Here is a 142757-nt window from a genome sequence, read left to right on the forward strand (position 1 = left end):
CCCCGGGTTACACCTTTGATAGCAGTGCAATTGCAATAAGAGATTGCTTGGAGTACGGAATGACCAAACAAAGCAGCGATAAGGAATGTTGCTGTATAAACAACCGTGTGTAATTGTTTCTTTAAAGAGCACATGCAGGTTAAATTCAGTTCCTCAATACAGACCGCTATTTTTCTAGAATCCAATGCTTTTTGGATTAATGGGATTTCAACAGCAGCAAACACATACATTGCTATGATTGACACGCGGTACATATTTCATCTGACCTTTCCTTTTAGCCTTTTATCTCATTAGATTAGGTAAATATTGATAATGATAGGGTTCATAAGGATATAATGTGGTTCAATAAATACTTAACAAGTTTGAACAGGTAATCAATTAACAAGCAACACCATCACCCTCTTCCTAGACCTGTAAAGGAAAAATAAAAGCATGGGCACCTGTCAATGTACACTGAGTGTACAAAACATAAGGGATATCTATTAACATTGACGTTAACGTTGCAACCCTTTTTGCCCTCAGAACAGCCTCAATTCGTTGAGGCATGGACAAGGTGTCACAAGCGTTCCACAGGGATGCTGGCCCATGTTGACTCCAATGCTTTGCACAGTTGTGTCAAGTTGGCTGGATGTCCTTTGGGCGGTGGACCATTCTTCATACACACGGGAAACTGTTGAGGCGTGAAAAGCACAGCACCGTTGCAGTTCTTGACACACACAAACCGGTGCGCCTGGCACATACTACCCCGTTCAACAGCACTTAAATCTTTTGTCCTACACATTGACCCTCTGAATGGCACTCATACACAATCCATGTGTCAATTGTCTCAAGGCTTACAAATCCTTCTTTAACCTGTCTCCTCCCCTTCGTATACCATGATTGAAGTGGATTTACAAGTGACGTCAAGAGGGATCATAGCTTTCACCTGGATTCACCTAGTCAGTTTATGTCATGGAAAGAGCAGGTGTTCCTAATGTTTTGTACACTCAGTGTATAAGTAGGCCACAAAAAGGGGCAGTGCAGTATAATGTTCTAATGGCTCAGACCTGAAAGCTTCTACCGACAGGAGTTGCATCAATGAGTGATACCTGGAGATGATCACCTAGTGTTGTATGTCATTGTCTACATACTGTGCCCACTCAAGACCAACATCAGTATGTGGCTCTACAGACTGCTTCTGTGAGAACGGAGGTTATCCTTAGCTGGGATCCTAACTTAAGCTCTGGACACATGGCCACTGTCGCAAATCCCTTGTGTTCAATTACAACAATCAGATTGGGGACCCTAGGGCGAGAGTGGCGGTTCTCCCTCCGTCCACTGTCGCTCATCCTGTTCACTGGTTCCCAGACTTAAGGCACGTGGAAATATGGAGATGTCAGATTGGTGCCAACTGAGGAGCAGTGGAGCACTAATCCACTTACGGAACATATCCACACTGCGAGATACGAGGGAATGATTTACTCTACATAGCGGTTACTATACCTGCTTGTGATTTCCTTTGTTCTCAAGAACCAGTATAATAAATGAACTGTATGGTCACTTTATTGTTAACAGACGGAAACCGGGAGCCACACAGTGACGCAGAGTTAATAATTGTTCATCTTTTGGCCTTTATTCAGAAGAACCACTTTCACTTTGACACTTTGCCCATTTTGTAACGGTCTGAGTGTAGTGGGTGAGGTGTCAGGCGCAGGAAGCAGAGAGTTCAGGGGAGTGCTATTTTAATGAACTGAGAAACGGCAAACATAAACAGACGGTCACAATAATTAATCCCGCACAAGGAGCCCTGCGGGCCGGCTGACTAATAAAGCCTTACTACTAACTACCTACTCAAAACAGGTGCACTCAATAAACACGTAAGGAGGGGGAGGAAATAATCAGTGGCAGCTAGTAGGCCACGTCCCTAGCCAAGGTAGGCCACCAATACCTCCCCCGAAGGCTCCCCACTGTCCTCCTCACCCCAGGGTGACCCGAAGAGGGTAGGACGTGAGCCCACCGAATCAGTTGGTCCAGAACACCAAGCGGCACGTACCTCCGCCCCACCGGACACTGAGGAGGCGCGGGTTCAGCCCGTAACGCCCGCTCAATGTCCGAGTCCACCTCCCAGCTTTGAGGCCGGAAGGATGGGAGTAGGTTCGGTGGACCTATCCTCCGTGTCGTAAAGGCGGGACAGTGCGTCCGCCTTCACGTTCTGGGAGCCCGGTCTATATGATAAAGTGAACCGGAATCGAGTGAAAAACATGGCCCACCTTGCCTGCCGCGGGTTCAGTCTTCTTGCTGCCCGAATATACTCCAGATTTTGGTGGTCGGTCTAGATGAGAAAGGGGTGCTTAGCCCCCTCAAGCCAGTGTCTCCACCCCTTCAGAGCCCTGACCACCGCTAACAACTCCCGGTCCCCCACATCATAGTTACGCTCCGCTGGGCTGAGCTTACTCGAGAAGAAAGCGAAGGGGCGGAGTTTCGGTGGCGTACCCGAGCGCTGTGATAGCATGGCACCCACCCCAGCCTCGGACACGTCCACCTCCACTATGAATGCTAGAGAGGGGTCCGGAAGCGCCAACACGGGTGCATCCGTGAACAGCGCCTTCAACCTGTTGAAAGCTCTGTCCGCCTCTGCTGACCACCGCAACCGCACCGGGCCACCCTTTAGCAGTGAGGTAATTGGAGCCGCTACCTGGCCAAAACCCCGGAAAAACCTCCGGTAGTAGTTGGCAAAACCTAAAAACCGCTGCACCTCTTTTACCGTGGTTGGAGTCGGCCAATTATGCACGGCCTTACTGCGGTCACCCTCCATCTCCACCCCTGTGGTGGAAATGCGATAACCCAGAAAGGAGACGGCTCGTTTGGAGAACACACACTTCTCAGCCTTGACATGTAGGTCATGCTCCAGCAGTCTACCAAGCACCTTGCGTACCAGAGACACATGCGCGGCGTGAGTGGCTGAGTAGATCAGAATGTCATCGATATAAACAACCACTCTGTGCAGGTCCCTGAGAATATCGTCTACAAAGGATTGAAAAATGGCTGGAGCATTTCTTAACCCATACGGCATGACGCAGTACTCATAGTGGCCCGATGTGGTACTAAATGCGGTTTTCCACTCGTCCCCCTTCCGAATACGCACCAGGCTATACCCGCTCCTGAGATCCAATTTTGTGAAGAACTGCGCTCCCTGAAAGGATTCCACTGCCGTAGCAATGAGAGGTAATCAATACACGGAAGCAATCCTCCCTCCTTTTTCTTCACAAAAAAGAAACTCGAGGAGACGGGTGAAATGGAGGACCGAAAGTACCCCTGTCCCAGAGACTCCGTGATATATGTCTCCATAGCCAACGTCTCCTCTTGGGACAATGGGTACACGTGACTCTTGGGAAGCGCAGCGTTTACCTGGAGATCTATCGCACAATCCTTTCCCGGTCGATGTGGTGGTAATTTAGTCGCCTTCTTTTTACTAAAAGCGATTGCCAAATCGGCATACTCGGGGGGAATGCACACTGTGGGACCCTGGTCTGGACTTTCCACCGAGGTGGCACCGACGGAAACTCCCAGACACCTTCCAGAACACTCCTCTGACCACCCCTGGAGAACCCCCTGTCTCCACAAAATTTTAGGATTGTGCCGGGCCAGCCAGGGAATCCATAACACCACTGGAAACGCAGGCGAATCAATAATATAGAGACTGATACGCTCCCTATGATTCCCCTGCGTTACCATGTCCAGTGGGATCGTGGTCTCCCTGACCACCCCTGACCCTAATGGGCGGCTATCTAGGGAGTGCACGGGAAAGGGAGAATCTATCGGCACAAGCGGAACACCTAATTTAACAGCGAGTCCGCGATCCATAAAGTTCCCAGCTGCGCCTGAATCGACTAGCGCCCTATGCTGGGAAGAGGGGAAAAAATTAAGAAAAGAAATCAAGACAAACATGTGACCAACAGGGGGTTCTGGGTGAGCTTGGTGCTGACTCACCTGGGGTGATCGAGAAATGTTCCGCCTGCCATCTCGACTCCCAGACGGAACCCCCCAGCACCGATCAGCCGTGTGTCCTCTCCGACCACAGTTGGTGCAGAGGGAGCCTCCTCCTCCGGTACCCCTCGGCAAAGCCCCTCCCAACTCCATCGGAACAGGAGTGGAGGTGCTGGGTGGTGGAACACACAGGAACCTCTCCGAACGCCCGCGGGCAGCCAGCAGATTGTCCAGTCGGATGGACATGTCAATTAGCTCATCCAAGGAAAGAGCAGTGTCCCGACACGCTAGCTCCCTGCGGACGTCCTCCCGGAGACTACACCTGTAGTGGTCGATAAGGGCCCTGTCGTTCCACCCGGATCCTGCTGCCAAGGTACGGAACTCCAACGCGCCATCCTGGGCGCTCCTTTTCTCTTGCCGGAGGATGGTCAAACACGGCGCGGAAGCGGCGAGAAAACTTGGGGTAGTGTTCCTTAGCGGAGTCTGGGCCATTCCAAACTGCGTTTGCCCACTCCAGAGCACGACCCGTGAGGCAGGAGATGAAGACATTCACCCTCTCCGGTACATTCACCCTCGCCAGGTACAGTTCTAGCTGGAGTAAGAACCCCTGGCACCCTGCTGCCGCTCCATCATAGACCCTCGGGAGCGTAAGACGGAGGGTGCTGGAGTCGGGAGATGGGGAGTCCTGAGGAGGGGGGGCGAAGGTGGAGAGAGGAGACCGCTTCTCTCCCATCGGTCCATTCTCTCCATCACCAGATCCATCGCCGTTCCGATCCGATGGAGAACGGTGGTGTGATGTAGAACCCTCTCTTCCATTGATGGGAGGGGAGTGGCTGTTGCTCCTGCTGACTCCATTCCAGTGGGTGCGGGATTCTGTAACGGTCTGAGTGTAGTGGGTCAGGAGTCAGGCGCAGGAAGCAGAGTTCAGGGGAGTGCTATTTTAATGCACTGAGAAACGGCGAACATAAGCCAACCCTCACGAAAACACAGGGCGTAATGAACAAACAAATGCCCCAAACAGGGGGACTTAAACTGTCCAGAAAAAAAAACACAAAATGGGAAAACACAAAACCCATAGACGTGCACACACGTACACCAAACAGACGGTCACAATAATTAATCCCGCACAAGGAACCCTGCGGGCTGGCTGACTAATAAAGCCTTACTACTAACTACCTAACTCAAAACAGGTGCACTCAATAAACACATAAGGAGGGGGAGGAAATAATCAGTGGCAGCTAGTAGGCCGGCGACGACGACCGCCGAGTGCCACCCGAACGGGAAGGGGAGTGTCCTTCGGTCAGAGTCGTGACACATTTAAGCTGTTACCAAGGACATAGTGGCAAAGTAGAACAGAAATATGCAAGGCTCGGATTTTCAGCATAGGTATCTGTATTGTGGCAATGCATAATAATTCCACTTAAATCATTTGCTGTCACAGGCTGATCGTTGATGTCCATCGATTTCCAACACAGCAGGGTGATACATGATGTCTTGGGACCTACCGTTCATGTCATAAGATGACCACACAAAAGAGGACATGGGGGATGTAGTGTGATGTCATAGGCCCAATACTGATGTCAAAGGATGTTGTACTAAGTCACAGGATGGCCCATGATCATCTGCCATGTCTGTGGGTCTATAGGGCCAGAGTAGATGGCTGGGCTGGTGCGGGGTACCGAGTTGCCCTCTATCACTGACAGGAAACAGGTCAACAGGAAGAGACCGCTTCCCAGTTTTTCTTCCAATCCTATTTTAGGGCCCCTCTGCAGTGACAGGATAGAGACAAGTAAAAACTCTTTCCTGTAGTCCCCCTCCTAGAGAGAGCAAGTCTCCAGCTTCCTTTTTCAGACTGGTTTTATTTTAATTTATTTAACTAGGAAAGTCAGTTAAGAACAAATTCATATTGACAATGACAGGCTACATAGGCCAAACCATAATCCAGGCAAAGCTGGGCCAATCGTGTGCCGCCCTATGGGACTCCCAATAACAGCTGGTTGTGATACAGCCTGGAATTGAACCAGGGTCTGTAGTGACGCCTCTAGCACTGAGATGCAGTGCCTTGGAGCACGGCACCACTCGGGAGCGGGTTGTTTCAGCAGAGGTGGAAAAGAAAGTGAGCCCCTTTGGTGGAGGAGAAAAGGACGAGAGGAGATAGGAGACAAAGAAAATGACACTTCCTATTGGCATGGGAGTGAAAACAAATAGTGTCGCATTCTTCTGTGTTCTACCGTAGAGATATAGTGAAGCAAGGTACTGCATTGAGCTGCATAGCCATGTATTAATTATCGCCACAATAGCATATAAAAAATAATATATGAGAGTTCTCAAAACTGAGTGGATATGCTTAGAAATCTCTCAGATATGTACCCACCTTATGTCTGGAACAAGTAGCAAAGTATCTCAGTGGATCAGAGAACAAACGCCTACTCGGTCCCTTGTTTCCACCCTTGAACGTCACATTCACGTGGTATATTTCTTTCTGAAATACAGCAGGAACATGGCTATTGGAAATGTAGTAACTCATCCCACATAACGATCAGTGTGAGAGATGAATATGCAAAGGAAGTCAAAAAGGATTCGATATCCTTGTTCAGTGATGAAATCGCATCAAATCTATTGTAGGATACCTCCTTCCCATGGCATACCATCTCAGGGCATTCCAACCAAGTAGCTGAAATCATAGAAATTGTATTACTCTAATGGATATCCACTTTCAAGTCAACATTTCATGATGGGTGGGTTGGCGACCATATTGAGTGTACCACCCATGACGATGTAGTCAAATTTCCATGGTTCTAATGGTTCTATTTCTAAGGAAACCCACTCAACAGCAGCGTCATTAACTACTATCCATTCATACAGACCACTTCCCACTTCCCGGACCACTTTTCTGTCCTCCAGCCTCCACTGCCTCTTGTTATTTTTCAACATGCATCCTGTTTTGCCTGCGTGCGCCGAGGCTATACACATTCATGCAGGAAGCTGTCGGTCTCCCGTCTTGCTGGTGGTCTTCAGTTGCGTCTGGGGAGATGGCCAGTGGCCAACACAGCAGCCGCCGGAGCTTTTGCTCCACGAGCGCATTCTCTGAATTCCTGTCTTGTTTGTGCTGAAATGACTGAAGGTCAAGGCCAAGTGGGGCTGCTGCTACACTACAGGTGGGGACAGGGACCGTTACTGTAGCAATAGCAAGGGCATGATGATTGTGAGGTTTCAACAGCTTCATAATAGTCGGCTTAGGAGGGCGGCAGGGTAGCCTAGTGGTTAGAGCGTTGGACTAGTAACCGGAAGGTTGCAAGTTCAAATCCTCTGAGCTGACTAGGTACTATTCTGTCATTCTGCCCCTGAACAGGCAGTTAACCCACTGTTCCTGTTCTTAGTAGTCTACAACAAATCTACTTTGAAATAAAAGTATACACCTCACACACATGGTTATGGGCTTAAATCATATAAAATACCTGCACCAGATATAGAGTTGAAATGTATTCAATTTGGAGTTTGCGTCCCAATATAATACTTTATACATCACAGAAGACTGAAATATAACAAAATAGAAGCATTGGATTTTCGGGGTTTAAAAAAAAACATGTTTTTTAATTCTCAAATTCTGAAAAATATGAACGACATTCCACCCCTGAGGACACTAGGTCATTTGAAAGGGCTAATAGTCAAACGTTCTGTGTGTATTCAAGGTAAACTGGCACCATAAGTGCCAAAAACATCCCAAATATGGAAAACTCACTGTCTGCTTTCCCAACATGTGTTGGGAAAGCAGTGAAACACTGATTGCTGGTAGATTTCCAGTTTATTTTCAAAGAGAAATACGTGTTGCCTAATCCGCTGTGCAGAGGCTCCTGAGATAAACCGTGTGTTTTGTCAAAGATCACTTAGACGTTGGGACAGTCCTGGTGGTGTGTGTGCACCTTCGCTACGTGGGTGCGTACTGTATGTTTCTGTGCATGCTATGGACAAGCTGAGAAACGCACTGGGAGAGGATTTTAATCAGAGTTGCAATCTCTGCAAGCCTGTGGAATTTTATATTCTATCCCAACGGAAATATGTGACACTCATATCAGACGTGACGAACAATGGCTTCCTGTGTTCTAATATCTATGCACCTGTCAAAGACGAGGGGGATTGCCAGCAGCCAAACCAGTTTAAAAGAGTTCACAATCAAAGGCAGGCAAGGTTACTGTAGGATATACTGTATGTCTAAATGTCATTTCAATTCTAATCGGGGTAGAGGGCAGATGTGGTTCCTTCCGTGTGTCACCACACAAGCCCAACCGTATGGAAGTTGAATTCCCACTTCAACCCTCATTGGACCTAACAAAGTCACTTTCTTTCACCTACACCCATTCACTTCAAACCTGTTGATCGTGAACTCACTTTTGTTTTGACATTGAGGCTTATAATGTGTTTGTATGACCATTTCCTGTTCATTTCCTAAGGTCATTGTCCCATCATGTTAGTTTCGTATTGAGTCTAAAGAATACTGGCTTTAAATAATGGGTGTCGTAACGACCAAAAACAAGCCCATTATGTTGAAATCCCCCTTTATTTTATGTTTACTCTGGAAACTGAAGATGGAGTCCCCTTTCTCACCTTTCTCTTTCTAGCTGCTGTGTGTGCAGGATCTTGAACCCCAGGAGGATAAATCGCTTCCTCTGACTCCCGACGAAAGTTGGCAGCTTAGCACCCTGGAGAGAGGTCAGAGGTCACAGGGCTCTCTGTATGTCCCTGGACCGGCCAATCACAGCGCAGTGAGAGAGAAGCAGCTGTCAGGACTCCCGTTAGATTTTTACTGAGCGAGAACGGCCTGTTTCGGGCCTGAACCCCCCAGCAGTGGTGGAAATGACCCCTGCTTTTCCTGTTATTAATCTCACAGATAAGAGACTGGGCTGCCTGGTTCTGTACTGGAGAGAGAGAGTCCACCTAATCTCTGTTGCTGCACTAACACTATGAGCCACCAAACAGGCCTGACTTATCAGAACTTAGCCATGTCCTGAGTATCATAGACTGTAAAAGATGATCTGGCAAAGCTCTGCTACCAAAGTCATGGCCATACAGCAAATCAAGTGTCATGACTGACATCTCATCCACTCTCACTGTAATGGTGAAAAAAGGAGTGAATGTTGTATTTCGTATTGAATTACTGTAATATAATTACGTTTCTTATACTTGAACACCTTCTTGGGTCATTTGCATGATGTCAAATAGCTGTCAGTGTGATTTCCTCTTCCAGTTTCACAAGCAGCTAGAGACTGAACCAACCTGCGATTTGAACCAGACAGGTTACCATCATACTGCTGCTGGAGGAGATGATGTCATCACTACCTCCTGTGAGGTACAGGAAGGGTTCAGAGGAGTGGATTATGGGAGGAGGCTCCATAGCACTGGGTCAGTGTCTACACCCCCTAATGGCTTAGACAGAAACTGGGGAAATAGGAGCCTTTCCGTTTCCAACAAGCCCTAAATACAAAGGATAACTTACGTTTGATAGGTTAGAGACCACAGGATTAGATTTCTGTGATCTAGGTGGCAGATAGCCTAGCGGTTAAGAACAGGTTGATGAGTTCGAATCCCTAAACAGACTAGGTGAAAAATCTATTGATGCGGTTACTGGCCCAATGCTGTTAACTGTCATTGATTAGTGGCACCAGAGACCAGACATCATTTTCACGTACAGTACCAGTCAAATGTTTGGACGCGCCTACTCATTCAAGGGTTTTTTCTTATGTGTACTATTTTCTACATTGTAGAATAATAGTGAAGACATCAAAACTATGAAATAACACATATGGAATCATGTAGTAACCAAAAAAAGTGTTAAACAAATCAAAATATATTTTAGATTTTAAATTCTTCATAGTAGCCACCCGTTGCCATGATGACATATTTGCACACGCTTGACATTCTCTCAAAGTTTAACCTGGAAGGCTTTTCGAACAGTCTTGAAGGAGTTCCCACATATGCTGAGCACTTGTTGGTTGCTTTTTCTTCACTCTGCGGTCCAACTCATCCCAGACCATCTCAATTGGGTTGAGGTTGGATGATTGTGGAGGCCAGGTCATCTGATGCAGCACTCTATCACTCTCCTTCTTGAGAGAATTCTAAATTAATCACTGAGAGTGTCACCAGCAAGCACCCCACACCATCACATCTTCTCCTCCATGATTCACGGTGGGAACATACACATGTGGAGATCATCCGTTCACCTACTCTGCATCTCAGAAAAACACAGCGGTTGGAAACAAAAATCTCAAATTTGGACTCATCAGACCAAAGGACAGATTTCTACCAGTCTACTGTCCATTGCTCGTGTTTCTTGGCCCAAGCAAGTCTCTTCTTATTATTGGTGTCCTTTAGTCCTTTTGGGGTGGCAGGTAGCCTAGTGGTTAGAGCATTGGGCTAGTAACTGAAAGGTTGCTAGATTGAATCCCCGAGCTGACAAGGTAAAAATCTGTTGTTCTGCCCCTGAACAAGGCAGTTAACCCAATGTTCCTAGGCTGTCATTGTAAATAAGAATTTGTTCTTAACTGACTTGCCTAGTTAAATAAAAATAAATAAATAAAATAGTTGTGGTTTCTTTACAGCAATTTGACCATGAAGGCATGATTCACACAGTCTCCTATGAACAGTTGATGTTGAGATGTGTCTGTTTCTGAGGCTGGAAACTCTAATGAATGTATCCTCTGCAGCAGAGGTAACTCAGTGTTCCATTCCTGTGTCGGGCTTCATGGGAGACAGTTTCATCCTAGTGCTTGATGGTTTTTGCAATTGCACTTGAAGAAACTTTCAAAGTTCATGAAATGTTCCGGATTGACTGACCTTCATGTCTTAAAGTAAAGTTTGACTTTCATTTCTCTTTGCTTATTTGAGCTGTTCTTGCCATTATATTAACTTGGTCTTTTACCAAATAGGGCTATCTTCTGTATACCACACTTACCTTGTCACAACACAACTGATTAGCTCGAACGCATTAAGAAGGAAAGATATTCCACAAATGAACTTTTAACAAGGCACACCTGTTAATTGAAATGCATTCCAGGTTACTACCTCATGAAGCTGGTTGAGAGAATGCCAAGCGTGTACAAAGCTGTCATCAAGGCAAAGCATGGCTACTTTGAAGAATCTCAAATATAAAATATATTTTGATTTGTTTAACACTTTTTTGGTTACTACATGATTCCATGTGTTATTTCATAGTTGTGACGTCTTCACTATTATTCTACAATGTAGAAAATAGTACAAATAAAGAATGAGTAGGTGTGTCCAAACTTTTGACTTGTACTGTACATTGAGAGGAACACAATTGAAGCCGTGAGCATTGGGATTCTTTAACATTGTGGACTTGCCCTGTAATAATGTTTTATGGTACAGATTCCAGACGACACGGAACGTGTGGGTTCATAGCTGAAGTGCTTGGCTGTGCTTTCCTCCCATGAACAATGGCCATAGCAGGATATCCTCTGGGAGCACTGAACTTTCCCTAGCAACAGCTTGTTAAAAGAATTGAGGAGCCATATCCCTCTGCAAAGTCCCTTCAATAAAAAATGACGTCTCTCTCTTTCTCTCTCTGTCGGTTTCTTCCTGTTTCTCATGGTCTAATATGTGTTGGGAATGTAGAACTGACAACCTCAATAATCCCTCTCTCTCTCTTCTTTCTCCTTCGTTGATGGTAAACAATCAACTGTTCTGCCTTGTTATTATTCGACCATGCTGGTCATTTATGAACATTTGAACATCTTGGCCATGTTCTGTTATAATCTCCACCCGGCACAGCCACAAGAGGACTGGCCACCCCACAGCCTGGTTCCTCTCTAGGTTTCTTCCTAGGTTTTGGCCTTTCTAGGGAGTTTTTCCTAGCCACCGTGCTTCTACACCTGCATTGCTTGCTGTTTGGGGTTTTAGGCTGGGTTTCTGTACAGCAATTTGAGATATCAGCTGATGTACGAAGGGCTATATAAATAAAATTTGATTGATTGATTGAAGTCCTTGCGGCAAGTGTTTCAATACTCGACATTTAGAACCCAACCAAACCTTTGAACACAATCAGGTTGGCAAGAAAGCGAAAGGGTCTTAAATAGCAGCAGCAAAGGATGGGATTAGTTTGCATCTAAATTAACATCCATTACCATGACTTGTATGTGTTGTAAAAGACCCTCTTTAAATATCTTAGCTAAACTTCGCCATTACTTCTCATTTGAATAGCCTTTTGTATTTCTTCACACAGGCTCTGCTGCCTTTGAAGTTGCAGGTCTTACCTCCATAAAGGGGGTGTGTTGGCCTGGGAAACCAGTTGTGGTTAAAGCAGAATACTGGATGGAGCCCTTTGATGTGGACAAGAGGTGATTCCCCCCTTTTCCCATCATCTATGAGACTCACTAACCCCCCCTCTTACTACCTCTTACCCCTGCCTCCCCTTACTCTATGCCCCTGTTACATAAAAGGAGCTCCTCAGTCCTCACCTTAGGACCGAGGCTTTTGGGCCTGGCTCAGGAGAACTCAGCGTGAGAGATCTGGCAGGAGTGTGTTGACAGCAGGCACACTTCATTATTTTCTTTAGGAATGTAGTGAAGTAGAAGTAAAAGTTGGCAAAAATATAAATAGTAAACTACTTAAGTAGTACTTTAAAGTATTTTTACTGAAGTACTTAATTCCACTGCTCAGAAGCCCAGTTTCAATCACATTTCCTGTAGAGAAGAGAGTAAATTAGTTTCTATTGGCCTTCTGCTAACCACTTTGTCAGTTGCATGTAAAACCTCAAATGATTGTATTGTCCCAAGACAGAAGAAAGCATGTCACTGAAAATGTGAAGTGTACTCTTACCAGCACAGACTGTGTTGATTCTGGTGAACAAATAACCACAGTTTGCTTCCTGTTAACCACAACTGGCAGGCTATTTTTGTGGAAAAGTCAGCCAATAAATGAAATAAAGAAAAAGTTTTAAACTCGCGCTCTTGTAGAAGGTGACTTGTCCTCTCACAAGAGGCCTTTCTGTTTGGGTATTGCCGTCTGTCTGGCCTCCAGAAGCAAGGACAGAGACACAGACTGGCACACTTTCACACAGTGCTGTTGATGACTGGCTGTGGCAAGCAGGAGGCCCCCAGACTCTGTGGTGGGGCCCTTTGAAGTTTCAGAAGGAGAGGAGGAGCGGTGGTGGCACACGTTGCTCAAACCTCTCCTTCCTCAGGCTCAGAGCCAAGAGGTAGCCTACCTCCTCTGTGATGTGTGGGTGTGGGACTGGGGACAGACAGGCAGATGGAGAACAAGGGGCTGCCACTGTGGGAACTTCTCCACCACTTCCCCATCGGGCTGCTATACAGCCACGGGAACACACTCCCGTCTGACCGTAACCCGCCTGCTGGACAAAATGTCTATGAGTGATGGGCTGCTGTCCCCTTTCACCTACATTCAGTAAAACCATAGCAGAGGAAGTGGGGTGCAGTGCTCCATTACAGGCCAAATCTACAGTATGGCCCCTGATGTTTACAGATTCGCTGTCCAATCAGTGTCATGATATTATATGCCTTTCCTTTATTGGTCCAATTGCATAAGAAATTACATCATTTAAACTAATGCCTCATTACAAAATTACTTGACTATATTTGTCGAAAGTTGTACTTTTTCCTACTGGTAAAACTCTATGGAGATAAGTTCGCTCCCATTGCCTGCCCATGTGAAACTCTGCCTTAACCAACTCTGCCTTAATCTGACAGATGTTGTTGAACGCAACAACGAACATTGCGTTCATGGACATGATAAAATATGCTACCACCACACCTGTCATCCTCTCATGGACAACAAAGAAAATGGTGGCCATCATCACTCAGTGAGAGAGGCCGCATTCTCCTGTAGAGAATGGTCTGAGGCCGAGCTTGGCCTTGTACAGGAAGTGACCTCTCACCCTGGCGTGTGGGCTGTCAAGGGTGGCCTTCATAGACCAGCCTCTGGATGGATGGACGGACAGAGAGAGAGAGAGAGAGAGAGAGAGGTCACCATTGAGTAACTGAATCCCCTGTGACCGGAAACGAAGAGATATATATATATATATATATATATATATATATATATATATATATATATATATATATGTTTCTGGAACAATAGCCATCAGATCTACTGAACATTGATGACTCAACATGCTGTAACACATTTCCTAATTGCTTGTGAATAGACTTGATGTAGACTTAATAGAAACAAAACAAATGGCAAGAGTCTAATCAAACTAAAGAAATAAAAAATTACTTTCCAATGAAACGACAAGGTCGTCAGCACCTTAACTGAGGTGGAGCAGACCAACGAGGGGGTTGATTAGAAGTCACCCAGTTAAGAATGCCTGGGTTGGTTCCTGGTTCCTGAGCCCTAGTCTGGTCTGATGTGATGTGAGGGAGGTCAGTCCTCCCTGTCCCACTGTGCGTTTCCCCCTGGGAAAAGCCTCCTGCCCCTTTCTGCAGATCTTTATCACCACCCTCTCCCAGCGCGAATGAAACCAACTTCCTTCCTCTTCCTCCTTTCCCACACTTTGGCTCCTATTGTGCTGCGAGACGGAGCTGTCCATCATCGAACCGACTGCCCGTCGACAAAATTTATCAAAGGTCGGGCGGTCAGTCCGCTAGTCTACTCGACCAGCAGGATACGGTCAGCAGAGGTAGATGTGGAGCGGGTCAGACTCACTACCGCCATCTCTGACTGGGGCAGCCTGGCTGGTACACGGGGTTGTCACATGGGAGTACAATACAATTATTTACATGACAAACTCCAGAGCTGGTTTCAAAGAGCTGATACAAAAACGGCCAATGAAATATTGGAACAGTCGGTCTGTGAGTGGTGTGTGGAAATGGCGAGTGCCATTGAGTGCTCTGTTGTTGAGTGTCACCGAGTATCCTGTACATAAAGCAGCTGGACCCATTGCAGCAGGCAATTCCATCACCACCACAAGCAGCATTCTCCTAGCACTCTTACAGAATATTATAAACACTGTTATTCATCGTGACTCAATGAAATGTTGAAATTCAGAATGGATCAAAATGGAGGAATTGCTTGAGAATCAACTCTATCTGTTGGAAGTCATTTTCCAAGCAAATAAGACTCATAACAGTACAGATACACTATATGATGTCATGTCAAGTACAGTAACAATGGCTGGTAGTTTAATCAGTCTCACTCACCACGCGCTCTCTGCTGGTGTCCCCAGGGCTCGGATGGGTGCTCTCTATATAGGCCCTAAACTGAAGCAATGTTACCCAATACTCCTATGTGATTTCTTGCTTGTCCGGGTTTGCCCTGAGCCTTGTCTGCACATCTCTAAACCCCTGTGACCAGCTAATAATGGGCACTCACCATTTCCCAGGGCATATGATTGATTACCCACAACAAATCCACCTTGTCATCTCCTGTTCCTATCAGGGGTGTCAGGTTTCACCAGTGAAGCTTCTGTAAGAGAGATGGGTGGGAGACAGGAGGCAATGGGGACTGTGTGGGTCTTTACCCCCAGCAGTAGCCCATCCTCTGCCCATCCCGCCCTCCCCCTCCTTGGGAAGCCTCAGTGAGAAGAGTCCTGTTCAAGCAGGGGGTGGGGACAGGTGTGGGGCAGGTCTGCTAGAGTCATCTGCACTAATGCCCAATGGTCACGCAGGTTCTCTCCTCGCACCCTTTCCCACGCTGCCTAGGGTCAAAGGGGAGTGCTTAGCCGGATGTGGGGTTCCCAGACTAAAGCCCCCAAACACCAGACACTGGCCTCTACAGTCATACTCACCTCCGTATAGGGAACTTTCTGAGCCCCCACCACATGAACCACTACGTAATATGTCATGTCAGTCCACTTAGACCTGGGATCATCAACTAGATTGAGATGCGGGGACCATTTTGTCTTGAGTGGATTATCAGGGCCCGGAACATAATATAGAAATAATTTATAGACTGCAAATTGACCAAGGAAGCCCAAACAGATATAATCTCTGACTAAAACTGAATCATTTCAAACCTTGCTTACTTTGTATACGATCAGGTATCTCTTAATTATGTGTGGGGGTACTTGGAAACAGATGTACGAAATGTTTGTCACTTGGAGCTGATCTCCTTGTGTTTTTACAGTCTTTTATGTCCAAAAGCAACATTTCCATAAAATGGTATTTTTATTTTTGGGGGGGGGGTTTTGCGCAAATAAAACCACGGGTCGCAGGTTGGGGAACGTGGCTTAGACCATCTCTTATGGATGTTTTCAAGTCTCCAAATGTACTTCACTCAAATTTGCTTTCTGTCTCATAAACCAGTGAGGACATTCTACACAGTGCGTTGTGGGTGTGCGTGGTGGTGTGGGATTGAAACAGTCATTTAAAACGGTTAGAGAGCACATCTTGCTGCTGTTGTGTTGCTCTGCTTTGGCCTTAGGTAAGTGTTCATTGGCACATATCAATGTATGCCCCTTTCTTTCGCAGTGAAAGTGCGTCTCTAAGGTTAGGGCTGGGTTGAAGGGGGGCTGCCACGGTGTTATCCTGCTGTTTAGGTTTTGTTTTGTGTGTGTGAGCAGTTCATGCTGCTATTGTTTTTCTAGGGAGAGCGAAGGAGGAGAGCCCAGGAGACAAGAATCACCCATCTGTTACACAGGGGAAGGAGGAGAAGTGTTTATTTTCCAGCTACGTGACTTGAGAAACCCCCATTAGTCCAAACACAAACCTATCATGTTCTCTATGATTGATGCAAGTGCTGGGAGATGATTTTTCCTACAGCCCCAACAATAGGCTGAGGCCTATGAACATGCCTCTATGGTTAAGGGGATTCATCAATGCATCCTACTTAGCACCAAGTAGAAACTCAACGTGGTGAACAAGCAGGTTACAAGCTAACGATGCAGCCACCACTCGTTCTTTTCAAATATGCAAAACACTTGGCAAACGCCACTAGGTTGAATGGCGTTCTTCTTTATGTGTGGTCTCTCATGTGGCATATACCACCAGGCTTTGATAAATCTTCCACAAACATAACAGTATGTGTTAGAAGCAGATACTCTATTTTTGGGCTCCAAAACCACACAGACAGAAATAAAGAAATCCACATGGACATGCACAAAAACATACCTCACACGCACACACAGAGACAAATGTTCAGCCGTGCATACAATAGTAGTCTACAGGCTGTTTTGTTTTCATTTCTTCCGACGATTTCACGAGACAAACAGTCTGGAAAGCCCAGGGATCTCAGCTCCGTACAAAAGAATGCAATCAGAGAGGAGAGGGGGAGGAGAGGGGGAGGAGGAGAGAAGATGCTCCGATTAGCTTGTTTTCCCTCTAATTGATTTTTGCTGGTTAGTTTTTTTTTTTTTTTTTTTTGCTGCTGTTTTGTTGTGGCAACTGCCTTGTCTCCTTCATAGCCTTCGCTTGAAAAACTCCCCCCGGTTACATCCACATTGAGAATCACCCCTGTCTGTTATATCTATATTTGTGTTTGGTCACTTCCTATTTGTCTTGACCTTTGACCTACCGGTCCTCAGCAGTTGAGGGGCAGAGGGTGGTGTCATGGCCTGACCTCTTAAATAGCTTGGAAGGAGAGAGAGAGAGAGTGTGAGAGAGAGAGAGAGAGAGAGAGAGAGAGAGAGAGAGAGAGAGAGAGGGAGAGAGGGAGAGGGAGAGGGAGAGGGAGAGGGAGAGAGAGAGAGAGAGAGAGAGAGAGAGAGAGAGAGAGAGAGGGAGAGGGAGAGAGAGAGAGAGTGTGCGTGAGTTGGTGGGGCCCCGGCTCTACGCATTGCCCCACCAACCTACCACCCAGACTACAAGAAGCACCCTTGGAAACGTGCTGTTTATTATGAAATGTTGTTTATCACAATGATGATGCTGTATGAAGGAATTTCAGCACATGTAAATTACATACCAGTGATAAGTCAAAAGGATATGGAACATCTTCCTGCCTGGCCACACACACACGCAAACCTATGCACACAAAACGTTGTGTGTGTGTGTGTAGCCAGGAAGACGTTCCATTTCCTTTTGACTTGAAAATAAAGAATAGAGGCTGAGGAGTGACGCGTGTGTCAGAACAGGGTTCACTTCCCTTCCCATGTCAGGGCCTATAAATACAGGGAAAACAGGAAGCGAACCGGGATGAAATAGTGGGCCAACTTCAATCCTAGTAGATACCTTTACCTCAACACTAACACCTAACATTCACATCATACAAATACAGATATACACCCGATGCCCCTATCAAACAACACAACAAAAACACATGCAGGCTCCTAACACAACTAACCGACCTCCAACAAACTGAAGCATTCGAAAACATACACACTCTACCCTCAGCCATTTCAGTTGCAAAAATGTTTTTACTTCAGAGTATTTCTCATTGTAAGGTCGTATCTAACATGAAAGTAAACTGGTCTGATATCTGCATTGGATGGCCTGTGACAGATCCCTCCTATTCATGGCAGTAGGCAGCAGAAGAGGTGTACTTGTCAGATACCCATCAGATTTAGGACCAGAGGAACAGGTGGCGTCTCATGCCTCTTTCCACTTGTCTTTAAGTCCAAAGTAAAGCCAATGCCCCAACAGAGGGCCCGCAGGGCACGAGCATGACCACAGAGTTACTTAGAGTGAGTGTGTCAAAATATTAAGCTACTTCACCGGTGTTATGTGCAGGGCTCTTGATAAATACAAATAATTGTAAGTAGCGCTGCAGGATATGGCCCCAAAAATGTAACGATTATTCTAAATTCTATGATTGTAATTTGGCATGATAAGAAATTAAAAAGCCAGGTAGGAATGATGAATTATGAGTAGGAACCAAAGTTTTGGTCAGTGTTTAACAGGGGCCTTAAATCGCCTCGTTATCGTGAGATGAACGCACTAGCTGTGGGTCGCTCTGGATGGTAACATCTGCTAAATGACTAAATTGTGATGTAAATGTAGTGCTATGTATATTATACACACTATAAATAAAAAAGTATGTGGACACCACTTCAAATTAAGGCTTTGGCTTTTTTAGCCACAAATTGAAATGGAAACATCTAGGAGCAACAACGGCTCAATCACGAAGTGGTAGGCCACACAAGCTCACAGAACGGGAATGCTGAGTGCTGAGGCACGTAAAAAGTTTTGTCCTCGGTTGTAACACTCACTACCGAGTTCCAAACTGCCTCTGGAAGCAACATCAGCACAATAACTGTTCATCGGGAGCTTCGTGAAATATGGTTTCCATAGCTAAGCAGCCACACACAAGCCTAAGATCACCATGCGCAATGCCAAGCATCGGCTGGAGGGGTGTAATGCTCGCCACCAATGGACTCTGGAGCAGCGGAAATGCGTTCTCTGGAGTGATGAATCACTCTTCCCCATCTGGCAGGCCTCCAGACAAATCTGGGTTTGGCGGATGCCAGGAGAACGCTACCTGCCCCAATGCATTGTGCCAACTGTAAAGTTGGAATAATGGTCTGGGGCTGTTTTTCATTGTTCGGGCTAGGCCGCTTAGTTCAGTGGAGGGAAATCTGAACGCTACAGAATACAATGACATTCTAGACGATTCTGTGCTTCCAACTTTGTGGCAACAGTTTGGGTTAGGCTTTTTCCTGTTTCAGCATGACAATGCCCCCATGCACCTCCCAGAAGAGTGGAGGTTGTTATAGCAACAAACGCGGGACCAACTCCATATTAATGCCCATGATTTTGAAATGAGATGTTCAACGAGCAGGTGCCCACATACCTATTGTCATGATGTGTATTCTATGTATTTTATTTATTGTGTTTAGTTTCCTGTTTGGGCCCCAGGAAGAGTAGCCACTGCCTCTGCAGCAGCTAATTAGGGATACTAATCAATACTACTACTAAAAATCAAATGTGAATAGATGTTTTATTGGATTTTCTTTTAGTTGCACTGGTTCTCCCAAAATAAAACATATATAATACTTATGTAAATGTGATATTTCAGTCGCAGGTCTGTGGAGATCTTCACAATTGCTATAATAATCTGCACAGAATCTTGCATTTTAGTAATTTATCAAAGTGGTTCCCAAATGTTTTCAGCATTAGGGAACATCCGCACCCTACGTCTACTTCTCCGGGCACAGGTACTATTTATGACAAATTGGCAGGGACTGGGAGACTAGTCAGGACTGAGGGAAAGGTGAACGGAGCAAGTACAGAGAGATCCTTGATGAAAACCTGCTCACGACCTCAGACTGGTGCAAAGGTTCACCTTCCAACAGGACAACGGCCCTAAGCACACAGCCAAGACAATACAGGAGTGGCTCCGAAACAAGTCTGAGTGTCCTCGAGTGGTCAAGCCAAAGCCCGGACTTGAACCATATCCAACATCTCTGAAGAGACCTGAAAATAGCTGTGCAGCAACGCTCCCCATCCAACCTGACAGAGCCTGAGAGGATCTGCAGAGAAAAATGGGAGAAACTCCCCAAATACAGGTGTGCTAAGCTTGTAGCGTCATACCCAAGAAGACTCAATCCTGAAATCGCTGCCAAAGGTTCTTCAACAAAGTATTCAGTAAAGGGTCTGAATACTTATGCAAATGTGATTTCAGTTTTGAAAAAATGTTTTTGCTTTGTCATTGTGGGGTATTGTGTGTAGATTGATGAGGGAAAAAATGATTTAATCCATTTTAGAATAAGGCTGTAACATAACAGAATGTGGAAAAAGTCAAGGGGTCTGAATACTTTCCCGAATGCACTGTATATACACCTCTACCAATCCAGTACCAATCTACCAATCCACATTGTGAATATGGTACTGGAACTGACCCTGTATATAGTATGCTTACTTACCTTATCGTGTTCTTCTTATTTCTATATCTTGTGTGTTTTTGTTCTACCTTGTTATTTTGAGTATTACATTGTTATTGATTACTGCATTGTTGGGGTTACGAAAGGATGAAGGAATTCCAATGTACTTGTGCATGTGACATTAAAACTTGACACTTAAAACTTGATCATGATTAGGCTTAGTCTGTGTCCGGGAAACTGAGATACCTGATAACTGTTTGGCCTTCTTACTCCTATGCTGCAAACATGTCTTAGCGTAGGAGATGAGATGACAGTCCCTGAGCACCTTAGTACCATCCCATATAACGGTGTCTGTCTGGAATGGAGCATAGCATGTGAATGCATGATGGAAATCTCATTTGGAGCTGAGAAGGTACGTGTGTATACAACACGGAGGTCTTGATTCATGTCTTTTAGCCATCCTGCTCCGCTTCCTTTTCTCGGTCAGACAGGACTGTAGCCAGACTCGGTGTAGCCAAAATAGGCGGGGAGAGGAAGAAGGGTCAGGCAAGTAATGATGTAGTGATGGCAGGTGTGTCTTTCATCTGTGTGTGTTCTTCACTCTCCCTCTCTCCTTGTTCCTCCTCCCCTCTCAATGCGCTCTTCCATGTTTCTCCTTTTCCTTCTCTCTCTCCCTCCTGTTCTGCCTCTGCTCCCTACCAACCAAAATGTCCAACGTTCTGATATCATCCAAGACGTTGCACAAAGCATTGTATTTCTAAACATGTTCAAGCTGGTGAGAGGAAAACCATGGAGACGTTGCAAGGCCTAGAGGGAGTTGCCATTTTTATGGATAACATTTTGGTATATGCAAATACCATGGAGGTGCACGACGGGCGTTCAACAGGAAAAGTGTTTCCGCAGGGAAACACAGCTACGCTTCCTGGGACACCTCATCGATCCATCAGAAGTCAGGCCTGATCCAGAGAAAGTGGAGGTCATCAGGCAGCTATCCCCACCAGAGAACGTGCAGGAGTTCTTTGGATGGTTAACTACCTAGGGAAGTATATCCCCAACCGTTCCACCCCGGGCCAACCACTGCATGAGCTCCTGAAGTCAAAGACAGCGTGGACATGGGACTACACACAGCAGGCGGCGTTCCAGTGCCTCAGCGTTTCCCCCGTCCTGACGTTCTACGACAGCAACAGAGCCACCACAGTCTCAGCAGACGCAAGCAGCTATGGGCTTGGCAGTGTACTACTATAGCGCCATGGGGAGGGGAAGCCAGTGGCATACTGCTCTAGGTGGCTCACAGAGGCAGAAACCAGATTACGTGCCAATCGAAAAGTAGCGTCTGGCGACCGTTTGGCCCTGTGAGAAGTTTGAGAAATACATGTACGGCCTGGAGCACTTCAAGTTATTTACAGACCACAAGGCCTTGGTCCCACCAATGAACAGCAAAGACTTGGATAATGTGGCTTTACCATGCCAGAGACTACTCATGCGGTTCAAATCCACAGCAGAGTATGCACCAGGAAAAACCTTGGTCGTGGCCGACACGGTCAAGGAGTCCGTTGACACGCACAACAACAAAAAAGGACAGACACAGACACGCTGAGCGTTACGCCACAGCTAAACATCAACAACATACCTGCTACACAGAGAGAAATGGAAAACATCAGAGTTGCCCTCGGAGCAGATGATCAAGTAAATCAGGTCAGACTGGTCTGAGCATGTGAGTAAAACCCCAGTCACAGTCAGAGTTTTCCCCAGTGAAACAGAACTGTCAGAGTACAATGGTGAAGTCCCAGGGGGGAACCGCCACAGGAGGCTGCTGAGGGGAAAGCAGCTCATTATAAATGGCCAGAACGGAACAAATTGAATGGCATCAAACATCTGGAAACCAGGTTTTTTGATGTATTGGATACCATTCCACACATTCCGTTCCAGCCATTACCATGTGCCCGTTGTCCCCAATTAAGGTGCCACCAAATCTCCTGTGGGAACCGCATAGTAGTACCACAGACAAAGAGGGCAGACATTGTTGATAGAATACACAATGGACATCAAGGTCTGACCAGGGGTGGAAAAGGTACCCAATTGTCATACTTTGAGTAAGAGTAAATATACCTTAATAGAAAATGACTCAAGTAAAAGTGAAAGTCAGACAGTAAAATACTACTTGAGTAAATGTCTGAATTTGTTTTTTTTTAATATGCTTAAGTAATAAAAGGACATGTAATTGCTAAAATATACCTAAGTAAATCAAAAGTAAAAGTATAAATAATTTCAAATTCCTTGTCACGCAAGCCAGAAGGCACAATTCATGTTTTTTATTTTACTTACGGATAGCCAGGGGCACACTCCAACACTCCAACACACATAATTTACAAATGAAGCATTTAGTGAGTCTGACAGATCAGATATGCGCGTAAATTGGACCATTATCCTGTCCTGCTAAGCCTTCAAAATGTAGGGGAAATGTATGGAGTAAAAAGCACCTTATTTTCTTAAAGAAATAGTCAAATAAAGTACAGATACCTCAAAAAACTACTTAAGTAGCTCTTTAAAGTATTTTTTATGAAGTACTTTACACCACTGGGTCTGACTAAATGGTGAGAGAAAGCCTCAATATGGTGGCCGGGGATCTCATCAGTGGTAAAGACAAAGATCCTGTGTTATCAGTCTTGTTGTGAGCTTAGAAAGGAACAACAAAACAAGCCACTAATCTCTGTCACTCCCCGACAGACCATGGAAAGGAGTTGCTCTGGATCTACGTGAGAGTGACAAACAACACTATCTGATCATGAGGGGCGGCAGGTAGCCTAGTGGTTAGAGCGTTGGACTAGTAACCGGAAGGTTGACAAAATCTGTCATTCTGCCCTTGAACAAGGCAGTGTTCCTAGGCTGTAATTGAAAATAAGAATTTGTTCTTAACTGACTTGCCTAATTAAATAAAGGTACATTTAAAAAAATATATATATATGCTACACAAGGTTAATCAAGATACTACACAACTACAAGCACACAGGTTACCATGAAGATGAAGGGAACCTCCACAAGGTATGACATTGCAGATGAGTCATTACTGACAATGGGCCCAAATTCTCGAGTAACTGAGAAATGGCAAAGCAGCTTGACTTTAAGCACATTACTTCCCGGCACACACCACCCTCAGGGTAGGTGCAGACCACGATAGAAGATTCTAAAGCAGAAAGACCTGCTGGTTGTTCTCCTGTGCTACAGTTCAATCCCATGCAAAAAAAAACACAAAAAAAACACACAACTCTAAGAGGCCCTACAAAAAAACACACAACTCTAAGAGGCCGTACAAAAAAACACATCAAACTAAAGGATGCGTTGGAAAAGAGGAAACAGAACCTTCTACTACAACCAACGTCACAGTCGCTACCGGGAGAAGCCGTGGTGAAAAGAGAAATGTACATGTGAAATCTTGCATTGCTTTATTGTCCTTTCAAAACCTTTACAGTAACTGTGTTTCTGTTAATTGCTGTTGTGAAGTACAGTTGTCTTCATTGTGGTTACACTCATTTGTTAGGAAATGTGTGAAAGTTAAAGGAGAAGATATCATACTATGCACGACAGTGTCACGGCATGTTGTAGTGTCACGGGCATTCTTGTGAGACGTAAAACAACGTACCTGGAAAGCTACTCCTCGGATTGGACATTCACTTTATATTAAAGCCCTGACCACTCCGTGTCTTAGCCTGCTGAGCTAAAGGCCACTCCGCACCATGGCAGTAATACAACAGGAACCAATGAGGATGGGGTGTAGCTCCCTCTCTGACCGTGGAAGAGGATACAAGGGAACTGACAACAGTGGCAACAATAGAGTTCCGGCCCTGGTGCCTGGTGTCCCCCGAAGCCAGGAGCACAGAGAGATGGTTTTTCACCAGTGTTTAGCTGACTCACCAACCCCCAACCAGATTTCAACCACTTTCTGTGGAGATTATTAGCGAGCGGTCTTTCGTTCCATGCACAGAAACCAAGCTGTTCTGTTGTGACAAAACATTTGAAAGAATGTTGAACAAACATAAACACCAAATAAATATATGGCTAAAAACAGGGTGAAATCGAAAGAGCTTTTAGTTTGTTGATAGGAATCGCTGATTATCTTAGCACCTGCCTAGAAAACATCTCCATTTAATTGATAGGAAGGAGCTTGAGTAGCCCATTGACAGCATTCGCCCCGTCCCAAGATGAACATAAGGGAAGTAGAGAATCACAAGCAGAGGGCTCTGTTTGTTTTCTGAAGAGATGGCTTTTGACAAGTAGCGCCACAATCAGTTGGCACAGGGCGCAATCAGCCACAGGAAACTAGGGAAGGACACTTTTGAGGGGCGCAGGCAGGCCCCCTCTCTGCAGCCTCTGCTCGGCGGGGTAAACAGGACGCAGAGTTACTCTGTGACTCCAGCTGCGCGTCTCAGCCACTCCCAGACCTGTGTATACAACCACATCCTGTTTTGACCCAGTGCTCTGGCCAATCCAGAGCAGCCATCTTCAGATGGCCACCACTCAGTCAAACCCTCTCTCTTCCACTCCAGGGGCAGGGTGTCAATGGGAAAGAGTTGGTTGGTCTTCCTCGCTCCCCAGATGACATGACAAATGTTCAAAGTTCAAAGTTGAGTGCAAGATTGTTTTTTAAAAATAAAGTCAGGTGAACAGCAGGTAGGCCTGAGGTCTGAAGTTTAGTGGCATGACTGCGACTTGCTATCATTTTGATACACAGTCATGTTGATTTCTGTTTTGGTTCCGCTCGCAGAGTGCGATGAAAGGAGCCACACGCCCCTTTGCAATACCCCCCTCGCCCATGACACACACACAAACACACACACACACACACTCTCTCACAGTTCAGAGTGTACTCAACAACACCATGTCCAACGAGCTTAGCAGCTTGCTCATCTTAACCCCCACTTTTAGCACCAACGAACAAGAGGATTTGTTAAGATTTTACTCAGGCTGGACAGCTGCAGGAAGAGGGAGAAAAAGGAGGGGAGGGGTGTTGTGATAAAAGAGAGAGAAGGAGAGTATCAGGCTTCAGATCAGTAATAGTTCATTGGACCATGTTTAGATCTGGTTATTTCCCACCGGGCACACCACGTCATTTCAACGTGGACATTTGGGTCATATTTGGTTGAGACGCTGATCAATGAGATTTCAACCTTTATTCACCCACTCAAAAAGACAGCCAGAAGTTTGTGTATACCCCATGTGTTATCACTGTGCTTTCAACCATCTGAAACCACAACCAAGTTCCAACAGAAAAACAATGTCAGATTTTTGGTTGAGTTGTCATCCAAATGGGTTATCACTGCGCTTTCAACCATTTAAAACACACAACAAAGTTCAAATGGGAACACAAGGTCAGATTATTTATTTGTTTATGTGCTATCGCTGCACTTCCTCTAATAGCACAGCCAAATGACCTGGATGGCAGTTGAGACTACATAGTACATACTGCAAGTGATCAGGCAGCCTAGCGGTTGAGTCGCTGGCTCGAATTTCTGAGCCAACTAGGTGAAAGATCTGTTGATGTGCGCTTGAGCAAGGCACCTAACCCAAATTGCTCCTGTAAGTCTCTCTGGATAAGAGCATCTGCTAAATCAGTGGTTCACAAACTGTGGGCCGCACCCAGTTTTTTTTTTTTGGGGGGGCATGTCAACAAGCCCATGTCAGCTAACGTTTTTTAGCCCATAGACTTTGTTGTAACGTTTGAGTTACTCAAATGTCACACAAATTAGACATGGCAAGATGGACAGAATTTCCCAAAAATTTGCTTTCAAATTGAAAAATTCTCTGCACCCCATGACAAAATGTGTAGAATTGCAGGAAATAACCTTTAAACCTGCAAAATGTTCTCTCCACCAACAGGAAGGGTGTGAACAGTTTGTCATAAATAGTGCCCGTAGAAGTAGGGTGCGGGATGTTCCCCAATGCCGAAAGAGTTTGAGTGAAAAAGTTTGGGAACCACTTTGCTAAATTACTCAAATGCAAGATTCTGTGCAGATTATTATAGCAATTGTGAAGATCTCCACGGACCTGCGACTGAAATATCACATATACATAAGTATTCCGACCCTTTACTCAGTACTTTGTTGAAGCACCTTTGTAGAAGGTGCTCAATTTCCAGTCTCATAGCAAAGGGTCTGAATACTTATGCAAATAAGGTTTGCATTGTTTTAAATTTAATACATTTGCAAAGTTTTCTACAAACCTGTTTTTGCTTTTGCATTATGGGGTATTGCGTGTAAATTGATGATTAAAAAACTAAATCTATTTTAAAATAAGGCTGTAAAGGAACAAAATGTGGAAAAAGTCAAGGGGTTAGAATACTTTCCGAACGTTGAAGATCTGACGTTGTTTCAAAGGCACAAATTCAACATATTTTATACAAAGTTTGTCTATATTGAAAATGGGTTACACTGACATAATCCTGAGGTTGAAATTTCACTCTCAAAACAAGTTTATGTTGATGACTTTTTTCAAATTCAGTGTATTTTCCACATCACAATACTTTGACATATGTTGATTCAACCCGTTTGTTCCCAGTGGGTTGAGATCCTTCACATTTGATAAACAGCATGGACAATGGGGATGTATCCCCCAAGTCTAAGGTTCAGTGCAGTGGACTAACATGAACTAGCGTAGCTTAGCATCCTGGTTTGGATGTTTGGGCTGGCACATGGAGGCTAGCAGAACCAGACAGAGTATGGGTAGGATAGGGGCCCACAGGGTCAGGTGCTGAGTGGGACCCATGCTCCCCATGGGGGGCCAGCAGCCCTCCCAGCTCTCAGCAGAAGTGCTCCCCCCATTTATACAGTTTATTCTCCCTAACCATCACTTTTTTTCTGAAAGAGGGGGAGGTGGTACTTGAGAGGCAGGTTATTCTCAACGGATCTTCCTGCAACACAGGAACACTCAATTTCAGTTTCTCATTATGCTTATTGCTTAAGTAAAATACAGAAAATAAAACAGATTTCAGAATTTGTTAGAAATCTGATCTCATGAGGTGTGCACACGACACTATGAGCAGATTTGTTAACATACGCTTCTCCTTGAATCTATTTTGCACAACACAGGGTCTCATTGAAGGGGGGGGGGGGTGAAAGTGATAGAGAATTAGCATATATATATATATATATACAGGCATCAGTGAGATGGATTAGAGCTGGTCTTTAGAGCCAGATAATGTATGCTGTGGGAACTACGCCCCAGGCTTTAGAGAAAACACCCTGTAGGAGCTCTCCCCTTTTCTAGCCTGGCACATGAATCCCTAGATGATATATCTCCAAACAGCACCGCAGCCTCCTCCTAGGCAACAATCTGCTAGCTAGTGTCATCCACGGGATTCCCTTTCTGTGATAGGCCAACCCCTGCTATCTAGGAGGGTTCAGGGGGCCCAGCAACAAAAGTAAATGGGCCCCATCGATTTGAGCCCCATGTCCCATCTACTTACCATAAATATCAAGCGAGCAGCCCAAAGACCCCAACCCCAGGTGGAAGACAACACATTAATTACTGTTCTCTAATTTATTATGAAAAAAAATATATTTTTTGGGACATAGACATATATACAATTCTCTTCATAAATACAAATGATGTACAAAAAAATTAAATAGAAAAGAATATCTCATGGTTATGTACACATTGCATTGTTAAATTAAAGAGGACAATAATACAAATATTAAAACAAAAAAACGATTTGGCTTCAAATTAAAAAGAACAACCTCTTTGGAGTCCTTCACTCTAAAAAATAAACATATTTTTAAAGATCCAGCACTGTCCGTTAAAAAATAAATAAAAAAAAGAGGATATTTTAATAAATCGGGGAAGCAGACTTTATGCACTTCATTCAAGTCAAGGGAATGCCATAAAAATCACTGGGTGTTTGGCAAGATGGAAGCTGTAAATTGAAAGACAGTGAGAAAAATCTAACTGTACAAATGACATGTACTACAACTTTCAACTGTTTCGAATAAGACTTTCTGGTGTGTTTGTAAAAAAATATATATACTCCGAAAGAGACTGAAAAAAACATGCACAGCATCAAACAAACACATAAAAGAACACATACAAAATGTCAGTGTGTAAGATCAGTACCATTTTTCCTTAAGTCATAGCATAATTTAAAGATCAGGCACTTGATAAAATTGAGTTTCCTAAGTATACTGTACATGTAATGCTCTGAAAGATAGGGCACATTGGTGATTTATTTCCATAGGGAAAAGGGGGTCCAGTTTAGGGACCAGAATGCCTAGATATTACATACGGCCACTACAAACTCACAGATATTAATAGACAATTGTCCAGCTAAGCTTTGAGTAAACCTTCATCTTCAGTTCTTTGATAGCTTCAACATTGTTCCCCACCTTGACACCAAAAAAACTAGCCCAGATAGGCCACGAAAATGTCCTTGGTGTTCATTTTGATTCTCAAGTGGATTGCAGTGATATCTTATTCATAGTCTGTAAAAAAAATAAAAATAAAAAAAAGACTCTAGATTATTTGAGATGTTGTTTTCCTTTCGATAAGGCATCAGGAGAGAAAAAGGTCCTGCTTCTCTGTGATTGGTGAATCCTTGGCACTCTTCAGAATAAAGTTTTCTTTTTGTTAAAATTTAACAGAAAGCAAATTATATTAGAATTAAAAATGTAGTGCAAATTATGCCGGAACATTCTTTCTACTCTCCACCCCCACTTTTCACGTATTGTATCCAAAATTGTCAATGTTGTCAAAAAGTTCATTTTTAATGAGCAGCATGAATAAATATTAAATAATACATGTTGATTTAATATATCCTCTTCAATTCTTTGAATTGTCTTTGAAAGATTGTAAACATGATCAGGCAAAGCCCTTGTTGGTCACTGTACTCTTGGTGTCTGAATACTGTGTTAAACCTAAAAGGTGGGAAAATTATAGAGAGAGGGAGAAAGTTACCAATCAAATCTTGAAAAAGTTAGCTGAGAAACTTCCGAAACTCTTAATAATAACCAGTTTGAATGGGAGGAGCTGCTTACCTCAGTAGCAAAGACACACTGTTCAGCTTGCTGTTCTGTCTGGATGATGAAAACTGGGTGGTACAAGCCTTCTTTAGAGAAGCTCATTGGTGGAACCATTATGCTGCCTTCTGATTTCCTGTTGAAAAGAGATAGAGGGAGGGAAAGGAGGTCAGGTTCCATAGGCGCGATGGAATCATGCAACAGCAAAAACAGTGGATCCCATGATCTCCAATACAAAGTTGAGGGTTTCAAAAATCTGATAAAGCCTGAGCGTCACATAGTGAGAAATCAAATTGTATCATCTTGCTGGGTTCAATACAAGCAATCCAAACTCTAGGACACTGGTGAGACTCCGCTTCATTGGCACAACACCAATGAGGTACACTTACTGGTCAAATTTGTTCTTGGCATGACGGTCCTCCTCCTTGGCCAAGTTGTAGTCAATCATCTTCTGCTTGTAGGCCTTGCCTCCGTTTTTGTCTGCGGGGCCAGAGGTCAGCGCTGCGTCCTTATTGGACACCTTGTAATGGCCGCCAGGGATGAGGAAGGCTTCCTTCTCTCTGAGGCTGGCCAAGGGGTTGGAACCACCTATGGGACGGTTGTTGACCGTCTCCAGGTCGTTACGGACAGAAGACGCCATGGCCTTCCGCCCGCGCCTTATCTGGCTTAGGACCACGATGGCAGCACACACCACCAGGGTGAGAGTGACCAGGCCCAGGGCGAAGGAGACAACCAGGACTGCGGGCAAGCCGTCAGCCTTAGGCTTGGAGGTGGGTTTGAGGCTAAACTCGCATCGGGAGCCCATGAAGCCGGCCGGGCACTGGCACACAGGTCCGGAGAAGTGTGTGTAGCAGGTGCCTCCATTCTGGCAGGGGAAGATGGAGCAGGCGTCGGCGCGGACGCTGCAGTCCTTCCTGGTGAAGCCCAGGGTGCAGGTGCAGGTAAAGTCGTTGACGCCGTCCACGCAGGTCCCGGCGTTGTGGCAGGGGTTGCGGGCACAGTCGTCGATATTGATCTCGCAGCGTGGCCCAGTGAAGCCAGGACGACAACGGCACATCAGGCTGTGGCCCAGATCCAGGCACTGGCCACCTATTACAGAGATAGACGCAGACTCAGCATGTTTATCAAAACTTGAAGTGCAGGTATGAATGGCAAAGCTTCTTATGGAAGGCAAATATATACTGTGTACATTTTCTTCCTACACCAACAGGAATTTAGCCAATTACAGATAAGCTTGTGCTCATTCCCACATGATGTACAGTTACAGTGTAGCTAATGAGGACCCAGGGGGGGCAAAATAGCCAAAAACATTCTAAGACTAGGTTTTTTTCCACCTCATAATGACAGCTATATCTCACCCCTTATATCAGTCTGAGCCAAGATTCTTTTGTACCATGCCTATGCTGCATTTTTTACATTTTAGGCTCGGACTGGATGCATGTCAAAACAAAAATGAGATTGTGGAAAGAAGAAAATCATTTCTAAAAACTCATGATGGTAACTGCCAAAGAATGTGTCCGCAGCACAGTCGGTTGAGTTTTGTTGTCAGGCGGACAGATAAGAGTTTGTGAGCGGCTCCAACATAACAAGCAGAAGTCCTGGTAGGTTTCCCCTCACCAAGACAGTGGATGTGATGTGAGGGGGATGCTTACCGTTAGCACAGGGGTTGTTGCTACAGCGGTCAATCTTCTTCTCGCAGTTGGAACCCATGTAGCCGGCAGGACAGCGGCAGGAGTAACCACCGGTCACCTGCTCCATGCAGGTGCCACCGTTGAAGCAGGGCCCGTCGGCACAGGTCATCGCACTGATCTCACAGTTCTTCCCGTAGAAGCCTTGGGGGCAGGTGCAGGTGTAGTCATTCTCCCGATCCTGGTCAATTAAAAAGGTGGCGTTTCATATTGGACAATAAAAGACTTGGACTGTTGGGTAGCAACATTTAATCCTGAGAGATAAATGCAACACGGAACTTACATTGCAGCTGCCTCCGTTCTTGCAGGGGTTGCTGTCACACTCGTTGGTTTCGATCTCACAATTGTTGCCACTGAAGCCCGGCCTGCATGTACAGGTGTAGCTGCCCTGGCCTGTGTTGGTGCAGGGAGCATCGTTCATGCAGGGCTTGTGGTTGGTGCAGTAGTTGAGGTCCTGGTTGCAGAACAGTCCTCCCCAGCCCTCTTTACAGTCGCACTGCCACGGCTGGCCGCAGGTGCCATGCAAGCAGCCAGGATAGCGGACACACTCGTCACAGAGGGGTCCCTGCCACCCAAGGCGGCACTTGCACTCGCCAGGGGCCTCACAATAACCATGCTTCTCACTACAGCCAGACCAGCAGATGGCTTTAGAGATAAGGGGGAAAAGTTGAATGAGTGTTCCCCTTTCTAATCACAGAACAACCACCCCTTCACTGAGCTCAGACACATCAACTATTTGTTAAGTACTAAACTAAGCAGCTGGTACGCACACAAAAGGAACACATGCCATATGTGTTCACGCAAGGGAGTGCACATTAAGTTCCAACGCGTGTCCCTGTTAAACCATACACTCAGCTCCCATTGTTGGCCCGAACAAAGGATGCAAACTCTATATTTGAAAAGACAGAAGCAGTTTTTTTTTACCAGAATATGTCGTTGAAATGTCTGAATTAACTATTTCGAGAATTCTGAATAACAACCGTAAACAGATTTGGCCTTATGAGTTAAAAAAAAAAAACGTTGTAGTCCTTCTGTACACTTACGTTCTGAGCAGTATTCTCCTTTCCAACCCGACAGGCACATTCTGGTGCCCGCGTCATCACAAGTATAGTGTCCGAATGGGTCGTCACGGGGACGGCAGTAGTCTGAGCAGCTGTCACCGTGGTAATGTTCATCACAGACAACGTGGTAAGAAAAACGAAGTTCACTTTGCTCTTCAAAATGAACATCCTGTGACCAATCCTCGCCAATGTCGAGTCGTCTACGGGTGGCCAAGCGGCTGATCAAGTTATTCTGGTTTTCTATTAAAGAGAGAGACATTGAGCAGACGAAGAAATAAAATACATTCCTAAAATCCAATCTTGTGAGGTAATCACTTTTAAAAAATCTATATGTATTTTCTAATCAAATATTATCGCATTTTTGCAAATAAGTAAAACGTGTCTATACTCAAACGCTTGTGCTGGGAATGACTGTTAGAGGAATATCCAAGCCACTTTCCGCCCCCTAGAGGTAGTGTGCACTGAAGGCCACCTACCTGTGGACTGGCCGTCGGAGGACTCTGCGTTCCAGGCTTCAACAATGAGCGAGAATGTACCCTACAAGCCACACAGGAAAAAATATATACTTTGTCAAAAAGCTGTAAAAGGCGAGATTATTTAAAGTGTAAACTCTTCATGAAAATCTATATGCCATTACCCAATCTATGAAATGTACCACCAGGCATTAACCATTAAAGGCCCAGTGCAGTAAAAAAACGTGATTTCCCTATGTTTTAAATATATTTCCATAATACAGTGACATTGTGAAAATTATTTTAGTGTAAGAGGTGTTCGTAAAGACTGCCTGAAATTTCCGCCTGTATTGGTGAGATGGAGTTTTGGCCTGCCTGACAGACATCACCAGGTGGTACATTAGTTAATAGACTAATAAGAGAGTTCCCCACTCCCAGTCAGTCCTTGCAAAATTCTCACATGCGAAATTGCTCTTTACTAAGAAGCCATTTTTTGTTCCTTCTTGACCATTTATTTGAAAACAATCACAGGAAGGCACTTAATTGTTACCCAGAAAGGATTTGATATTGAGATAAAAACGACTGCATTGGACCTTTAATTTCCCATCAGCTCTATGGTATATTGAGTATGTGTACAGTAGGCTACTTACCGGCCACTTGAAATGGAAAGGCACTCTGATGGGTGCGCTACTGGAGATGGAGCTCGGGTCGACACTGAAGATTTCGGTCAGTCCCATGCCATAAGTGCAGGGGGGCTCAGGTGAGATGACATCTTGGGAATGTTTAAGGCAGACTCGGAAGAATATCTGGCAGTCCCTAGACCGTTTACAAACACTACGGGTACTACTGAAGGAGTGTACTTTCAACTCAAACACACCGGACGACTCGACCTATAGGAAAGAATAAGTACATATCAGTGCGTAAAAGGCGCGACTGCACAGGTTACCAACTCATAACATAACTCTATGAATCTTTGTGTACTCACCAGTTGCGTTGATATCAACGCCAAAAAACACAATAACAAACGAGCCATTCTGGGAAGTATTTCTTCGTCTGCTATGAAATTTTAGCAGACAGCGCCAGATATCCAATATAGAGGGGAAATGTATTGTATCCCAAAACAAGAAGAGAAATATCATGTGCGAAATGTAAAAATAGAGCGCACTTCTTGTCAGATTTTTTTATTCTTCAGACGATACTTAATAGAAATGGAGCTCACAACGAAAATAAAATCCCTTTGCTCTGCGGAGCAGTTGCACTCTGGACTTCTACCTTTAGTTACGTGAAGTGGAACGTGCACAAGGGATTTTATACCGCCTTCCAGCATCAGAGGGGGGAGGAAGTGGGCGCGAATGAGGGGAGTGTGTCAAAGGCTGTGCAGACTTGGATGCAATTTGGGGACTGTTTACGATGTGCTTTGATTCTGTGTCACCAAATTGGATAGGGTAATATAACGAAATACAAAGTTTAAGGCTCTATGGATACTTCAGCCACATACCTGAACGAAATGTGAAGAAATAGGCTATATATATATATACATACACACGTTGAAAGAACTGCGCACCTTGATTGCGAAGAGACCTAACCTACACTCGTGTGATTTTAAAAAACAAACATATGTTGATCTATGATTAGACATTCATTTCAAGACGTAGTAAATTACATGACTGGATACATGCAATGTTGAATACACTTTATCGATGGGGAAATGTAGGTTTGCTGTGTAAGCGTGATGGGGTCATAATGTGATTGGCCATGAAACATCCCCAGTGACTTTACTTCTATTATTATGCAGTGGTTAGTTTTCTCTTCTTTTTGTTTTCTTCAGCGTGCCACCCTATTCTTCATGGATGTTTTCATCCTTTTCTCCTGGGAGGGAGGACAATGACCGTGTACGGAGGAGGGGGCTTCGCGCACACCACTTTAATTCAGCCCCAGTATTGTAATTGTTCTGACGCGTGTGAGGCCTCAAACCGGCAGACTTCGGAGCGAGATATTTTATTGTCATCGAAAGATTCGGAGGAGTAGCACTGGAAATGTCAGATAATTGCTTTTGTATGAGGGGGGTCATGACTACAGCTGTATGATAATCAACGGCACCTGGCTATGCAACCCACCTTCTCCTTCCACAGGCTGGGCTACACAACGTCTTCGCTGCGTATTAAGCACGCAATAAGCCCCCAATGTCAGAGAAGGAAAAGTGAACCATTTCCATAAGTAGGCACTTTAATCGTCTAAATAGCATTTTTTTTGACTGGACAGATTAGGGGGTAGCCTATCCTACACCACAACACAGCAAATCTCTGTCTGATTGGATGGGGAGCGTTGCTGCAGAGCTATTTTCTCCAGAGATGTTGGATCAGGTTCAAGTCCGGGCTCTGGCTGGGCCACTCAAGCACACTCAGAGACTTTTCCCGAAGCCACTTCTGCATTGTCTTGGCTGTGTGCTTAGGGTCGTTGTCCTGTTGGAAGGTGAACCTTCACCCCAGTCTGAGGTCCTGTGTGCCACGGAGCAGGTTTTCATCAACGGTCTTTATGTACTTGCTACGTTTATCCTTCACTCAATCCTGATTAGTCTCCCAGTCCCTGCCGCTGAAAATCATCCCCACAGCTTGCTGCCACCACCATGCTTCACCGTAGGGATGGTGCCAGGTTTCCTCCAGACGTGACGCTTAGCATTCAGGCCAAAGAGTTCAATCTTGATTTCATCAGACCAAAGACTCTTGTTTCTCATGGTCTGAGAGTCCTTTAGGTGCCTTTTGGCAAACTCTAACCGGGCTGTCATGTGCATTCACGGAGTGGCTTCCGTCTGGCCACTCTACCATAAAGGCCTGATTGGTGGAGTGCTGTAGAGATGGGCATCATGGAAGGTTCTCCCTTCTCCACAGAGGAACTCTGGAGCTCTGTCAGAGTGACCATTGGGTTCTTGGTCACCTCCCTGACCAAGGCCCTTCTCCCTGATTGCACAGTTTGGCCGGGCGGCCAGCTCTAGGAAGAGTCTTGATGGTTCCAGACTTCTTCCATTTAAGAATGATGGAGGCCACTGTGTTCTTGGGGAACTTCAATGCTGAAGATATTTTTTGGTGTCCTTCCCCAGATCTATTCCTCGACATAATTCTGTCTCAGAGCTCTAGAGACAATTCCTTCGACCTCATGGCTTGGTTTTTGCTCTGACATGCACTGTCAATCATGGGACCTTATATAGACAGGTGTGTGCCTTTCCAAATCATGTCCAATCAATTGAATTTACCACAGGTGGACTCCAAGTTGTAGAAACATCTCAAGGATGATGAATGTAATCAGGATGCACCTGAGCTCAATTTCAAGTATCATAGCAAAAGGTCTGAATACTTATGTAGATAAGGTATTTCTGGTTTTTATTTTGACAAAATTTGCAAACATTCCTAAAAATAAAGGTGTCCAAACTTTTGACTGGTACTGTATATACTGTATATACACCGGTCTACTGTTCATTGCTCTTGTTTCCTGGCCCAAGCAAGTCTCTTCTTCTTATTGGTGTCCTTTAATAGTGGTTTATTTGCAGCAATTCGACCATTAAGGCCTGATTCACACAGTCTCCTCTGAACAGTTTATGTTGAGATGTGTCTGTTACTTGAACTCTGTTGAAGCATTTATTTGGGCTGCAGTCTGAGGTGCAGTTAACTCTAATGAACTTATCCTCCACAGCAGAGGTTTCCTGTGGTGGTCTTATGAGAGCCAGTTTCATCATAGCACTTGATGGTTTTTGCAATTGCACTTGAAGAAACTTTCAAAGTTCTTGACATTTTCTGGATTGACTGACCTTCATGTCTGAAAGTAATGATAGACTGTTGTTTCTCTTTGCTTATTTGAGCTGTTCTTGCTGTAAAATGGACCTGGTCTTTCACCAAATAGGGCTATCTTCTGTATACCACCCTTACCTTGTCACAACACAACGGATTGGCTCAAATGCATTAAGGAAAGAAATTCCACAAAATTAACTTTTAACAAGGCACACCTGCTAATTTAAATTAATTTCAGGTGACTGCCTCATGAAGCTGGTTGACAAAATGTCAAGAGTATGCGAAGCTTTCATCAAGGCAAAGGGTGGCTACTTTGAAGAATCTCAAGTATAAAATATATTTTTTGTTTACCACTTTTTTTGGTTACAATTCCATATGTGTAATTTCTTCATTTTGATGTTTTCACTATTATTATACAATGTAGAAAATAGTAAAAATTAAGAAAAACCCTGGAATGAGTAGGTGTGTCCAAACCTTTGACTGGTACTGTATATATTGTATGTGTATGTGACCAATACATTTTTATTTGATTATAACTGTTCCAGCTTCAACTACACATAGCAGGTAGGCATATAGAATCTGTGTTATACCGTTTTTGGTACGGCTGTCTCTTTATGTATCTCTGTAATGGTGCCGATGGCCCTCGAGTGGCTTCCAGTCAAGTGGAGCGTGTCCGCGATATTCTCTCTGCGAAAACATGAGCAATTGCCCGGTCGTTCGTTCTATCCAAACCTCTGAAGGAAGGCTATGGCAATGGAATAACTACTAAATAATCGGATGAAGGGAGTCTAATAGCTTTAGCCTAGAACATTTCCTTGTTGATACTGTCTTGCCTAGTTAAAGGTTAAATAAATAAACAAAAAATAACAATGAACATTTAAAGGCGCAATTAAAAACGTAAAGGAATAACAAAAATAACCATAAATCTGAATTCCACACGACAGCGACATTATCTGTAGCCTATAATCTAATGTGTGTCAGTAGACTGCGTGTGCTTGCTGTTGCGGGGATCTACAGAGACAATGGGCAGCTTTGCAAACTGTTGCTCATCTTCGGCGCTCGTCTATTGTAATGCTAATGAGGGCCGCGCGTGCCTCGGCTGGCCCTGACTACCCCGGGCACGCTTCAGCTGAAGCGCGTCAAAAAAAAAAGGAAAAAAGAGGGTAGCGATGAAACTCTATTGTCATTATTTTGTTGGATAATTATCCAGACTGGATGCTTTCGCGGCTTGAGTTCCAACTCGGGACAAAAGACTGGATAAATAAATATGAACTGTTCTCTGTAAACAATAAAAGTTGCCATCATGCGTATCCACAACCGGACGGAACGCTTCCTTTGTATGATATTGTTTTAACCAAAACAATGCATGTTGTGTTATGACACGTTTGATAGGATATGAATGTCAACTATGACCTTTTTATTAGGTCCATGGCACTAAGCCTTCTATCCAATACACATGAGTCAGTGAAAGCAGATAATTGCCTGAAACAATGAAAACATATGTAACATCCAATGCACATTTTGTTTGGCGTATTTACGCTCTCATGGGACCTATAGTCAAATGCGTCAAACACTTTTGCGCCCAATTCTTGACACTTATTGATTTTGTTGCAGTGCTTGACTTCGGCAGAAACTGTCCGGAACGTCGTATCGGCACTTCCCTTTTTGGGGGTATTGAGTACTGGCTCTTCATGGAATAGCAATGGAGGATGGATATTCATTTCCTGATTCCGCTTTGTTTCAAGTTTATTTGCCGCTATTCCGTGAATGTGTGAGTGACTGAGTATAGGCTGTTCGAGATTGCGCAGATTGAAAATGTGCCGGCATGATGGCAATTTCCTTGAAAAGTCAAGGAAATTAGTTTTATAAATTGTCATTGTCATTCATAAAAGCACACTTAAATAGGATCACTCCATTTTTAAAAAATCAATTCAAAACATAACTTGTAGCAGTTATCGCGGTAGGTAACTATAGCAAATTAAGCATTCATTTTCTTGTTGCCTTTCCACCAGCACTGTAGAGCCTAAATAAATCTGCACCGTTGGAAAACTGGTATTCCCAAGATTAAACAGTAGCCATGCAATTGCGGCAACGTTAAACATATTCTAAGAATAGCCTAATAGACAAAACCTGCTGTGAATTGATCTCACCTGAAACATTCATATTTGAGCCTTATACATAAACATGTCTAGATAGATACCTTGATTTGAAATAGCCTACCTTAATGTTGAAAAATCCTGCACACCCAGGAGCTTTCTAGATGGAGGGTTGACCACAGGTTAACAACATGTGACTATAACTGTGCAGTTCTGTGGGGGACTAAAGTGCCTTGATCAAGGACACAACGGCAGGAGGTAATAGGACTACATGGAATCAGACACAGCAGCTTTCCAGTATCAATAATTCTTACCTTTCATGTAGGCTATAATAATAGTCATGGACATTTGGTTAAAAGCCATGGAGGTCATGGAAAATGTGTATAAACCGTTAACATTGAATAATCAGAGGTCTCTCTCTATACCATAATGTAATTTGTGAATTTCGGTGAACAAATGGACCGACTTGGAAAGACTCCTGCACTTCTTCCATCCCAAGTCAAGCACTAGTATTATGCAAATTAATAATCAGATACAATTGATAGGGATAGGCCTACGCAGGTGTCGCCGCGTGGCTTGTAATGAGAGGAATTCGACGAAGGGAGAAAGAAGTCCATGACCAGATGCCACGATCGAATGTGCATAATTGTAATTTGCCTGTGTTTGCAGAGGCAGGTATTCGACAGGACATGACACAGCACGCATTTAACAAGTATTTAGCATGCATAATGTCCGTGGAACGAGCTTGTCAGAAATGTGAATGTTATGAAATTACAAATATTTGCATCTAAATGCTGTGCTATTTCTTCAACCATATTGGAACAGCTTTTGGGCAAATGTTCTAGCACTTGCCACTCAACTCGCCACACTTGCCCAATGTCCAAATGGTGTAGGACTCGTCGCTTTTGCCATAGTGTGGCGTGTGTCTGACCTGTGGTGCTAAAACTGGGCGGAGAAAAAGCGGGAACAACCAGGAGGAGCGGAAAGACGCACTCGTTGAACATTTGGAGAGGTGTTACTCGGTGGCAGAAGGCGTAGGGCGCCTAGAAATGTGAATTTGCTCATTCTGTAGAGGTGTCAAGTGCAACACCACAGGCCGATTCCCAGGCTTTCTGCCGCGTGCATGTTCATTAAATAGCAGTTTAAGGTGGCACTTTGTTCGTAGAGTTTGGTCGCACCTTTCCACGAGCAGATTTTGCTTGGTCCAAATGAAATGGCACATTGCCCTTTGCAGGACACCTATTCATTTCTTACCCCCAACTTGTCCCAGCCTACTCAAAGGCCAAACTCTGCCGGTAATAAAAATGACCTCACTAAAGCAGACAGACAAAAAAAACGAACTTTTGTCCAGATCTATGTAAATAACCTACCTAGTGCATTACGTAATTGTCACTTCAAATTAAATTGTATTTGTCAAATGCTTAGTAAACAACAAAACAATATGTCACTATAGTCATTTCAGTGGTAGTACTAGTTCTTTATTACTTGAACTATAACGCATGGGGAAGTGTAATTCAATTTAAAATGTGACACATTCAATCGAATTTCGTTCTTTCAACCCAAGTAGCCTACTTCTGATAATTCTACTAATTATTAAGATATTATTCTATTAAAATATGCAGATTAAATCAATAATTCGTTAAATATATAACTAAATAACCATGGTATTAAAATAAAGATTAAGTTAATTTTCACAAGAAAGCCTGTGGCCATTTGTATTTTGGCACGTGTGCGTCTGTCTGGGGGGGGGGGGTAAACTAGAAATCCTCAACACCTCACAATTTGCAGGCATTTGTGAATTGAGCCATCACATGCTGCTCCCTTTATCGTCTAGTTTTATTCCAATTGGCATCAAAGTCATGTGTTTCTGTAAAATCTAGTCAAACGAATTTTTCTCCCTCTTGAATTTTCTATTAATTGCCCACACTATGCACAATGTTATTTTACAGGCTACAGAAAATATGTTTTGTATTAATACACTTCGTCAAACGAACATTCAATTATCTGGCGACAGTTTTGTTGGATATTCTTGCAGTCAGCATGATAATTTAACACTCCCTCTCAACTTGAGACATCTGCAGCATTGTGTTTTGTGACAAAACAACACATTTTAGTGGCCTTTTATTGCCCATAGCACAAGGTTCACCTATGTAATGAGCATGCCGTTTAACCTGTCAGGTGGATGGATTATCTTGGCAAAGGATAAATGCTCACTAACAGGGATGTAAACAAATTTGTGCACAACATTTGAGAGAAAAGCTTTTTGTGCTTATGGAACATTTCTTGGATCTTTTATTTCAGCTCATGAAACCAACACTTTACATGTTGTGTTTATATTTTTGTTCAGTATAGATTCCAGGGTATTTAGAGGATATTCAACACATTGCCATGAAAACACCTGACTGACGTAGTTCACATGACATGTTCGTTTGTGCCAAATCACACAAGATGCTAGATTTATTTTTATTTTCTTTAATTTGGGACTTTGTGAATGGATCACAAACGGAATCTAATAGAACATTCAACAAGCATATATTCAGACGTGTCGATCCATTTTCACTCAGTGTCTGGCATCAGCCCAATTTCACATGGCTTGCCTTGGCTTGGCTTGATTTGCTGAAAATGCCTCTCCCACTCATTCCTACAGCACAAGCCTCTGTTGCACACATTCCCGTTGGCATCGGCAGTACCTGTCCAAGGCATGACTTCTCATTGGTGGAGAGAAGCTTAGAGAGTCTCAGAGTGCAACATTAATATCCTTTACCCTGACCAGCTCAGTCTTAGATATGCACAAAGCAAAACCAATAATTCACTGTTGTTCAAAGCTGATCAAACTCCCAGAGCACCAAATCCAAGTGCATGGAAGTTGCAGATAAGAGCACTGTTCTCTGGTCTGTTCCCTGTATGACCGGCTGGTGGGTAGAAGTGGATTAACTAATGTGGACTGAAATGGTTCAATCAATAATGTCTAACCACTCACACCAGAGCATCTGAGATCCAGGAAGTGATGTCGCTGGCGACAGAGGTACCAGAATGTTCTTTTGGAGCCTTGCTCCCCCCCAAAGACATGCTTCCGACAGTCAAAAGTCCAGCTGATTGGATGGTCTCTCCTCCTTGTTTCCTCACCCACGTGTCCAGAGACGCCCGCCGCCCACCCCACCGAGTGACTGTGGCCCGCCATCCTTTTGGCCTGACACTGTGGAGGGGTGTGCTGCGATTGGTGGGTGCGAGTGAGGGCCACTCACTCTTGTTTGGAACGCCAGAACCTTCCGGCAATGGAGCCAAAGGACATGCCCTGCTTCTTCTGCTTGGTCAGCTCTGCCAACCTCTGCTCCTCCTCCTGTCCCCACACACAAACAGTATCTACATTTACATCAGTACAATGGACTATTGCGCCAAAGCGCTCGCAAAACAGTTGGAGAAAGGGCATCAAGCTATAAACAGTGAAAACGTTTTTCCTACAGAAAATGTCATGTTTGTTGAGGATGAGGACACTTCTCTTATGTTAATAATGTTAATGTATTTGTGAGTCGTCCTCCATTGCTCCTATACATTGGGTTTGTTTAGACTGTACCTGTGCTAGCTGCGCTTGTCTGCGTTTGAAGGCCTCTACAGGGTCATCTTCCAGTGCATAATTCTCCAGGACAGAGCGGACGTCATCCACTCCACTGAGAGCAATGGCTGCCAGAGAGAAACACGAGTGAATAGTGTGTCTGGGAAGGAACAGGTTTGTCGACACACACGCCACTGCGTGCGCACACACACACACACACACACACACACACACACACACACACACACACACTTACTCTTGAGAAAATGAGCTAGGTCGTAGAGTGTTCGGTCTTCTGAGTTGCCGTCCCATTTCGTCAGAGCCATGCCGTTGAAAGGCTGCAGGCTGAAGGCTTCCCTCTTACAGTCCACCACTATCACCTTGGAGGTGTCCCGGTTCAGACACGACACGTCCTACAGGGGGTGGAAGAGTTGAGTTACAAGACACTCTGAAGAGGAATTTATCTAAAGTTTCGATTTCACCGGGGGCAAACTACCTGCCCTCCAGGACACCTACACCACCAGATGTCACAGGAAGGCCATAAAGATCATCAAGGACAACAACCACCCGAGCCACTGCCTGTTCACCCCGCTATCATCCAGAAGGCGAGTTCAGTACAGGTGCATCAAAGCAGGGACCGAGAGACTGAAAAACAGCTTCTAACTCAAGGCCATCAGACAGTTAAACAGCCACCACTAACATTGAGTGGCTGCTGCCAACACACTGACTCAACTCCAGCCACTTTAATAATGGGAATTGATGAAAATTGATGTAAAATATATCACTAGCCACTTTAAACAATGCTACTTAATATAATGTTTACATTACTCATCTCATATGTATATACTGTACTCTATATCATCTACTGCATCTTTACGTAATACATGTATCACTAGCCACTTTGTTTACATACCCTACATTACTCATCTCATATGTATATACTGTACTCGATACCATCTATGCCGTTCTGTACCATCACTCATTCATATATATTTATGTACATATTATTTATCCCTTTACACTTGTGTGTATAAGGTAGTAGTTTTGGAATTGTTAGGTTAGATTACTCGTTGGTTATTACTGCATTGTCGGAACTAGAAGCACAAGCATTTCGCTACACGCTCATTAACATCTGCTAACCATGTGTATGTGACAAATACATTTGATTTGATTTAAAAATTAAATTATCCCTTTCATTGTTTAAAAATGGTAATTGTGACAATTGGAAGAAATACACAAATGGCTTGCAATCATCTTTTTTTTTAAATCAATGAATGTAATATTTGCATATACTGTATATTGGTGAAAAAAGATGATTCAGAGCATTTGTAAAGTATTCAGGAGCCTTGACTTTTCCCACCCAAAATGTGTTACGTTACAGCCTTATTCTAAAATGTATTAAAACATTTCTTCCCCATCAATCTACACACAATAATGACAAAGTGAAACAGGTTTAGACATATTTGCAAACGTATTAAAAATAAACAAATACCTTATTTACATAAGCATTTAGACCGTTGATACTCGAAATTGAGCTCAGGTGTATCCAGTTTCCATTGATCGTCCTTGAAATGTTTCTACAAATTGGAGTCCACTGTTGATAAATTCAATTAATTGGACAGGATTTGGAAAGGCAGACAGTGCACGTCAGAGCAAAAACAAAGCCATGAGGTTGAAGGAATTGTCCATAGAGCTCCGAGACGGGATGGTGTCGAGGCACAGTTCTGGGGAAGGGTACCAATATATTTCTACAGCATTGAAGGTCCAAGAACATCGTGGCCTCCATCATTCTTGAATGGAAGAAGTTTGGAACCACCAAGACTCTTCAGAGTTGGCCGCCTGGCCAAACTGAGCAATCAGGGGAGAAGGGCCTTGGTCAGAGAGGTGACCAAGAACCCGATGGTCACTGACAGAGCTCTAGAGTTCCTCTGTAGAGATGGGAGAACCTTCCAGAAGGACAACCATCTTTGCAATACTCTACCAAATCAGGCCAGACGGAAACCACTCCTCAGTAAAAAGCATGACAGCCCGTTGGAGTTTGCCAAAAGGCACCTAAAGGACTCAGACCATAAACAAGATTCTCTGGTCTGATGAAACCAAGATTTCACTCTTTGGCCTGAATGCCAAGCATCACATCTGGAGGAAACCTGGCACTATCCCTACGATGAAGCATGGCAGTGGAAGCATTATGCTGTGGGGATGTTATTCAGCAGCAGGGACTGGGAGACTAGTCAGGATCGAGGGAAAGATGAACAGAGCAAAGTACAGAGAGATCCTTGATGAAGAGTGCTCAGGATCTCGGACTGGGGCGAAGGTTCAACTTACAACAGGACAACGACCATAAGCACACAGCCAAGACAACGCAGCAGTGGCGTCGGGACAAGTCTCCGAATGTCCTTGAGTCACCCAGCCAAAGCTCGGACTTGAACTCAATCGAACATCTCTGGGAGACCTGAAAATAACTGTGTAGCAATACTCCTCATTCAACCTGACAGAAATTGAGGATCTGCAGAGAAGAATGGGAGAAATTCCCCAAATAGACTGGAGGCTGTAATCTCTGCCAAAGGTACTTCAACAAAGCACATACCGTAATTTCCGGACTATAAGCCGCTACTTTATTCCCACACTTTGAACCTCGCGGTTTATACAATGACGCGGCTAATTTATGGATTTTTCCCGCTTTCGCAAGATTCGTGCCGCCGCCAAAAAACTGAGCACTGTCACATAAATGTGACGTAAATCGAGCGAGCTCAAACTTCCCATCATTCTGATTACGGTAGTAATTTTGTCACCCTCATGGCAAAGACACAGAGAAATGCATATGATGCAGCTTTCAAGTTGAAGGCGATCGATCTGGCTGTTGGAAAAGGAAAGAGCTGCTGCATGGGAGCTTGGTCTTAATGAGTCGATTATAAGACTTTGTAAACAGCAGCGTGAGGAACTGACTCAGTGCAAAAAGACAACAAACCTTTCAGAGGGAAGAAAAGCAGATGGCCCAAAGTATTTGCAGCCACTCGACATCAGTGTAAATCGTGCATTTATGGTGGCGCTCCGTGTTCAGTGGGAGGCTTGGATGACAAGTGGGGAGAAATCCTTCACTAAAACGGGCCGCATGCGAAGAGCAACTTATGGTCAAGTCTGCCAGCGGGTCCTGACAGCGTGGATCACTGTCAAAAAATCCACTATCATCAACGGGTTTCGAAAGGCTGGACTGGACTACTGCGTGTTGAAGGGGCAGCATGAGCTCAGCGGGGTATTTGCCTCCGGATGAAAGTGACGAGAGCGACAATGAAAACGATCCAACATCGGATGAAGCAATTCTGAGGCTATTCAACTCCGACACCGAAGGAGATGACTTCAGTGGTTTCAGTGCACAGGAGGAGGCTTGGTAGGCTACTGTTAATTTTTGTTACAAACCCTGTTTCGTTAAAGCCTATTTATTTTTGTTACAAGCCGTGTTTCGTTTAAAAGGCTGTGTAAATTTAATTTGTTTCAAAGGCTGTGTAAAGTTAATTTGTTTCAATGTACCGGTAGGCACCTGCGGCTTATAGACATGTGCGGCTTATTTATGTACAAAATACATATTTTTTAATAATTCAGTGGGTGCGGTTTATATTCAGGTGCGCTTAATAGTCTAGCAATTACAGTAGTAAAAGGTCTGAATACTTATGTAAATGTCTAGTCTTTAAAAAACTGTTTTTGCTTTGTCATTATGGGGGTAGTGTGTAGTCTGATGAGGGAAATAAACTATTTAATCCATTTTAGAATGAGGCTGTAACATACCAAAAATGTGGAAAAAGTCAAGGGGTCTGACTACTTTCCAAATGCACTGTACACCCATTTGTAGAGGGGAGAACACACCCACTTCTGCTGGCATGCCCTGTGCAGTCAGTCTCAGTGGGGAGCAGATGGAGAGGAAAGCTCTCCATCTCACTGAGGTATTCTGGATACCCCTGAGGTGCTGCTGACTAGCCTGGCAGAGCAGTGGGAGGCGCCCGCAGTATGTGTGTGTCTCTAGAGGTATAGGAAAGAACCAGCACACTCTCCTCACTCCCAATAAATAAAATCGGCATCTACCTTCTTTCTGAGACGGGGCCCAATCCCCAAGAGAATGTGTGTGGATTCGAGGTCGACCGATTAATCGGAATGGCCGATTAATTAGGGCCGATTTCAAGTTATGACAATCGGAGATTGGTATTTTTGGGCACCGATAATTTTTTTAATATATATATTTTTTTATACCTTTGTTAAACTAGGCAAGTCAGTTTAAGAACAAATTCTTATTTTCAATGACGCCCAAGGAACGAACAGTGGGTGAACTGCCTCGTTCAGGGGCAGAACGACAGATTTTCACCATGTCAGCTCGGGGGATCCAATCTTGCAACCTTATAGTTAACTAGTCCAATGCAATAATGACCTGCCTCTCTCTCGTTGCACTCCACAAGGAGACTGCCTATTATGAGAATGCAGTAAGCCAAGGAAAGTTTAGCTAGCATTAACTTATCTTATAAAAACAATCATAATCACTAGTTAACTACACATGCTTGATGATATTACTAGATATTTCTAATTTTTAGATATTTCTTTGCGTTTTACCAGTAGCTCTTCGTTGTGCGTCAAGCATTGCGCTGTTTATGAATTCAAGCCTATCAACTCCAGAGATGAAGCTGGTGTAACCGAAGTGAAATGGCTAGCTAGTTAGCGTGCGCTAATAGCGTTTCAAACGTCACTTGTTCGGAGCCTTCTAGTAGTTGTTCCCCTTGCTCTGCATGGGTAATGCTGCTTCGATGGTGGCTGTTGTCGTTGTGTTGCTGGTTCATGCCCAGGGAGGAGCGAGGAGAGGGACGGAAGCTATACTGCTACACTGGCAATACTAAAGTGCCTATAAGAACATCCAATAGTCAAAGGTTAATGAAATACAAATGGTATAGAAGGAAATAGTCCTGTAATTCCTATAACTACAACCTAAAACTTTTTACCTGGGAATATTAAAGACTCATGTTAAAAGGAACCACCAGCTTTCATATGTTCTCATGTTCTGAACAAGGAACGTGAGCTTTCTTACATAGCACATATTGCACTTATACTTTATTCTCCAACACTTTGCTTTTGCATTATTTAAACCAAATGGAACATTTTTCATTATTTGAGGCTAAATTTATTTTATTGATGTATTATATTAAGTTAAAATAACAATGACAATGTATGTCAGAGCAGAAACTAGACCATGAAGTCCAAGGAACTGTCTGTGGATTTCAGAGAGAGAATTGTGATGAGGCATATACAGTGGAGCAAAAAGGTATTTAGTCAGCCAATTGTGCAAGTTCTCCCACTTAAATAAATGAGGCCTGTAATTTTCATCATAGGTACACTTCAACTATGACAGACAAAATGAGGAGAAAAAAAATCCAGAAAATTATGGTGGAAAATAAGTATTTGGTCAATAACAAATGTTTCTCACTACTTTGTTATATACCCTTTGTTGGCAATGACAGAGGTCAAAAGCCTTCACAAGGTTTTCACACATTGTTGCTGGTATTTTGGCCCATTCCTCCATGCAGATCTCCTCTAGAGCAGTGATGTTTTGGGGCTGTTGCTGGGCAATACGGACTTTCAACTCCCTCCAAAGATTTTCTATGGGGTTGAGATCTGGAGACGGGCTTGGCCACTCCAGGACCGTGAAATGCTTCTTACGAAGCCACTCCTTCGTTGCCCGAGCGGTGTGTTTGGGATCATTGTCATGCTGAAAAACCCAGCCACGTTTCATCTTCAATGCCCTTGCTGATGGAAGGAGGTTTTCACTCAAAATCTCATGATACATGGCCCCATTAATTCTTTCCTTTTCACGGATCAGTCGTCCTGGTCCCTTTGCAGAAAAACAGCCCTAAAGCATGATGTTTCCACTCCCATGCTTCACAGTAGGTATGGTGTTCTTTGGATGCAACTCAGCATTTGTTGTCCTCCAAACACAACGAGTTGAGTTTTTACCAAAAAGTTATATTTTGGTTTCATCTGACCATATGACATTCTCCCAATCTTCTTCTGGATCATCCAAATGCTCTCTAACAAACTTCAGACGGGCCTGGACATGTACTGGCTTAAGCAGGGGGACACGTCTGGCACTGCAGCATTTGAGTCCCTGGCGGCGTAGTGGGTTACTGATGGTAGGCTTTGTTACCTTGGTCCCAGCTCTCTGCAGGTCATTCACTAGGTCCCCCCTTCTGGGATTTTTGCTCACCGTTCTTGTGATCATTTTGACCCCACGGGGTGAAATCTTGCGTGGAGCCCCAGATCAAGGGAGATTATCAGTGGTCTTGTATGTCTTCTATTTCCTAATAATTGCTCCCACAGTTGATTTCTTCAAACCAAGCTGCTTACCTATTGCAGATTCAGTCTTCCTAGCCCGGTGCAGGTCTACAATTTTGTTTCTGGTGTCCTTTGACAGCTCTTTGGTCTTGGCCATAGTGGAGTTTGGAGTGTGACTGTTTGTGGTTGTGGATAGGTGTCTTTTGTACTGATTAATACAGGTAACGAGTGGAGGACAGAGGAGCCTCTTAAAGAAGAAGTTACAGGTCTGTGAGAGCCAGAAATCTTGCTCGTTTGTCGGTGACCAAATACTTATTTTCCACCATAACTTGCAAATAAATTAATTAAAAATCCTATGTGATTTTCTGGATTTTGTTTCTCATTGTCTGTCATAGTTGAAGTGTACCTATGATGAAAATTACAGGCCCGTCTCATCTTTTTAAGTGGGAGAACTTGCACAATTGGTGGCTGACTAAATAATTTTTTGCCCCACTGTATTCGGGGAAGGGTAAAAAAATAAAAAAATGTAAACTTCTGGAGTGTTGAAAGTTTCCAAGAGCGCAGTGTTCTCCATCATTGGGAAATAATAAATAAATAAAATCGAACTACCCAGACTCTGTCTAGAAATTGTCCGTCTGACCAAATTGTGCAACTGGGCAAGAAGGACCTTGGTAAGGGAGGTGACCAAGAACCGAATGACCACTCTGACAGAACTACACACTTCCTTGGCCAAGATGAGAGAACCTGCCAGGCCAAGTCTCTACAGCACTTCACCATCTGGGAGGGTGACCAGACGGAAGTCACTCCTGAGAAAAAGGCACGACAACACACCTGGAGTTGGCAAAAAGGAACGTGAAAGACAGATCACAAGCCAAAAGAGTGTGGTCTGAGAACACAAAAAATGTCCTGAATGCAAAGCGCCATGTCTGGAGAAAACCCAGACAGCTCATTTTCCTTACCGTGAAGCATGGTTGTGGCATCATGCTATGGGGATGCTTTTCAGCGGCAGGTACGGGGCGACTGGTAAGGATAGAGGGAACAATAAATGGAGACAAATACAGGTAAATCCTTGATGAGGACCAGCTTCGGATTGTAAATGACCATAGACTGGGGCAAAGATTTATGTTCCAACATGACAATGACCCCAAGCATACAGCCAAATTAACACTGGAATGGCTTCAGAACAAGAATGTGATTGTTTAGGCCAGGTCATCTGATGCATCACTCCATCTTTCTCCTTGGTAAAATAGCCCTTACAGAGCCTGGATGAGTGTTGGGTCATTGTCCTGTTGAAAAACAAATGAAAGTCCCACTAAGCCCAAACCAGATGGGATGGTGTGTCGCTGCAGAATGCTGTGGAAGCCATACTGGTTAATAAGTGTGCCTTGAATTCAAAAATAAATCACAGACAGTGTGGGGGCGCTTTGCTGCTGACACTATAACATCACCTCCACCATGCTTTACGGTGGGAAATGCACATGCGCAGATCATCCGTTCACCCACACCACGTCTGACAAAGACACAGCGGTTGGAACCAAAAATCTCACATTTGGACCAGACCAAAGGACAAATTTCCACCGGTCTAGTGTCCATTGCTTGTGTTTCTTGGCCCAAGTAGGTCTCTTCTTATTGGTGTCCTTTAATAGTGGTTTCTTTGCAGCAATTAGACCATGGGTCTCCTGACCCCTCCGGTCTCAGCCTCCAGTATTTATGCTGCAGTAGTTTGTGTCGGGGGGCTAGGGTCAGTTTGTTATATTTGGAGTACTTCTCCTGTCCTATTCGGTGTCCTGTGTGAATCTAAGTGTGCGTTCTCTAATTCTCTCCTTTCTTTCTCTCTCTCTGAGGACCTGAGCCCTAGGACCATGCCCAACGACTACCTGACATGATGACTCCTTGCTGTCCCCAGTTCACCTGGCCGTGCTGCTGCTCCAGTTTCAACTGTTCTGCCTTATTATTATTGGACCATGCTGGTCATTTATGAACATTTGAACATCTTGGCCATGTTCTGTTATAATCTCCACCCGGCACAGCCAGAAGAGGACTGGCCACCCCACATAGCCTGGTTCCTCTAGGTTTCTTCCTAGGTTTTGGCCTTTCTAGGGAGTTTTTCCTAGCCACCGTGCTTCTACACCTGCATTGCTTGCTGTTTGGGGTTTTAGGCTGGGTTTCTGTACAGCACTTTGAGATATCAGCTGATGTACGAAGGGCTATATAAATACATTTTATTTGATTTGATTTTGAAGGCCGGACTCAGTCTCCTCTGAACAGTTGATGTTGAGATGTGTCTGTTACTGGAACTCTGAAGCATTTATTTGGGCTGCAATTTCTGAGGCTGGTAACTAATGAACTTATACTCTGCAGCAGAGGTAACTGGGTCTTCCATTCCTGTGGTCTTCATGAGAGCCAGTTTCACCATAGCGCTTGGGTTTTGCGACTGCGCTTGAAGAAACTTTAAAAGTTCTTGAAATAACCTACATTGACTGACCTTCATGTCTTAAAGTAATGATTGACTGCTGTTTCGCTTATTTGAGCTATTCTTGCCATAATTTGGACTTGGTCTTTTACCAAATAGGGCTATATTCTGTATACCCCCTACCTTGCATTATCAGTTGTGTTGTGACGTTTGAACCTAATAAAAACACCTCTTAAGGATCAGCCCCCTTTCCCCCCCCAATTTTCACCTAAAATGACATACCCAAATCTAACAGCCTATAGCTCAGGCCCTGAAGCAAGGATATGCATATTATTGGTACCATTTGAAAGGAAACACGGAAGTTCATGGAAATGTGAAAGGAATGAAGTAGAATAACACACACTAGATCTGGTAAAAGATAATACAAAGAAAAGACAACCTTTCTTTTGTATTTCTTTTGTACCATCTTTGAAATGCAATAGAATGCCATAATGTATTTTTCCAGCCCAGGTGCAATTTAGATTTTGGCCACTAGATGGAAGTGTATGCGCAACGTTTTAGACTGACCCAATGAACCTTTGCCTTTGTTTTTTTTTTTTTGTCAAGACTGCCCAAATGTGCCTAATTTGTTTATTAATACCTTTTAATGTTCAAAATTGTGCACTCTCTTCAAGCAATAGCATGGTAGTCTTTCACTGTAATAGCTACTCTAAATTGGACAGTGCAGTTAGATTAACAAGAATGTAAGCTTTCTGCCAATATCAGACATATCTATGTCCTGGGAAATGTTCTTGTTACTTACAACCTCATGCTAATCGCATTAGCCTACGTTAGCACAACCGTCCCGTGGTAAGGACAATGATTCCGAAGGAAAGAAATTCCACAAAATGAAGTTGAAAAAAAAGCACACCTGTTAATTGAAATGCATTCCAGGTGACTACCTCATAACACTGGTTGAGAGAATGCCAAGCTGTCAAGGAAAGGGGTGGCTATTTGAAGAATCTCAAAGAAAATATATTGTGGTTACTACATGATTCCAAATGTGTTTTTATAGTTTATAATAGTAATAATAGTTTATCTTCACTATTATTCTTCTATTCTATGTAGAAAATAGTCAAATAAAATAAAAACCCTTGAATGAGTAGATGTTCTAAAACTTTTGACCGGTAATATACATGTCTGTATTACATTTTTCAATAAATTAGCACAAAAAAAACCCCTATAAAAATATGTTTGTTTTCACTTTGTCATTATGGTGATAGTGTGTTTAAATGAGTGCTATTTTTAAAAACATTTTGAATTCAGGCTGTAAAACAACATTGGGAGTAAGTCAAGGGGTATGAATAATTTCTAAAGGCATTGTAGGGCTCTGGTTTCACAGCCAGCCGTGCTCTGTGATCCCATAACAAAGCAACAGGCTGTAAGCCAGAGTAGGCATGTGTCCAACCCCCACACACCCTCTCACAGGGTGACACACCCCTACCCACATGTTTGGTGTGCAGATAAAACACACTGTGCACTAGTATGACAACTTAAATCTGACCCTCCCGTGGAGAATGGAACGACAATTTGAACTGAAAATAAAAAATACATTTTTAAAAAACTGATCTCTGAAACGCAAATTTGGCGGGGCAGGCGAGCACTCAACAGTCTTGTTCAACTCCATCCAGTTGGTCCACCTGTGAAAGAAGGTCGTGCCCTCCACTAACTGCCCTCGGTCTTCAAGGGTTCCCTCAAAGTTGAACTTGTCATCAACATCAATGGCTGATTCTACCGCAGCCTGGTTCTATCACAGTTAATTAGACAGACCGGCCGATAATGTGAGTCGTCAGATAAGCCCGCTGATTTTATTGGCACCTCGCATCTGTGGCTCCACATTGTTTGAAAACTTTTTTGGGGGAGAAAAAAAAACACCATCGAAATTCACCATTGGACAGACGCCTGGGGCCTCAGGGGACTCGGCTCTATTCAGACCTCCCTTTCTCTCGCTCCCTCACTCTCTTTCTGCCTCCCTGTTGCTCTTCAGAGGGCCAGATGGGAGGCGAAGGAGGGGAGAGGAAGGGGGAGGAGAGAGGGGGTGAAGAGAGACAGAGATGGGCAGAAGGTCATCAAAGGAAGGGGATGAGGACAGGAGGCACGTGAATTCAGGTGAGTACACAGGAGAAGAAGATCCTCTACGTAACGTTAGAATCAGGATGACTAAATCTCCAAATAAATACATTCAAGTTCCATATAGCAGGGGGTAGCAGGTTACCCTCATCAACTCTTCATGTTTCCCGATGAAAACGAGTTTTAGTAGTTAGGGAATACGAGTTTTAGTAGTGAGTGATTAACATGGAAAGTGACCCCGATGAACGACCCATGTCCATGCATCATCACATAGAAAAGGAACACCTTTAAACCTATCCACCACTTCAGTCATACACATCACAACAGCAAGGCCACCTAGGATAACCACTTTCACTACCAAGCCAATCTAGTTTCCCCATGCATTACACAAGTACTCCACTGAAACACGGTGATCTAGGCTAGCCAGGTTATGGTCTGATACAGCCAGTAATATACAACCATTTAATAGATGCTGGATAGGAGTAAAGCAACAGTTGCCATCTTAGAAAGCATTGCGTTAGAAATTCCCTCAGATGACAAATTAGGTTAACTTAGTCGTTAACGCTGCTGTACTTCAGCCATGCATGGAGAGAGACTCTGGCTGTTGGGGAGAGGCAGGCATAAGGTTAATGAGGCCCAGAAGGGGGGGGGGGACCCCCCTATTGTCAGGGGGCGAGGACGAGAGAAAGAAAGAGGGATGGAGTCTGAGCATAGGAGAATCAATGCTGGAGCAGAAGGCGGCTATGCAGCGGAGACACGGGGGGTATGGCGCCATTGTGCCGACTGGGTCACAGTGGATAGGGGAGCACCGGGGGATCTGGGCTGGGGGCTTGGCCCAAGAGGAGCGGGGTTGACAAGGAGCACACTAACGTCTCAGAGTCTTAAACTCAACTCACGTCTTAAACAACAAAGAAACTGAGACAGTGAAAGAGTGAGAGAGGGTGAAAGCGCATACACTGATCTAGCCAAACTAAAGCAAATCCAACAATAAACAGGGCATTTGTCTGAAAAATGATGGATTTTATACACTAACATGACATTTGTTTAAATTCAGAAATATGGACAACATTCAATTCACAGAATGCTGTGTTATTGGATGCTTATGCTAAATGACTTAAATGTAATGTAAATGTGTAGATTAAACTGTGTACACACACAGTTGGCCATGGTGGAATGTCAGCCTGATGATTTGTTTACCTTGACGTGATGTCCCTCCACGTAACGCGTGGCGTCCCTGAAGAGGCGGTACATGACAAAGCCCTGGGGGTCGATGCTGTCAATCAGAGGGTACGCCGTCTGGTGAGAGAAAACCCGCATCACAACCTCACACAGCATTGACATGCTAGATGCTTCTGCATATGCATGATGGCCATCGGTTACATGGCTAGAGTTGGGCTGAGGACTGGGACAGACTTTTGTTTTGTATGGGGTCTAGCTTCCTGGTTACTGCTCATAAAAGCCCACTTAAAATCTCTTCGCACTAGAAAATCTGAACTAACAGCTTCTCATTGAACCACATGGTTTAGTCAGCACTAATGCAGTGGGCAGGTGGAGAAGACATGTGCCAATGTGAAGCACAGGAAACCTTGATGGGTTAATGATCCATACTCCGGAGGGCAACCTGCAGCTAGCGGAGGTACAGACCAGGCTTCAGTTTGACTTGGCACGGTCACTGCTGCAGGTCAACACAACACTGAGGCTGACCTTCACCCAGAGAAAACAAAAAAAACACAGTCCCACGTCTAAACAAGGGGCCAATTAGACCCTGAGCGGAGCATGGCTCATTTGCATATACATGTCGGTATGAATAAAAAAGGGGCCTTTGGAGCCCAAAAGGAAACCCATTCTGAGCTTGCCTGTCGGCCATGACGTAGGTTATTAGGACAAACAATAGGGGCGAGGCATATTGGTGCTAAAACAAAACAAAAAGTAAAAACAACAACACTAGGGATGTTGTTTGAGATCAAGTCTGGAGTGGCATAACACATTCAAACATTATGGATTTGTTTTGAAGTGACCATTAGAACAAAGGTCTACCGGGGACTCGTGGAGGTGACAGGTGCAGTCACAACAAACATTCTAAGCTACACCCAGCGGTAAGAGTGGCCCTGATTGGCTGTGGTGGAGAGAGGCTGTGGCAGGTGTCTGGTAGGTAAGTGAGGCAGGCAGGTCTAAGCCTTAACCAATCCAAAATGCTTCTTCACTGAAATGTGACATATGGTAGCAGTTAATGATTTGTCCGTTGCGACACCTATAGAATTGCAGTGTTGATTGGCACGAGACATGTTCAGAAAAGGTACAAAAAGGGCGAGTGGGGGATTTAAGGGAAATTCTGGCTCAAAGAAGACTATTTGTCAACATAGGACTTGCACAGTTTTACTTGAAACAATGGCGGTACAATAACAGTGTGACAAGATGTTGTAAAAGTCCTCATTGGCCCGTGCCAGAACAGCGCTCAACCCCTCGTGTTGTAGAGATGTCACTCACCATGCCTGTTTCTGCAGTGAAGATGACTATCTCGTAGAGAGGGGCTAGCTGCTGGAACAGGTAGTCGATGCCTGGCCTCTTCTTGAAGCGCCAGCCTGTAGCCAGCTGTGGGGAGAACAAACCAGTCCACTTCACATGTATTCTGGCTAGAATTCTCACTGAAAGCTATCCACAAATATAGTCAGTGAATAATCAATTTAAAAATCAGTTTCTCGACAGCCACTATCCAAACCACATAAATGCACAAATAACCAGTGATCGATTGATTCATTAGTTTGTCATCACGTTATAAAGTGGTATATTCACTGGCATACATTTTTGCTTTTTCCACGGCCTAAACGGAGCAGCTTATGGCAGATGAAGCGTTTGGATGACCTCCTGGACCACTTGTAGTCTTTTCTTCAGAAATCAAAGCCTGAGCAGGGCCGCCAGGTGGCTGTCTGCTGATGGCTGGTGTCGGGTTACGTCCACACCTCACCGGTCTATGCACGCGCCACTCGTAGGGGGGAGTCATAGGGGAGGGAGCATGATACCACTCAGGTAAGGACAAGTAGGTAGGATCTCAGGTAGGATGGGCAGGGGTTGTTAGAGTAGGGGTTGGGACAGGTTTCGAGGGGGCCAGGTGGAAGCCACGGGTAATGGGAGGGTCTTTACAGATAGTGGAGGTAAACAGGTGGTGGCCCCCCAGCGACCCACAGGCCAGATGGCCACCCACAGAGAGACGGGGGAGGCTGAGGTAAAATCCTAAGTAAACAAATTTTAAAAAACGATTCTACTTATGAATGATTAATGTACTATCAAACCCAAGGAATGAGACGAAACAGCTTTTCTCTTGTTGTGTTCTTGGCTATACTGAGAGAAGGCATCCAGGCCACCCAGCAGGTTACTGGTACCAGACGGCCAGGGTGAGGTGCTGGGTGAGAGGGAGGTGGTACGTACCGACCACTCGGGGTGCAGCAGGACGTCTGTGAGCTCCAGGACCAGGGTGTAGGGAGGCTGGTAGTAGGGCTCCCTCAGAGGGTCAGGAAGCAGCTTGGGGCTCGTGGGCTCAATGATCATCTGGGGACGCACAGATATGATGTCGTCACACAACTACACAAAAACACAATGCTGCAGTAGGGAGGAACAAGTGGCACATCATCAGAACTATGTGGGTCAACTGACAACAGCCAAACTCCAATAAAAATAAGTATGCAACTTGTATTTTGTGGTGAACGAGGCCTATCCCTTTAATACTTGAGGTCCTTCATAAGGGTGATTTCCTAAGAGTTGAAGCCTAGTCTAATGTCAACATGGTCACAAGCAAGTCGCAGTAAAACACACGGAGGCCATCACTCCCGGCTCGCAGGAGTAAAACGTATTTGGTTGCTTATGTGGGAATGCAGGAGCGTGAAAAGATGGTGGTCTGCTTCCTTATTTCATTTATTTGCTCTTAGCTGGCCTCATCACGGCAAACTCAAAAAAAGAATCCTGTAAGAACCAGCTGCAAGAGGGAGATGGAACGCGTGGAAGAGAGAACTGACATGTTCAAGAGACCAGAGGCCAGGGAGGAGAGGGTGTGTGTTGTCAATATGCAGGGTGGAAAAGGGGTGTGCGCTCGTGTGTATACACACGAAGGAGACAGGGGGCTGTTCACACTCCATTGAAGAGATCAAAGCGCTAAGAGGGAGATGGATTTTGGTGTGTGTGTGGGGGGGGGGGATCTAACTGAACGGCAGCTGCAGGCCCATGCAGAGAGGCCTTCCTGCTCAAAGCAGTCTGGCTGCACCTGCCTCTGCTTCAGTAAAGACAGACAAGCAGCCTAACATGGCTTCCAGTGGAAATATCCCAATCCAGCAGTTAACCCAGGGGTTTAGTGGACAAGGACCTTCTATTCTACCACCCTGAACCAGCCACAGGAGGAAAATGCTGACTAGATCAACCACATAACAAATACTACCAACTGTAGAGTGGAGCCATCCATTGATCAGGTTACATTGAACAGTGGGAGTGGCAAAGGCCGTTTTAACCGTCTCTTATCACCCACCTGTCTGTAGTCTTGGAAATACTTCAACGTCCTTCTCAACTGCTGGATAACCGGTGCATCTGTAAGAGAGATCAGCTATAAACAGTGTGGAGCGAGTATCGTTTCTCAACACGCCATACTCAAGACTGAACACTTAGCCTAAGGGGAGTTGTGGTGCATGCATGTATAGGATATAGGAGTTACTGAGCATCTCAAGCAAACTCCAGTGCTGGTAGAATGTACATGGCTGTAGTCCTAATGAATTACTTTTTTATTTTAAAGGGGGCAATCAGCAGTTTATACACACACGGAACCAAAATATAAAGTGTTGGTCCCATGTTTCATGCACTGAAATACAAAATAAAAGAAAATGTTCCATACACACAAGCTTATTTCTCTGAAATTTGATGCACACATTTTATTACATCCCTGGTAATGATCCACCCACCTGACAGATGTAGTATATCAAGAAGTAGACTAGACAGCATGATCATTACACAAGTGCACCTTGAGCTGGGGACAATAAAAGGCCACTAAAATGTGCATGTCACAAAACACAATGACACAGATGTCACAAGTTGAGGGAGCGTGCAGTTAGCATGCTGATTGCAGGAATGTCCACCAGAGCTATTGCTAAAGAATTGAAAGTTCATTTCTCTGCCATAAGCCACCTCTGTCATTTTAGAGAATTTGGCAGTACATCCAACCGGCCTCACAACTGCAGACCACGTGTGGGCGAGCAGTTTGCTGATGTCAATGTTGTGAACAGTGCCCCATGATGGCAAGTGGGGTTATGGTATTGGCAGGCATAAGCTATGGACAACAAACACAATAGCATTTGATCAATGGCAATTTGAATGCATAAAAAAAATACAGTGACGTGACCGAGGCCCATTTCTTTGAAGTATCTGTGACCAACAGATTTTTATTTATTTATTAACCTTTATTTAAATAGGCAAGTCAGTTAAGAACCAATTCTTATTTACAATGACGGCCTACACTGGCCAAACCCGGACAACGCTGAACCACCCTATGGGACTTCCAATCACGGCCGGTTGTGATATATCCTGGATTCGAACCAGGGTGTCTGTAGTGACGCATCTAGCACAGAGATGCAGAGCCTTAAACCGCTGCACCACTCGGGAGCCCAGGGGGTGTTACCCTGTCATGTGAAATCCATAGATTAGGGCATAATGAATTTATTTAAAATTGACTGATTTCCTCATATGAACTGAAACTCAGTAAAAGTCTGAAATTGTTGCATTCATATTTGTTCAGTAAACATTTTTAGACATGAATTATATATACCCATTGATTCTTTGGAATATAACATAAATACATCATGAGCTAAGTTCAGTCATTTCCCATCAGAATCTAAAATAAGCTTGTTTTACTCCAATGTTTGTAAACAAAATCTAAAACGACAGCCTCAAAACATGGTTAAAACTATCATTTTAATATCATTGGATGGTTAGTCCTCGCATCCATAGCTAAATTTGAGAGTAGTTAAATTTCTCCAGCTTTTTAAACGAACCAGGGAGACCGCTTTATTGTTTATACAGCTGATTGCCGCTTTAAGAGAGGCATCTCTGTAGGGAACCGCAGCATTGGTCCCAACAGATAACATCTCAGCAATTTGATGGCAGATGCTCCTAGGCTAGTTCTCCACTCAGATAAAGCATGCAGCCAGGGGCCTCTGGGATGTGAAGTCCTTTGGGACAGAGACAGAGTGAGAGATGGAGTGGCTCTCTATGGGCCTATAGCGTCCGGCCAGTGTGTATAACCAGGCAGGCCCCTTTGGGTCCCCCAGCCCAGTAATAGCAGGCCTGGGAGTGGGTGAGCTGGTGAAACACCCCCTACCCCTCCGGCCTGCCTGCGTATGTGTGTTTTATAAGGTCTGGGCGGAACATACTCTTCTAGAGAGCGTGGGACTGTGACCGGCCCTGTTGACAAACCTCTTCCTTGGGAAAGCAGAGCCAAGCCAGGCTGGGGGTGGGTGGTGATCGTTACAACCCCCTGGAGAGGGACGGGGGTTGCCGAGGCGTGTGTATGTGTATGCATGCGAGTATGTGTGCGCAAAATGTGTAATACGTTCGTGTCTGTGCGCGTGCCCCTGTGTTTGTGCCTCTGTGAGAGTCACTGAGGATAGGACGGATCAAGGCACGCTTTTATGGTAATAAAGGGGCTGGGTAGTGGTGGGATGAGATCGAAAGGAGGATGACAGGTGAAGGATGGTTATGGGATTAATGTGTCAGCCAGGCCACAGTGGGTCCTTCAATGATGTGAGAGGTGGGGAAGCTACCTCTAAGGGTCAAAGGATATAGCCATATAGTCAGGGACATAGGCATTCAATTTTCTCCATTGGTAACCGTTGGCTGTGATCACATTCAGTCTTGTCAAAAAGCAGAACTCCCATTATGGTAAAAACATTTGGGACTGACATCAACTCTGAAAGGAAGACCATTACAAGCTAAAGTAAAACAAAGGCCCCCAGAAAAGAAGGCTTTGACAAGCAGCAGCAGCAGTCTGGTCAGGCAGCCTCTTGTCCTAAACTTGTTTGCCAGTTTAATAGAGGCAGGCCATTGCGGCCAGTGGAAAGGCTATGTTGCTCTCGGAAGGGATGTCCATTTAAACAGGCGAGAAGTAGGGAGGGAACGAGGGAGGAAAGGCAAGAAAGATCGATGGTGGTGCCTCCGGACACAACAAAGGCCTCCTTTAATCCACAACTGGGGTGGCATATGCTCCGTTAGTTAGCTTAAGGCCATTATTACTCAATTGCCTTTATTCTCCCTGTTCTCTTTTTTTTTTTTTGGGGGCTCTTGCTTTTCTTTTGGCCTGCGCTGTCAATCGCTTCTTTCTTGGGCCGTGACAAACGGTCATCCGGCCTCGCTCTTTGCGGTGGGGCTGGGGGGGTGTCTATTGGAGTATCTGTTTAGGGACATAGGCTATTGGTTGGGCCGGTAGGTGTAAGAGGCATGCTGGATTGGTTAGCTTGTTTGTTTGGAGTACTGGTGGTCTCTATCCTCCTAGGGGCTATAAGTCTGTCAGAGCGAGCAAACATGGAACGGCCCCTCATCAAGTCAAAGCCAAATACGGGCTCTGAGGATCCTAGCTGCAGGATACTAACTGGGACACATGGGAGGATGAATGATGTGATAAAATGGACCGAAAGAGATGAGGTCTTCCAAGTCTTGATACGCCTCCCAAAATTACCAGTTATTTAAGCCTAATAATAGTGCTTGAAGATAAAAATGTATTTTCTCTCCCCCTTAACACAAAACATCTGGTGTGTGTACTGATTGATTCCATACTGCATCAAGACCGTTTCATAGACCCACAGTACACACTAGGAGAAAGCAACAACTTCCAACCTCAGCGAGTATTTTGAAAGCAGTCCTGCACTTGTCACACCCCAGTGTGACCTCAACAGCGCGGTCTTTGGGGAGGTCATCACTGCCGCAGCGTCCAACGCTCCTCCTCAGCATAACGCCCCTGGCTCTGAATACCATCACTTGGCAAGGCGACACGGATCTGGACGAGCACGCCTGACCTCATCGCCTAGGGTCCCTGAGGACCCATCCAGCGGAGGCGTCCAGGCTGCCCCCCCCAATCCCCTCCACTAGCCTTCTGCCACCTGGGGTGGAGGGGCGCGTGGGCAGGGGGCTGGAATGCTCCCTCTACGCTCCCCCGTGGGCCCCTTAGACCATCAATGGCCTTCATTAGGGATATTGAACGCTGTGGGTGCATCAGGGCCGGCCAATAACAGCAGCAGCTGAAGCAGCACTCTGGACACTGACGGAAATAAAGGGACACAGCAGCAGTGCCAGATAGAGGACTTTGGGGAGCGTGACAGCGTGAAGAATTAATGAAGCAATTATTGGTATAACAGGGTGATTGTTAAGCGTTTATAAAATCAACACTTCTGGAAAGGGCCACAGCTGTCCCTGGCATTAGCATAGCTTTGAAGCGGTGCGGGGAGGCACCTCGCGACTCAGTCCTCTGTCATTTCAACAGCATAGCCAGTTCTAGAACGCGACACATTCCCGCTCAGCTCCACACTGGCCAAATGTGCACTCAGAGGGGAGAGAGAAGATGTCAATCAAAACACCAATGAAACACACAGCTAGGACAACAAATCTATTGGGGAAACCAATGTGTTTTAATACTATTAAATGAAAATGGAGAGAAACAAGCAAAATGTCAACTTTCCTGTTTGTCGGTCTTATGAGGCCCTTTTCACCAGGTTGTCAGCCTGGCAGTTTATAGGGATGACTGACAGCTGAGAGGCATATGGGGGGTTGGTTACCGGCTGGGTGGGTACAGGGTGGTAGTCACACACAGAATTGGGGGCTAGCCGGGGGGGAACGACTCATCTGGACCACTGTCAGTGAATGGGTGAAAATGGGTGGTCAAGTTGTAAACGTGGTATGGATGGGTATTAGAATGCTAGAGGTCTGCCTGAGGACGCAAACTAACAGCACTCAACATCACACTTTTTTGTTGTTTTTTTGTTGTTGAATTTGACCCCTTTTCCTCCCCAATTTCGTGGTATCCAATTGTTTTAGTAGCTACTTCCTTGTCTCATCGCTACAACTCCAGTACAGGCTCGGGAGAGACCCTATCCCTACCGGCCAAGCCCTCCCTAACCTGGACGACGCTGGGCCAATTGTGCATCACCCCACAGACCGCCCAGTCGCGGCCGGTTGCGACAGAGCCTGGGCGCAAACTCAGTCTCTAGTGGCACAGCTGGCGCTGCAGTACAGCGCCCTTAACCACTGCGCAACCCGGGAGGCCAACATCACACCTTTTTAATGACAAATCTAAGATCAAACTAAATGAGGCGAAGACTTCACAAGTTAACCATCAAGAGCTGTCTGAACTTTTTTTTACCATGTTTACGTAGCCCTTACATCAGCTATAAAAGATTACATCAGTTATGTGAATCGAGATCCATTTACAGCCCATGACCAGATGTATGGGAAGGCAGAGGTGTGCCAAAAGCCTAGGAGAACAAGGGGGCATTAATAAAAACGCTCATCTCTAAGCTAACTCAACTTCGAGAAAACAAAACCTCCCCAAAATACCACAGGTAGTGTCCAAAAAAAAGAAAGGAAAACAACTCACCGTTATCAAACTCATCTGGAATCTGTAAAAGACAGAAGGAAGGTGAGAAATAGTCCAGGTCACACACTTGTGAATGCAAGGTCAATGTCAGATGGTACTGTTGACAGAACTTAACATGAATTACACTATGGCCTAACGCATAAGGTAAATAACATGACATTTTGTGGTTGTGTTTACGTTCAAACGTCAGTGTCAGCCAATTCAGCTGTTGGTGTTTAGGTCCAAACAGCCACGACACCCCTCAAATACTACAGAATATTCCTTTATTGAAGTCGATAGCCTTCCAGGCTAGTTAGCATTTCATCTCTCTATGCATCTACACCAGGGGTAGGCAACTAGATTGAGACAGGTCGATTTCTCAGGGCAAATGGTCGAGGGTGCCAGAAAATTACAATCATTTGTACACTGCAAATTGACCACAACTAAGCCAAAATAGAGAGCATTTGAAAATAATAACTTCATACCTTGAAACACGATCACATTTTGTTTGTGGGGATACTTGGGAACAGATTACCTCATTTAAAAACAAGTTTTTAAAAATCAGCAGGATTTTCGCAGACCAGTTTCGGCCCAGGGGCCACCTGTTGCCGACCCCTGACGTAAACTGAACATCAATACTGTACCCATGTTTGACATACTCTCTTATAAACAGTTCTTAAGCAGGGACTAAGGTACCAAAATAAATAAAAAGAGACCGCCGTTCTCTCCTTGAGAGCACAGACACCAAGACCGTCCAAACCACTCACGTTCTACTTTTCACACAGATACTGGGCTGTCCAGGCATTGTGCACTGTGTAGTAGTGTCCAGTATATATATTGTTTATTTAACTAGGCAAGTCAGGTAACAACAAATTCTTATTTACAATGACCGCCTAACCCGGACGATGCCGGGCCAATTGTGCGCTGCCCGATCACGGCCGGTTGTGATACAGCCTGGAATCGAACCAGGGTCTGTAGTGACACCTCTAGCACTGAGATTCAGTGCCTTAGACCGCTGCCCGTCTCGGGAGCCCCTGTTGCTCATCTCTGTGCATTACGTGCCGTCATGCTTAAGTGTTAGACCTGGCCCCTCCCTCGCGGTGAAACTTACAGCAGCGGCCCCACACCAGCCCACCAATTAATCTCCCAGCTGATGAATATTCAGCTGCATCTGCCAGCAGGTCCCTGGCCTGGCCCACCTGGGGGTCTGCCTGCCAAAGACAGAGAGACAGAGGGAGAGAGCCAGCCGGGGGCCGAGTGGGACACCACATGCTGCACGCTGGGGCCACTACATAGGAAATGATGGGGTAGGCTGGAGCTGTTTCATCCTCCTCAACACCCCTCCCTCCCTATCAAGGCTGTCCTGAGGGAGTTGCAGTGGTTGAAAAAACACTGCTCAACTACGCCCCCTGCTGCCTGTGCAAGGTTATGAGTTCTCTTTATATAACGTAGATCATTTGACCAGTGATACAGTTCACTGTGTTGGTCATTACTGCGTTGGGGAAGGCCGACACCTCTAGCACTGAGATTCAGTGCTAGAGGTGTCACTACAGACCCTGGTTCGATTCCAGGCTGTATAACATCCGGCTGTGCACAACTGGCCCAGCGTCTTCCGGGTTAGGGTTTGGCTGGGGGAGGACCCCATGTTCCTTAATGTTGATGTGGTTGTTACTGACAAGAAGCACATGGCTGTGCTCTTTAAATCACCACTTTATTAAGTCAGGATTCCTATTTGTCTCAGCCATGCCTCCTTGCCCGTCCAACATTTCCTCATCTCCCACCCCTTCTAATGCGACTATCCCAGATGCTTCTCTCTCTTTTCCCCTGCACCACTACAAAGTTTCTCCCTGCAGGCAGTCACTGAGTCCGAGGTGCTAAAGGAGCTCCTTAAAACTTATTGGTGACAGGGGGGCAGTACTAAGTATCAAATAAGGTGCCCGGAGTAAACTGCCTGCTACTCTGTCCCAGATGCAAATATATGCATATTATTAGTAGTATTGGATAGAAAACACACTGAAGTTTCTAAAACTGTTTGAATGATGTCTGCGTGTATAACAGAACTCCTATGGCAGGTGAAAACCTGTGAAAAATCCAACCAGGAAGTGGGAAATCTGAGGTTTGTAGTTTAACTCTTTGCCATTCCAATATACAGTGTAAATGGGGCTTCCACTAGATGTCAGTTTTTAGAACTTTGTTTGAGGCTTCTACTGTGAAGTGGGGGCGAATGAGCGGGGATTGAGCCAGGTGTCTGGCAGAGTACCACAGGCTCGTGAGGCGAGGTCATGAGAGAGTTAGCTCTCGTTCCATTGCTTTTCTACAGACAATGGAATTCTCCGGTTGGAATATTATTGAAGATTTATGATAAAAACATCAAAGATTCTATACTTAGTTTGACAAGTTTCTCAGACCTGTAATATAACTGACTTTTCATCTGACATTCAGCTGGACCTGAACGCGCGTTTGGATTTGTTTACTAAATGCCCTAAGAAAAGAAGCTATTTGGACATAAATGATGAACTTTATCTAACAAATCAAACATTTGTTGAACTGGGATTCATGGGAGTGCATTCTGATGAAGAACAAAGGTAAGTGAATATTTATAATGCTACTTCTGACTAATGTTGACGACACAATATGGTGGATATCTTTTTGGCTGCTTTGTTGTCTGAATGCTGTACTCAGATTATTGCATGGTTTGCTTTTTCCGCAACGTTTAAAAAAATAATCTGACACAGCGGTTGCATTAAGGAGAAGTATATCTCTAATTCCATGGATAACAATTGAATTTTCATCAACATTTATGAGTATTTCTGTAAATTGATATGGCTCTCTGCACAATCACCGCATGTTTTAGAACTACTGAACGTAACGCGCCAATGTAAAGCGAGATTTTTTAAATACAAATATGCACTTCAGCAAACAAAACATACATATATTGTGTAACATGAGGTCCTATGAGGGTCATCTGATGAAGATCATCCAAGGTTTGTGATTAATTTGACCTCTGTGCTTTGCGACTCCTCTCTTTGGCTGGGAAAAATGGCTGTGTTTTTCTGTGACTTGATGGTGACCTAACAATCGTTTGTGGTGCTTTCGCTGTAAAGCCTTTTTGAAATCAGACACTGTGGCTGGATTAATGAGATTTTATCTTTAAAATGGTCTAAAATACTTGTATGCTTGAGGATTTTTTGTTTGTTTTGAATTTGGCGCCCTGCACTTTCACTGGCTGTTGGCGAGGTGGGACGCTACCGTCCCACATATCCCAGAGAGGTTAAAACTTGACCCCCCCCCCCAAAAAAAAACATATTGGTCAGATGATTTAGATCCTTTAAGGTTGCTGCCCCTATCATCGCCAAGCCCCTCCACTTTCTGGGGAGGTTCCCATTGCTTGTAAGGCAGCCACAGTTCGTCTTTTATCTAAAGGGGAGATCAAGATGATCCTAACTGTTAATGGCACATTTCTATTTTGCCCCATTTTTCAAAAGTGTTGGAAAAACTGGTCAATAAATCAACCCGCTTGCTTTCGTGATGCTTATGGTATTCTCTCGGGTATGCAATCTAGTTTCCGCTCAGGTTATGGAGGCGTCACTGCAACCTTAAAGGTCCTCAATGATGTCACAATTGCCCATGATTCTAAGCAATATTGCGCTATTTCTATTGACTTGGCCAAAGCTTTTGATACGGTAGACCATTCCATTCTTGTGGGCCGGCTAAGGAGTATTGGTGTCTGAGGGGTTTCGCCCTGGTTTGCTAACTACACCTAAAAGAGTACAGTGTATAAAGTCAGAAAATCTGCTGCCTCAGCCATAGTACCCCAAGGCTCAATCCTAGGCCCCACGATCTTCTCAATTTACATCAACAACATAGCTCAGGCAGTAGGAAGCTCTCATCCATTTAAATGCAGATGATAGTCTATACTCAGCTGGCACCTCCCAGGATGTTGTGTTAAATGCTCTACAACAAGGCTTTCTCTAACCTTTACCTTGTGCTGAACAACTCCAAAACAAAGGTCATATGGTTTGGTAAGAAGAATGCCCCTCTTCCTACAGGAGTCATTACTACCTCGGAGGGTTTAGACCGAGGTAGTCACCTCATACAAGTACTTGGGAGTATGGCTAGATGGTGCACTGTTCTTCTCTCAGCACATATCCAAGCTGCAGAATAAAATTAAAACTAGACTTGGTTTCCTCTATCGTAAATCGCTCCTTTCACCCCAGCTGCCAAACTAACCCTGATTCAAATGACCATCCTACCCATGCTAGATTACAGAATCATAATTTATAGATCGACAGGTAAGGGTGCTCTCGAGCTGCTAGACGTTCTTTACCATTCGGCCATTAGATTTGCCACCAAAGCGCCTTATAGGACACATCACCGCACACTCTATTCTCCTCTGTAAACTGCCATCTCGTTATTGCCGTTGCAAGACCCACTGGTTGTTGCTTATTTTTAAAACCCTCTTAGGACTCACTCCCCCTTATCTGAGATATCTACTGCAGCCCTCATCCTCCACATACAACACCCGTTCTGCCAGTCACATTCTGTTAAATGTCCCCAAAGCACACACATCCCTGGGTCGCTCATTTTTTCAGTTCACTGCAGCTAGTGACTGGAACGAGCTGCAACACTTAAACTGGACAGTTTTATCTCAATCTCTTCTTTCAAAGACATTCTGACAGGTGTGGCTGCTTTGTGTGATGTATTGTTGTCTTTACCTTCTTGACCTTTGTGCTGTTGACTGTGCCCAATATGTTTGTACCATGTTGCTGCCTTGCTATGTTGTTGACTTAGGTCTCTATGTAGTGTTGTCTCTCTTGTTGCGATGTGTGTTTTGTCCTATATTTATATTGTATTTAGTTATTTATTTTAATCCCAGGCCCCCGTCCTCGCATGAGGCCTTTTGGTAAATAAGAATGTCCTTAAGTAACTTGCCTAGTTAAATAAAAAGGTGAAATTAACTAAAGATAACAGCTGATAAAGCACACTGCCTATCAGATTAGTTTCATAATGTGCCAGGTAAACCTGTATATTAGGGCAAAGGTAAGGGGATGGGCCAGTGGGGAAAAGGTAAACACAGCCATGAAGTCGGCCAAGTGTGCCCTCTTGTGGCGGTTTAAGGAGAATGAAGTAGGCCTAGTTGTTTTAAGAGGATTGCCTCGGATTCCAAGGTTGGCTGCTGACAGAATCTTTGAAATGTGACGCAAACGGGTCTCATTCAGCACCATTTGCGTAGACTGTGTAGAGCCCTTAACATGTACTTTGCTGGCAGCCAACCTTGGAATCGGATGCTATCCTCTTAAAATACTAGACATCTCAGTCAGACATAAGATTATGCTTAGGAAAGGAAGGCAGGCAAATGACTTGAGTCGTATCAACCCCTATGCCGGTAGTGTCTAGTACAGCGTCCAGCATCTCCGGTCTCCTTTCCTAAACCAATAGTGTCACGTAAGCTAGTCAGAGTTTGAGTCAGTTCAGGAAATTTGTTGAAATTCATGAACAAATCATGAATTTATTGATCTTATTTCAGTGTCCTGTCTCAGATAATATAATTCATGTAATTGCATGATAGTCGTGGTTAATCTCAAAGAACTAAATATGGAACTATAAAAAAAAAAAAAACTGAATCTTGCTAGTACAGATCGTTTTGCCCATTAAACAGTCACTCTCAAGAACCACTTCTTAAAACACAGAGCAGTGAATTAACTTATAACAAGACTTGGGTCTTCCAAATAGGTCTTTCAGAGGAGGTTGAGAGGGTACGAGGTGTGCGAATGCTCATTTAGGGGTAATTCACACCTCGTCACAACAATGGGGCAGAGGCCCCGGAGACCAGGGGCAGGCCCTGTTCCCAAACCAGCTACAGGTTGGCCATGGGAACTCTCACCAGAGGTGGCCACTCATTGCGCCGAGAGATGAAAATAGTTCCCACACTGATAGCCGTGTACAATATTGATGCATGAGAACATAGACCCTCACAGCAACACACTGGTGAGGGGCAAATCCCATTATAAGAGATGTTGCTCTAGCTAGTGAAATTAATGAGAATGTGTTGTCACTACCAAGTTCCAAAATGCACTCATTTGTTTTGGAAATGCAGCACAACCTAGTCCAACCTCTAGAGCAGTGGTAACCAAGTCAAGATTACTTTTGCAATCAAAAAGCAAGCAGAGATCTACTGCTCAGAATTATTATTAAAACATGACTTAACATGAACCTAATATAAACAGTTCTGTAGGAATGAGGTTTGTGCAGTAAGCCTAATAGATTGCAGCATATTGGCTATATGCCTGGCCTACCAATATTGTTCATTTTAGACCATATTATATTTCAAAACTCAAGCTTTGATAAAGTAGATCAGTTGGTATAGCACTTGAGGCACAGCGGAGGATAAATTGAAATCTGCAAATAATTTGCTGGACTGATGGTACCTGCAGCTGATGGTCATGGTGCTTTCAAGACAACTGGGAACACGATTAAAAAAATAAATATAACAAAAACCTAGGTCAAATCATGACATCCGTGATCTTCAGGTCAGAAAATCAGAGCTCTAGAAAAATGCGAGTTTCAAACTTGAAATTTCAAGTTTGATGACTGTTCCAAAAGACCCCCCCCAGTCTGATCTTTTTTTCTTTCCTCGGAATACCCAGTTGTCTTGAATGCACTGAAGTGGGAGATCTCCGACTTCCCAGTTGTTTTGAACATGGCATTAGTCTAAACAGAGGTCGACTGACCAGAGAGAGGGGACACTGTCTTCCACCTGATGACGAAACTGAAATCGCACCACATCAGCCTCATGCACAAATTCATGTTGTTCCTATGACCAGAGAAAGTGAAATATTCCTCCATATTAAGACACGACGAGCTACAATTAATAAAAACTGCAGGGCTATCAATACCCTTGTAGTAGGGACAAGCACTTGTGTTTTGTAATAGTGTTGAACAAAAACAGTGATGACAGTGCTGAATAAAAACAGATATGAAATCACTCATTAAAACAGCAGCTCTTTGCTGTATCTGACAATCTCTGGTCATTGGCCTCGGCTAATAGGGATCATAATCATTTTTATTTATTTATTTTAAAAGGAATGCCTTGAAGAACTTGATCGACCGATTGGTGACCACTGCCCTGAAACGACAAAATTGTTCTCATATTCCAAGATAGTTTAATGTAATTTGAACAGGGGAACAAGGGAACCAAACAGAACCCAATCGAAATGCTACTTGACCTACGATAAGGTTTTAGAGAAACTGATGTTAATCAGTGCCAAAATTTGTGCCTCCTTATTTTATCCCCCTAGAAACTCAGTGAAGATGACTAGTCTAGTCATGCTTTTACTATACACTTGTGTGTATAAGGTAGTGGTTGTGGAATTGTTAGGTTACATTACTCGTTGGTCATTACTGCATTGTCGGAACTAGAAGCACAAGCATTAACATCTGCTGACCATGTGTATGGGACAAACAATTTGATGTTCAGCCTTAGAACCTTGAGGCAAGTGCATTAATTCAAAGACAAAAAATATGCTGACGTACAAAATTGGCCTTGAAATGTAGCTGAATTAATCTACCTTTGCACTCTAACATTGGACAAGTGTTCCATACATTAGGCTCCTCAGGTTCCCAAGGGGAAGCCATAGAGATGAGAACAGGATCCAGCTCCTTCTCTCACGGGGACACCCAAACACCTCAAAGTAACACAGCTCCTCCAGTCTAAGTGGGACAAGTGTAGAATCCAGCACCAAGAGGCCTGGCACACTCCACTCACAGCAGCCTGACAAGTGTGCCCTTTGAAGTGAGAGAAGTGTGCTTTTTCAAAATGCCCACCTTCCCAACCCCATACCTTAAACCCCTGGTAGTTAGCAGACCCTTTACAGTAGGCTGACAAGTGTGCCCTTTGAAGTGGACAACAGGACCACACCTGAAAGTTTAAAGAAGTGTGCTCTTTTAAGTAGCCACCTTGCCAGACTCACACCTCCCGTCCCCGATGTGCCTTGTGGGAAACAATTCACACCGCAAGCACTAGCTTGAACCAATTAAAGAGCCACATGGGATCTACCTGAGAAGTGTGATAAGAGTGTCACTTGAAGTAACCACCTTTCATTTAGCACATTTTAATACCCACTGGCACAAGCCAGTCTGCTTAGAAGTTGTAAAGAACTTCATCTGGCAATCTTTCACCTCTACTTTCAATAATTGGTCCTACAAAGCAATAAAAATGTTTTAATGAAAACATACCGTGTTTCCTTGTTCATCCACTGAATTGCTACCTGTAGACAGGGAGAAAAACATTACTTATGATAATATTACACATCTATTTGCTTTGAAAAAACATGCACATTTATTGCATTACATGCATCAGATGCCATGCATTCACAATTCAAATTACTTCTGAAAAGCATATGGCACTGCAGTGTCAAGCGTTTCAGAAAAGAGACATTCTCATGAAACATTCAACCATTGCTTTTGACAAGTACGGTCATTGTCTTCTACAATTCAACCATCCATCTAGGCTGACCGCAATGACAGTCCGACATATTTTGAGAAAACACATTTGAGAAAGACACGAGTGCAAATAAACAGCCAATCAAAATTCTACACCATTGAGATGAAAGGCGAGTAAATATACAAATCTGCCCATTCACCTGAAGCTCAAAACAAGTTACCAAGAATGCCCTCCTAAAAGGACATTTTCCACCGAGCAAGGAGAGGGTGCCCCAAATCACTCTACTATCTTCAGTATGACCTTCACTAGTGCTGTTGGTTCAGTGTCAGTCATTGACACGCTGCTGCGCTGACAGATTGGAGGGACCAGGAGGACTCACCGAATACGTACACCATGCCGACCGCACCCCCTATCCCCATCAGGCCTGCTAACCGCATCACCATCTTCTTGGCATAGGCTGTGTTCTCCTTCTGTTTCTTGTCCTCTCCCTGGTCCTGCTTCTGCTCCGAGTCCCCATCCCCTTCTGGAGGGGGCTGGCCCTGTCAGAGCAAATAGCCAGGTCAGATTCCCTTTTACTTCCTCACCACAAGTCAGCTAGACATTATTTTGGGAATACATAGCTATAATACAGAACAGATTGGAAAATAAGGAATTTAGATAATTTAAAGGGAAATGAGATTACGTGCACACACACACACACACACAGCCAAATCAATAAAAACAAACTCAGTGATGTAAGACCGTGGTCATAGATTCAAAAGATTGAGATTCAATTTAAAGTAAAATAGCCTGCACTGTTATTAAACTGTGACAATAAGATTAATCAGTGTGTCTGACCTTCAAAAATCTAGAAAAACCTTGACAGATAATGTTACCATATATATATATATAATGTAATGTTAGCCTTGATGTGTAATAAATAAATAGTAAACGGTGGCTGAACATGGGAGTATAAGTGCTAGCTAGCTGGATATCTAGGTAAAGCTAGTTATCTACTTGGCTAGGGGATGAATCATCTAACTCCTTGGTAGCTGGCTGGCTAGAACATCTACTGAAATATGCCTCGGTGTGTGACATGTGAAAGTAAGCTAACTAGTTAGGTAACACTAACTCACTGGCAATGGATAAGATGTGCAGTTAGCTAATTATTAAAGGCGAGTAGCAAAGACAAAGCTAGTTGTCTAGCTAGTTGACTTACAGGGACCGTGCTATCCAGGACCCTCCGGACGTCACTAGCCAATTGAAGGTGAAATTCAAATGGTTTAGCTGAAGGGTATGGTCAATGATCCCGGACTGCACTGGCCTGCCTGGATGACAGACTAGCCTAGCTCAACGTGCTAATAGGACGAGTCCATTCATTCAACCAAATAATAGGGTGTAAATGGAGTCTCGTGAGAGACCCGGAGGTTCAACAAACTGGAATTGACAACATGAAAACCAAACCAGCTGATTCATTGAATGTCTCTTTTGTTTTTCTGTAGCCTTGCATGATTATGGCTGTCTAGTTAACGTTACCCAACCAGGCAGGGGGGATGTCAGTTGGCTAGTTAGTTAACGTTACCTAGCCCGCTTGACTCACCTGACTATTCTGTTGCTGCTTAAGCCTCTCTTGCAAGATTGATTGAGCGAGTCCACCTGTAGCACTGCCCTCTCCTGTTGTCTTCTCCGTAGAAAGTGCCCGAATCAAGTCCACCACTGCAGGGGTTGAACCACGTCTGCTCCAGTTCCTGAGCGTGAGGAGGCCCCTACTCGCCCGGACACACATGGGGAACATCGACGTCGCCGACATCTTGAATGGGAAAGAGCCGGTGAACATAGCGCGAGTGAAAAGGACAAAAGCGCCTGATTGGCTTATGTTACTCTGAGCAACATCCATAAGGTGCAATAAAAATCGTTAACGGTCATGTGGAACAAAATAGGGCGGTACCTGCAGCTTTTTCTCCAATCGAAACTAAGATTTCATTGACCTTCGAATGCACCGCAAAATGTCCGTCATTACTGATGGCAATGCCCAAAGTATGTTAAAAATATATCACCTGCCCTGTAGGTTTTTACTGTAGCCTAATACACACAACTTCGACCAGTCTAAATTGTATTAAATTAATTAAATTAATAAATTGTATTTTATAAGACATGGCAAACTTAGTTTGCACTGATTTGTCTTTCAAATGTTAAACCTTTAGCATAGCAACAATGATTATCATAATTTCATCCTTTCATGTTGGTTATTTTGCTTTTCTATATCTAATATTAATGACCACTAGAGGGCAGCCATAACACACAGCATCTGCTTCAGATTTTGGGAGTTGCACCCGCAAGACGAGAACGATTCTATTTTTTACGGTTGGACCGACGGTACCAGTGACTTGCCACAGTTGTACCTGTGCACCACTCTATTTGCGGACATTACACATTTACTCATCATATTATTTTAAGTGTTCAGTTGATCAAATTGTTCATATACATAAACAAGTTTCAAATTTCATGCAACAACAGTGCATCCATTATGCATAAAAACAATCAGGAGAACAAATTAAGACACAAATATATCATTTATTGTCATCATTAAACAACACATGTTAATCAAAAAGTGTTTAACATAAGAAATAATTACTTGTTGACCACCGATGGTAACCCAAACAATCAGTTCTTCACAAATGTTACAGATAAAATGACACCCTACATTCACCTTACAAGTTCAAAGCATCAAAAACAACATTCACCTATCCTGGATCCCCACATGGGTAAATCAACTGTTGTTTTTTGTCACATGTCCGATACCCAGGCCATTCAAAGATAGCATGGTTGCTGTCTCTGTTCAGATATTACATTCCACTCCTTGCCAAACACTCTTTGGAATATAACAAGGAGTGGAATGTTACATAGACTAGTACCCAGACTAATTCAAAGGGTGCCTTTCAGCGGGTCACATTCTCTGCACCGTTGGAACGGGCTACCGCATAACTGTTGCATAGCTGTTCTCACAAGGATCAATTACCATCTCTGAACAAAAAAGGAAATGCATATAGTGGCCAAACTCATTGATTCTCATATACTGTAATTTGTGTATGGCACTAGCAACAAGAATTCCCCTCCTCTGCGGCAGCCTCCTCTTTCCCCCCAGGCCAAAGGGGTGCACTGGTTATCTTGTTGCCCACTTTAGCAGCCTCACTTTGAACACCATCACTTCCAACACGCTTCTGTATTTCAGAGGCCATGGTTAAAAATGATTTCTCGACATTATCAGCATTTTTCGCACTGGTCTCCAGGAATGGAATCTTCAGGGATGAAGCAAATTTCTGAAGCAATTGTACCAATAAAAAAAGAGAGCAGAATTGTATGACATTTATCATGACACACCAGAACAAAAGCACAATAACGTGTGATTAGCATGTCTATCTATGATTAACAATGATTTGTAGTTGATGAAGAATCGATTGTGCATTGGTGGCACAAGTATTTTATGAGTGAGAACAGACACTTACTTGACCAGTGGCAGAGTCCACTACCTTTTTAGAGACCAAGTCACACTTGTTTCCCACAAGCAATTTGGAGACATTTTCACACGCATAGCGGTCAATCTCCTCCAACCACTGCTTCACGTTGTTAAAGGACTCCTGGCAAAATAGTTGAAATCTCGTACATATAGTTTTATCTCTAACTCCAGTACATTTTGATGCAATAGACGGTCAATCCATCCCATAGACAGGAGGAGTTCAAATACACTGTATTACCTGATCAGTGACATCATACACAATGATGATCCCATGTGCTCCTCTGTAGTAGCTGGATGTGATGGTCCGGAACCTCTCCTGTCCGGCTGTGTCCCACTAGGAGAGATAGATCAAACAGATAGAAATTACAAACAAGCCTTACCACATCCCCATTACCAAAATGTACAACTATACATTTTACAGAGCTATGCAGAGTTTGTCGTATAAACATGTACTTACAATTTGTAGTTTGACAGTCTTCCCATCCATTTCAATGGTTCTGATCTTAAAGTCGACCCCGATTGTGCTGATGTAGCTCTCTGTGTAGGTGTCATCCTGAGGTGTAGAGACAACTGAGCAGTGTTATTATTTACAATGGGAGAATGGCTGAACAAACCTTCAAACAGTGGTTAATAAGTGGGTTGGATGACATTTTGCAGTGTCCTTTCCACAAAGGAAATGGCCGTCGCTTTCTGTTTACTCTAGACTCCTTGCCATATGGGACAACAAAGGATTGTGTGTATTCTGTTTTAACACAATCAAATACAATTTTTAGTGGTCACATACACGTTTGGCAGATGTTATTGCGGGTGTAGCGAAAAGCTTTGCCTACCGCAAACCTCAAGAGCAGGCAAGACTTGCCGACACCAGAGTCTCCAATAAGAAGCAGTTTGAACAGGTAGTCGCTGAGGAATACATTACATTATTATTCAGGTTGATTATATATCATCAAGTAGGATAAAGAAACACACCATTGATAAATGGAAGATGCACTATTGTTATTGCATACAAGCTCTGCAGAAACACACACACACAGCTGTCGGCCTCCCATCTCTTTAGTATTGGTTGGTTCGGCCAAGTTATCGAGGGCCGAAGAGTTTCTTTGTGCTGTTCCAAAGCAACTAAATAAAACATTTGTTTGGGTTGACTCCCATTGCACCACATCCATTGCTCTAAGTGGGTAAATGTGTCCCAAATTCAGAGAGCCTTTTATTATCCCACAAACCTAAAAGGGCCTTTAAATGTAGCTACAATGTTATCCAAGACAATAGCCTACTTAAACATGACACATCATGCTTCGACAACTGTACAAATAATACTACAACACCATTGTCACTCACAACTCATCACTACTTACTATTCAGGATTCATGACCAGATAGCTGGATCCAGAGGGCAGAATGTAAAAGAAAAGAAAAACAACTGTGAACAGAATGCCTGTTATCTTGGGCCTTTCACAGATGCTTTGTGTTGATGTTCTTCAGACAGCACCTTGTATGATGAGCCGGGAGTCCTATCATTTATTAAAACCTAAGATCATGTTTCAATGCCGTCATTACCTGAGTCTTAAAGCTGTTGCCTGGTTTAGCTTGGGAACTGACTGATCACAGAACCCATTCGTTCATTCACTGCCTCCAGGAACAAATCATTTCAAAACAGGTTGTTTTATTCTTAAGATTTGGTTGAAGGAGTCACATATTACATGTTACAGTACAGTAGTCTAGAGAATGTTTTAAAAATCATTCAGTCTGGAAAAACAAAAGTTAATTGAAGTTCAGTGAAAAGGTTACTTTTCATAAAAACATTTCTTCAGCATTGACAAAATATATCTAAAACATTCTCAAAACTTTCCAAAAAAGTTGGACACTCAATATAATTTAAACTCAATACAAAATGAAAATACATTAAATTGAAGTGCAAATGCTACAAATATGGCCAGTTTCTATTTAGTCGTCTCGTAGTTGTAGTGGGATTTATTGCCAGTTTAAAAACCAAACCACCTAACCTTTGGATAGTAATGAGAGGTTGGCAGACGAAACCTCATTCATACTTTCCACATGTATGTGCCGCTCTTTTGTGTGTGTGTAATCTAATCGATTTGACTCAAATTAATCTAGAAATGTGGCTGGTTATGCTTGAAGTGTTTGGATGACCAGTCTTTGCATACTTGTTAGAGGAAACCTACAAATGAGACCATGTAAAACAAAACAGGCTCAGATAAACAGTTCGCTTACCCTCAAAAATAATTTTTAGAGTATTGCACAAGTTTTTCTTTGACAGACATCCTTGCAATGTCCACTCTTGTTCCATTCAGTAAAAAAAAAGTAATTTACCATAGTTCTGGAACCATGACACGTGGATCTCTTTATCATCAAAAGTTTCACAAAACAGTCACTAGTTAGAAAGCTCATCTCCAGTATATAAAGATATTCATCATTTTATTTTGGCTTCCTGCTATTCAGTACTCTATACTAGTGGCAGCATACTCATTCTCAATGTGAATCTGCAAACAGTATTAATGACATGATCTCAGTCCACAGGCAAGCACTTCACAGGTAGGGTCCGTGTGTATGTTGTGTTGGGTTCTGTAGGTGAACTGGGAGTTAAGAAGGCGGGTGGCCGTTGACCTTGTCCCGCAGGAGAGCCAGGGCATTGGTGGAGAAGTCTCGCAGGACGCTCACAGTCTCTCGCTGCATCTCCAGGGAGTCGCGTACAAACTCCTGCTGCGACTCCACCAGCTGCTGCACGGACTGGGCCAGGGCCCCCAGAGACCCCGACACGGCCCCTAGCAGGGCAGTAGTGGCCTGCTGCTCCTTGAGACTGAGGGAGGCACTGTGGGCTAGCTGCTTCCGGATTGCCCCCTGTCCCATGACTGACCCTGGAGAGGTAGAAGAGGAGGGAGGAGCAGGGAGAAAGGAAGAGGAGGGAGCTGGGAGGGAGGACGAGGAAGTAGCCATGGAGGAAGACACAGCGGTGGAAGCGGCGACGAATCTGGAGTAGGTGCGACGAGGCTCAGCAGGAGGGCGGAAGGAGCCCATGTGCCGTGGCTCCTCTTCTAGGTCCTCAAATCCCAGACTGTTGTCTACGGGTAATACACAAACGATGTGATACACACAGAAACATGGGTGCAAACACATTTACCAACAATAAAGCGAGAGAGAAAAGAGTTACCTTCATCGACTGGTGTCATGAATGAAAAATCACGAGACGACTGAGAAGGATCCCCTAAAAGGACAAAAAATAAATAACAAATATGACAAGGGAGATAATAAAAATCAATACAACATATTGTGTTGAGTGCGAAGAGAAGAGGACAAATGTTGTTCTGAATATAGAAAAGACTCACGGCCAAATGGCATCCGAGAAAACATGCCAATATCTTTATCTCGAGTTGAGAAAGGTGACATAGACGAGCCTATGGCGTGGGGGCTGGTGCCAGGCATACCCATATGATGAAGGCCAGCCATACCATTAGAGGTGCCAGAGGAGCGAGTCGACATCTCTGACATGTCACCAAAGTCCTTCTCCTCAGGTTCATGATTCATACTGCCCATGGTGGCCTTGTTCGGAGGGGACATGGCTAGTATTTCGTGCACCATTTTCTCCACCGGCGACAGGTTCTGGGAGATACGGACACCGTTAGGCCCTCGCATGGCCACCATCCTGCGCTTGGCGTCACACTTTAGGTCCGCCCATTTCTTGACGATCTCCATGACCTCCCGTTGGCACTCGCTGATTTTGTTGATGCAAATCGCGATGTCCGCCCATGTTCGCTTCCTCAGGTCTGACGAGGCGCCTTGGTTGAACTTGCCTGTGGCGGTGAAAAATGCAGATAATAGCACTCCAAGGAATAAAAGGCAAGCAGAGAATAAAAGAGACATACAAATGCAAAGTGAACATATGTCTATTAAGTGCTTCATGCACACAGTACACACTGAGTGGAGGTACTTACTTACGAGGATGTGCCTGTTTCTTTTGACCTCAGACAGCAGCAGATGGACTTCATCGAAGGTGAAGCGCGACTTCCTTTTCTTCATGGGCAAGTTGCCCCCAAGTTCCTCTATTTCGCTATAGGTGAATTTGAAATTCATGTTGCACCCCTAGGCCTGTTTACACGCACAAGAGATAGCCACCTATACCTGTGAGGGCACCACCCCTGGCACTGCCAGCCTGCAGGAGAACAAAATGTAAACCACACTGCACTCCACTGATAGGAATCGCTGTGTAAAGACATTATGGTTATAAAAGACCATGTAGCTCAGTTGGTAGAGCATGGTGCTTGCAACACCAGGGTTGTGGGTTTGATTCCCAGGACCATGCCTTTGTAAAAATGTATGCACGCATGACTGTAAGTTGCTAAGGATAAAAGCATCTGCTAAATGGCATATATAGAATGGTTTGGGGGAGATTTTATTATTTGGGAAAAGAATATGCCGTAATCAACGGGTATTCCAGGGATCCGTGCCTAAAACAACACTTCTGCAATGAATCAATCACTTTATTTTAAAAAATGATGCTAGGCATACATTTCAGTAGTGAGGACACCATGATTTACTATTGAGGAGAATACCTGACAACAGTTCATTGTAAAAAATAAATAAAAATACAACTCTGCATGGGAAATTAATGTGTCTATTTGTCTTTAAATTAACCATTTGTATAATTAGTAGCTTCAATCTCACACTCTCTTGCTAGGCCAATGAGCATTATGCTTCCTGGTTCTTTGTTGAGCCCCCTTCTAACCAGCTACAGTAACGTTAGCTATTTTGCTTTGATGTTTTGCGGAACAACGTCCAAGGCCAGTGTTTCCAACCACGTTAAACGTGCATCCTGCCATGCAACGAAGGGGACAAAATACAAATTAGAAAACGAACGCAGATCTTTACCAATGTGTTATAGATAAACTGATAAGACAATTGCGAGCGTTTTATGCATTCTGCCTAACTATAGTAGCTAACATTTTGAAGGAACGTTGGCTAATGTCGGTCGCTAGCTAGCTAACGTTGGCTGGCTAGCTAGGTCGTCCGCGTTTGTTTGCAGATTGTTTATATATATTTATAACTTCAATTAGCTTAGTAATTAACAATAACAAGTGTGAAGTTATGTTTCATTGGATATAGCCGGAATTACCAATATTGACGAATGTTTTTTTTTTCCTCCTCTTGCAGTGTAGCTTCATAAACTTCGCACAGACGACGAGAAGAATGCTGAGTTGCGCAGACTCTGATCGCGCTTTTTCCATGACCCACGGCGGCCACGAGCGCAACATGTACGAACTCTTACCAGAATAGGAATTTGGTATGACGCCAGGAATGGCCACATTACAGTTCAACGTGCATCAATCACTGCTGCAGTTGTTACGGAATAACGCACATTCATGGGTTGAACGAGTACACAACCCGTGGTGACATTTCTCAACCAAGTCATGTTGCTACTAAAACACACGAAGGCTTTCAATACTAGGCTACTTAATTATAAGAAAATAGCGTACAGGAGCGGAAATCGTATAATAGTCCATCTAAAACAAAGTATACGTTATATGTCAGAGATACTTCCTTTCCTGGGCTACAAGAAACACGACACGTTACCTATGTAATCACATTGGGAACCTGTTTCAATAAGTAAGACTTAAGAAATTAAACGACCACGAAGGGACTCGAACCCTCAATCTTCTGATTCGAAGTCAGACGCCTTATCCATTAGGCCACGCGGTCTATGTAATCTGGTTTCTTTACTCTCAAATTAACCGTAGCTAGCTATGTAACAAAAACATACCTGTGTTAACATAAATAATTATGCATTTGAATATTTTATGTACAGAATTACAATATAAATCCATATTTATCTTGTATACAAAATTATATAGTGGAACACCACAACATCAGAGGGATGCAATAGGGGGAGGGGGGTGTGAGTCTACTTGATGTTATGACAATTAGGAAATTGTGTGACGGAAACCAAATTTCACATCCGCTATATCGAAGCGCTAATATAGTCTAATCAAAACTAAAACATATCAATTGCTAGACACATGTAGATGTTAAGTCCAGTTCACAACCTCAACACAGCCTATATGGGAGAATATGTTTACCGTCATGCAACTGTTGAGTTAAATAAATACAAACGAAAACTGAGCTATAAAGTGCATTTTAAAAACTATAGTCATCATTGACAGGCAAACCTCATTCACGTGTTAAAAGCAAAGCAGACACCGAATGCTGATTCCTTTCCTATTTACTTTAGTCTTCCTGGTGACAACAAGCAGAGCAACCCAATTCCACTGGTGCTCCATTCTGCATCGAAGGAGGAAGGATAGCGAGCGGACGATGGCGAAAGAGCGGAGAGGGTGTGCTTCTCGTTTTCAGAAAACAATCGAGCCAACAGATGGCGGCAGTGTGGTCTCCAGGCCATCTGGGTACAAGTCTCGGTAGCATTCCACTCCTTGTACTCTTCGTCATGTGGCAGAGACTGGCAAACAGGCTAGGGTCAATCTAGAGCCAGGTATGAATAATGATGTGTACCCTGCTGCTCAGGATTTATGATACAGCATACACAATCATTTGGCAGGTTTTCTATGTGGGTGGATGGTCACTGGACGCATATTGGCACAGAAAGACAGACAGGGAGTAGATAAGATCACACAGCAGAGAAGGACAATCTTCCTCTTTATCTTTTCATTAGATTGTTAGCTTTCTGATTGGCAGCATCGATGCGGTATACATTGTGGATGGCCTGTAAAACCAACACATTAGATTAATGTTCAATACAGAATTGGTCATGTATTGTTATTGAATAAATGTCTGTATGGCAGGTACTATAGGACTGACCTTGCCCTGAATGCGGTTAATCTGGACATTCTGCGTGTCGATCTCATTGCCCATGTCCAGTGCCATGCTCTTCAGGTTGCCTATGATGCTGCCTACATGTCCCAGATTCTCCTCCATCTCATCCTCACATGCATCATTTGTCACCCTGACAGACAGACAGACAGACAGACAGACAGACAGACAGACAGACAGACAGACAGAGATAGAAAACACATCAACAGAATGTATAATTTGCAGTCATCAGTTTGTACATTTAACAAAAGTTTACGGCACATTGTTGTTTTTGCAAGGAGTATTCTCCCTGCATTCAGGGAGGTGCTAGGTTTTTATAAATGTCCTCTGTTTGGCCAGGTGCTCCTCCAAAACATGACCAGTGATTGGTTCTACATGTCAATGTGTTATAGACAAGAGTACATATCTCCTGGCTGCCACATTGAAGCTATACAGTAAAATGAGCAAGTAGTAGTTTTAGAGATTCAAACCTGTTTTGGGCATAGCTGGATTATCTCAAATCAATGCAATGGCCAGATTCATCATAAAATATTTGTAAACCAAATAAATATGTGCAGACTGCAGGCAGACAGTACAGGGTTTTTTCTGCATCAAAAATGGGCTTTGGTGGTGGGTATGGTGAAGCACATTTTTGTGTTCTTATGCTCAAAAATTACAAAAAAAAAAATCAATACTCAATACTGAATTCATTGTTTTTGTCTAGATTACTTTTTTAAACAGGGTTTGGAATTAGCGTCCCAAAAAAGGCTTAGGCGGCCCACCCAAGACTTTTCTATGCAAAGAAACCCAGGAATTATTAGCCCATATCCATAATGGTGTGATATATGCCTACTGTGTGTGCACAACAACAATAAGCCGTCGTTCTCTTAGGAAATGTGAGGGCACGTCTTATTATATTATATATATATAGTATATTCCATTGGTTGGGATTTGTTGCCTTGCTATTGGGTTCGTCATGCCATTGACCATTATTACTTGCGTATGTAGCCTCCGCTCATGATCATCTGCTCTCTCTCATCCACCACGCGTGAGGACGGCTGGCCGGACACCACCCCATCCTGGTTGTTCCCCCACACCTTCTTATAGGCCCCACTCTCCTCAAAGTCCTTCAGCCTATGCAGAGGCAGAGCCAGACAGGATAGAGCACATCACACAGCCATACACACAGAGCTTCATATCACAGTACATTGTGTTAACTCAGAGTACAACAAAGGGTCACCTGCATGAAATAAACAATCTCCTGACCTAAGCCCTGGCATGTTGAGGAAGGAAAGCGAGTAGGAGTCTGATGCGTGGCAACTGGCAAACAAAGTGTAAAGACTGGCACACTAACATGCGCATTAATACTTGAGGAAGGAACCATGGATTCCCAATCTGCTCCTGACACTCATGACCCCTCCCACCTGCCAACACCTACTTATCACAGGAGCACAGACCGCAGCATTGGCCCAGGTCTGTGAGGTTCTTCTCAGCCTCCTTCATATCCGAGTTGATCTGGTCCAGGCCCTCCTCAATCCGCTCCAGTTGCTCTGGACAACGCAAAACGTGAGGGAAGGGTAGGAATGGGAGAGGCGGAGGAAAGTCGGGAGAATGAGGGAGAACGTAATATAACACAAAACTGTTCTATCACCAAAGCACCCAACTGACAAAAGCCGCCGGTCAAATATAATGCAATTGAGCAAATATGGTGCAAACCCCAAAACTGAGAACAGGACACAAATGATTTAATAATGGTCCGCACAAGTCCATAAAATGCCTGGTATTGTGTGGGTAGAAGATGTACCGTTTGTAAAACACACATATTTTGGGACATGACCATCATTTTCCTGTGGTTAACTTTGGTGCAGACTTCTAGTCACCCAATCTCACAATGGATCAAAACACAAAACAAAATAAATCATGGCCTGGAGCAGAGGCTGGATAGATGGATGGACAGACAGACAGACGTTCTAGTTGCCGGGTTGGCCTGGCGGGCACTCAGGTGACACACAGATGACAGATGTCCTCAGAGCAGGCCAGACCTACTTGATGCAGGACCAGATGCACAGGACACAACATTTGGCCATGTTTGTTAGGTTTTTCTCAGCCTCTTTCATATCATTGTTGATTTTATCCATTCCCTCATCGATGCGGTCCAGTTGCTTTGACCATATGGGGAAGGTGGGGAGCATGAGCAGGGTGGATAAGAGAGACACAGAAGGGAACACACACATACAGTACATACACACAAAAGCAAACACACACATAGCTTACACACATCTAGTATACTGACAAAAACATGAGCACTCACTTATGGATATATATACAAGAACAAGGACCATCTAAGGTTGCTGTTGTACGATTGACCTTGATGTTATGTCCACATCTTCCAATGAGAGAAAACGATTATATAACGTCCATTCCATTACCTCCTTGTTCGTCCAGCATGACCAGGGCCCGGATTCCTGAATCTTTGCTCTGTTGAGACCAGAAATGGCATTAGATTCACCATAATGTTGCTGTTCATGATTTTGCATTTCAACTGAATCAAATGAAGACTCTTCAGTTAAAATGTAGTTCATTATCAATAGGCAGCCCCCCCGCCCCCCAACAACAACAAAAAAATCAACCAGCGATAATGTGATTATAATGACGACGCATATATTTTATTATTATTATATTATGACGACGACGTGTCATTTATTAGGGATTTGGTCAACAGAGGCAGAGTGAGTGGCAGGTGCTGAGACTCCCATACCTCCTCTACTAGCTGCATCATACGACGGGTACTCTCCAGGGACTGGATGAGAAGGGACAGAGAGACAGGACACCATTAGAGGATTGAGTTACCTTAGATACAGGACGGAAAACATTTCAAATCCTGAGGGTGAGGCTGGAAACCTGTCCACTTCCACAGATGAAAGGCACTAGTCAAGATCACTCCGTGTGAGTCATGTTTAATACTATACATGTTGCACTGTCTTAGGGCTCTGTCTTTTATAGGTACAACAGTATTTGTATTGCCCAAATATGGAACAGTAAACAAATTACAACACTATTCTCTCTGTGAAACTATTTCCAGTGGTAATCCATCTTAGAAGACACACGGTGACATCATCTCATTGAATTCTGCCCCTTCCCCTGTTTTGTATAGAACTGCAATGGAGATTGCAACATCCTGTACTGATCCAATGTTCTGTTATATTTCCACACAACAAGGCTTAGGCTATAAACAAACAGACTAATTTCAGTGGTCTGTGTGCCAAGAATGTGTTTGTACAGATAGCTGGGGACTTTCTCTATGGTATTTCCTGATGCTGAGGTAATGGGACTGGGAAATGGCTGTGACGTGCAGCATGTAACCTTTACCCAAGGGGAAACCCTCTGGGAGAGAGGTTTAGGGTGATGTCACTGTGTAATCTCTGAATGTTCCAACTCTGAAAACAATGCCCGGGTATGGCAGGTAACCTTTTCTATAGCTCCTGGCATGATTTACCCTTTATTGTGGGGGCCAATGGTCAACAGCCAACGGCTATGGGGACATTGTGTATTGATCTTAAAAGTTCAACTGAACCTTCTGTTGTTGATATTTCAAAGTTAAATGAGTTTGTGCTCTTTAGACGATATGGGACAGTACCTCATCTGTCACCTGATTGGCCCTCCTCTGCAGCTCCTCATGCTCTCTCCTCACAGGTGAGTCAGCAGCCATCTTGCCTGACATCGACAGCACAGTCTGGTTTGCTCAGTAGCCTCTTTCCCAAGAGGCAAGGCTAGTGCATCAGGTGGCTTTGACAACAGTCCTGGTTAAGACAATGAAAATAGTGCAACAGTACAGAGTGCAGTAAATAGAAAATCTAGGCAGTATTATCCAGAAACTTACACCCAGTAATGTGGTTTAACATTGACTCAGGAAGGGAATGCCGTTAACTGAATGAAATTTGCCCTCTAATTACCCATTGCTCTTTGAGTGAGCTCGGGGACATGGAACAGTACTATTAAGGACACATGGGATCAATCATGATTTCAACATGGTCTGTTGGTTCAACCCTGTGGCTACACAGTCTTTCTGTCAGGCGCAATTGGAGCCCCATAGTTCTGAAAACCTGAACATTTTCACCTGGCATGTCAGTTTGATTACTGAATTTTCTACCCTGCTTGTTTTCTCTTCACCCCTTCCATCCCTACTCGACCCTGTGCCTCTATTGCCTATCCTTTCAGATCATATTCCATTCATTGCTGAACATAATTACTGCTCATTTCACAAAACCTCTCTTGTTCCTCAGACCCTCACACCTACATGCATCCCACCTACACTCCTTCCATTCTGTTGTGAGGGAGTTGACAGTGCACCACGGAGCAGCATCCTTATAATTACCATTAATCACCACCTGCCTCACCCAGGCAACACGCTGAGAGGCAAGAGGAGAGGGAGAGAAAGAAATGGAGAGAGAAGAAGAGGGAGAGATGTGGGGGAGGAAGAAAGACAGAAGGAAAGAAAAGAGACAACCAGAACTAACAACAGTATGTTTTATCTGGGAATGAAGGGCTGCAAAGATTGCAACACGTACTGTGTATATGATGACGGCTAGAAGTTGTTGTATAAGGAGACCCACAGGAAAAGCTGGTTTTCTGGGGAGTCACGCCTGGAATGAGACTTTGAGAACTTCATTGCCAAAGAAAAACCAGAGCTCTTTTATCTCGACGCAGATTCCCCATCTCCTGCCATGATTCAATGTGAACGGTATCTGCTGTACCAGATAGACAGATGAGAGTGAGACATACAATACACCTTAGACAGATGAGAGTGAGACATACAATACACCTTAACCAAAGGCTTTCCCGTGGCACTCCTACTGCACCACCTACGCATCACATCGTTGATGGTAATGGCAGCCATTTCCACAACTCATGAAGGAGACATAACGGGGTTGCCTATCTTTCAGACACAGAACTTGCTCTATTAAAATAAGCTGGGAAGTATTGGGTGTAATGTGCCTGTTTTTGTATGCCTTTAATAGAAGAAAATACCGAATATAAAAGAAAAGTCACAGTCGCAAGCAGCACAGTTATATGACAAGCAGAGGTAGTTCTTTTTTTATTTGATTTATTTAACCTTGTTTAACTAGACAAGTCAGTTAAGATCAAATTCTTATTTACAACGATGGCTTATCAAAGGGCAACAGGCCTCCTGCGGGACGGGGGGTTAAAAATAAAAATATATAGAGAGACCTAAGACAACAACATAGCACGGCAGCAACACATGACAACAACATGGTAGCAACACAACATGGCAGCAGCACAACGTGGTAGCGGCAACAACAAAAAAACATGGTACAAACATTATTGGGCACAGACAACAGCACAGTGTGTAAAGTTAGCGTGTTCTCATAACACGTTTGACGAATGAATACAACAGAACGATTGAAATGTGACAAGCATGCCGATTCATAGCTTAGCCATGGGGAAAATTGGTACCATTTGGAGGACACACTTTTGATGCCTTTTAAAAGGCTGATTCATTGGCGGTGTAGCGTGTATTATTATCTTCCATGAGTGCACAGTTGCTTGATGAAGTGCAAGATGTCATACCACCCACCATCCTCCTGTAACCTACACCCAGGGAGACCCCTAGCCATGCTCAATAAACTGAGTGACAACAATGGATGCATAGCCAATGAACATTACGTAACCAGCGCATAACCTATCAGAAGAGAAGTCTTCGGAATATTTGATTTCCCTCAAATTCAACAGCTGACACACTTGTGAAAGTATCATACCGTGTCTGATTCTGATCACAACGTGTGTTATTTGTTTGCCAACATGTGTGTTTGCCGACACGCTCAGAGAGATATAGTCATCCAACGTTAACCTGCTGTAAATGTCAACCTGCATGGCCCCTGAAAAGGGCAGAGATGATTGGTCACAGCATGACCTGTTTTCTGACATCATGGATCATGGTTACCCACTGAAGAGGACTGCCAGTGGAGGGCGCATTAAAAATGCTATGCCACAGTAATTACCACTGATGAGTAAATACCATTCATTGTACATCTCCACTAGACTAATAATCTACCCCCTATACTAAAACACTAATAAGAGAATATTATGTTATCAAAACCTGTTTTTTCAGGAAGAGCATTGATAACAGGACGGTGTGCAGCTACAAGGCATGGGAGGATTCAGCACATTGTCTTGTGCAAGATCTATTACTGTAATGTTTACATAGTATCAAGTAACCTGCATGTTTGTTTACATCAATACTCGATACTGATATTTTTGATTTTCTATATGATTTTCCATTTATCAAACTTATCAAACAATAGAGTTTGCCATACTTTGTTGTAACTATTTTAGGCTATAAATAAATAGCTAAACAGTGTCAATGCGATGGGTCAAGCTTAACCTCCACATAGCCTATATTATAATATAAAATCACGCAAAACTTAGGCCTACGTCTATAAAGTGATAAACACAGTTAAACACACCTCTAAACTTACCTTTCACTTAAATGAGAGGGGTTGTGTTGGCCTCGAATTTGCCCAACAATCAACTGGAACATCCGTCACCTGTTTGTTCATTGATCTACAAGGTCCCTCAGCATCATCTCGGAGGTTTTTGTTCCTTCCTCCCAAGTCGGCTCTGCCCGGAGGTAAGTCCGATGACACGCCCCGATTACCATCCGCTCACCCAATTGGTGGCTCTGTCTACGACTTTACACCCCGACAAGGGACTCTCTAATTCTCTTGGCTCTGCTCCAAGTCCTCCTTCTTCGATCACGCCCTTTTGAACAGCCGTTCTCTCGTTGCTCTGGAAACGGCCCTGGTACCTGTGCAAATCATCAGCCGCTGTTCTTCAGTGTCCTTCTCCTTTTTCCTATGCAGTGTGTAAATAAAGTTAACAGGCAGCCAAGATTTGCTATTAGTCGGCAGAGGAGGAAGTCAAGAGTGGTGCTGATGAACAGAATAACAATCAGCTTTATTATTGACTTGGTTTGTAAAAGTCAATCAAATAAGTGCAATAAAACAGAAATATTAAAGTTATTTACAAACATATGACGGAACATTTATTTTATTAAATTATAATAAATGACAGTTTTAAGTATTAGGTAATATTACGCCAATATTGAGCGCTATAATTTATATCTTACATTACATTACATAGCAGTATGGAATGTTTGACCAAAAGCGTGTTGCCGGAAAAAAGGAAAACACAAAACTTTAAAATATCTGGAATCTAAAAAGGGAATTGAGTTTGGCCTATTGGAGAGAAAGTCGTTTTGTGTTTTCCCTGTGTTGCTACAATTCTGCCATCTAGTGATGAATTTAATTAACATTCAAATCAAATCTTATTGGTCACATACACACGGTTAGCAGATGTTACTGCGACTGTAGCGAAATGACAGTGCAGCAGTATCTAACAGGTAATGTCTAACACATTCTACAACAAAACATAATACACACAATCTAGTAAAGGAATGGGATGAGGATATATTCGTGCAGAATATATGGATGAGCAGTGACAGAGCTGTGAAGACGCAATAGATAGTGAAGGATACAGTAGACAGTATATAGATATGAGATGAGTAATGCGAGATATGTAAACATTCTGGGACCCCAGTGTTGAGGATCAGCGGAGTGGAGATGTTGTTTCCTACCTTCACCACCTGGGGGCGGACCGTCAGGAAGTCCAGGACTCAGTTGCACAGGGCGGGGTCAAGACCCAGGGTCTCAAGCTTAATGATGAGTTTGGAGGGTACATGGTGTTGAATGCTGAGCTGTAGTCAATGAACAGCATTCTTAAATAGGTATTCCTCTTGTCCAGATGGTATAGGGCAGTGTGCAGTGTGATGGCAATTGCATCATCTGTGGATCTATTCGGGCGGTAAGCAAATTGGAGTGGGTCTAGGGTGACAGGTAGGGTGGAGGTGATATCACTTCATGAAGAAGTGAGTGCTACGGGGCGATATTCGTTTAGTTCAGTTACCTTTGCTTTCTTGAGAACAGAAACAATGGTGACCATCTTGAAGCATGTGGGGACAGCAGGGATAGGGATTGATTGGCTGGGATTGATTGGCTGGTAAACACACCAGCCAGCTGGTCTGTACATGCTCTGAGGACGCAGCAAGGGATGCCGCCTATGCCAGCAGCCCTGCGAGGGTGAACACGTTTAAATGCTTTACTGAAGTCAGCCACTGAGAAGGAGAGCCCACAGTCTTTGGTAGAGGGCTATGTCGGTGGCACTTTATTGTCCTCAAAGCGCGCAAAGAAGTTGTTTAATTTGTCTGGGAGCAAGATGTCAATGTCTGCGAGAGGGCTGGTTTTCCTTTTGTAATCCGTGATTGTCTGTAGACCCTGCTGCATATGTCTCGTGTTTGAGCTGTTGAATTCGACTCCACTTTGTATCTATGCTGACACTTTGCTTGTTTGATTGCCTTACAGAGGGAATAATTACACTGTTTGTATTCTGCCATTTTACCAGGTGCCTTGCCATAATTAAATGCGGTATGTGCTTTCAGTTTTGCGCAAATGCTGCCATCAATCCACGGTTTCTGGTTAGGGAAGGTTTTAATAGTCACAGTGGGTACAACATCTCCTATACACTTCCTTATAAACTCGCTCACAGAGTCTGCATATATGTCAAAGTTATTGTCTGAGGCTACCCGTAACATATCCCAGTCCATGTGATCGAAGCAATCTTGAAGCGTGGAATCCGATTTGTCAGACCAGCATTGGATAGACCTAGGCACGGGTGCTTCCTGTTTTAGTTTCTACCTGTATGAAATAACACTTAAGGTTTTCTGGGCTAACAATGTAAGAAATAATAAAAATAATAAAAAAATACTGCACAGTTTCCCAAGGACTTCTCTATCGATGCAGTCTTACAACTGAATGACGTAAACAATAATAACAATGGTAATATGAAATACACATTTTAAATGAGAGAGAGAGAGAGATGAATGAAGAGATGAATGTAGTCTTTTTGTAGGCTTTCCCTGATGCTTTATGAGTGCATGGTCAACTGAAGCCACTGCGGAGAAAGCAGAACACAATAAGTGGTGTGGTTATTTAGGTTATATTTCAGTGCCTATATCCAGTCATTAATCTTAAAAATGGTCCCTAAACCTAAATACACCATTTAAATATAGAGGAAATAGTGAAAACTAATGTACCTCCTGGATGTTGACTTTGATCCTTCCATTATTATCTTTGTCCAGAGTCTTGAAGGCTCCTGAAAATGCACAAAACACTATTACTGAAGTGTAATGAAAAGTAAATAGTCTGAAAACAAGAACATAATCGGACTGAGCAGGGGAATGTTGAGGATTCACTTACGACACATGGCGTCCAGTCTGACCAGGCACCCAATGAAGTTGTCAAAGTCCATGTTGCCCTGTTCGTCACTGTACCTGCGAACGATCAACTGGAAGAGCTGGTCGTTGAGAGGGAAACCTGCACACGGACATAACAGGAGAGAAAAACCAATGAGACAAAACACGTACAGTACCAGTCAAAAGTTTGGACACACCTACTCATTCAAGATTTTTTATTTATTTGTACTATTTTCTACATTGTAGAATAACAGTGAAGATATCAAAACTATGAACTTACACATATGGAATCATGTAGAAACCAAAAAAGTGTTTTTAGAAGTCAAAATATATTTTATCTTTGAGATTCTTAAAAGTAGCCACCCTTTGCCTTGATGACAGCTTTGCACACTTTTGCCATTCTCTCAACCAGCTTCACGAGGTAGTCACCTGGAATGCATTTCAATTAACAGGTGTGCCTTGTTAAAAATGTATTTATGGAATTTATTTCCTTCTTAATGCGTTTGAGCCAATCAGTTGTGTTGTGATAAGGTAGGGGTGGTATATAGAAGATTGCCCTATTTGGTGAAATACCATATTATGGCAAGAACAGCTCAAATAAGCAAAGAGAAACGACAATCCATCATTACTTTAAGACATGAAGGTCAGTCAATACGGAAAATTTCAAGAACTTGGAAAGTTTCTTCAAGTGCAGTCACAAAAACCATCAAGGTCTGTGATGAAAATGGCACTCATAAGGACCGCCACAGGAAAGAAAGACCCAGAGTCACCTCTGCTACAGAGGATACGTTCATTAGAGTTACCAGCATCAGAAATGGCAGCCTAAATAAATGCTTCACAGAGTTCATATAACAGACACATCTTGGGGATCGGTGTCCCACCCCACGAGACGGTTGAGCTAACGGGCGCTATTGTGATTAGGATAAAGTTGTAAGTAAACATGAAAAATACTCATCACATCGACATGTCTGATATTTGTCAGAAAGCTTAAATTCTAGTTAATCTAACGACACTCTTCAATTTACAGTAGCTATTACAGTGAAAAAAATACCAAGCTTGAGGAGAGTGCACAACAACAAAAAACCTTTATCACGGCAACTGGTTTGATACATTCACCTCTGAAGGTAAATAATGTACATTACCAATCAAAAGTTTGGGGTCACTTAGAAATGTATTTGTATTTATTTTTAAAAAGCACATTTTTTGTCCATTAAAATAACATCAATCTGATCAAAAATACAGTGTAGACATTGTTAATGTTGTAAATGACTATTGAAGCTGGAAATGCCTGATTCTTTATGGAATATCTACATAGGCGTACAGAGACCCATTATCAGCAACCATCACTCCTGTGTTCCAATGGCACGTTGTGTTAGCTAGTCCAAGTTTATAATTTTAAAAGACTAATTGATCATTAGAAAACCCTTTTGCAATTATGTTAGCACAGCTGAAAATTGTTGTCCTGATTAAAGAAGCAATAAAACGGTCCTTCTTTAGACCAGTTGAGTATCTAGAGAATCAGTGGGTTCGATTACAGGCTCAAAATGGCCAGAAACAAAACACTTTCTTCTGAAACTCATCAGTCTATTCTTGTTCTGAGAAATTAAGGCTATTCCATGCTAGAAATTGTCAAGAAACTGAAGATCTCGTACAACGCTGTGTACTTCTCCCTTCACAGAACAGTGTAAACTGTCTCTAACCAGAATAGAAAGAGGAGTGGGAGGCCCCAGTGCACAACAGAGCAACAGGACATGTACATTAGAGTGTCTAGTTTGAGAAACAGACACCTCACAAGTCCTCAACTGGCAGCTTCATTAAATAGTACCCGCAAAACACCAGTCTCGACGTCAACAGTGAAGAGGCGACTCCGGGATTCTGGCCTTCTAGGCAGAGTTCCTCTGTCCAGTGTCTGTGTTTTTTGCCCATCTTAATCTTTTATTTTTATTGGCCAGTCTAAGATATGGCTTTTCTTTGCAACTCTGCCTATCTCTGGAAGTATGTTAACGAAGGCTTTTCAGCTGTTGAACTATGGAAAGGTCAAACTAATTTCTAAACCTACATTTATTTTAGTCAAGAAGTGAAGTCATAGCAACCAATCAGCGTCATTGTAGCTGTTCTACCTACCACCCACACAGCACTCCCTCCACAAGAAACCACATAGTCTTGTCCTGTTCAATTAATTTCCCGCCACACTGAAAAGTACTGTACATACGTACCTCTGTGCTCATCTCATTGCAACATGATCCATCCAAGGCCAAAGCTGGATGCCTAAAATGTGGTAAATGTAAACAAGATGACACAGTAGTGTGTGTGTGTGTGTGTGTGTGTGTGTGTGTGTGTGTGTGTGTGTGTGTGTGTGTGTGTGTGTGTGTGTGTGTGTGTGTGTGTGTGTGTGTGTGTGTGTGTGTGTGTGTGTGTGTGTGTGTATGGATGGAGTTCCAAGAAAAGACATTAGAAGATGGCAAATGGAGATAGTGATGAGAGTGAGGGCATATAGTATGAAAATAAAGACCTGTTGGGATCTAAAATGAATGTGATATGCCCTCGTGTCGTTTGAGGACACCACAGTCACCCCTGGTGGAGGTTCTTGGAACACTGCTATTTAAGTCTGAGTAGAAGTTGACAAAATCTTCAAAAGGTCTGTTTGGTTCTATGTAGAACCCTCTGGGGAATGGAGCCCAAAAGGGTTCTACCTAGACACAGAAGGGGTTCTACCTGGAACTAAAAAGGGATCTCCTATGGGGACAGTGGAAGAATCGTTTTAGGTTGCACTTTTTTATCTGAGTGTAGGCCTATATTGCAGTGGTGGTTCTGTGGTTTTCTGTAAAACAAAATTTTAAAAATTGTTCTTTGGTGGTGGGGAGATAAGATAATCAAAAATATTATGAAACATCCCCACTTTTAGCACACATTTGCAAGCTGGCAAAGTAACCTTCTTTGTATTTTTATTTATTTATTTGATTTATTTCACCTTTATTTAACCAGGTAGGCAAGTTGAGAACAAGTTCTCATTTACAATTTTGACCTGGCCAAGATAAAGCAAAGCAGTTCGACAGATACAACGACACAGAGTTACACATGGAGTAAAACAAACATACAGTCAATAATGCAGCAGAAAAATAAGTCTATATACAATGTGAGCAAATGAGGTGAGATAAGGGAGGTAAAGGCAAAAAAAAGACCATGGTGACAAAGTAAATACAATATAGCAAGTAAAACACTGGAATGGTAGATTTGCAGTGGAAGAATGTGCAAAGTAGAAATAAAAATAATGGGGTGCAAAGGAGCAAAATAAATAAATATATACAGTAGGGGGGGGGGTAGTTGTTTGGGCTAAATTATAGATGGGCTATATACAGGTGCAGTGAGCTGCTCTGACAGCTGGTGCTTAAAGCTAGTGAGGGAGATAAGTGTTTCCAGTTTCAGAGATTTTTGTAGTTTGTTCCAGTCATTGGCAGCAGAGAACTGGAAGGAGAGGCGGCCAAAGGAATAATTGATTTTGGGGGTGACCAGAGAGATATACCTGCTTGAGCGCTTGCCACAGGTGGGTGCTGCTATGTTGACCAGCGAGCTAAGATAAGGGGGGACTTTACCTAGCAGGGTCTTGTAGATGACCTGGAGCCAGTGGATTTGGCGACAAGTATGAAGCGAAGGCCAGCCAACGAGAGCGTACAGGTCGCAGTGGTGGGAAGTATATGGGGCTTTGGTGACAAAACGGATGGCACTGTGATAGACTGCATCCAATTTATTGAGTAGGGTATTGGGGCTATTTTGTAAATGACATCTCCGAAGTCGAGGATCGGTAGGATGGTCAGTTTTACAGGGATATGTTTGGCAGCACGAGTGAAGGATGCTTTGTTGCGAAATAGGAAACCAATTCTAGATTCAACTTTGGATTGGAGATGTTTGATGTGAGTCTGGAAGGAGAGTTTACAGTCTAACCAGACACCTAGGTATTTGTAGTTGTCCACATATTCTAAGTCAGAACCGTCCAGAGTAGTGATGTTGGGCGGGCGGGCGGTTGCAGGCAGCGATCGGTTGAAGAGCATGCATTTAGTTTTACTTGTATTTAAGAGCAATTGGAGTCCACGGAAGGAGAGTTGTATGGCATTGAAGCTTGTCTGGAGGGTTGTTAACACAGTGTCCAAAGAAGGGCCAGAAGTATACAGAATGGTGTCGTCTGCGTAAAGGTGGATCAGAGACTCACCAGCAGCAAGAGAGACATCATTGAAGTATACAGAGAAGAGAGTCGGTCCAAGAATTGAACCCTGAGGCACCGCCAAAGAGACTGCCAGAGGCCCGGATAACAGGCCCTCCGATTTGACACACTGAACTCTATCAGAGAAGTAGTTGGTGAACCAGGTGAGGCAATCATATGAGAAACCAAGGTATGCTGAGGCATGTGTGATCACTGAACATTGACAGGACCAACAAAAAAAAAGACATGCTCACATGCAAACATAAGATAACATGTGTCTAACTTGCACCGTTGTGCAATTATTAAGAGACTAGATACAAACAGCTAATCCTGGCTGTTCTAGCATTCATTTATTGAGCAAGCATATCAGAGATGTCAAGGTGGTACCCAAGCATATGCCATGTGTATATGTGACACACACAAATATGTATGGTCATATTTTTTTATGTTTTATTTTGTTTGTTATTTTATGGAGCCATCCCTTTGTCACGACTTCCGCCGAAGTTGGTGCCTCTCCTTGTTTGGGTGGCGTTCGGCGGTCGACGACACCGGCTTTCTAGTCACCACCGATCCATGTTTCATTTTCGTTTTGTCTTCATTATACACACCTGGTTTCCATTCCATAATCAACGTTCTTTATTTAACCCTCTGGCTTCCCTTTCTATTTTGTGTGTGATTGTCATTGTCAAGTGGTTTTGTTATTTTGTGCTCTGGATATTAGTGTTCTTCCTTGTTGGAAAATTGCTTGATTTTGAGTAAATTCTCAGATTATTACTCATACCTGTGTCCTGCGCCTGACTCCGCCTTATCCATTCACCTAATCGCTGACACCCTTGTATCATTTTCTAGGCCTCCTAGGTATTTACAGTGCCTTGCAAAAGTATTCGGCCCCCTTGAACTTTGCGACCTTTTGCCACATTTCAGGCTTCAAACATAAAGATATAAAACTGTATTTTTTTGTGAAGAATCAACAACAAGTGGGACACAATCATGAAGTGGAACGACATTTATTGGATATTTCAAACTTTTTTAACAAATCAAAAACTGAAAAATTGATGCTAACCAATTTTGTATTGCTGATTCAACTTGTTAGCCAGGGTTCGTGCAAAAACATTTTTTTACAACTTTCAGATGAAACTGAATTAAGGTGACGATTGATATTGACTGCTATTGATGTAAAATATTACTAGGTCTTTAAGAGTTTATTTGGAAGATAACAGCTCTATAAATATTATTTTGTGGTGTCCGACTCTCTAGTTAATTACATTGACATGATTAGCTCAAACAGGTGATATCAATTACGGAGAAATTATTTTATAGAATAGCATGTCATATCACTTAATCCGGCATAGCCAAAGACACAACACTGCCATAAGCAAACAAGAAAACTCTCACCCAGAGACGGCACGAAGTACAGGCACGAGCTGCCCAGTGACACGAGCCTGCCGGACAAGCTAAACTACTTCTATGCTCACTTCGAGGCAAATAACTGAAACATGCATGAGAGCACCAGCTGTACCGGAAGACTGTGTGATTACGCTCTCCGCAGCCGATCTGGGTAAGACCTTTAGACAGGTCAACATTCACACAGCCAGGCACGACTCCAATACCATCATTCAATTTACCGATGACACAACAGTGGTAGGCCTGATCACAGACAACAAAGAGACAGCCTATAGGGAGGCGGTCAGAGACCTGGCCGTGTGGTGCCAGGACAACAACCTCTCCCTCAACGCGATCAAGACAAAGGAGATGATTGTGGACTACTGGAAAATCAGGACAGAGCACACCCCCATTCTCATTGACGGGGCTAGAGTGGAGCAGGTTGAGAGCTTCAAGTTCCTTGGTGTCCACATTACCAACAAACTAACATGGTCCTAGCACACCATGACAGTCGTGAAGCGGGCATGACAAAACCTATTCCCCCTCAGGAGATTTGGCATGGGTCCTCAGATCCTCTAAAGGTTCTACAGCTGCACCATCGAGAGCCTGACTGGCTGCATCACTGCCTGGTATGGCAACTGCTCAGCCTCTGACCGCAAGGCACTACAGAGGGTAGTGCGAACGGCCCAGTACATCACTGGGGCCATGCTTCCTGCCATCCAGGACCTCTATACCAGGCGTTGTCAGAGGAAGGCCCTGAAAATTGTCAAGACTCCAGCCACCCTAGTCATAGACTGTTCTCTCTGCTACCACACGGCAAGCGGTACCGGAGCACCAAGTCTAGGGCCAAGAGGCTTCTAAACAGCTTCTACCCCTAAGCCATAACACTCCTGAACATCTAGTCAAATGGCTACCCAGACTATTCACATTGGTGCCCCCCCTCCCCTCTCTGTTGTAGTCTATGCATAGTCACTTTAATTAACTCTACCTACATGTACATACTACCTCAACTAACCGGTGCCCCTGCACATTGACTCTATACCGGCACCCCCCTGTATATATATATATATATATATATTGTTATTTTTTTTTACTGCTCCTCTTTAATTACTTGGTACTTTTATCTCATATCCGTATTTTTTGAAACTGCACTGTCGGTTAGTGGCTCGTAAGTAATCATTTCACTGTAGGGTCTACACCTGTTGTATTCAGCGCATGTGACTAATAACATTTGATTTGTTGTGGTGGAAGTTGTCAAACCAGATCAGAACTCCTTCGAGGACCACCTTCAGGCTGAGAAGGATGGAAGAACAGAAGGAGAGCCACCGGAGGAGAATCAATGGGATCAGGTGATTTGACATCCGGGCAGATGACATGACTTGGAAGAAGGACGAAAGAAAGGCGAGACCTGGGAAATCAATCTTTTGCTCCTAGCTGGGGTCACCATCCGTTAACGTGAATATAAACATCTCAGATGATAACTTCCGACTTCACCTGTAGTTTTCATTCACCTTAGGCAAATACATTTAACTTTTAAATTCATTTAACATTTAAATTCCTGACATTTAATCCCAGTAAAAAATCCCTGTCTTAGGCCAGTTAGGATCACCACTCCATTTTTTTTTGTAACAGTATTTTTATTGGAATTTCACAATTTTCACCCGTATTAAGAGATACAACAACAGAGACGAAGCACACAGAACAAAAACAAGAAAAACAGCACCCACTTACACATATCTACGCGCATATATATACACATACATATACCCATGCATATACACACACATATGCATACATACGCGCACGCACACACACCCATACACACCCATACATACGTACACCATTTTCCTCTTCCCGCTCGGTGCTTCTCACCCCATCACCATCATTGCGTCTCTCAATACATACATTTTAAACAAACTTACAAACAGAAATAAATAAAAAAACGCTCAGTTTAAACCAGGAGGTTAGGTTCCACACATGGAACGTACAGTGTAGTTCTGAAATACATAGATCCCCGCCATTCTAAGAGAATCCTTGCAGCATAATAGCTGATACCTCAGGTTCTAGGTAATTTAGATAAGGTTCCCATACTTTGTAGAACTGGTCTGTTTTAGAATGCAATGTACATGTCAGATATTCCAGAGGCACCCATTCAAATAGTATCTTATGCCAATCTTTAATAGAAGGAACCTTATCGCGAATCCACTGTAAAAGGATGTTTTTCCTCGCTGTGAAGGTAAGGATGTTGTAAAGCCTCCTTTTACCCACAGAAGTAACATGCCTACTTGGGAGACCTAACAGTAAAGAAACTGGGTCCAATTCTAGATTAACCCCTAGGATCTTTTCAATTTCTTGCAGAACACCAGACCAGTATCTTTGTATTTTGGTACATGACCATAAACAATGTGTTAGGGTGCCTGTATCAGTTTTGCATTTAAGACACTGGGGGGAAGAGGAAGTGGGGCTAAAAGCATGTCTGCGATTTGGGGATATATGCCATCTGTGTATTATTCTTAACTGGATTGCTCTAGTACGGTTACATATAGATATTGTTTTTGCATATCTCCAAATGTCCTCCCACATCTCTTTGTCAATAGTAACAGACAATTCTTTCTCCCACACTTGTTTCACCCTCTGTGTGTTGACAGCAGAAAAGGACCTTAAAGTATCATAAAACAGACTTACAGACATTTTCCTTTGTGGGAAAAAAAGCATTATTTCAATGACAGACACATCTAGGTTACCAATTAAGGTGGTGCTCTTCAGAATATAATGTCTTACTTGTAGGAAGCGGGAAAAGTCCTGCTTTGAGAGTCGATATTTCTCGACCATCTGCTCAAATGACAACAAAAATCTTATTAGCAAATAAGTCATTTAGCCTGCGTATGCCCTTATTAAGCCATAAGTTAAAGCCAGCATCCAGCAATCCTGGACTGAAATCTGGGTTGTTAAGAATTGGGGTAAGAGCAGAGGTTAGTTTGGACCTTCCCAGGAAGCGTTGAACTGACCTCCATACTTTGAGTGTGTTAAGTGTAACGGGATTATTGCAGTGATCTTCTACAGACTTGAAACTTCTGAAAAATAAAAGATCCTTGAAGGGGTATTTTGAAAGAGAAGTCTCAATGTCTAACCAAATAGAGGAGTCATCATTTGTGATCCAGTCAGAAATATAACAAAGGTGGGCACACCATTGATAGAACCTGATATTGGGCAGGTCCAAGCCGCCCATAGAACTTGGCAGCTGCAATATTGCCATCTTAAGTCTTGGCTTGCGTTTACTCCATATAAAGGAACTTAGCCATCCATTTACATCCTTTATTACCTTATTGGAGAGTAATACTGGGATCATTTGGATTGGGTAAAGTAGTCTAGGTAAAATGTTCATTTTCAAGAGGGATATTCTACCCAACCAAGAAATCGGGAGAGAGTTCCAGCGCTTCAGATCCTGTCTTATTGTATCAAACAAGGGAACAAAATTGGCTTTGAACATTAGCTGGAATTTAAGAGTTACAAATATACCCAGATACATGAAACCTGAGGGAGACCATTTAAAAGGGAAGGGGGAGATGTATTAGGTACAGAGTGTAGGTTACCAAGTGGCATAGCCTCTGAGGTTAATCTTGTAGCCTGAGAATTCGCTGAATAATTCAATAATATTAATAAGAGATGTAATTGAAGTCTCGGGACTAGAGATGAATATCAGGACAGCATCAGCGTACAAGCTTACTTTATGGTGAACATCACCAATGAGCAGCCCCTGTATAGCAGGCGTTAACCTGATGGCCTCGGCCAGTGGTTCCATAGCGAGTGCAAAGAGGAGGGGGGATAAAGGACAGCCCTGTCTGGTACCTCTGTGTACAGAGAAGCTATTTGACCTTAGCCCATTAGTAAGGACAGCAGCCTCCCCCAGACCAAATTTATTTAGAGCAAATAATAGGTAAGACCACTCCACACGATCAAATGCTTTCTCAGCATCTAGGGAGAGCACAAGACCATCCACAGCACTTTGTTGATAGGCTTGAATTACATTAAGAAGCCGCCTGACATTGTTGCATGACTTACGGCCCCTAATGAAGCCAGTTTGGTCTCCTTTCACAATTAGTGGCAGTGAGTCCTCTAATCTTGTGGCTAGAATTTTAGAAAACAATTTTCTATCCACAATCAGAAGGGAAATTGGTCTGTACGAGGAACAAGACTCTGGACATTTTCCCTTTTTGAGAATAAGTGAAATGTTGGCTTCTCTCAGCGTTTGAGGGAGTTGGTCATTTGAAAATGAGTGGTTAAACATATCACACAATGGCTCAAGAATCAGGCCATGGAACTCTTTATAGAACTCACTACAAAACCCGTCTGGTCCTGGGGCCTTACCATTTTGCAGATTCTTAATTGCGAACATTATCTCTTCCTTGGTAATAGGGGCATTAAGGAGGGACCTCTGCTCTTCGGAGATAGTAGGGAGCTCAATCTTACGAAATAAGTTCTCCATTAATTTGGGTGCATCCTTTGGCAGTTCTGAGGCATAAAGGTTTGTATAACATTTCTTAAATAAGTCACTTAGTAATAGTAACAATTGACTGAGAGTCAGCCCACTTTTTAGCTAGGTATGCCAAGTACTTTCCTGGCTTATCACCATGATCATATAGCTTTTGCCTGACAAATCTCATTTTCTTTTCAGCGTCCTGTGTTAGGAGAGAGTCTAACGTTGATCTAATGACTGATATTTCCTTTAATAGGGCAGGAGTGGGCGTTTTAATGTAGTCCTTCTCTTTAGTTCCTAATTCACCCTCTAACATTTTTTGCTTTTCACGCTTTTTCTGTCTCTTAGTAGCTGTGTATGACATAATCAGACCCCTGGCATACGCTTTACAGGTCTCCCAAAGGAGCGAGGGGTTATCTGTTGATTGAGAGTTAATAGAGAAAAATGCTTTAAACTCTGTAATAAAATATGATGTGAATGTATGGTCTTTAAGAATGGTTGTGTTCACCCTCCAATGTCTTGACCGATTGAATGCCCCGTTGAGTTTTATGTCCAGGATCACCTCAGCATGATCAGATATGACTATGCTTCCTATCCTAGCGGATAAAACAGACTGCAAAGACGTCCTGGGCATAAAAAAGTAATCTATTCTAGTCTGACATCCATGAGGTGCAGAGAAAAAAGTGAACTCTCTGTTGGAGGGATGAAAAGCTCTCCAGACATCCGCATACCCCAGATCATCACAAATAGCTTTAAGTGACTTAGCTTGAGGAGAGAGTGAAGCTATACCGCTGGGAAACTTATCAATAAGGGGGTTCAACAAGCAGTTAAAATCTCCTCCAACCACTGAAGTGTCCGAGTTTAATTCTGAAAAGTCTAGAAATACCTTAGTGAGGAAATCAGGGGGGTGAGCAGGGGGGAAGTAAATATTCATTATGGAAATGTTCTGCCCTTGTAAAGTACCATTAATTATAACAAAGCAACCAAATTTATCTTTCACACAATTCAAGACCTAAAGTGGTAAGTTCTTTTTCACCAGAATAGCTACACCTCTACTTCTGGATGTAAATGATGAGAAAAACACTTGACCAAACCCCCGTTGTTGTAATTTCAGGTGCTCCTTATCATCCAATTGAGTTTCTTGCAACAGGGCAACAGGGCAATATCAATATTTTATTTTTTCAAAAAAGACAGTACCTTCTTCCTTTTAATGGAGTTATGGCTCCCTCTAATGTTCCATGTACATACACGCAGTCTGTTACCTGCCATTGTGCCTTGACCATTCAATATCCAGACTGGATCCTACTGTAAAAGTGGAGTGGTACCTTTTTCCATGTGTTGAACTCTCCTCTATCTCACTGAGCATAAACAAACGATATGAACCCTGAACTCCAACTATACTTAAACCCATCTTCATGTCCATCTTCATTCTCCTGAGTCGAGCCTTCGCCTCATCAAATGCTTTGCGTCTTCGTACAACCGCTGTGGAATAATCATTGAAGAATGAGACCTTTGGACCTTTATGTTGACTACCATCAGAGCCGATGTTTCTAGCCACATCCATGACGCGGACGCGCTGCTTGTCGGTGAGGTTGTGTAACTTTATAACCACCAGCCGTAGGCGCTGATTGGGACCAGGTATCGGTGCTTGAGAGCGATGGGCTCTGTCCAGCTTCACACGACCAGCCTTAGTGTCCATTTGTAGGTAGCCAGGGATCCATTCCTCAAAGAATTTTACTGAACGTGTCCCTTCAGAATTTTCCAGGAGTCCCACAACACTAATATTACATCTGCGTCCTCGATTATCAATGTCATCAATGTGCTCCGCCATTTCGCGCACATTCATCACATTCCCAGTGGGTCAGAAGTGGGTCAGAAGTTTACATACACTCAATAAGTATTTGGTACCATTGCCTTTAAATTGTTTAACTTGGGTCAAACGTTTCAGGTAGCCTTCCATGAGCTTCCCACAATAAGTTGGGTGAATTTTGGCCCATTCCTTCTGACAGAGCTGGTGTAACTGAGTCATGTGTGTAGGCCTTCTCGATCGCACACGCTTTGGGAAATCGATCCCAATTAAAGGTGTTATTACATGCTCCACTAAGGCAGTTATTTATCTTATAACTTGTCCTTGTGGTAAAAAATGATGTGGGTAAAACAAAGCGCGAATTAAAAGGACGTATCTCAGAGCATCGTAGCACCATTAGGTGTTAACTTTACTTACCCAGTTGCGGCCCACTTCTTGGAGGCAGGGCCACTCGATTTCGTCTCTGCGTTATATTGGCATCGAACATGTCACCCTCCCTAAGAGAGGGGGTGACCTTGATAATGTATTGTTAAAACGAGAGGCTGCCTGGATCTAACTTAAAGACCCTTGCTCCTTTCGGTCTCAACGTAGACTTTGATCTGAAGCCATTCTTGTGATTGTGACTTTGCCATTGTAATTGTTTGTAAGCTTGTGTAGTCAAATTAATTTATGATCATATGCTATCCATTTGTTGTTTGTATGACATTTTAATATTAGATCATTAACCAATGATATTAGGCCAGACTTAGCCATGATTACAGACACCTGTTTCTTTTGACACTATATATAAAACGAGTCATCCCGCAGTGTTTGATTATACCCCGATGAAGACAGCTTGGCTGTCGAAACGTTGGTAATTACATGTTTGCATCCGAGCTCCTAGAGTGTGCGGCTCTCTTATTTTCACATACACATGGTTAGCAGATGTTATTGCGAGTGTAGCGAAATGCTTGTGTGTCTAGTTCTGACAGTGCAGCAATATCTAGGATGTAATCTAACAATTCCACAACAACTACCCAATACACACAAATCTAAGTAAAGGAATGGAATCAGAATATATAAATATTTGGATGTGCAATGATAGAGCGGCATAGGCAAGATGCAATAAAACACAGTATATACAAATTAGATCAGTGGTGTGGTGCAAGATATGTAAACATTAAAGTGACTAGTGATACATCTGATTAAAGTGACCAATGATTTCGAGTCTGTATGTAAGCTGCAGACTCTGTGTTAGTGGTGGCTGTTTAACAGTCTGATGGCCTTGAGATAGAAGCTGTTTTTCCAGTCTCATCAGTCCCAGCTTTGATGCACCTGTACTGACTTCTTCTGGATGGTAGCGGAGGGAACAGGCAGTGGCTCAGGTGGTTGTTGTCCTTGAGAACAATCAACTTTGTTATTGACTTGGTTTTCAAAAGTCAGTCAAATAACCACAATACAACAAACGGATTAAAGTAATCTTCAAACATGAGAGGTCAATTCTTTAATGAGCAAAAGCAGAACATGTAGAAATGGTAATGAGACAGCTGCAAGTATTGCGTAATATTGGCCCTTTATTGAGCACTAGAATGCATATATTACATAGCAGTACAGAATGTTTGACCAAAAATGTGTTGCAAGACAAAAAAAAGAAAAACAGAAAACTGAACTACCTTTTTATATATTTTTTTCATTTGGACTAATGGAGAGAAAGTAGATTTGTGCTTTTCCCGGTGTTGCTGCCATCTAGTGATGAATTAAATTAACATTCATGACTGAACGCCAAATGAATGTTTGCAAACAATAACAATGGTACTTTGAAATAAAATCTTGAGAGAGAGAGAGATGAATGCAGACTTGTTGTAGGCTTTCCCTGATGCTTTATGAGTGCATGGTCAACTGAAGCCACTGCAAAGAAGGCAAAACACGAGGTGTGGTTATTTAGGTTTCATTTCAGTGTCTATATCCATTCATTAATCATACAAATGGTCCCTAAAACACACTGTTTAATTGCAGAGGAAATAGTGAAAACTAATTTACCTCCTGGATGTTGACTTTGATCTTTCCATTATTATCTTTGTCCAGAGTCTTGAAGGCTCCTGAAAATGCACAAAACACTATTACTGAAGTGTAATGAAAAGTAAATAGTCTGAAAACAAGAACATAATCGGACTGAGCAGGGGAATGTTGAGGATTCACTTACGACACATGGCGTCCAGTCTGACCAGGCACCCAATGAAGTTGTCAAAGTCCATGTTGCCCTGTTCGTCACTGTACCTGCGAACGATCAACTGGAAGAGCTGGTCGTTGAGAGGGAAACCTGAACACGGACATAACAGGAAAGAGAGACACAAATGATACCAAACACATATGTAGGAAAAAAAAGCTAGCTTTCATCAGCATTTGTTGTCACTTATGACACTGTTATAAAGGCCTTATGATGACAACGAAATATGCAATTCCATGTTCCGGTTGTCATGATTTCTAAGCCCACATGCAGTTTTGAAGGCAGAGGACAGCTCTCGCGAGGAGATGACCCCTGAGCAGTCTGCGTCATTTGATGTGTAGATGCCCTGCAACAGAGGCGGAAGTAAGGTCACGCCGAGAGGTCAAAGTTGGCTGCACCTTTTATTAAGAGGGTTTTAACATGACATTATAAAAACATCATTCTTACAGTAGTGGAGTAAGAGGACTATTGGAAGTTGTATGGGGTCTTATATGAACACCTTGCAAATACATGTAAATCAATTGTAGTTCAAGTTGCCGATTGTCAAAAATAGAACAAGAGAACTGAAACTCACCTGCCATTTCTTGATGTTGTTCCATAAAAACTTGAACTCGTGGAAACCTAGCTTCCCTGTGCTGTCACTCTGTGTGCTCAGGGTTAAGGTAAAAAAAAAAAATTCAACTACTCTGATAGTATAGTATAGTGTAGTATAGTGCTCCGTCCTAATACAAACACAGATGTGGAAGGATACGTCCATGACAGCCACCATGCCCCTGCATGACTCGATGCTAAAGCCGTCAGTCTTCAGGTCAGAACCTGAAATTAACACAGACAGACCACTGCATCAATACAACAAAGTAAACCATTCCATGGAACCAGTCTTGTACAAGAGGAATCGAGATGAGTAAAATGTGTGTGTGTGTGTGTGTGTACAGAGAGCACATAGATACAAAAAGGCATGCATAGACATGCTGTCGAACAAAAGGTACATGCACACAGAGGTCTAAATACTATAAAGAATGCAATGACAAGTATACTGTAGACACACGCATGGTGTTTGTGTAAGAATAGGACTCACGTTTGCCAATGATCCTGTTGAGGATGTTCATCAGTTCAGTGGGGCTCACCTCCATGTCCTATAATACACAGAGAGATCCACAGGTAAATATGCCCTCCATGTATTTGCGTCACAACTCAGCTCACAAAAGGACACTGAAACAAAATGTTTTTATGTAAACTTGATTGAACTAGGTAAGTCAGTTAAGAACAAATTCTTATTTACACTGACGACCTAGGAACAGTGGGTTAACTGCATTGTTCAGGGGCAGAAATACAGATTTTTATCATGAAGTAATAAATGGTAAGTAATTTCCACAGGTGTTTTATGGGTACAATCATGGACCAAATACATAGTTCTCTGTATTTGTGTGTTTACGTGACATATCAGAACAACCAAAGTGATGGTAACAACTTCAGAACTTTGGCAGATACATTTGCAGCAGGTGCAGCATGTCTTTAGGTTTCATTCCATATGCAACTTGTGTTCCCTCCCCTTATGAGTAAGGCCTCAATGAGGTCGGCTAGTCATCAATTTAAAAAGTCAATCGTTACCAGCTGACCGTACCAGTATAACATGTATCTGACACTATCTATGATTCACACAATCTACACCCCACCCCACCCACACAAAACTAACCAAACAGGAGAGCCACCATGTCAGACAATGGTAGGAGGCACATAGAGGAGGAACCAGTCCCACTTCCTGTCCGTGGAATAAACCAGGGTTGGGTTGTCATCAAAACTCCACCACTGCCTGATCCAACAGCAGCGAATCATCGTGAGTATAGCTGTAGAGAAGGGGATTGTCTGTGGAGCCCTGGGCTTAAATCACCATAACCAATGGGGTGGAATCAATGATTTAAGCCAACTGGAGCGCTTTACTGTACTCTTCCAAAAGGCTTCTATTGGTTGGCAGCAGTGCAATGACAGAGAGCACATTTGAAGCCTTAAATTCACCATGTCTGAATAGATGGATGAATCACATTCTGAAGACAGGCTCCAGATGAAGCAGGGTGAACGGGTGGAGGGAAGGGTTTGGAATGCACAAAAGACTTAACTGGGATACAGGGTTTCACTGATTGTGCCAGTGTACCATCAGCCAATAAATGAAATTACCATCCATGCCATTACTATTTGGCTGCGCCTACTTCAAAAGACAATACACCACACACACACACAATACGGTAACTTCATTTCCACTGGTTGTTGTTCTGCACTCCATTACACTAAACCACTAACGGTGGGTTAATAGACATTATTTTAACAACTGTGCGTCGTCCTTGTGGATATCCACATAATGAAAACAGCCTCTTTAAAACATTCAACAAGTTGCCCAATTATACAAATGACACACGTATAGTATAGCACTGTATTTGATGGCCAAAAGCCTAAGATGAAGAATATCTCTCAATGACTCATCGTTAGAATCAAGCATGAGAGGCATTGTTGACTTGACTTATCTGGGCTCGTCTCTGAACAGGATAGGAAAGGTCAGTAGGTTCAGAGGTGAATAGATATGAGAGTAGTAGGAGGGAGTATGTTGAAAAACAATAAGTACTTACATCCCCAGCGAGTTGCTGGAAGACCTTGCGAAACTGTCTCTCCTCGTCATTTTCATTCTGCTCCGTGTAGGCCAGAGGTCTGCGTGGTGGAGGCTAGGACACAAACACAGAACGGGTTCTGTTAGCACGAACACACATCCCTCTTCACTGCAGTCTGGCACACACACACACACACACACACACACACACGCACACGCACACGCACGCACGCAGAGCTGTGGCTAATTTGTTCAAAAGAGTAGTTTTACTTCTAAAATATGTTCATAAGACTATGATGTTCTGAACTTGTGATGAAAGAAAATAGGCACTAAAAGGTTTTACTCACAGGATCTGATGGCACAAATTGACTGGGGTCGATGTTGCTGTTGGAGAATACAAGGACCTATTTCTATTTAATGAAAACTGTGTGCAAAGTCATGAATGAAGTCAGTATGCTGACTGTATGTGTGTGTGTGTGTGTGTGTGTGTCAAAAGGAGTTTTGCTAGTGCAAACAGAACCTTTAGTGCCTACCTCACAACATCCAGGATGCCACCAAGGAGTTTTTTAGCCAGAAACATCTTGATGAGGGACAGCGGGGGAAATCTACAAAAGTCAAGAGAGAAAAAAATCAAACATCTAATCGATTAAACAAAAAAGGCGACAACAGAGAAAGTAAGCTATAATACGGTATGTCCGGCTGAAAAAAAAATGTGCTATTGTTTTTGGTGCTCCCTCTGAAAACTTTTCTCACTGGCCTGTATTGGCAAGCAGCACAAACAGACAAAACACAGACAAAACAAACCAACATGAAACAGTCAGATAAACGTATGAAGGAAATCAGATTGCCTTAATTTGAGAAGAACACTTACAGGGATCAAATGCTTCGCTGAAGTCGGCAGACTGACGCGATGGCACTCCTATTGGGTACAAAAAAACTGGTTTGCAAGGAGTTCTTTTTCAATGCATCAGAACTCCACACCCCTGCCCAGTAGAGAAGTGCGCACCATAGGGAGAGACAGGTCGGGAATGGCTCTGGGTCCTATAACCCGTAGCGCGATGTCAAGAATTACTGTCATTTCCCTATTGATGACATTACGGATGAGATTTATTCGGAATATTTTAAGGACACTTTTATTATGTTTGATTCACATAGATGTAACACAATGACGAAATGAGGGTACATCGGCCGAATGTTCAGTGCATTAACTGATGCTGTTTTACACACATCTTTCATGTAGGATTTCATGCCATATTAAATTTGAGCTAGAATGGAATTTTTCCATTCGATACATAGACCGATTTGCATAACCTACAAATTGCATGCAATGTAGATGTCTGAAACGAGGGGAAACGTTTGGGGAAAAAATAAACTACACTGTGTTCTCCCGTTTGGTGTCCACGGAAGACCGCCTACATGGTTATGTCAGAACAAGGACCGATGCAGGAAGGAGGAAGCAGGGGCGAAGTTCTCGTGTGGCTGCTTCCTGGTACAAATGGCGAGCGCCATGAAAACAGGGTTATTGACATGGGACTTGACAAAAGTGCTATTCTTATTCATTTGTATTCACTTTACACGCCCGTTAAATGCAGTGTCAGAGCCGGGGAAATGGACCTTGACCGCCAACAGTGTAAGTTGTCTTGTGCGTAGAGTATCATGCTATCAAAGCATTATCGGTAGCCTAGATACCCTATGATATCTTGTTAAGAACATTGTTTAGTTCAGCCAGATGAAACTATTACAAGAGTTGATATACTGTCGCAATCTTCGGAAAGCATTGAGACGACGCTTGCCTCAGTTTTACGTTTTATGCACGGTTCTGGCGATTACAACAATATAACATTGTAACCGCTTCCACTGTATTATAAACAATGTAACACTGTATCATTCTCACTTGATTAGGCCGGTCAAATTATCCGTATTATTTTACCTTATCGGTGTTAGTCAACATGGTGTTGTTTACAACTAGTCAATACAAGTATTAATAAGTGATCTGATCCATTGATTCATAGACTACCTGCCCCTGGGCAATGACATATTGGCTCACCATCACGCCTACCTACATATCTTAATAAACTATTCAGCTATTTTGTTCAGATCATTTAAAACCCAACAGCTTTTTTAAATCAGAATATTGACTATCTAAATGTTGTCAAAATCTATTGCAGTACTCAGATGTTTGACATTTTTGTCATCGCTTGTGTTCCAGGAAACTACAAAGAAGCAGAGCTTTTTCCTCTTCACCAAGACTATGTTTAACAATACGAGCATTCAGCTGAAATGTAAGTAGGCTATAAACCTCTTATGTTCTGCAAGTTAGGATAAAACTCTGATATTTACTGAACCGTGTAGAATATCATATAGCAAGACAATGATTGCCCTTCCTCTGACTAGTATTGCAGGATGGTATACTGTCAGTGCAGGATATTTGTATGATAGCATTACTGTATACAAGATGCTACTTTATTGTGTAGACAGTAAGAGCGTGGGAAAACCTGTTGGAGGAGGACGTAGTAGTGGGAGGAAGTAGTAGTGGGAGGAAGTAGTAGTGGGAGGAAGTAGTAGCCTCTGGCCCTCAGACAGGAACAGAGAGCTCCAAGTTGTTTTCATAACATGTCTACTGTTCCAGGGTTGACGGAACACTGTGACCCTTCGGTTAAACTCAACATCTCCTGGTACCTCAGGAGCTCCCGCTGCTTCGACGAGGTGTTCGGTCTCGACGTGAGTTCCTCTCTCTCTCGTTTGGAAACTAACTGCACTATGAATGGACTCGTTCACGCTGGACTAAATGTACCTGTTGTATTCCATAAACTCTCCAGCTTTTCCTTTTTTCAGCTAGTTTAATGTTCTCAATTTAACAACCGGCAATAGTGTCTCGCTTTTTATGATTTGTTTTATGACTGCATAGACAGTGTGGTTTGTGCAAATACTTATTAACTTATTAAGTTTATCATACCTGTTTGATTTGCAGCCTCTGAAGGCAGGGAGCTACTTCAGGACGACAGATGTGAAACAGGAAGGAGGAAGTGGGTTCTATGTGTTCCACCAGTACCCTGTCATTGAGTGCAAACAGACCATGACCCACATTGAGGTACAGTATGTGGCAATGGAGGGTCTCATAAGAAAGCATGGTGGCACTTTATTTTACAGTACCTTACAGAAATATCCCGGCATTCACACGGTAACATTTTATTTAAACAGTAAAGCCAGACTCTACAGCAATGCCACATAATGCAATATTCAGAGCTACATGTCTACATTCTGCAAGATTAATAACACATTAATGACCTATGCGTTAATGATTTGTTTCTAAATAACAGCACTTCGCTAGTAACTAACTTCCTATTAAATGGCAGGTAGAACCAGTGGAATCAGTACAGGGAAATAAAGTGTTGGAAAAAGCATACTGCAAATACCACAACCTCATTATGTGTTCCACCTCACTCTTTCATGTCGTCTTCCTGAGTTTGTTTGTTCACTAAAAGTGTGACCTGAATATAGCAGCTTGTAACTGATCACTAGGAAGTGTTTGTAATTCTGAGTAAGTGTGTTCGTATACAATGCAGCTCATGGCGAGGCTATATTATGGAGGTGTTCATGAAGTATCATTGTCTAATGGTTGCTACTCTGCTTTGTTTTCTGTAACAGCTCTCTCTCAACAAGTTTGAGGAGCCGACTAGGCTTACTGAGCCAGTTCACGAACAGGTCAGTGGGCTAAAGCAAGACAGGTTTTGCATACAAATAGAGCATGCAGGTGCACATAGTAACACAGTAATTCACCAAGGTGTCATTTGAATGACTGTCTCTGTATCCCCCTGTTTTAGCCTGTCACTGACAAGGACCAAGCGATGAGGAAAAGGAGCAATGAGGATCCAAAGGAGGTAAATCCACAATTCAAACACAATCTGATATCATAATCAAATACACTGCTCGAAAAAATAAAGGGAACACTTAAACAACACAATGTAACTCCAAGTCAATCACACTTCTGTGAAATCAAACTGTCCACTAAGGAAGCAACACTGATTGACAATACATTTCACATGCTGTTGTGCAAATGGAATAGACAACAGGTGGAAATTATAGGCAATTAGCAAGACACCCCCAATAAAGGAGTGGTTCTGCAGGTGGTGACCACAGACCACTTCTCAGTTCCTATGCTTCCTGGCTGATGTTTCGGTCTCCTTTGAATGCTGGTGGTGCTTTCACTCTAGTGGTAGCATGAGACAGAGTCTACAACCCACACAAGTGGTTCAGGTAGTGCAGCTCATCCAGGATGGCACATCAATGCGAGCTGTGGCAAGAAGGTTTGCTGTGTCTGTCGGCGTAGTGTCCAGAGCATGGAGGCGCTACCAGGCGACAGGCCAGTACATCAGGAGATGTGGAGGAGGCCGTAGGAGGGCAACAACCCAGCAGCAGGACCGCTACCTCCGCCTTTGTGCAAGGAGGAGCAGGAGGAGCACTGCCAGAGCCCTGCAAAATGACCTCCAGCAGGCCACAAATGTGCATGTGTCTGCTCAAACGGTCAGAAACAGACTCCATGAGGGTGGTATGAGGGCCCGACGTCCACAGGTGGGGGTTGTGCTTACAGCCCAACACAGTGCAGGACGTTTGGCATTTGCTAGACAACACAAAGATTGGCAAATTCGCCACTGGCGCCCTGTGCTCTTCACAGATGAAAGCAGGTTCACACTGAGCACATGTGACAGACGTGATCGAGTCTGGAGATGCCGTGGAGAACGTTCTGCTGACCTGCAACATCCTCCAGCATGACCGGTTTGGCGGTGGGTCAGTCATGGTGTGGGGTGGCATTTCTTTGGGGGGCCGCACAGCCCTCCATGTGCTCACCAGAGGTAGCCTGACTGCCATTAGGTACCGAGATGAGATTCTCAGACCCCTTGTGAGACCATATACTGGTGCGGTTGGCCCTGGGTTCCTCCTAATGCAAGACAATGCTAAACCTCATGTGGCTGTAGTGTGTCAGCAGTTCCTGCAAGAGGAAGGCATTGATGCTATGGACTGGCCCGCCCGTTCCCCAGACCTGAATCCAATTGAGCACATCTGGGACATCATGTCTCGCTCCATCCACCAACACCATGTTGCACCACAGACTGTCCAGGAGTTGGCGGATGCTTTAGTCCAGGTCTGGGAGGAGATCCCTCAGGAGACCATCCGCCACCTCATCAGGAGCATGCCCAGGCGTTGTAGGGAGGTCATACAGGTACATGGAGGCCACACACACTACTGAGCCTCATTTAGACTTGTTTTAAGGACATTACATCAAAGTTGGATCAGCCTTTAGTGTGGTTTTCCACTTTAATTTTGAGTGTGACTCCAAATCCAGACCTCCATGGGTTGATAAATTTGATTTCCATTGATCATTTTTGTGTGATTTTGTTGTCAGCACATTCAACTATGTAAAGAAAAAAGTATTTCATAAGAATATTTCATTCATTCAGATCTAGGATGTGTTATTTTAGTGTTCCCTTTATTTTTTTGAGCAGTGTATATACAAAATGTATGAAAATGTAATGTAGATGCATTTGAGTAAGGCAATTGGGTGCTGTGATTTCTCAGCCTAGCAAAAGGCCTCCATATCGGGGAAATCAGGTGTACCACTATATTTTATCTCTTTTAGGCACTTGCTGAGAAAAATGCCCCCGTCAAAGCAGAGGCAACTGTGGCCACAGGGAAAGCCCCAGCCCCCGCTGCAAAGAAAGAAGTGGTGAGTGTTTCCATGCCAGAATGAAGATATGTTTGGCTTACATACCTGTTAGCTAAACAAACAGCGTGCCTGGATATTGATACACTAACACACTTTCTTTCATTGTCTCTCTTAATTTCTTGTACCGCTGGGGAAACATTTGTTCAGCTAGCTATTTCCTAATGTTCTTTGACTCATCTGCCTGTTTCTCCAAGACATAGAGATCCTATAATGTAACTCAATGCTCCTAAACTCCCCAGCACCACTTTCAGGGATGCAAACTAGTCACCTTTCGGCGAAATTCGTAGTTTTAAATCCAAAATATGTGACTTACGTGGTTCGTGTAGATCCGATGAGAAAAGTTTTGTGGGAGGGTTTGATCACTACTAGCTGTAAGCGAACGAGTGATGCGCGTTTGGAGCAATACTGGCGGTATTCAAGGCTCAGCCAATCGTTCACATAACAACAGAATGTAGCACACGACTGAAGAGAGAAGAGAGACAGGGGTGAGAAGGTGATGAAGCTTACTTCATGAGCTGTAACCGAAATACAACTGGCATTTGGAAAGGTTGAGGTGAGGGAGAAAGTCTGGTGGAACAAGTAAAGTCAACTCACCCCATTCCGTACAAATGTGAGCAACCGCAACATTCAAACGAGGCTACAAAGAAAACTAATGGGACTGTAGCGACTGTGTTGACTTCAAAATCGGGGGTGTGAACAAGGTTTCTATTCAAGCGTTGATCGATATGGTAATGGCTCTATAGTATTGGAGAAAAGTTGAAAAAACGGACCCCCTACATCTTGACGTGTCATGTCGTAACGTACAGCACGCATAAATCAACTATTTCTGTCTTACAATCTCTCTCCACCAGGTATAGCACTTCTATCATCCTTTAAAAACAAGAAATGGATGGGGGTACGGGGTTACCTAGTCATTTTTTTTGTCATCATTGCATGCGATCCTCATTCTCAAAGCCGCTGTTTACTTCTAAGATCACTTTGGCACCAACCTAAAAACCTGATTTCAAATTCGACACAAACTTTCAAATAGGTATGTAATGACACATTATATAAACTCTTTATAGTGTTTTATTTACATTTTAGAGGCGATAAGGTGATAAGTTGGACAGATCGAGTGGGGAAAAAAAACATTTTCCCACACAACATCTCTCCTTCTCACTATCACGCATTAGTTTCGCTTCCCCACCCGCCATTTTTGAAAAGACCCGACGGGCTCATTGCCTGCTTGAATTATGCAGAAACGGGCAGCGTTTAGGTCATGTAATTGATTCTGTTGGAAAGGGATGACATTTTGAAAGTGTACAATGTAATAATATGTAGTGTAGCCCAAATATATTGTTTTTGTTGTGTTGAACATGACAGTAACGTGTGTGTGTGTGGGGGGGGGGATTATACTTTTTTGTACACAGTAAATGTTACCTTTGCACACATGTAGCCTTGTGCACTTGATCGATGTCTATAGTGGCCACTATAATAGAGCAAAAATAGAGTGCTTGTTTGTTTCATTCTATTTCTACTTTAAGATATTTTTTTCCCCAAGTGCAATATTTATGTGTGTGGTCACAAGCGTTCTATTATAAAGGCTGTCATGGCTAACTGCAATATTAGTGTATGGTTTTTTTCTCAAGACATGAGTGTCATTTGCAGTAAAGTCTAGGCAGCAGATAACATTGGATTACTTTCTTAACATTTTTTAGCTGTGAGTTCGGTTCACATTAACAACTTTTTTTTTATTTTACACACAGAGACTGATCGTGTAGATCATATTATTTTGCTATTTAATTAGTTAAAACCAGCATTCCCCCCTGTTTTTGGGCCCTCAGCAGTTTGCATCCCAGCACTTTGATGCAGTGGCCCAGACCTGGGATGATGGCCCTTACATGTTCATCGTCCACATCCAAGAGATCAAGAAGAGCAGCGCTGCCACTGACTCCGTCCCAACACAGAACTGCAACATCCAATGTAAGGATCTCCACCACTCACATGAATCCTGAGTCCAATACTTTAAAACTACATTAGCTAATAGGCTAATGTTACTGTTATGTTCTTCACCCCCTGCAGTGCAAGTCAGTATGAAAGGACCCCATGACTACATCTCAGCTTCGGAATGGCCTCTTATGATCGTAAGTAAATTCTGCCATGATAAGTTGTCGACATGGAAAACACTCTACATTACAGCTTCATTACATGTAGTATGATACATACACATAGCATCTAAGCTGTGTGCCTGTAGGACATAGCTTATCAGACACTACAGACTCTCCAGTTCCTTGCCAGCTCAACTAACTGTCCCTTTTGCAGTTCTACATGGTGATGTGTGTCATCTATGTGTTGCTGGGCCTTCTGTGGTTGGGCCTGTCAGCCTGCTACTGGAGAGAGCTGCTCAGGATTCAGTTCTGGATCGGCGGGGTCATCTTCCTGGGCATGCTGGAGAAGGCTGTGTACTACGCCGAGTTCCAGAGCATCCGCTACGACGGCCTCTCAGGTCAGGAGGCGGAGACACACACCCGTACAGAAAATCCCACATGATTTCACATGTGGAAAAAAGTGTTTTTGGAACACTTCACACGTGATCATGTGAAATGAATGTGTTTTTTTTGTACGGGCAGGGGGACATATTTGTCTGTACTGGGCCTTTTAAGGGAGTCTACGTGTGGTTTAAGTGCACATTTTTCACGGACACACCTAAGCACACATCTATGCTTTTCTAGCTAAATCCTCCTGGTGGGCATGGTTGGAATTGGGTAAGGTGCAGTAGATCCTAGTGTGGTGCTAAAAGTGCTGTTGTACTCTGTTAATAAGCATTATTTGTGTTCTGTGTCTTCCCAACAGTCCAGGGGGCAGTAGTGTTTGCGGAGGTCCTATCAGCAGTGAAGAGGACCCTGGCCCGTGTGCTCGTCATCATCGCCAGTCTTGGTTATGGAATTGTCAAGTGAGTCAGTCCCTTCATAACAGGTCAAGAAGACAATGGCGAGTGTTTAAACTCTATTGCCAATTCTCTCCCTCTCTCTCTCTCTCTCTCTCGCTGTCTATGTCTGTCTGTCTCTCTCTCTCTGCCTGCCTGCCTCTCTCTCTCTCTCTTTCTCTCTCCCTAGGCCAAGGCTTGGTGCATTGTTACACAGGGTGGTTGGGGTGGGACTGCTCTACCTTATATTCTCTGTTGTCGAGGGAATCCTGAGGGTCAATTCGGTAAGTCTGGTCTCTCTCCTTTCTGATCAATAGGCTATCTCCAGTATTCCCCCAAAATATATAGTCCACCTGCACTATCTGTAACTAGACTCTTCAACCACGTTGGTAAGTTTTTGATATGGAGCTAAACCAAACAATGCCATGATGCCCTTTGTTGAATATCTTCATCTTTGATCAAAGGATGCCAGGAATCTTGTGTGTGTGTAGTAGTACCGTCATTCCACTGTCAGTGTTTGCCTGTCTTTCTCACAGGGTCAAGGGGGCAGTAGCAGACTACTGTGTGACATTGTTCTGGCGTTCACTGACTCGTGTGTTGTGTGGTGGATATCCTTTTGGAGTGGTCAGCCATTACCGGAGGCCATCAGTCTTGCCTGTCTGGCAGTCAGCTAGTTAGTCTAGTAGTCACTGTATGTAGTTTAGTCTGTCAGTATTAAGAGCTCTTTTTTTCAGACTCTTTTTTTGTTGTTGTTTCTCTCTCTCTGGGCATGCTTGTATTGAGTTGTGTTTCTAAAGCTTACTCTGATATCCTCCTCCCTTTTACCAGTGTCTCTCATAATTGATCAAACCAGTTTTATCCCAACCCTCTTTGAGCAGCAGTTTGGTTCTGCACCTTTTGGTGTTTATCTATCTGCATGGCTGCCTGAAGAGTATGTGACGGTGATCCCTCCCTCTGCCACTCCCTCCTTTTTTGCTGCCCCGCTGTGTGTTTCCGTTCCTCTCCCTGTCCCTTTCAGGCTGAAGATGATCTGGTGCTGCTGGCTGCTATTCCTTTGGCTGTGCTCGACACTACCCTCTGCTGGTGGATATCCTGTACTGTACCCCTCTGCACAGCTCTCTCCATCCCCCTCTGCCTTCCTCTCCCAGCACTCTCACTTCTTGTAATCCCTGTGCGCGCCAGTGCCTTGGTGGTAGTTGGTGTTAACCCTTCTCCTTCTATTTTCGCCTGCCTTTGTATCAAAGAAGGGAATAACCCAGAAGGGAATATTTCCACAAAATATGCTCCGCCTCACAAAGACTAATTTAGACATCAGAGGGAGCCATAGTCGCACGGATTAATTACATTTTTAATTACAGGGCCACTTATATCAAGGCTATCAATAACTTCATTATTTTATTCTCACCGACGATCATTTTCTCCTGCAGTTTGACAGAACAGTATTTTAGTGGATTCAGTTAGTTAGCCAGAAAACCAGTTAGTATAGCGATGACTAAGACCATACCAGGTTTTCCAGCCGTGCTTAACCTGGCTATAGAGGGCAGAGGGGAGCTCAACTCCTGAGTAATGAGATAATGGCTGACTACCCTCAGACACTTACACCCTTACAACCTGATTAGCTTGGGGTTACGTTAGGGTATATCAGCTCAGTTGACAAGGTAGGCAAACTCTTCTGTGTTGGTTATGTTGACAGTCAATGGAAGAAGACTGGTATTATTGGGTAAACTGTTTCTGTTGAGAATTGTATTTCAAAGGTGGGCTGTTTGTTAGTGGGGTGTGTCCTGGGGTTATGTTGGAGTCCTTGACAGCCAATCACATCTTTATCAGCCTGGCTCAGACCATGAAGCTCCTTCGCCTCCGAAGAAACGTGGTCAAGCTCTCCTTGTATCGCCACTTTACCAACACCCTCATATTCGCCGTTATTGGTAAGGAGCTGTCTGCGGCTGTGCTACTGCAACCACTTAACAGAGACATTTCATGCATCATGTACTATACACCCTGGTGTGCCCATGATTACAAACATTCACTAATATATTTGGCCTGTCACTGTTTTTACTCTGCAGCCTCAGTCATTTTCATTATCTGGACGACAAAGACCTTCAAGTTTTCAAAGTGCCAGTCGGTGAGTCATGTTTGTTTTACTACATTACTTAATAAGCCACGGGTGTCTGACATAAGGCCCGCATCCAGCCCGTGTGTGGCTTCAGTAAAAATAATAATAATCAAACTAAATATACTTAAAAATGTCTAAAACCAAAATCGAAACTGGGTAGAAAGGGTAATGGACCTACTTTGTCCAGCTCGCTAACAATCACTGAAATGTAAGCTAGACAGTCAGGGAGCATCGAAAATGATATTTTTTCTTGCACAGTTTGATGGCGAGGAAATGTAACCAATTTTCTGTGCCCCGTTGGTAGACCAAATCCGAGAGGCTAGAGTACATACACACAGTAGACCTCTAGTGAACTGGTATTTGGCATACGGAAGATCGTCTTTCTCTTCCTATCTCTCTCTTATTCACTCTCTCTGCTTATCGCTCTAGGACTGGAAGGAGCTGTGGATAGAGGATGCCTTCTGGCGGTTCCTCTTCTCCACCATCCTTCTGGTCATCATGTTCCTGTGGAGGCCTTCGGCCAACAACCAGAGGTTAGAGGTCACAGCTAAACAGTTCAACAAATCAACACATGGCCAAAACCCTCTCAACCCTGTCACAAACCAAAGTCGTGTTTGATTTCGAATCTAGGGATTGAGACACTGGCTAGGATCCTTCAGTGTGTCACCAGAGACATCTGTAGCAAAGTTAGGTTCAATTCAGGACATGAAATTGCAATCGAATGGAGAAATCCGATGTCCAAATCAACTCAAATGAATTGAGATGGAGTTGAGCCATGTTGTCGAACGTTGCCAATAGGAATCCCATGAATAGAGCCGACGTGATTCCTTCTGCTGTATGTCCGAGAAGAATGTTTGTTCTGCATAGAAATATGCTATCTGAACGTTCCAACAACGTTGTGTCCTGTTGAACATGCCCCTGATCTGTGATGTCATGTCCTGTTCCCCTTTAGATATGCCTTCAGCCCCCTAGTGGACGATGAGAGTGACGACGAGGAAAAGGAACAGCTGATGAATGATACATTTGGTAAGGGTCACTGCTGTATTAGGCTGTTTTGGTATTTCACCCACAGGAACACAAGTTGATACTGCGTATTGTTAATTGGAGGAGGAAATACAGTATCATACTCTATGGCTTGATACTTAGCTAGAGCTCTTTGGCCTAGTTGTGACACTTCCATAGTGTGTTGATAATCTATGGAATGAATGAATGTACCTTGGTTCTCTCTCCCAGCAGCCATTTTTGGATAGAACGCAATTTGACTCGGCCAACAGTAATCTGTGATTCTGATCCTGTCCTAATTTTGTGTACTTCCAGAGGGGGTGAAGATGAGGGGTCTGAAGTCCGAGGGAAATGGAACAGCCAAGCCCAACAAAGTGGTAAGGGCCTTCTCCGTACCCCAGGGTACCACCCATGCTAAGAATATAGGATATAAATGACATTTTATGGCTCAGAGAAAGTTGTCTTGGTGATAGGAAATGCTTCCCCCCCCCCTCCCCAGGATGAGGATCTGAAATGGGTCGAAGAGAATATCCCCTCTTCAATGTCAGATGTGTAAGTGCAAGCAAATTGAGGTTTCAGAAATGTTAGTAACATTAACCATTATTGACAGTGATATTATAATCATTTTGACGAGAAATGTATTACATGGTGGTTATTACATGGTAAGAACGTTGAAACTCTCAAGCTATGAAATCAGTTTACATTCTATGACGATGTGTGAAACAAGCACAGAAAGGATAGTTGATTTTCTGATGAGAAGACGTTGTAAATGAATCGGAACATGTTTTCCTTTCTGTTCCAGTGCACTCCCACCTCTGCTGGACTCTGATGAGGTAAGACAATGTGTTATTCCTGGCGTGAACTGCAGGGGGTGCCAGATCCGTGCTTATTAAAGAGCAGTAGCTCGTCATGTTCACATCAGCCTGTTTATACCTCCACCCTGTTTTCTTTCTGGCTTGAACAATGAGAGGGTGCGGAAAGGGTGGTGTTTTTTGGTGGAGCTTTTTCTGTCTTGCTTTTTCTTCACCCCCCCACGTCAAATGAAGCTAGTAGGAGTGTCGATGGAAGGGATATTTTCCGATTATGATTATTTCATATTTTAGAGAAGATAACAAGATAACACTCATGTCCCTTTTCGGAAAGTCATTCCAACTATGCCGTTATTTCCCCCACAGGAGACCATAACAACCAAATTTGAGATGTCCAAAATGGAATAGACGCAAGGGAGACGATGCCTACTGCAGACAAGAGACAGTGCAGCACGTTGGACAACCTTACGTCTGTGTATGAAGGATATTGTTATCCCTTCCTTATGAGCTTTGTAAGCAGCGGTTGTAAATACGATGGGATAAACTATGACGTAATGAGCAGACTACTTTTCTTTTTTTTTTATGCCTTTTTATTTATATTTTCATGGATATGTTTTTTTTTTTTTCATTCAAGATTATTTACTACAAATGGTATCTTGCCTTTCACTGTTTACGTAGCTAAAGTGCAGAATGTGATTTAAATGTGATTTCCGCAATGTTCTTTCTCCAATATGCAGCACAATCATACACACTCCCTTACAACACTCCCCACACACACTCATTCTTTTGATCTGTCTGTCTGTCTCTCTCTCTTTCACTGTTACACACACACACACACACTGCACTACAGTCCCCGGTTCACCCTTTTTCTGTCGTTCTTCTACAAAAAAAAAAAAGGCCATTAGTGACATCTCACTGTTCTGTTTCCTCATACGGCAGCCTTTTAGAGTGACCGCTATCTAAGCGGGTGTAATTCTCCAGACATAGTCAACACACAGTGGACTTGCCTGAGGGCAGAGCAGCGTCACTGCAGGACTGTTTTATTGTGTCTGTTCCCACTGATAACAACCAACTATCTGGTCAGCACATTCAATAATGATGGTGTTTTTCTTACAGCTGCCTCTTTGTATTAGCTGTTATATTGCCAAAAATACCTTTTAAGTCATATTGTGAGCTTTTGTTTGTTAATAAATGAACCGCTAACACGCATACGAAAACAACAATATCACCTTTATTTGTCCTGATTGATTGATTTACCATTTGGAAGAACAGGAATGTAATGATCCATGTCATGAACACCTTTTTCAGGTGAATGAGGTCTACATTCCTTGGATGGCTGTGGCTTGTGGGTAACATCCCATGTCAATGATGCCACCCTGTATTTGTCTGTCACTGCAGGTTACCATTTTATGCACATTCCGTGTATGTTCAGCTAGCCAATAACGTCACATAACATGTAGCTATTATCTTGGGATTAATGTCTGTTTTATAATATGCTCTTGTCTGTCATCTCTCTAATAACTTAATCCCAGAGATTTACTTTTTTTTTTACAGACAACAGTATGGTGGTGATTTCATGGATAGTTCTGTATTGAGCGCATTTACAGAACGGTAACAGAGGTGTCCCTCAACTGCCAGGGCAGTGACAGACTATAGCAGACGTGACTTTCTGAAACAAGTCATTTACTCGTGAGTGAGCACATCACTTGACGCTATTCAATGTGAAATTTAAGTACTCCAGCTAATACATCATGTACAAACCTGCTATTAGGTAAAAGGATGTAGGATTATCATAGAGATGAATGACCAATAGCATTTCCATAATGCCTTCCTAAGTGTATTATATAAGCAGCCATTTATTGTACATCAACATTCTATGCATAAGTAGCCTCCGCAATTAAGGTTCTTTTAGTTGTGCGACTTTCGTCTTTTATTGTTCTAGTTTTTGACAATTTGCCTGCGAACATGTGACATCATTGTTCAACAAAACATATCAATACTGCGTTAGTGAGAAGATGTGTTTAGAAAAAAACATACTATTTTTGACTTAATATTTTATGGTGGTTTATTCATGTACACAACAGTCTAAAAACAACACAGAAAGAGATTAGAACACATTACTTCATTAATCCACATTGGGGGGCAATCATTTCAAATGTGTTCTCTGGTGCACTTTGAAATATCTATTGACAAAACTACAAATAAAATGGCAATTGATATAAAACTAAGTCTTTTTTTCTTCTTCTGGAATGAGAGATCATAGAGATGAACATTTGACAAGGATGTAACGTTTTCCTTTTTTTTTGACAATATAAAATCTCACTAGTAGAGGACAAGCAAAACATTTACATTGATAATGGAATGGTAAGCAAGAACTGCACTGATTGATGACTGAATTATTGCTTTGGAGTATTTTTTTCATCTATATGGATTGCATCGCTCTCACCATGGTGAATTGTGGCGTAAACATGTGATTATTCCGGTTTTGGGGGAGGGAGGGAGGGAGGGAGGGGGGGAATCAAAGCTCCTCGCTGAACGAATCCCATGCAGATCTAATCCTCTTTGTGTGTCGTCACACGTTTCCCGCCTTTTTTTCTGGTGAATGATAACAGAAAAGATTGAATATATTAAAATATATATTTAAATCATAACATTCAAAGAAAACGTTTAATTAGTAGCAGACAAGGTGCTGACAGATAATTGTTAGGTTTTAAGTGTTAGTATTACTCAAGACTATTGGACACAGATTCACAGCATATTCTACTTACTCCATAGGGTAAATAACAATATTGTAGACATGGTCGCTGACTGAAAACTGTGAATCAAACATGTGTGGTAAAAACTACTTTCATCGATAAACTGGTACCTCAGGGAGAAAGGTGCTTAATCTTGTTCCTGGACAGCCCAAGTGACACTTAAAAAAAAAACGTACTAATCCTTTGATTGACAAAACATTGATGTCAGTTGACCCGCTTTCCCTACAATATTGAAGAGACCTTGTTATACACAGTGACCTTTCTATTCTGTGCTGTGACATGGATACCTTTGAGTAATCCTTAAGTTCAGTGGTTCTTTTGCTGACTATTTACATGCTTCATGTTACCTACTGCAGCGTTGAGTGTCCTTAAAGGGCTTTCAGCGTGTTGCATCAAAGTAGGTGAATGGATTTCAGTATCACATAACTACACTACGCTTCCACTTAAAGCTTCACCCAGCACCATAACTGGGGGGGAACCCTGCTCAATGAGTAAAAGCTCAATGACGAAATCTGGGGTAATTCCCATTATTGGCAGAATGAGAACACGTCAGACCATTGTCCAGGAAGTTCTTCTCATTCTCTAACTGTTCAGTGGCAGCTGACATAACTGTCTGTATGATGGATGCAGCAGCCTCATAGAGCATCCTCTTCTGCGCTTCCTCTTGGTCATGTGGCTCAGCATTGGTCTCCCCTGACTCAGAATGGGACCCTCCATTTTGAGAAGGTCCCTCCCCCCCGGCCTCTAACTCAAAAAAGCTAGTCCCTAGTTCTAATTTGCCCTCTGTCATCATGTTAGCTCCATTTTGCTGGAGATCATCACCACAGTCTATTTCTGCTGCAAACTCACCGCTTTGGGCTACTGCATTTCCTGTGCCGAGGTTCAGGATCTTGGTGTCCATCGACGAGTTGGTGTTTTCTTGTTTGGCCTCGTCTGTTGGTCCGTCCTTTTTCAGGGTCGTTTCATGATTGTGTGTGGCTTCTTCTTCGGGCGTGCCGTTCGAGCAACCATTCTCACAGTTGGTTTTCACTTCTGCCGCAGGCTCTGCCGGTGCTGCAGGCTCAGCTGAGTTGGCCTTCTCTGGCATAGGACCAGACGGTGTGCTCGTTGCGAGCTCCTTTGCCTCTCCATCGGCGACTGTGTGCTCATTGGCCACCTGAGCCTCTCCTTTGTTGTTGCTCTCGCCCTGGGCAGCGTCAGCTTCTCCCTGCTGACTGTCAGACGTGCCAGCCGGGGCAGCCTCGTCCTCTGTGTCGTTCGCCTCCCCGTCTGCCGCCTGCTGACTGTCAGACGTGCCAGCTGGGGCAGCCTCGTCCTCTGTGTCTTTCGCCTCCCCATCTGCCGCCTCCTTACCCTCCTTCGGAGCTCCGTCTCCCTGCTCCACGCTGGTGCTCTTCCCCTTTCGCATGATGAAGTTTTTCAGCGAAACGGCGCGGTTAAAATGTGTTCGCTTGGCCTTGGCCGACTTGGCCTGCTCTTTGCCTGCCTCTTCCATCTGCTCGGCCGGTTCAGATGCGGCAGCACCTTCCTCCTCCCCGCTGGCAGCCACCGTGTCTGCTGACCGCTTGGACTTGGGGATCACGCGTTTCTTGAAGGAGGTCCAAATGTCATCTGCGTGTTGGTTCATTGATTTGTGTGGGGCGGCGGTGGCTCCCTTTTCCTCCTCTCCGTCCGTGTTTGTCTTCTCCTGTGTTTCGCCGTCTACCTGCGCCTTGGCTTCGTCTGTTTCAGGCGCAGCCGCTTCATCGTTCTCTGTGGCATTTTCCTCAACTTCCGCCTTCTCACCCGTAGTGGCTTTGCTGATGCCTACGACTGACGGGTCTCTTTTCAGTCCCTGGAATGTCCATGACCTTTTCAGTTTCCACCGTTTCTGGCCACTGGATTCTGAAGCCTTGGAGTCCAGTGTACTTGAGTCACCAGGCGTGCCCCCAGATGCACCCTCGCTACCTTCAGCCTCCTTAGACTCTTCTGTGCTCTTCTTGTGACTCTTCTGGGCCATAAGCTTCTTAAAGGAATGCCAGCGTTTAATGTGTTTGGTCGCTGCACTAGAGGCAGGCTTCTCTGATCCTTCTGCTGCCGGGGCATCTTCCAGTTGGTCCACTGTGGCATTGAGGGCCCCAGGGTCCTCTAACCTGTCCAAGGATTTGGATCGGACCTTCACCTGGTTCTCCGGAGCTTTCTCATTGGCCTGGTCCTCAGCCGCTGCCTCTGTGCCATTGGCTGCCGGCTCCTCTGCTTGGTCAGAGGCCTTTTTCTGCTCTGTGTTGCCCTCTCCATTAGCCTCCACAGCCTCTGTGCTCTGCTCCTTCTTCTTCTTCCCTCCCATGACTTTTCCCAGCCCACTCTTATTCAGAAAGGAAGAGAAAATATTCTCAGAGGCCTGTTTAGCTTTGCCATCGGCCGGCTGCTCTGTGCTCTGTTTGGTCTCCCCGGCTGGATGTGCCTCTTCGGGTGGAGACGTGACAGCCTCCGTGACAGCCTCTGTGACAGTCTCTGAGATTTTGGGCTCCACCTCTGTTTTAGTCTCGGTGGTGGTGCCGTCTTCCTGTACAGGCGCTGAACATGCATCTGTCGCCGCCATATCCGCAAAAAGATGCCTGTGTCGTTATATCCCCACTTTTTCTTCAGTAGTTCAGGTTAGTTCCTTTAGTGATTGAATGGACTGAGTTCATTGATCACGAGCTGACACGTATGGCAGTATTCCCATCCAACTTCCCTTTGGAGAGGAGGGCCTCTGCATCATATTCTGTAGTGAGAATGAGGGCCACGAACCTGGTGGAAATTAAATGAGAAGGGATTAACTGTATAAATCAACAACACAGACAGTCCATTACTTAGTCTAGACAGAGCTGAATACACAGTGCATCTCTACAACAGCAAAGGCATGCTCAAATGGTTTTAAAGCCAATGCATCTAAGCACAAACCAACATAATGTAACGTGACAAATGATATGTGAGGGGTGATGGCCATTTTGAAGAATGAGGAAATGACATGAATGGCCCGGAGCAGTCATAGGGGAATAAACACATGGCATAACATGCTCCACATAATCTCATGTTGCCACAAGGGTCTGACTCCTGTCACCTAGATGCTAGAGAGCATTGCTGTTTAAGAAAATAGGATCTGTGGTTTTGTTTACAATTCAGAACTATTTGAAGAGTTTATGTCTGGGCTTTAGTAGCCAGGAAAAACAAGCTGACATCCTAGTAAGGTTGAACAATAACATGCAATGACAGCAGAGGCGAGTGAAAAATAGAACATCTAAAGCAAATCTCCATAAAGGACAATGACAAAGAAACAGAGCTTGGATTTCTTGTATTTTATTTTACGAAAATCTACACAAGGCATAGCTAATTTTAACATTTATAGACATAATAAGCCACCGTGATAATGTTTATCAGGGAAATTGTTTATAATTGCATCATAACATCAGTAAAGGTTATAGGCAACACAGAAAGTAACAAATGCCCTATTTTCTCTGGCCATGATTTTCTATAGACTTGAGTCCCCGAGTCCCCCCTCCCCCTTTCAACCACAGACAACCCCTTTATCTCCCATCATGTGCTGTGGAGTGCTGACCTTGTTTTCCAGTCGGCAGTGGGTTATTTTGTAACGTAGCTATGTCATCCATGGTTATACTATTTTTATAGATTAGTACAGATTTCTATAAATCATCCAGCTGAGAATTTGAACGAATCTATTTCGTCTCCAATCTAAAACACCAGAGGGGCACCTGCTGATGTAAACCAGTCACATACTTTGGAATATTCGATTAATCAAACGGACCCTATGAATGCATGTGACGTAAAATGAGTAGAGTAACATACATTGTAATACAACTGTCTTGTATTTTGAGAGGAGCACGATGCCAATAACACATTTTAATCGGATTTCCGAGTTAGGATACTACTGCGTGAAAAGGAACGAACGTCTGTGGGGGGAGTGGAGACCACGCTTACATGTCCTGCCACAAGGACAATCGCGCGCTTTAGCCTTTTTGTCCCGTTTTCATCTGAGCACTCTTCTCCCTTTGTTACGTTAAACCAGCAGTGAGCGCGAGGGGGTTTAGACGCTGCGATTGAGTTTAGCTGTGAGCTCCAATCATGCGCTGCCGAAATAGAAGATCATTCTAATGAGAGAGGGGTGGGGTGCCACCAGTGTGTCGTGAACAACATTAACGTGAGCAACAATAGTGGCATCGGAGGTTCCCATTCAAAATAAAAGGCCCCCATTATAAAATGAAGCAAACGGATTTAAATAAATGTGGAATCATTCCACAGTTGGAACTAGATAATGTTTTTATTTTTAGGAATGTTGTTATATAAAGTAAACAAAAATGCGATTATTAATTTGCCGCCCCCCCCCCAAAAAAAAAAAAAATATATATATATATTGAAATTGCACTGCATAGCCTACTTATAACAGTGGTGTATTTATACTTTACTATTTTACGTGTTGTCATCCATACTGCCGCCGATCTGGCGGACTCACTAAATACAAATACTGTGATTGTAAATTATGTCTGGGTGTTGGAGTAAGCCCTTGTCTGTCCGTTAATTAAAAAAAACATTTGGTTTCCTTAATATAAGAAATTTTACTCAAGTTTGACAACTGAGTACTTTTTCCACCATTGCTACTTCAGTGGAGGCTCCTTAGAGGAGGAAGGGGAGGACCATCCTCCTCAGTAAATTTCATAAAAATTAAAATAGTGAAAAAAGTTAGGATTTTTAGATAAAACTATACTACATATATTCACGTCACCAAATAATAGATTAAAACACAATTTTACAATGAAATTCTACAGTAACAAAGCAGCACTCTATAGGATAGTGCCATTGTGTAGCCGGAGGACAGCTAGCTTCTGTCCTCCTCCTGGTACATTGACTTCAATACAAAACCTAGGAGACTGACGGTTCTCATCCCATTCCATAGACTTACCCAGTAATTATGACAACTTCCGGAGGACGTCCTCCAACCTATCAGAGCTGTTGCAGCATGAACTGACATGTTGTCCACCTAATCAAAGGATCAGAGAATTAATCTAGTATTGAAAGCATAAGCTACAGCTAGCTAGCACTGCAGTGCATAAAATGTGGTGTGTAGTTGACTCAAAGGGAGAGAAAGACAATAATTGAATAGTTTTGAACAAATTAAATGATTCCAAAATTAAGGAGAAGCCAGTGAGAGAGAGCAAGAGAGAGGGAGCTAGCTCGCTACATTTGATTGTATTTTCAAACTTTCACTTAGCTAGTGAATACAGCTAGCTAGTTTAACCTACTCAAAACCTGGCTCAAACAGAGAGGGATGCTATGTTAGCGAGCTGGCCATGGCTATCCAACAATGAAACTCTTCCAAGTCAAGGTAAGCTTTTGGTTTAATTAATTTATTGTCACCGGGCCCGCCGGTGTAACTGCTAAACTGCTTAATGATTGTATACTGTACTGCATGATTGTAGCAGGTTTACAAACACGTTAGTCCTCGTAGCTATGTAGACTACATGTTAGCTAATATGGTGACCACGATGGAGACTGTGTGTAGCGGTTAGCAGTCATGATATGAAGGTTTGGCTTGGAAAGGTTTTCTCGCCTGGTACAGCTGCAACTGTATTATAAACAAAAAACGGAAATATCACATTTACATTAGTATTTAGACCCTTTACTCAGTACTTTGTTGAAGCACCTTTGGCAGCAATTACAGCCTTGAGTCTTCTTGGGTATGACGCTACAAGCTTGGCACACCTGTATTTGGGGAGTTTCTCCCATTCCCCTCTGCACATCCTCTCAAACTCTGTCAGGTTGGATGGGGAGCATTGCTGCACAGCTATTTTCAGGTATCTCCAGAGATGTTCGATCCGGGCCCCTCAAGGACATTCAGACCTGTCCCGAAGCCACTCCTGCTTTGTCTTGGCTATGTGCTTAGGTTTGTTGTCCTGTTGGAAGGTGAACCTTCGCCCCAGTCTGAAGTCCTAGATGCTCTGGAGCAGGTTTTCAACAAGGATCTCTCAGTTGGGTTCTTTGTCACCTCCCTGACCAAGGCCCTTCTCCCCCGATTGCTGAGTTTGATTGGGTGGCCCGCTCCAGGAAGAGACTTGGTAGTTCCAAGCTTCTTCCATTTAAGAATGATGGAGGCCACTGCATTCTTGGGGACCTTCAATGATGCAGACATTTTTTGGTACCCTTCCCCAGATCTGTGTCTCGACACAATCCTGTCTTGGAGCTCTACGGACAATCCCTTAGACCTCATGGCTTGGTTTTTGCTCTGACATGCACTGTCAACTGTGGGACCTTATATAGACAGGTGTGTGCCTTTCCAAATCATGTCTAATCAATTGAATTTACCACGGGTGGACTCCAAAGAAGTTGTAGAAACATCTCAAGGATGATCAATGGAAACAGGATGCACCTGAGTCTCATAGCAAAGGGTCAGAATACTTGTGTAAATAAGGTATTTCTGTGTTTTTTATTTTTATTATTTTTTAATACATTTTCTAAAAAATCTAAAAACTGAGATTTAAAAAAAAAAGAAAACCAATTCTAGAATAAGGCTGTAATGTAATAAACTGTGGGAAAAGTCAAGGGGTTTAGATACTTTCCGTAGGAACCGTATTCAGCGAGCAAAGTAATCATGATGTTTTGATGTCCCTTCTATGAAAGTGATCTGTGTTTGCGTGTGATCAAGGGTGTATTCATTCTGCCGATTCTGTTGAAAAACGCTTCTTCAACAGAAGCAAATGGAAGGAAACCGGGACATAGCTAAATTTGTCCAACAGAAACTCATTTGCAACTGTTGGACTATTGATTACACCCTAGATCAGCTAGATGTGCACCTACATTGTAAACTTTCATTCATAGACTAGGTTGTAGCAACCTCATGATGGGTACAGGGAAAAGTTGAGTATCATGTAGTAGGCTAAACCTATCAATGTTACATTGAGCTGGGTGAATGGAATATGAATGACAGTCATCCAATATGCTGTAATATAAATAAGGACATGCTACATCAAAAGCATCCTCCCTCATCTTAAATGGCACCGACCGCCATATACACTGTACTGTACAACCTATTGATTGTGCATCCATGAAACGGGGTATCTGCCTACTCAGTGACACCCGCAGAACATAACTCTGTAGAGTTTACATACATATTAGCATCTTAGCTCTTATTGCGGGACTTTGACTGGAAAATCACCTACTATTTTTTTTAAACCATTATTTAACTAGTTTATTATGAGTATTGAATATTCATAATGCACCCTACAGCCTAACCTATGGATTGTGTACCCATGAAATGGGGTATCAGCCTACTCAGTGACACCCATGTAGAGTTCACACAAATATTAGCTAGTATTGCGCATAACAAACTAACTTGGGAGATGACTTTCCAAGTCTACTTCCAACGGCTGTGTATGTAGTCGAACTTGAATACGTTTCAATTTGGGGACTTTTATTTTGAAGGCGAACCACCGATTCCACTACTGTTGCTCACGCTAATGTTGTCCACGGACCACTGGTGAAAAAGCCAATGCAAATGCTCGAGACAGCAGGTGCCCGTCCTTTTCAAACGCTCATTTGCATTGCTAACGTGATTCACAAATCCCCCCCCATTTTGTGTAGGCTAGTCTAAAAATAAGCGTCTATCGAAATGTTTTTACTGATAGTTTCCTCTCGAAAAATGTTTGAGCTATATAGTCTATGTAAGGGAATTCAACATGTTAATTAAACCACAACTACAGAAATGGTTTCCAAGTTGCTGCCAAGACGCATTCAGAACAATAGATGGGCTTGAGTATTGAGAAAGCTGGGCCGCGTTATAACGCGTAAATGCATCATCATAGACAAAAGTCATGTCGGGGAAAAAAAAATATTTATAGCCATCTTTTCGATGAATGAAGCGATATTACATTCAGAGAATTCTTGAAGCAACACAGACGTGATTAATATCATATGAAATCCTCAGAGGAAAACAACTCAAGCGCCAAATTCCCAGCAAATGCAGCGCTCGTCTGTTGTGGTGAAACTGATAGACGAGACTACATATTCTCGAAACCTCCATCCCAAGCGCCAGTTTTTCCCTCTCCTGAGAGATTACATTTGTATGTTGGAATTGAGGTCCTACTTAGCCCCGTTTAAATTCACACTTGAATGCGTTTAATTATAATGTGTGAGGGGGCAGTCTGTCTTATAATGTGTGAGGGGGCAGTCTAGCGAATGGCGTGGAAGTTGATTGAATGAGGAGCCTCAGGGACTCAGGCACCAAATTACATTGTTTTTGAGCGCACAATTGTCTTCCCAAACAAATGGTTATCGAAACAAAGCAATGCCAAAAAAAAACCATTTAATTTATGTAGGCTATCTTATGTACCCAGAGTTGATATGCGTAGAGCGAGCATGTATCAGCCATCAACAGCCTGTTCAGTCCCTTAACGTTGAGATCCTTCAACAAAAACCAAGATGAGCTCCCCATCCAAGAGTTTCATCAACAATAGCCATATTGTATGACTATAAAGGTTAATTAAACGGTAAATGGAAATCACAGGAGTTAATCATTATATGCATTTAATACCACGTTTAACAAACACTATAATAGACTACAAGAAAAAAAACGAATAATATATACAAACCTTGTTTCGTGTGTCTAAATCCGTTTCTGTGTGCGGGAGAAAGGTAATAATCTGCTCCAGACGGTAAAAGACACTGAAACTAAATCCCCGCTTGCATCCTCATGCCTTGAAGCAGCCAACCCAGTGTTGAGAATTGCGCGGGGACGTGAGGGTCGCGTTGGTATTAACAGACGCGCAGCTGCGGCTCCGCAAATGCACACCATCTATCTCACCCCGTTGCCCTTAGCAACCATGGATATCACCCCACCCCCACTGCTAAGAGGGTTAGAGTACGGTTCGGAAATTGTTTCCCGCAGTAATTTGCCCAGTCAGAGCTCAGAGCCACTTGCATTTGATTTGTGTAAATCTGTGCGATTTAAAGCCCATTGTTTTGAATCTTTGTCTTGAACTCATGTGACTTGGCAACAATGACCTTTCAAGCACATGAAGAAGAATTGACACCAGGACTGTCCACCAATTGACTGTCCATTGAAATGCCAATGCATTTCATCTAACACAATGTCTGCCACCAATGAAATACACAGAGGAAAATCCCTTTTTATTACAGCATCTTTTTTTCTCTTCTGGAAACCACCTCTTGATTCCACACTATGTGACAACCTTCATCTCACCAAGCAGCGTTATTTAGTGAGTCGGCCATGTTGGAGAGCCGAGTGGCCATGTGCTTGCCATACAGTGAGACTGCAAAACAGAAGACAAATGAAGGTGTATGGAGAGAAATAGCCTATCACAAATATTCCATCAGTGGGCCTGGGGCGCCAGAGCAGAGGGAGGATGCAGCGGAACATTATGCTGTGTGCTCAGGCAGTCTGTATTTGTCTGTATTATGGATCCCCATCAGCTACTCTTCCTGGGGTCCGGCAAAATTAAGGCAGTTATACAATTTAAAAACATTACAATACATCCATTACAGAATTCACAACACACTAAGTGTGTGCCCTCAGGCCCATACTCCACTACGACATGTCTACAATGCAAAATCCATATGTACGTGTGTGTATAGTGTGTATGTTATCATGTGTGTGTATACATGTGTCTGTGCCTATGTTTCTGTTAATTCACAGTCCCCGCTGTTCCATAAGGTGTATTTTTACCTGCTTTTTGAATCTGATTCTACTGCTTGCATCAGTTACCTGATGTGGAATAGAGTTTCATGCAGTCATGGCTCTATGTAGTACTTTGCGCCTCCCGTAGTCTGTTCTGGACTTGGGGACTGTGAAGAGACCTCTGGTGGCATGTCTTGTGGGGTATGCATGGGTGTCCGAGCTGTGTGCTAGTGTTTCAAACAGACCTTTCAGCTTACAAGAACCAGTAGTGAGGAAGTCAGTCTCTCCTCTACTTTGAGCAAGGAGAGATTGACATGCATGTCATTAATGTTAGCTCTCCATGTACTTTTAAGGGCCAGCTGTGCTGCCCTGTTCTGAGCCAACTGCAATTTTCCCAAGTCCCTCTTTGTGGCACCTGACCACACGACTGAACACTGGACCAGGTGCGACAAAACCAGGGCCTGTAGGACCTGCCTCGTTGATAGTGTTAAGAAGGCAGAATTATGGACAGACTTCTCCCCATCTTAGCTACTACTGTTGTATCAATATGTTTTGACCATGACAGTTTTTACAATCCAGAATTACTCCAAGCAGTTTAGTCACATCAACTTGCTCAATTTCCACATTACGAGATGTAGTTGAGGTTTAGGGTTTAGTGAATGATTTGTCCCAAATACAATGCTTTTCATTTAGGAAATATTTAGGACTAACTTATTCCTTGCTACCCATTCCGAAACAAACTGCAACTCTTTGTTAAGTGTTGCAGTCATTTCAGTCGCTGACATGCATAGTGTTGAGTCATCCGCATACATATGTAATGTAAGTGAAATAGCTAGCTAGTTAGCGGTGGAGCGCGCTAAATAGCGTTTCAATCGGTGGCGTCACTTGCTCTGAGACCTTGAAGTAGTGGTTCCCCTTGCTCTCCAAGGGCCGTGGCTTTTGTGGAGCGATGGGTAATGATGCTTCGTGAGTGACTGTTGTTGATGTGTGCAGAGGGTCCCTGGTTCGCGCCCGGGTATGGGCGAGGGGACGGTCTAAAGTTATACTGTTACATTGATGCTATTGACCCAGATCACTGGTTGCTGCGGATAAGGAGGAGGTCAAAAGGGGGGTGAGTGTAACGGATGTGAAATGGCTAGCTAGTTAGCGGTGGTGCACGCTGAATAGCGTTTCAATTGGTGACGTCACTTGCTCTGAGACCTTGAAGTAGTGGTTTCTTTGCTCTGCAAGGGCCGCGGCTTATGTGGAGCGATGGGTAACGATGCTTCGTGGGTGACTGTTGTTGATGTGTGCAGAGGGTCCCTGGTTCACGCCCGGGTATGGGCGAGGGGACGGTGTAAAGTTATACTGTTACACATAGGCACACTGGCCTTATTCAAAGCCAGTGACATGTCGTTCGTAAAGATTGTTAAAAGCAAAGGGCCTAAACAGCTACCCTGGGGAATTCCTGCTTCTACCTGGATTATGTTTGAGAGGCTTCCATTAAAGAACACCCTCTGTGTTTTGTTAGACAAGTAACTCTTTATCCACATTATAGCAGAGGGTGTAAAGCCATAACACATGCATTTTTTCCAGCTGCAGACTATGATCGATAATGTCAAAAGCTGCACTGAATTCTAACAAAACAGGCCCCATAATCATATCATCAATTTCTCTCAGCCATCCATTGGTCATTTGTGTAAGTGCCGTGCTTGTTGAGTATCCTTCCCTACATGCGTGCTGAAAGTCTGTTGTCAATTTGTTTCCTGTGAAATAGCATTGTATTTGGTCAAACACAATTTTTTCCAGAAGTTTACTAAGGGTTGGTAACAGGCTGATTGGTCGGCTATTTGAGCCAGTAAAGGGGGCTTTACTATTCTTGGGAAGCGGAATGACTTCAGCTTCCCTCCATGCATGAGGGAACACACTTTCCAGTAGGCTTAAATTGAAGATGTGGCAAATAGGAGTGACAATATCATCCGATATTATCCTCAGTAATTTTCCATCCAGATTGTCAGACCCTGGTGGCTTGTCATTGTTGATAGACAACAATCATTTTTTCACCTCTTCCACACAGACTTCACGGAATTCAAAAGTACAATTCTTGTCTTTCATAATTTGGTCAGATATACTTGGATGTGTAGTGTCAGCGTTTGTTGCTGGCATGTTATCTTGCCAATGAAAAGTAATTAAAGTAGTTGGCAATATCAGTGGGTTTTGTGATAAATGAACCATCTGATTCAAAGAATGATGGAGCCGAGTTGGCTTTTTTCCCAAAAATTTCATTTAAGGTGCTCCAAACCTTTTTTACTATCATTCTTTATATCGTTTATCTTTGTTTCATAGTATAGTACATTTTTATTTATCTTAGTCACATGATTTCTTCATTTGCAGTATGTTTGCCAATCAGTTGGGCTGCCAGACTTAATTGTCATACCTTTTGCCTCATCCCTCTCAACCATACAATTTTTCAATTCCTCATCAATCCAAGCGGATTTAACTGTTTTTACAGTCATTTTCTTAATGGTTGTGTACTTATTAGTAAATGGAATAAGCAATTTCATAAATGTGTCAAGTGCAGTGTCTGGTTGCTCCTCATTACACACCACAGACCAGCAAATATTATTGACATCATCAACATATGGATGCCAACATCATATTTGTCTGTGCCTCTCAGTTTTTATATTGGACTAAATGTGTCCCCTGGATAGAGTAAATGGTGTGCTGCACTGGAAAAGCATTGCTGTGTGATTAATATTTCATAAGACAGTGCATCTGCTAGGACTTGGTCTCTTTCGCTCCCTGAGCCTTAATTTCCTTGTGGAGGATGCCAGCGTGTCTGTCTGAGCAGGTTAGGCTACACCGCTGGCTTTGAGTCAGCTAGGCATCCGTTTTATGATTAAGGGCACAGGAGGCCACAGTGCAGCTGTGTCATGCATGACTCCATGGGAAATCATCTCCTTATATGGAGGGGGAGGGTGTTGCATGGTGCATCAAGGGGTTTACGAAAGGTGCATACATTAACTGAAGCAGGAATTCAGAATGTCACCAGAGTTCTGCTCAATAAATCATTTGGTGGGCTTAGCTTGGGAGGGTGGATGGATGGCTCCTCTGTTACACTCGGTGGAGTTTCTACACTCTAGTCTACCCAGACCATGCATGCTTCCTCAACAACAACAACAACAACACAGCGGGCTCTCCCCAGTAACCCTAAGTTAGCTGTTCTTTTGGGCGTGGCCAATTAGCCTCAGAGTGGGGTGTTTGTCTTTTGTGTGGGATCACCAGCTAGAACAGCTGGCTTTGCCATGCCTCTGACCAGCTTAGGCAGGCTGGAGCCAACGTGCCTGAAATATTTCATCATTCCTTCCCCTCCACCACTGGCTGATCCAATCAGAGAATACATTATTTTCACCTGCTATCTGAGTGAGTGAAACCCAATGTCATTTGGATGTCACAGACAGGTAGAGGGAAAGCTGTCTGTGCCTGGAGAGGCTTTCGCCGCCTCTGATGAAGTGTGTGTAGGGTAAATGATATATTTGCCATTCAAGGGCTTGATCATAAATAACACCCATTCAGATACACCATTACATTTCAGTCATTTAGCAGACACTCTTATCCAGAATGACTTACAGGAGCAATTAGGGTTAAGTGCCTTGCTCAAGGGCGACCAACAGATTTTTCATCTAGTCGGCTCAGGGATTCAAACCATTGACCTTTCGGTTACCGGCCCACCGCTATTAACCGCTAGGCTACCTGCCACCATCACAGACAGTATGAATTAAGTGCCAACCTACAAGGGATGGGAGCTTTGAACAGTGTCATATTAATGGCTAGGTTTTGGCATTCTGCATTGGATGTCTCTCAGCTCTCAGACCCAGACATCCCACAGCCAGCAGAGTCCCTCTACAGGGACTGAAACATAGAATCGAATGTACCCCAAGCAGTGGAGGGATTTCAGTGTCAACACATTTAAGTGAAGCTGCGAGGGCGTTGTGAATGGCATAGGCAGAGCTCACAAGGTGTTTGTCTCTGCCTCCCTAACGCCTGGCAACAGCGTGTGCGTGTTTGTATTTGAGCATACACGCCTGCTGTGCGCGTCAGGAAGCAAGTGTGTGTGTGGGGGTGTTGGGTACCTCAGCTCTGGCAGGCTCAGCTGAAGGCCGTGTCTAGCTCACGACACTACCTGTCAACTCCAGTTCCCGCTTTCTTGTCCAGGGCGACAAGGTCTTATTTTAAGAAGCCGGTTCTTGCAGCCTGATGACCAGCACGTGCTCTGACACGCAGCCGTAAACACAGGCGCTGGCAACCAATCGAATTGCATCTGCAGCCACTCCATTTACTGCACATAGATTTACAATAGGCCGACACCACTGTCTATAAATGTGTGGGGTTACAGAAGGATTAAGCCTTCCATTTAATCAATGTGGACTGCAGAAACAATGACGAAGAATAGGAAGACCATGGAGGAGGAGTCAGGGTTAAAGAGAGGGGGGGGGGGAGGGGGAACTTTTCAATGCCTGTGCTTTGATGCATGCCTCAAATCAAATCAAATTTTATTTGTCACATACACCTGGTTAGCAGATGTTAATGCGAGAGTAGCGAAATGCTTGTGCTTCTAGTTCCGACAATGCAGTAATAACCAACGAGTAATCTAACCTAACAATTCACAACAACTACCTTATACACACAAGTGTAAAGGGATGAAGAATATGTACATAAAGATATATGAATGAGTGATGGTACAGAACGGCATAGGCAAGATGCAGTAGATGGTATCAAGTACAGTATATACATATGAGATGAGTAATGTAGGGTACGTAAACATATAAAAGTGGCATTGTTTAAAGTGGCTAGTGATACATGTATTACATAAAGATGGCAAGATGCAGTAGATGGTATAGAGTACAGTATATACATATGAGAAGTGTAATGTAGGCAATGTAAACATTATATTCAGTGGCCTCAGCCAGCCCCCAAATATTTCTCAATACGAATTAAAACAGAGTGGAGGCTATAGGGAGGGGGACGTCATCTGGGCTTATAGTCATTGTCAACTGAGGTAGCCTGTGCACTGGAATTAAAGAGTGCTCGAAAATCTTATCTGACTCAGGAGAGAGCAAGGCACCGCGAAGATATATCTGTGTATTTTAATCTGGCTGATTTGAGACATCCATTAGCATTTAGACTGAAAATGTTGGGGTTTTGATGTGCGCAGTCTCACTCTCTTTTTCTGGGTCCATTTAGGCAATGTCACTTTCCACGGGACATTAATCTGTGTAATTAGGTTTGAGCCACACTCTCCTCTGAAGCAGATCGTGACTGGCTAGAGTACCTTGCTTTTTTTGTTGCACTTTCTGCCCTGGAGGAAAACAGGTGTAATGCATTATTTTCTCCTGTCGACTTTCTTTCTTATCGTCTGAATTCAGTGCTCATCGAGAGCAGGGAGGAAGCAATGGAGTACATGAACATTTGACAATGGTGACTCGCTGATGTACTGTGATTCACTGAGGCAAATATGGAACACGCCTCTGGTTAGCTATGAAAATGAGGGAGGTTGTTTGCTTGCTGTGTGTTGTCAGACCATCCCAAACAACCTTCCTATAACCAAACAAACCAACGATTGGGTAAACCATAGACTGTCATCCCATACCTAAAACCAACTGCCAGTTCAAAGTTCATCCGCCCCAAAATGGATGCCATGACTGTGTCTTCACGTGTCCATCCATCCCCACTTGTAGGTGATTTATGGGCACTTTCCCCAAATCTGTGTTCACAATGCATTTAGATACTTCCACACACAGCACAGCACGTTGACCTTTCTAGATGTGCTGATTAGTTCATGTGTTGCTCACGGCAGAGTCCATGTCGACGCCAACGCCTCTGCTCATGCATGGGAGACCTATGAGTTGCAGCTGTCGTAGCCACCCAATAGTGCAACACTCCTGTCCTGAAGTGATGCTTTACCAGGGATTTCTCTATAATCTGGTTATGTGTGCCCAACCTGTCAATCTCAATCACGGTTGTTGCTGTGCCAGCCTCCCGCTGGGCCAATGGTGATCCATTCTGTCGATTAGCTGTATGCTATCTCATTATCATCTCCCCCCCACCAGTGCTATGCAGAGGGCATAGATAGGATAGGGACCGGTCATGGGTTTCTCCATTTTGACACAGGGGAGGGGACCTGTCACAGAATATCTATGGAACAACAGAGCTACACAACTGTGAAACACACCATTTTGTTTGTCAGTCCCTCTGCCAACCCTAGTAGATGTGAAAAACCTCTTTCCACAGATGGGGAAAATGTCAACCCTGCGCTCTAAACCTCAGGAGGTAAACAAGTGCATATTCCTCCAACGCTGGGCATTTTCATTAGCTTAGCTGTAACCCACTTGGTGTAGTACAGAAAGCAGGCTTAAGGAGTTACTCTCACTAAGTATCACAACGACTTGCCAAGTGAGCCAGCATATGACAACACTCACTTCCATATCAGGTCACAGTCCTGATATATTAGGGAGATTTTCTGGATTCATACTATAAAAAATGTACACGTAGATGTATAAATATTTTCTGCACAAATGTTCAATATGTGATATTAGAAAGTTAATATGCTACTTTTATTGCTGATTATTCATCAGCCATAAAATTCAAGGCAAAGGGTGCAGTAAAGTAAAGGATTACAATCAGAAAGCCCAAAGGCTTCTGTGGTTTGGTTTGTGTTGTAATTCAATTAACTTGTTTTTCTTATTTACAGCGCTAACAAGGCCTCCTTGTTAGAGCTTTGTTGGCTACCTAGTTCAAGAGGGCAGTAAGAGATCATCTTCACAATAACTTACACATTTTTTTTTGCTTCTCTTAAAGTTGAGGTAGGATTTACCTTCTGATAAAAACACTCAAAGTATTTGGTGATGCTGTGCGTAATTTCTAGTGGGAAAACTTCAAGCAAGGCCCCTATTGAGTGCTGAGATATGTGGTACGGTCGGTATCAATGCACTCGCTCCTTCTGCAAAGACTATTGCTCCTTCTGGAGTCCAAACCTCTATAGCCAGCCTGATCATAGCAGTCCTCCTGAACTCAGTTAGCGATGGTAACTAATGTGAGTCAGGCTAGTTTTATACGTTGTTTTGGCTCCGAGCCTGTGAAATGAACTGCGGGTGCTTTAGCAGGAATATAGCAAAACAAATCACTTTGCTTCAGAGAAACATACCCACACCGAAACACAAAAACAGGCCCTTTCATCTCAGGTTTGACTAGATTGGTCTAAAAACATTGGCCAGTAGTGTACAGTTAGAGAAGGATTCTGGCTTAAATCCAGAATACAGGGGAAGGGAGCAGACATTCTTCACACTGGTTCTCACAGTATGCACACTTGCTGTGCAAGAGGTACATCAGCGTGTCAGTGCCTCAGCTGGAAAGGTCTGTTTACTCAGAATGTCTCGGGGGACAAGTCTAATTTACTCAGCCGTCTGAGCAGACACCCGTTTCTCCCCTGGGCCCGCAATGCTTGTCCTTCAAGGGAAAATGGCAGCATTTATTTGTTTCTGTTTGAAAAAAAGTGTATTTTTATTTTTAAACAGTAATTTGGCTGGTGGCACCAGATACCCAGCAGTATATCACTGTCCAGAGTCTAATCTAGTGCTCCATGCCCTTCAGTCTCTACGCAGGTCCTAAAATGTATTAGCAGTTGTGCCAAACGCACACAAACAGGCAATTCGCGCTCCATAAATCGACTCCCCCTCTGCGAGTCATTGGAAAAACAGGACAAACAACAGATTAAATACACTGCAATGCGCCTTATTAGCATGGGTGAACTGAGTGGCCCTGTTAGTCAAGACCTATCAGACTATGGTCTCCTCTTTAGCCATACAACCCTGAATCTCTGGCCCTATGCATCAGGATCCACTTCCACTGGCAAGACATGGTGTTGAAAGGCCATCCCCAAATTCTTCCAACATTAACTTATTTGCGTACCAATTGAATTTGAAACATTCTTGGGTGCGTTTTGTTGTTGTATGCGCCAGTACAAAACCCCCTTTCAGTTTAACCCACTAGCCCAGATTCATGCAAGCCATCGCGAAATCAGAATCACATGACATACCATTCCACACACATTCCAGAGAAGGAGAAGATCTATACCCCTCTGTTCTCACACTGTTCCTTTATTTCATGATGCATGTACAGGTCTGGAACTCCACATTAAAAAAAAAAAAACAGACATACTCTCTTCTGTATAAAGCGGAAGATTAAAAATCCTCCATTAATGCAAGAAGCTGAGGCATCTGACTTGTCACATTTCGACAACATTTCCACGCTGATACACACTGGACGGACAAGAATCAAAAGTCTGTGCAATCACTCCCCCACAAACACACACACCCAAGCACAAGGCAGACATACTCCAACATTTCCAGATGAGGTGCATGTACCTCATAATATTATGGAGTAGAAATGTATTTGACTTTTTTTCCCCCCCTCACTTCTCAGACTTTGACATTACATTTGTGACGTTGTATAGATGAGACCCAGGATTGCATCCACTGTGTCAAAATAGAAGCACGGACCATAAACCATTACATAACACATACATTATGTTTAGAGGCTTACACTGTCTTCACTGGCCTCAGATGCATTGGCTTTTGGCTGATTGTTTCCCAGCTGGACCCCATTTACATTTATTGAGTATATACTAACAACCCTCACACATGCAAACAAGATCACACACATGCAGCAGTACAAAATGACTGCTAATTTATCCTACTGTAAGTGCATTAGCCAGGTCACCTATCCCATTGACCTACAAATTACTTACACATGGGGTATTTCCGCACGTCTCCCTAGTAAATCCGAACTCGGGCATTCAGTATCATTCATTTGCAGAAATCCCATGAGAAATCGAGAGCTTGGGACTATAACGATCTATTTGTAAAAAATATAATTCTGAGATCATTGGCTTTCAAAGTTCCGAACCTGCATTGGTTTGAATGGCGTTAGCAATGTTATCTTGCACTCTTTTGAACTTAACATAAATTTGGGTATTTAAAGTACTGTACAGGTAGAGAACATTGAACAGAACAAGGCTATGTCAATAACTCAATTTGGACAAAAATGCAGATAGAACCGGATAAATCTAAATCTCTCTTTAGGTTTGACATAATAAATATTGATATGTAGATAAATGTGTACTTTGTCTCATCAAATGCCCAAAGAGAAATGCTCAAAGCATTTGCCGTTATTAAGTCTTCCATATAGATTCTAAATCACCCACATAAATAAGTTACAAAACCATCATGACAGACCAATCAACAAAAGTGCTACTCTGGCATAGTAAGACACATTATGAATGCCATTAGAGATCGTTACAAATCAGGCCCATTAAGTCATGGGCCACTTCTGCCAGCAGGTTGGTGGAGGGATTCAGATAAATACCAAGCCCACATTTTGATTGGGCCAAACAGTTCTTAATTTCTCGTTTTTCTCATAAGGCCTCCTTGTTAATGCATTACGCAAGGCTCTGAAATGCAAAGGCATTCTGGGACTGTCCGACCCCTGAATCAGGTGTGTTCCAGGCTCACCAGGGGTGTGTTGTGCCCCCTCTGTGACACTTTTGTCCCTCGGGTTGGCGGGGGCCCGTTGACGTAGCTCAGGGCCAGTTGGAAGGAGAGAGCCAGGGAGTTGGATCGGTGGCACTCTGGGTCCATGAGGAGTGCTATAGGCAAGACCAGCAGGGCTAGGAACACAGCCAGCAGGACGACCAGGAACACTGGGCTCCTCAGAGTCTTTAGTACCCACACGGCCCCCAGGGGCCAAAAGCGGAACTGTGTTTGTCTGTTAGGGCAATCATCTGGCCTACAGGAAAAGCGTGGATAGAAGGAGCGTGATTATAATTCTAAGTCTCAGCATCGTTTAAGACCGGAGTTGTTATTGACCTTGGGGACTGGGAGTGTGTGCTGTTTTTAATGTCAATAAATCACATGGAGGAGTGAGATTTGCTATTACTGTCTAATTGGTATTGATTGGAATATCAAATGTCACGACAGGTATTTGCAGTGTTGTCATTATGTAAGTTATTATATATAGATACACTCAAGTACGCTTATAAGTAAAAACTATGATAGTACAGTAATATAAATTGAACCAAAGCATTGAATATTAAAACATATAGGCTGCGTTTACGCAGGCAGACTAATTCTGATTTTTTTGCCCAATTATTGGCAAAAGATCTGATTGGTCAAAATATAAATAATTGGGCAAAAGATCAGAATTGGTTTGCCTGTTTAAAGGCGGCCATAGTTTCCACTTGAAT

General features: G+C 43.5%; 8 protein-coding genes, 1 non-coding gene and 1 pseudogene across 21 annotated transcripts; 1 reads left to right on the forward strand and 9 right to left on the reverse strand.

Moving 5' to 3' along the window:
* Positions 1-28486: 28486 nt before the first annotated feature.
* Positions 28487-34180, reverse strand: dlc (deltaC). Its single transcript, XM_035772094.2, has 9 exons — positions 33881-34180; positions 33546-33785; positions 32920-32980; positions 32426-32683; positions 31666-32027; positions 31347-31563; positions 30084-30783; positions 29713-29830; positions 28487-29592 (listed from the first exon to the last, which is right to left on the reverse strand). Exons 1-9 carry the CDS (start codon positions 33926-33928, stop codon positions 29587-29589), a joined length of 2010 nt encoding a protein of 669 aa, XP_035627987.1. The 5' UTR covers positions 33929-34180; the 3' UTR covers positions 28487-29586.
* A 7049-nt stretch (positions 34181-41229) lies between these two features.
* Positions 41230-73033, reverse strand: LOC118385186 (mitochondrial import inner membrane translocase subunit TIM50-like). The gene is made up of 11 exons (XM_052525005.1): positions 72772-73033; positions 71572-71731; positions 70985-71016; positions 62771-62792; positions 57668-57726; positions 56581-56700; positions 55642-55746; positions 54352-54450; positions 42583-42739; positions 42348-42454; positions 41230-42113 (listed from the first exon to the last, which is right to left on the reverse strand). The coding sequence occupies exons 1-11, from the start codon at positions 73006-73008 to the stop codon at positions 42015-42017; spliced, it is 1197 nt and encodes a 398-aa protein (XP_052380965.1). The 5' UTR covers positions 73009-73033; the 3' UTR covers positions 41230-42014.
* A 729-nt stretch (positions 73034-73762) lies between these two features.
* On the reverse strand, positions 73763-76212 carry LOC118385224 (ras-related protein Rab-1A-like). The gene is made up of 6 exons (XM_035772188.2): positions 76044-76212; positions 75519-75591; positions 75146-75241; positions 74927-75022; positions 74678-74809; positions 73763-74491 (listed from the first exon to the last, which is right to left on the reverse strand). Exons 1-6 carry the CDS (start codon positions 76055-76057, stop codon positions 74267-74269), a joined length of 636 nt encoding a protein of 211 aa, XP_035628081.1. The 5' UTR covers positions 76058-76212; the 3' UTR covers positions 73763-74266.
* A 118-nt stretch (positions 76213-76330) lies between these two features.
* Positions 76331-80331, reverse strand: LOC118385191 (uncharacterized). 2 transcript variants are annotated; one of them, XM_052525010.1, is made up of 6 exons: positions 79816-80331; positions 79368-79515; positions 78638-78855; positions 78032-78496; positions 77857-77910; positions 76331-77767 (listed from the first exon to the last, which is right to left on the reverse strand). In XM_052525010.1, exons 3-6 carry the CDS (start codon positions 78774-78776, stop codon positions 77289-77291), a joined length of 1137 nt encoding a protein of 378 aa, XP_052380970.1. In that variant the 5' UTR covers positions 78777-78855; positions 79368-79515; positions 79816-80331; the 3' UTR covers positions 76331-77288. The 2 variants fall into 2 exon arrangements, with proteins under 2 accessions (XP_052380970.1, XP_035628013.1); XM_035772120.2 differs by lacking the exon at positions 79368-79515.
* On the reverse strand, positions 80327-80399 carry trnar-ucg (transfer RNA arginine (anticodon UCG)). Its single transcript has one exon. It is a non-coding gene; the product is annotated as a tRNA-Arg (tRNA).
* A 66-nt stretch (positions 80400-80465) lies between these two features.
* On the reverse strand, positions 80466-88273 carry LOC118385198 (synaptosomal-associated protein 25-like). 6 transcript variants are annotated; one of them, XM_035772166.2, is made up of 9 exons: positions 88001-88266; positions 86072-86146; positions 85141-85303; positions 84262-84303; positions 83933-83981; positions 82942-83053; positions 82500-82637; positions 81513-81657; positions 80466-81417 (listed from the first exon to the last, which is right to left on the reverse strand). In XM_035772166.2, exons 3-9 carry the CDS (start codon positions 85222-85224, stop codon positions 81352-81354), a joined length of 636 nt encoding a protein of 211 aa, XP_035628059.1. In that variant the 5' UTR covers positions 85225-85303; positions 86072-86146; positions 88001-88266; the 3' UTR covers positions 80466-81351. The 6 variants fall into 6 exon arrangements, with proteins under 6 accessions (XP_035628059.1, XP_035628026.1, XP_035628052.1 ...); XM_035772133.2 differs by having other exon boundaries at positions 86072-86251; positions 88001-88160; XM_035772159.2 differs by having other exon boundaries at positions 86072-86157; positions 88001-88159.
* Positions 88274-90383: 2110 nt separating this feature from the next.
* Positions 90384-108539, reverse strand: LOC118385251 (calpain small subunit 1-like). Of its 5 annotated transcripts, none has more exons than XM_052525084.1 (11): positions 108373-108539; positions 108035-108106; positions 107849-107885; positions 107524-107616; positions 105981-106038; positions 105654-105718; positions 105477-105545; positions 105170-105248; positions 90836-90952; positions 90673-90731; positions 90384-90530 (listed from the first exon to the last, which is right to left on the reverse strand). In XM_052525084.1, exons 2-11 carry the CDS (start codon positions 108079-108081, stop codon positions 90504-90506), a joined length of 651 nt encoding a protein of 216 aa, XP_052381044.1. In that variant the 5' UTR covers positions 108082-108106; positions 108373-108539; the 3' UTR covers positions 90384-90503. The 5 variants fall into 5 exon arrangements, with proteins under 5 accessions (XP_052381044.1, XP_052381030.1, XP_052381046.1 ...); XM_052525070.1 differs by lacking the exon at positions 90836-90952 and adding an exon at positions 104879-104995 and having other exon boundaries at positions 90385-90530; XM_052525086.1 differs by lacking the exons at positions 90673-90731; positions 90836-90952 and adding exons at positions 104716-104774; positions 104879-104995 and having other exon boundaries at positions 90387-90530.
* Positions 108540-108925: 386 nt separating this feature from the next.
* zgc:162698 (Transmembrane protein 87A-like) lies at positions 108926-121278 on the forward strand. Of its 2 annotated transcripts, none has more exons than XM_052525030.1 (21): positions 108926-109131; positions 109711-109783; positions 110131-110222; positions 110473-110592; positions 111150-111206; positions 111326-111382; positions 113140-113226; positions 115050-115188; positions 115288-115349; positions 115528-115711; positions 116059-116158; positions 116322-116415; positions 116668-116739; positions 117948-118056; positions 118195-118253; positions 118674-118777; positions 119197-119270; positions 119562-119623; positions 119746-119798; positions 120049-120079; positions 120422-121278. In XM_052525030.1, exons 1-21 carry the CDS (start codon positions 108997-108999, stop codon positions 120461-120463), a joined length of 1806 nt encoding a protein of 601 aa, XP_052380990.1. In that variant the 5' UTR covers positions 108926-108996; the 3' UTR covers positions 120464-121278. The 2 variants fall into 2 exon arrangements, with proteins under 2 accessions (XP_052380990.1, XP_052380991.1); XM_052525031.1 differs by having other exon boundaries at positions 115053-115188.
* An 816-nt stretch (positions 121279-122094) lies between these two features.
* Positions 122095-131612, reverse strand: LOC118385239 (A-kinase anchor protein 12-like). 2 transcript variants are annotated; one of them, XM_035772226.2, is made up of 4 exons: positions 131433-131612; positions 127751-127828; positions 123661-125583; positions 122095-122650 (listed from the first exon to the last, which is right to left on the reverse strand). In XM_035772226.2, the coding sequence occupies exons 3-4, from the start codon at positions 125390-125392 to the stop codon at positions 122628-122630; spliced, it is 1755 nt and encodes a 584-aa protein (XP_035628119.1). In that variant the 5' UTR covers positions 125393-125583; positions 127751-127828; positions 131433-131612; the 3' UTR covers positions 122095-122627. The 2 variants fall into 2 exon arrangements, with proteins under 2 accessions (XP_035628119.1, XP_035628111.1); XM_035772218.2 differs by lacking the exon at positions 127751-127828.
* An 8983-nt stretch (positions 131613-140595) lies between these two features.
* The window catches only part of LOC118396388 (uncharacterized), an 8251-nt pseudogene continuing 6089 nt past the window's right edge, over positions 140596-142757 (reverse strand).

The sequence above is a fragment of the Oncorhynchus keta genome, chromosome 1 (assembly GCF_023373465.1).
Source record: "Oncorhynchus keta strain PuntledgeMale-10-30-2019 chromosome 1, Oket_V2, whole genome shotgun sequence".
Lineage (NCBI taxonomy): Eukaryota > Metazoa > Chordata > Actinopteri > Salmoniformes > Salmonidae > Oncorhynchus > Oncorhynchus keta.

Coding starts and splice junctions, on each gene's coding strand:
- dlc (XM_035772094.2), bottom strand. CDS start 33,928: ATGGCTCGTTTGTTATTGTGTTTTTTGGCGTTGATATCAACGCAACTG. Junction 32,981..33,545: donor CTTTCCATTTCAAGTGGCCG/GTAAGTAGCCTA, acceptor TGTGGCTTGTAG/GGTACATTCTCGCTCATTGT. Junction 32,028..32,425: donor AGGAGAATACTGCTCAGAAC/GTAAGTGTACAG, acceptor TTATCTCTAAAG/CCATCTGCTGGTCTGGCTGT.
- LOC118385186 (XM_052525005.1), bottom strand. CDS start 73,008: ATGTTCACCGGCTCTTTCCCATTCAAGATGTCGGCGACGTCGATGTTC. Junction 71,732..72,771: donor AGCAGCAACAGAATAGTCAG/GTGAGTCAAGCG, acceptor TTGCTCTGACAG/GGCCAGCCCCCTCCAGAAGG. Junction 42,455..42,582: donor CCTAGCTCATTTTCTCAAGA/GTAAGTGTGTGT, acceptor TCTCTCTGGCAG/CCATTGCTCTCAGTGGAGTG.
- LOC118385224 (XM_035772188.2), bottom strand. Junction 75,023..75,145: donor AGACTGTCAAACTACAAATT/GTAAGTACATGT, acceptor TATCTCTCCTAG/TGGGACACAGCCGGACAGGA. Junction 74,810..74,926: donor TGTATGATGTCACTGATCAG/GTAATACAGTGT, acceptor CTATTTTGCCAG/GAGTCCTTTAACAACGTGAA.
- LOC118385191 (XM_035772120.2), bottom strand. CDS start 78,776: ATGAATTTCAAATTCACCTATAGCGAAATAGAGGAACTTGGGGGCAAC. Junction 78,497..78,637: donor AAACAGGCACATCCTCGTAA/GTAAGTACCTCC, acceptor TCACCGCCACAG/GCAAGTTCAACCAAGGCGCC. Junction 77,768..77,856: donor CATGACACCAGTCGATGAAG/GTAACTCTTTTC, acceptor TATTACCCGTAG/ACAACAGTCTGGGATTTGAG.
- LOC118385198 (XM_035772174.2), bottom strand. CDS start 85,224: ATGTCAGGCAAGATGGCTGCTGACTCACCTGTGAGGAGAGAGCATGAG. Junction 83,982..84,261: donor TGATGCAGCTAGTAGAGGAG/GTATGGGAGTCT, acceptor TGGTCTCAACAG/AGCAAAGATTCAGGAATCCG. Junction 81,658..82,499: donor AGCGGAGGCTACATACGCAA/GTAATAATGGTC, acceptor TCTGTCTGTCAG/GGTGACAAATGATGCATGTG.
- LOC118385251 (XM_052525084.1), bottom strand. CDS start 108,081: ATGTTTCTGGCTAAAAAACTCCTTGGTGGCATCCTGGATGTTGTGAG. Junction 107,886..108,034: donor GGCATCCTGGATGTTGTGAG/GTAGGCACTAAA, acceptor ATTCTCCAACAG/CAACATCGACCCCAGTCAAT. Junction 90,953..105,169: donor CTCTGCCTTCAAAACTGCAT/GTGGGCTTAGAA, acceptor GTCCGTGTGCAG/GTTTCCCTCTCAACGACCAG.
- zgc:162698 (XM_052525030.1), top strand. CDS start 108,997: ATGGCGAGCGCCATGAAAACAGGGTTATTGACATGGGACTTGACAAAA. Junction 109,784..110,130: donor TACGAGCATTCAGCTGAAAT/GTAAGTAGGCTA, acceptor CTACTGTTCCAG/GGTTGACGGAACACTGTGAC. Junction 116,416..116,667: donor GAATCCTGAGGGTCAATTCG/GTAAGTCTGGTC, acceptor TCTTTCTCACAG/GGTCAAGGGGGCAGTAGCAG.
- LOC118385239 (XM_035772218.2), bottom strand. CDS start 125,392: ATGGCGGCGACAGATGCATGTTCAGCGCCTGTACAGGAAGACGGCACC. Junction 122,651..123,660: donor AAATGCAGTAGCCCAAAGCG/GTGAGTTTGCAG, acceptor ATCATTCACCAG/AAAAAAAGGCGGGAAACGTG.